This window comes from Prunus avium, chromosome 5 (assembly GCF_965620075.1).
Source record: "Prunus avium chromosome 5, drPruAviu1.hap1.1, whole genome shotgun sequence".
NCBI classification, from domain to species: Eukaryota; Viridiplantae; Streptophyta; class Magnoliopsida; order Rosales; family Rosaceae; genus Prunus; species Prunus avium.
The window spans coordinates 27,982,379-28,090,869 of record NC_142288.1 but is presented as its reverse complement, the minus strand read 5'-3'; the positions used below and the strand labels follow the sequence as shown (position 1 = coordinate 28,090,869).

At 38.7% G+C, this 108,491-nt stretch overlaps 16 protein-coding genes and 2 pseudogenes across 23 annotated transcripts; 7 read left to right on the top strand and 11 right to left on the bottom strand.

Moving 5' to 3' along the window:
* The first annotated feature begins 15,227 nt into the window (after positions 1–15,227).
* On the top strand, positions 15,228–16,339 carry LOC110762316 (protein yippee-like At4g27740). 4 transcript variants are annotated; one of them, XM_088252874.1, is made up of 3 exons: positions 15,228–15,252; positions 15,606–15,700; positions 16,017–16,339. In XM_088252874.1, the coding sequence occupies exons 2-3, from the start codon at positions 15,608–15,610 to the stop codon at positions 16,239–16,241; spliced, it is 318 nt and encodes a 105-aa protein (XP_088109000.1). In that variant the 5' UTR covers positions 15,228–15,252; positions 15,606–15,607; the 3' UTR covers positions 16,242–16,339. The 4 variants fall into 4 exon arrangements, with proteins under 4 accessions (XP_088109000.1, XP_021820612.1, XP_021820613.1 ...); XM_021964920.2 differs by lacking the exon at positions 15,228–15,252 and adding an exon at positions 15,259–15,479; XM_021964921.2 differs by lacking the exon at positions 15,228–15,252 and adding an exon at positions 15,259–15,479 and having other exon boundaries at positions 15,600–15,700.
* A 375-nt stretch (positions 16,340–16,714) lies between these two features.
* LOC110762314 (putative xyloglucan 6-xylosyltransferase 5) lies at positions 16,715–18,656 on the bottom strand. Its single transcript, XM_021964917.2, has one exon. It carries the CDS (start codon positions 18,332–18,334, stop codon positions 16,955–16,957), a length of 1,380 nt encoding a protein of 459 aa, XP_021820609.1. The 5' UTR covers positions 18,335–18,656; the 3' UTR covers positions 16,715–16,954.
* A 1,541-nt stretch (positions 18,657–20,197) lies between these two features.
* LOC110762313 (Pentatricopeptide repeat (PPR) superfamily protein) lies at positions 20,198–21,973 on the bottom strand. The gene has a single exon (XM_021964916.2). It carries the CDS (start codon positions 21,871–21,873, stop codon positions 20,341–20,343), a length of 1,533 nt encoding a protein of 510 aa, XP_021820608.2. The 5' UTR covers positions 21,874–21,973; the 3' UTR covers positions 20,198–20,340.
* A 253-nt stretch (positions 21,974–22,226) lies between these two features.
* LOC110762315 (vesicle transport v-SNARE 13) lies at positions 22,227–23,798 on the top strand. Its single transcript, XM_021964918.2, has 5 exons — positions 22,227–22,368; positions 22,670–22,728; positions 22,826–23,014; positions 23,141–23,311; positions 23,476–23,798. Exons 1-5 carry the CDS (start codon positions 22,275–22,277, stop codon positions 23,626–23,628), a joined length of 666 nt encoding a protein of 221 aa, XP_021820610.2. The 5' UTR covers positions 22,227–22,274; the 3' UTR covers positions 23,629–23,798.
* A 259-nt stretch (positions 23,799–24,057) lies between these two features.
* On the bottom strand, positions 24,058–29,452 carry LOC110762312 (two-component response regulator-like APRR1). The gene is made up of 6 exons (XM_021964915.2): positions 28,712–29,452; positions 28,326–28,487; positions 28,078–28,211; positions 27,541–27,696; positions 26,221–26,302; positions 24,058–25,581 (listed from the first exon to the last, which is right to left on the bottom strand). The coding sequence occupies exons 1-6, from the start codon at positions 28,878–28,880 to the stop codon at positions 24,626–24,628; spliced, it is 1,659 nt and encodes a 552-aa protein (XP_021820607.1). The 5' UTR covers positions 28,881–29,452; the 3' UTR covers positions 24,058–24,625.
* A 754-nt stretch (positions 29,453–30,206) lies between these two features.
* Positions 30,207–35,623, bottom strand: LOC110762404 (two-component response regulator-like APRR1). Of its 2 annotated transcripts, XR_002527546.2 has the most exons (6): positions 34,954–35,623; positions 34,298–34,459; positions 34,050–34,183; positions 33,744–33,831; positions 31,549–32,826; positions 30,207–30,377 (listed from the first exon to the last, which is right to left on the bottom strand). XR_002527546.2 is itself a non-coding variant. In XM_021965041.2 (5 exons), the coding sequence occupies exons 1-5, from the start codon at positions 35,111–35,113 to the stop codon at positions 31,946–31,948; spliced, it is 1,425 nt and encodes a 474-aa protein (XP_021820733.1). In that variant the 5' UTR covers positions 35,114–35,623; the 3' UTR covers positions 31,361–31,945. The 2 variants fall into 2 exon arrangements, 1 of the variants encoding a protein (XP_021820733.1); XM_021965041.2 differs by lacking the exon at positions 30,207–30,377 and having other exon boundaries at positions 31,361–32,826.
* Positions 35,624–35,777: 154 nt separating this feature from the next.
* On the bottom strand, positions 35,778–36,921 carry LOC148294617 (two-component response regulator-like PRR1). The gene is made up of 3 exons (XM_088252875.1): positions 36,765–36,921; positions 36,437–36,576; positions 35,778–36,305 (listed from the first exon to the last, which is right to left on the bottom strand). The coding sequence occupies exons 1-3, from the start codon at positions 36,820–36,822 to the stop codon at positions 36,162–36,164; spliced, it is 342 nt and encodes a 113-aa protein (XP_088109001.1). The 5' UTR covers positions 36,823–36,921; the 3' UTR covers positions 35,778–36,161.
* A 3,628-nt stretch (positions 36,922–40,549) lies between these two features.
* On the bottom strand, positions 40,550–54,156 carry LOC110762301 (protein NEN1-like). The gene is made up of 7 exons (XM_088252873.1): positions 53,938–54,156; positions 49,144–49,422; positions 48,486–48,643; positions 48,240–48,286; positions 48,082–48,145; positions 41,135–41,607; positions 40,550–41,036 (listed from the first exon to the last, which is right to left on the bottom strand). Exons 2-7 carry the CDS (start codon positions 49,418–49,420, stop codon positions 40,808–40,810), a joined length of 1,248 nt encoding a protein of 415 aa, XP_088108999.1. The 5' UTR covers positions 49,421–49,422; positions 53,938–54,156; the 3' UTR covers positions 40,550–40,807.
* Positions 54,157–55,096: 940 nt separating this feature from the next.
* Positions 55,097–58,380, bottom strand: LOC110762310 (protein NEN1). The gene is made up of 6 exons (XM_021964912.2): positions 57,775–58,380; positions 57,193–57,350; positions 56,921–56,967; positions 56,766–56,829; positions 55,849–56,594; positions 55,097–55,555 (listed from the first exon to the last, which is right to left on the bottom strand). Exons 1-6 carry the CDS (start codon positions 58,055–58,057, stop codon positions 55,321–55,323), a joined length of 1,533 nt encoding a protein of 510 aa, XP_021820604.2. The 5' UTR covers positions 58,058–58,380; the 3' UTR covers positions 55,097–55,320.
* Positions 58,381–58,559: 179 nt separating this feature from the next.
* Positions 58,560–60,669, bottom strand: LOC110762309 (pentatricopeptide repeat-containing protein At5g66520 pseudogene; annotated as a pseudogene).
* Positions 60,670–60,830: 161 nt separating this feature from the next.
* Positions 60,831–63,225, top strand: LOC110762308 (Pentatricopeptide repeat (PPR) superfamily protein). Its single transcript, XM_021964910.2, has one exon. It carries the CDS (start codon positions 60,831–60,833, stop codon positions 62,736–62,738), a length of 1,908 nt encoding a protein of 635 aa, XP_021820602.2. The 3' UTR covers positions 62,739–63,225.
* A 677-nt stretch (positions 63,226–63,902) lies between these two features.
* On the top strand, positions 63,903–65,416 carry LOC148294616 (two-component response regulator-like PRR1; annotated as a pseudogene). The gene is made up of 3 exons (XR_015836089.1): positions 63,903–64,446; positions 64,959–65,137; positions 65,300–65,416. The product of XR_015836089.1 is annotated as a two-component response regulator-like PRR1 (transcript).
* On the top strand, positions 64,997–67,237 carry LOC110762311 (Tetratricopeptide repeat (TPR)-like superfamily protein). The gene is made up of 2 exons (XM_021964914.2): positions 64,997–65,137; positions 65,300–67,237. Exon 2 carries the CDS (start codon positions 65,777–65,779, stop codon positions 67,091–67,093), a length of 1,317 nt encoding a protein of 438 aa, XP_021820606.2. The 5' UTR covers positions 64,997–65,137; positions 65,300–65,776; the 3' UTR covers positions 67,094–67,237.
* Positions 67,238–68,493: 1,256 nt separating this feature from the next.
* Positions 68,494–71,015, top strand: LOC110762399 (RING/U-box superfamily protein). The gene is made up of 6 exons (XM_021965034.2): positions 68,494–68,650; positions 68,774–68,948; positions 69,319–69,497; positions 69,735–69,821; positions 70,202–70,360; positions 70,622–71,015. Exons 2-6 carry the CDS (start codon positions 68,849–68,851, stop codon positions 70,742–70,744), a joined length of 648 nt encoding a protein of 215 aa, XP_021820726.1. The 5' UTR covers positions 68,494–68,650; positions 68,774–68,848; the 3' UTR covers positions 70,745–71,015.
* A 343-nt stretch (positions 71,016–71,358) lies between these two features.
* RPE (D-ribulose-5-phosphate-3-epimerase) lies at positions 71,359–75,354 on the bottom strand. 2 transcript variants are annotated; one of them, XM_021964989.2, is made up of 10 exons: positions 75,088–75,354; positions 74,486–74,600; positions 74,099–74,239; positions 73,900–74,013; positions 73,457–73,535; positions 72,719–72,828; positions 72,572–72,628; positions 72,154–72,223; positions 71,976–72,059; positions 71,359–71,513 (listed from the first exon to the last, which is right to left on the bottom strand). In XM_021964989.2, exons 1-9 carry the CDS (start codon positions 75,201–75,203, stop codon positions 72,010–72,012), a joined length of 852 nt encoding a protein of 283 aa, XP_021820681.1. In that variant the 5' UTR covers positions 75,204–75,354; the 3' UTR covers positions 71,359–71,513; positions 71,976–72,009. The 2 variants fall into 2 exon arrangements, with proteins under 2 accessions (XP_021820681.1, XP_021820679.1); XM_021964987.2 differs by having other exon boundaries at positions 71,359–71,569; positions 75,088–75,351.
* Positions 75,355–77,379: 2,025 nt separating this feature from the next.
* Positions 77,380–80,438, top strand: LOC110762346 (galactoside 2-alpha-L-fucosyltransferase-like). Its single transcript, XM_021964970.2, has 2 exons — positions 77,380–77,894; positions 78,726–80,438. The coding sequence occupies exons 1-2, from the start codon at positions 77,645–77,647 to the stop codon at positions 80,177–80,179; spliced, it is 1,704 nt and encodes a 567-aa protein (XP_021820662.1). The 5' UTR covers positions 77,380–77,644; the 3' UTR covers positions 80,180–80,438.
* Positions 80,439–81,306: 868 nt separating this feature from the next.
* On the bottom strand, positions 81,307–83,706 carry LOC110762381 (uncharacterized). 2 transcript variants are annotated; one of them, XM_021965019.2, is made up of 2 exons: positions 83,093–83,706; positions 81,307–82,477 (listed from the first exon to the last, which is right to left on the bottom strand). In XM_021965019.2, the coding sequence occupies exon 2, from the start codon at positions 82,447–82,449 to the stop codon at positions 81,409–81,411; it is 1,041 nt and encodes a 346-aa protein (XP_021820711.1). In that variant the 5' UTR covers positions 82,450–82,477; positions 83,093–83,706; the 3' UTR covers positions 81,307–81,408. The 2 variants fall into 2 exon arrangements, with proteins under 2 accessions (XP_021820711.1, XP_021820710.1); XM_021965018.2 differs by having other exon boundaries at positions 83,118–83,706.
* Positions 83,707–86,851: 3,145 nt separating this feature from the next.
* LOC110762406 (uncharacterized) lies at positions 86,852–88,835 on the bottom strand. Its single transcript, XM_021965043.2, has 2 exons — positions 88,161–88,835; positions 86,852–87,911 (listed from the first exon to the last, which is right to left on the bottom strand). The coding sequence occupies exons 1-2, from the start codon at positions 88,634–88,636 to the stop codon at positions 86,852–86,854; spliced, it is 1,536 nt and encodes a 511-aa protein (XP_021820735.2). The 5' UTR covers positions 88,637–88,835.
* Positions 88,836–108,491: the final 19,656 nt, after the last annotated feature.

The following is a 108,491-nucleotide window of genomic DNA, read 5'->3' as shown; positions in this document are numbered from 1 at the left end:
TCTCAATGCTTCTAAGGCGAGGACAATGTCTAATGGCACCATGCACTGATGATCTTCCAAGAACTGGACAATTAGACAACAAAACTAAACAACTCTCGAGTCACATCAACATTTGCCAAATCAAGAACTCTAAGGAATTCAAAACCACTGTCACAATAAAAGGCCACCAAATCAAAGAACTCTTGGGTGTGATTTTAGGGTTTGTGTGTCTTAGGGTTTTTTGTTGTGTTGGGCGTAAATTATGTGTATTATAGTTGAACTTTTATTTTGTTTGGTTGTGTTTTTGTTTTATTGTTCTGTTTGTTGTATTGGGCTTGTTTGTAACTTGCTAAGGTAATGAAATCTTCATTCCTTCGACCCTAAAAAAAAAAGGGCGTCAGAGAGGACACTTTTTGAAGACCTATAATAGCGTGCTAGTAACAGTACGGAAATGAGGAGGTTGTGGGTGAGGGGTTTGAGCGAGGGGTTCAATCCCATTATCCAAAATATAAAGGAAATATTGAACTTAAACTTCTTTAATGATTGGATTGTTGGCAAATACTGGTCTTTTGGAACTTGGAGAGCTTCAGCTAGCAACACATCTTGCTGAGAGAAAACCAACTGCACAACCTTTCTTCAGGAATGGTAAGTGGTCTCTTCTCTAACTTAAGATTAAATGCAACCTATATTCAAAAGATAACTCAAGGTTGAGATTGTTATGAAAAAGGGGGTTTGGGGGGTGATTAGAACTTACACACGAAAGAAGTTCTGGAGTGGAATTTGTTTCTATGGTTTAAGGTGGGTTTCGGTTGGAATAAGGTTAATAACGAATCATATTGGTTTGTGAAGGAAATAAGAAGAGAGAATAGACAACCTTGTCTTAACCTTTTCCTAAGATTTTATATGACACACACCTATGTACAGAGACACACACTCACCTCCAGAACCTGGATGGTGTTATAGGCTGTTGTTTTCGTATCAAGTACGGAAAACATAGATGTAGAGGTATAAGGAAACATGATGTACAATTAGACAAGAGGTATAAAACGTGATGCCACACAGCTATGTACAGAGACCTAATATTTTTCTAAAAAAAAAAAAATTGAAACAGCTATAAGGTGGGTGATCGGTGCATATTTACATATCATTTTGTACCCTTCTAGCTTATGATTTGGTTATGTTTTTGAGTTAAACTTGTGCTTTTAATCCTTTTTGTGTTTATCTTTCAGTTCATTGAGCTTTAGGTAATAATGAGGGCTTTGGATAGTAAATGATGCAATCCATGCATGTTAGGGCCTAATTTGGATGAATGGATGAAGAGCTTAAAGACAAACTCAATTTTGGCTACAGTCCCCTGCCAGCTCAGTTTCGTAGGTCATATTGCAAGCTTTGTTTCAGCAACCTACATAGCTCGGATGAGGCCACATTCTTCATGAAAGTTGTTCCAATGGGTGTGTACTATAACATATCCCAAATTCAGCCCCATTGGATAAATATGGAGTCTGTTACCTAGCAAACACAGAGCCATGCTCATGATGGATTTTATCAGCGCGCAAAATGAGTTAGCAATTTGTTTTGGCCTTAACTTCCTCCTCCGACCTTGGATTGGCCCAAATGATATATGGCTGGAAAGAAGACATTCTGAACTTCAAGTTTGAGTGCTTAAAGTCTTAATTTGCTTAAGGGAAGCCCAATTCGTAAGCCCTTGAAGTTGCTGGTCATGCTGACCTCAGGATGAGCTATTATTTCTGGTTGGAAGCTTGGTCATGGTGACATGAAGATGAGCTAGGGCTGCTGGTGGGATTTATTAGTGAAGTGCATCAACCATTTCAGATTTTATAATGGAAGTGTTGTATGCATTAGTGAAGTGCATCAACCATTTCTGATTTTATAAAACAAGTGTTGTATGCATTAGCCATACTTAATTCAGATTTTCAGCTTCCTTAGGCCTATATATAGTGAGGTTTCCCAAGCTTGTAAACACACCCCAAGGGGGGGAGCTCTCAAACACTTCTCTAGAGCTCCCTTCCCTTCTCTCCCTCAAATTCTCTTAGTTTTCATTTCTAGTTCTCAATTCTAGCTTTCCTTTTGCTTCTTAGTTGTAATTTATTTTTCATTATGTAAATTCTTTTCTTTAGTTTCAAGTTTGATTAGTTTCCAAGTTTCAATTATGGTTCATGTTCTTATTCATTATGCTTATAAGTTAATATGCTAGTTTGAATGATTGATCACCATTTAGGCTTGCATGTTAGCTATCTTGGTTTGAATTAAGAGTAGACACCATACTTTAATTCGAATTGAACTATGAATAGGAAGAGTATGTATGGACATTCGACAACAGGGATTAGATACATGCTTGGTTGTTTAAATTGTTCTTCTATGCTTAATGGGTTCCTAATGCTTAATTTTAGGTTAGACAACAAATGATCAAATTAGGGAATTAGGAACACAAGGTTATGACCACACACCATGGCTTAATCATACATTAGCTAGAATCAATCCGTTAATCTAATTGAACTTGGGAACTTATCTGCTTGAGTTAGTTATTTTCTTTCTTCCTTGTTTTATTTATTTCCCTTCTTTTTCATTTCTGTTTTGTGTAGGGAAAATGAATTGAATCATTCAATCACCAATCCTCGTGGGATCGACCTCGCACTTACATACGCTATACTACCGAACGGCTCGTGCACTTGCGAGTATCACAAGTTGAGGATGCAACTGAATCCATTTTGGTGCAGCTGTATCTACGCAACAAGTTTTTGGCGCCGTTGCCGGGGATCGGTAACATTGTTTGATTCTATTTGGCTTTCCTACTTTATTTTTTTTCTTAACTAGACAATTTCAAGTTTTAAAGTTAATGACGTTAATGGACAGTTGTGTTTGTAGTCCAACAGAAAAGGACAATTGCCCAACAAGCAAGAGAACTGGGTTTAAGTCCCAGCTTACACAACCCATTGGTGCTTGTTGCTTTGAAGCATGGAATTGGACTTGTGTTGATTTTTCCTTTTCATTTTTAGTTTTTTTTTAATATTTCGTAATCCTTTAATTCCGTTTCAAGTTTTTGTGTGTGTTTGTTTTAGCAATGTAAATAGCTCAATAAAAATGGAGAGAGATGGCAACTTCAAAGATAGGAAGTGTGGAGTAGTGGGAGAAGTCGCGACCTCCAAGTGCATCACATTCGACCTAATCGCTTCAAGGGGGAGCATTTCAATCCTTTCTCTTCTTTGAATTATGTTTATTTCCGTCATTGTTTTTACCTTTTGGTCCGCGCTAAATTCTTTGTTTTTCTATGCTGAATCCAACCATATAAAGAACGTAAAATTTGGACTTACGGTTGGAAAGTTATAGCCTAAAAACGGAACAGAGGTCGAAGCTGAAAAACATAGAAACGAATCTGTCCAAATGGTGATAAACGGGTGATAGAAAGTGCTGTTTGTTTTTTTTTTTTCTTTGGTTTCTTGGTTTAGTACAACAATTTATGTTGTTTGTTTGAATTTGTTTACAGTACTTAGTTCATTTTTGTTTATGGTTTGTTGTTTCATTTTATCTTAATTTGTTTTTATTTCTTATCTTAAAAATTAAAATAAATATAAAATAAAAAAAAAGATTTTTCATATGAGCCGACTTATGGTAACTCCAGTAAGCACTTCCGTCAATACAGTGTCTAGGAGTTCTTTAGGCGACACCTTCGGTGTCTAAGAAGTTTGGGTTTTAAGCGGGACCATTGTGACCCCTCCAACCTTCCCGGATCCCCTGGCTGTGTTTTCTGAGGCCCTTAACTGGTCATCCGTGAGTTGCTTGTATATTCGTGTGTTTTTAAATTAAGTTTTATTTATTTATTTATTTTCTTTGTTTTCTTTTCTGTATAGTCTTTGTTTTTGTTTTGTTAAGTTAGTTTATTTATTTATTTACGTGGTATTGTTAGTTAGTTTATTTCTGAGTGTTAAAACACATTTTTATTTCAAACGCTGCATTAAAAATAAAAAAAAAAAAAAAAAAAAAAACTTCTTCTTCTTCTTCTTCTTCTTCATCTTCATCATCATCATGGCTTGCCTCTATTTTCTCTTACTTGCAGAATCTGCAGCAGCTCGACATGGTCCTCATTTTTCCTCTGCAGTGCTTCCACGTGCTGATTGGCACAGTAGAGACGCTTCTGCAAGTCCGCCACCATAGCCTTCAAGGAAGCTATTTCCTCGCTCATCGCGGCACACTCCCTTGTCCTCGCCAGTAATCGCATGCCCAAATTGGTAGCGGAGACCGCGTGGAGCACAGTTAAATTGTGGGACTCCTCTACCGCTGCCTTATCAGACCTCTGTGCCACATGCAGATGATCTGTCGGAGTGAGCTTGCTGCTAATCATGCCTCCTAGCAGCACTGCTCTGTTCGACAGTGCCTCAGAAAAGTTCGGTATTGCCTCAGCAAAGTTTGAGGCCGTGCCGTGATGATATGAAGAGTTTGGAAAGACAGTGTTTGGAGGAGCCCTTGTCTGGGCATTCGGTGGTGCAAGTGAGAGCTCAAGGTTGAGATCATCAAGGTGAGTGCATGAGGATGCCATTTTTTTTTCTGTTTCTGGATTTTTTGATGTTTTTCCTTGAGTTGCAGGAAGAAATGCTGGGTATCATCCGCTTGCAGAGGTGTGGTTTAAATAGACATATGCTGATGAGAGAGAGCCAACACCATTTCGGATTTCCCGGGCATGCTCGACCTAATCGCTTCAAGGGGGAGCACCTTTACTTTCACTTTACTTTTCTTTTTTCCGTGTTTTCTGGTGTTTTATTGTTTTGCCCGTTACTTTCATTTTCTAGAGCTTTGTGTTTTTGCCTTTCCCTTTCGGCTATCATCTTTATTTTATTTTAGTTAGGGAACTGTGCTTCCATTTCCGTTTGTCGTCTTCGTTTGATTTAAGTTTGGAAAGTGTGCTTTCTTTTCCGTTTTCTTTTTCCTTCTGCAAATTTACTCTTTTATTTCCAAAACAAAATAAAGACAAAAACAACCAAAAAAATAAAATAAATTAAAATAAAAACATCAATAATGCAGTAGAAGTCATTTCTTCACAGTGCTCGGTGTCTCGACCATTGGAGCTTTGAGTTTGGCCCTCTGGCTGTCCTCTTCCTGGGCTTCATGCACAGCCTCTTGGGGCTCACCACTTGAGCTCCCAAAGATCGCAATCTTAGCTTGAGCGTAACTACTCTCACGATCTGCTTGCTTGCGTTTACCCGGTCGGTCTAGGTCCTCCAGCTGCTTTCGCATGTCGCGAGAATACAACTCTACCATCTTTGATAGGTTTTTATTCTCGTCCCGCAATACTTCTAGCTGGTGTCGATTCACCTCTACTATCCTTGACCTTTCCCTTTTCAAGCTTTTTATAGCACTCTGACAATCTTCAACCATACTTCGCTCCGCCGCCAACTGAGCTTTAAGCACCTCTACCTCATGGGACTTCGCAAGTAGGCGATGACCCAAACTTGCGACTGTTGCCGTACTCTGCACGCTCAGTGCCAGGGCATCGCTCACGACCCGGTTGTCATCCCTTGTCCCCAGAACACGTATATCTTTAGGAGTCACCAGATTTCTGCCCACTCCAATGGCAACATCGTTGTCCAGGAGTATTGAGTCAGTTACTGTCACAGGCCCCCGTGCGGAAGCAAAGTAGGGCATCCATACTGGTGCCGCTGCTTGGCCTCGTGTCTGAGTCGGTGGAGCTAGGTTGAGATCCAACGAAAATGGGTAGTTAGAGGCCATTTGATTTCTCACTCTCTTTTCTTCTTTCTTTCTTTTCTCTTTTGTGTGTTTCTGAGTTTGCGTTTTTTTTCACCCTTTCTTATAGACTTAGTCTTTGACAAACCCTAGCCATTACAGCATCTGAGCATTTTCTGAATCTCCAAGCATTCCTTGAGTCCCACAACCTTCTCGCCTTCCAACCATACCCAACTCATTTATCATGACGTGTCTTTTCTGAACGAACGCGTTCAGTAAAGTCTTCGCGCCTTTCCATGAGCCCGTAATTTTTGCTTGTGGAGTCTGCGGCGCCTCTATGCGTCGACACGTGTCTCGCCCTGTCTGTTGGTCCCTTACACTGAACCGAGACATCATGACCCATGTTAAAATCCCGCTCTTTGTGTTGCTAATCACGGTTCGATAGTTTGTTTTTACAAAACTAAATAATAATAAAAAGCCGGAAATGTAAACAAATTGTGGGTCGGGTTTCACTTTAGTTTGGGTTTCAAAGTGGGTTAAATTCACCGTGGTTTGTGTTTCGAAATTGTGGGCTTTGGGCTTCAAAATTTTTTTGGGTTTCAGAATTGTGTGATTAGGGTTTACTGTTTCTTTTTTTTTTTTTTTTTTGTTTGTTTGTGTTGTAATTTTTATTTTATAATTATTTTGTTTTTCTTTTCTTTTGTGATTTTGTGATTTTTTTTTATTTGCTTTAATACCTTTCATTTGTTGTTATGACATTGTTTGTGGCTAATTTTTAAACATTGATGACAATGCTCATTTCTAGGTTTGGGGGTATTGGAGTTTAGCAAGTAAACTTGGTTTTTCTTAAAATTTTTAAAAAATAAAAAATAAATTTTTTTTTTTAATTTCTTTCTTGTTTTGAATCTTGTTTTGTTTAGTCACTTTCCGAACACATTTGATGAGATTGTGATAAATGTTGCATGACTTAAATAAAAAATTGAATTTTTTTTTTTCCTTGTAAATTTTTATTGTAAAAAAATAATAATTAATTAATTAATTAATTTGGCATCGTTCTAGCATGACATGTTCGAAACCTTCTTTGCACTTGCCATTTGTTTCATAATTTTCCAATTAAAGGATTTGCATGATCTAAAGAATTGTATGAATCATAAATTAGACTTATTTAACCAACTATATAAAGTGAGCTTTTGAGCCTTGTACTTCAATTCATGAGTGTTATATACATACTCTTATTTTCTTGTCATCAAAGTTGTTGATCTCATTATTCATTGATTTGGTTGAACACTTAAAAGTCATTCATTCTTATGCAATTTGATTTCATGACATTTAAGAAGTGATATTAAGGCCCTCTTTGGATCGTTTGTGCCTTTCAAGCTAACCTTATGTATGCTTAAGCATGATTTTCCATTGTTAACCATTTTGAGCCTACATGTAAACCTTTTCTTTCATTTTACCAATTATATTTCCTCACCTTAGCCCGAAAAACAAGAATTTACCTTTATAAGGAACTCATGAGCTCTAATTCGGATGTGTTTTTCATGCTAAGTTTGGGAAGGGATATTACATAGAAGAAAAAAAAGAAAAAAAAGAAAATCACACAATTGGTGAAAGAAAAGAAAAGAAAAAAGTTATGATTAAATGGTAGTTGAATGAAATTTTGTTTTTGGGTTTCATTGGTGTTTGGAAAGGAGTTTAAATCATTGTAAATGAAGGTATAAGGAGTTTTGATTGTGTAAAAGAAAAAATCTAATCGTGATGATTCGAAGTCTTGTAAACAATTGTTTTATGCTCTTATATTTTGAGTTTCTTGGACTTTGTTTTATCCATACCCTTCATTTCTTACTCACCTTACACCCTTGGCCCCATTACAACCTATGCTAAAGACCTAAATTGATCTTAAATGTCATGTGGTTGAATTGCATTCATTTTTCTACTTTTAAGTGTTTGGCCTCCTTCTTGAGATCATATTAATGCAAGTTCTTCATCTTCCTATTTTTGAGTTAAGTACCTTATGATTTAACTCTAATCCCATGTCTATAACTGAGTGTTGCATTGTAGCCCTCTTCTGAGTGATTCATTTGTGAGAGGACAACTTTGGTGAGATTTGAAGTTGCATTTGTGCTTGGTATGATTTTTGAAATTGTGTGGAAACTAAGATTGGGGAATTTGTTGCATTTGGCTATCACACTACTACACTTTGAGCATATTATGTTTTGAACTTTGCCGCTTTGTGAATAATGTCTAAAATTGAGCTTTTATTGTCAAAACGTTTAAGTCATGTGCATGAGTCATTTCTCTTCACAAAATGTTCGGAAAGATTGTTTTGAGTTTTTATTTTGATTTTGTTTTTTTTGTTTTTTGTGTTTTGTGTTTAGTTTTTATTTTTATGTTTGTTTTTGGTTTTGGTTTTGCTTAAGAACTAACAAATCTAATAAGCTTTCTAACCATTTTGTTTTGTAGAGTTAGAAAAACGTTTGTGGGTATCGTAACTGTTAAACCCTCAGGAGACACAACTCCTCCTACTAGGGATGCCTAGAGGTTTAAAGGCTTGTTGCATTCGCTCAATGCAATCGAGTTACCTACGAAAGTGGTCTAGTTAACTTCTTGTTTTGTTTTAAACTTTGTTTTGTGTTGTTTTGCTCGAGGACTAGCAAAATCTAGGTTTGGGGGTATTTGATCGGTGCATATTTACATATCATTTTGTACCCTTCTAGCTTATGATTTGGTTATGTTTTTGAGTTAAACTTGTGCTTTTAATCCTTTTTGTGTTTATCTTTCAGTTCATTGAGCTTTAGGTAATAATGAGGGCTTTGGATAGTAAATGATGCAATCCATGCATGTTAGGGCCTAATTTGGATGAATGGATGAAGAGCTTAAAGACAAACTCAATTTTGGCTACAGTCCCCTGCCAGCTCAGTTTCGTAGGTCATATTGCAAGCTTTGTTTCAGCAACCTACATAGCTCGGATGAGGCCACATTCTTCATGAAAGTTGTTCCAATGGGTGTGTACTATAACATATCCCAAATTCAGCCCCATTGGATAAATATGGAGTCTGTTACCTAGCAAACACAGAGCCATGCTCATGATGGATTTTATCAGCGCGCAAAATGAGTTAGCAATTTGTTTTGGCCTTAACTTCCTCCTCCGACCTTGGATTGGCCCAAATGATATATGGCTGGAAAGAAGACATTCTGAACTTCAAGTTTGAGTGCTTAAAGTCTTAATTTGCTTAAGGGAAGCCCAATTCGTAAGCCCTTGAAGTTGCTGGTCATGCTGACCTCAGGATGAGCTATTATTTCTGGTTGGAAGCTTGGTCATGGTGACATGAAGATGAGCTAGGGCTGCTGGTGGGATTTATTAGTGAAGTGCATCAACCATTTCAGATTTTATAATGGAAGTGTTGTATGCATTAGTGAAGTGCATCAACCATTTCTGATTTTATAAAACAAGTGTTGTATGCATTAGCCATACTTAATTCAGATTTTCAGCTTCCTTAGGCCTATATATAGTGAGGTTTCCCAAGCTTGTAAACACACCCCAAGGGGGGGAGCTCTCAAACACTTCTCTAGAGCTCCCTTCCCTTCTCTCCCTCAAATTCTCTTAGTTTTCCTTTCTAGTTCTCAATTCTAGCTTTCCTTTTGCTTCTTAGTTGTAATTTATTTTTCATTATGTAAATTCTTTTCTTTAGTTTCAAGTTTGATTAGTTTCCAAGTTTCAATTATGGTTCATGTTCTTATTCATTATGCTTATAAGTTAATATGCTAGTTTGAATGATTGATCACCATTTAGGCTTGCATGTTAGCTATCTTGGTTTGAATTAAGAGTAGACACCATACTTTAATTCGAATTGAACTATGAATAGGAAGAGTATGTATGGACATTCGACAACAGGGATTAGATACATGCTTGGTTGTTTAAATTGTTCTTCTATGCTTAATGGGTTCCTAATGCTTAATTTTAGGTTAGACAACAAATGATCAAATTAGGGAATTAGGAACACAAGGTTATGACCACACACCATGGCTTAATCATACATTAGCTAGAATCAATCCGTTAATCTAATTGAACTTGGGAACTTATCTGCTTGAGTTAGTTATTTTCTTTCTTCCTTGTTTTATTTATTTCCCTTCTTTTTCATTTCTGTTTTGTGTAGGGAAAATGAATTGAATCATTCAATCACCAATCCTCGTGGGATCGACCTCGCACTTACATACGCTATACTACCGAACGGCTCGTGCACTTGCGAGTATCACAAGTTGAGGATGCAACTGAATCCATTTTGGTGCAGCTGTATCTACGCAACAGTGGGGGTTCTGGAGGTTAGTTACAAAATTTGAAAATTTATAATTTAATCACACTCAACTATATTCAAGATTGCTCCATCTTAAAAGGGTTTGAGAACTCAAAACAATGTCTTTTGTTACAACAAGGGAACTCCCTTTGAGCCAAAGTTGGAGAACTTAAAGTTGGGATTTCGCTTGGGAGACTGACCTTACATTTTACAAAATGAACTGTACAAGCACACAAATTGTATAGTTGATGGAACTATTTGTTTAAGTTGGTGCATGGCATGATCTCTTGCCTCTTCTTCCTCCTTGAAGTCTTCATTCTCTTATCCACCCCGGTGTGATGAAAACACCAACGCCAAACGGGATCAATAACAAGTTTCTCTAGTGCAATCTACCATGTCATCTATCAAATAGGAATACCTACATGAAGTGTAAGTCTTCGCAAGCAAGGAGATGCCTTTATGAAAGAAGTTAATTGATGAAGAACCCATTGCTTAAGATTTGCTAATATAGGAACATGGATTAATATGTTGCTAAACTGCAGCCAAATACGGACTAATTAAGGAATGCCACAATAAGGCGTCGTCAAAGAGGTTGGGAGAGGTCCCCGCTTTGCGCCTGACAGTACCTTGAGGGTTAGTCCCCGCAATCGCGCGGGGGATACCTTGGTTTTCACCAAAAGAGGAACCCCTCTTTTCAAGACCTAATAGAGTGGAGGGAAAAGTATAGGAATCTTCGAAAAAAAAACACCGTACTCTACAAGAAGGTCGAGCACAAGCACTTGCACTCTCTTTTCCATTGCAAATTGAATCCATTTATCAATGGAACTGATGAAACGACGATCTAAATCAAAGAAAAACCCTGAATTGTTCAATGTTTGAGCCTCTATGTTGTTTCAACACATGATTGACCCAATTGGCGTATCTACGACTGTTTTGAGGACTTTGAAGCTGCGTAACATGACATCAGCATCAAAATAGAGAGAATATGCTAACACTGATTTCATGTGGCAGTTCATGGAATCCAGGCACCAAATTGTACTCATACTTCACAAGAAAGAAAGAAAAGCAATAAGATGCATGCAATTACATCTATGCTATGACTAAAACAGATTAGAGAACTTACAAGGAATTTTCTGGCTTTCTTTTCAGATCTTTGTTCTCTGCTTTTCCGCATCTTTGGGTCTGTTTCTTTCCCATAAGATTAGTATTTCATCTTCTCTATGCAAATAGCACCAGGTTGAAGACAAATTTATCAAGGAAATTGGCAATTGGAAACTGCCAAGTAAATAATGAACCAAAGAAGAGCAATAGTCTCTTAATAGCCTATTTATACTAGGGTATACTTACCAATCCTTGTTTCTCCAAATCTTTCTCCAAAACTCTGCAAGAAACAAAAAGCTTGAAAAAAGGCAAACAGCCGAGAAAATAAAACAGAGAAAAGATGGGCATAATATAAACAAACAAATCCAGTCATAAAATCACGACGTAGGCCGTGATTAATTAGTGAATAAGACATTAAAAAACGTTCATAAAGAAAATAACGGCGTAAATTGGCGCGCGGCTATACTCTTTGAATAAAAATATGTTAAAGAGTACAGCCGCCCGGCTATAGTCTGTGAATGAAAAATATGTTAAAGCGTACAGCCGCACGGCTATACTCTTTGAATGAAAAATATATTGAAAGAGTATAGCCGCGCGGCTATACGGCTTAAATAAAAAATATATTCCAAGAGTATAGCCGGGCGGCGATACCGTTTAAATAAATATATATATATATATATATATATATATATATATATATATATATATATATATATATATATATATATATTTGAGGAGTATAGCCGCGCGGCTCCACATGATCCTACGGCAGAACTTGCTGTGCACGAATCTCCCCTAAATAAATTCCAACTTGGACTTGAGTTGAGATCATGGCCTTGGATCAAGTCTAGCTGATATTTTCCACCACTAGTATTGTATTTTATCAACTTTCCTTTCCATGGCCCTTCACTCAGTTTAGAAACCAAAAGTTCCAAAACCACCCTTGCATAGACTTGATCTGAATACTGCATCTCTACAGGATCTGAATAGCCCACCACCAAGCAGTTTTTGAGTTTGCTCAAACCCTTTCCCTGCTTTGTTGCTGCTGCTTTTTGTCCTCCACCATTGCCTTCCACTGAAGCTCAGCCGCTTCCCCGACATCCTCATCTTCTACATATTTTATGATCTCATTCGGAAGCAAAGCATCCGGATTTATTAAATTCCCTCCCCCTCCTGCTTTCACCTCCAAGTACTTCTTAACCACACAGTCCCCTCGGATTTTAAAGTTTGATTGACGGTTGTAATAATTGGTCAAGGGCACCAAATACTCTTTCCTTAGCCGTTCCCACTCTTGTGTTAGATCTGATTCTGGCGGGAAAAGCCTCCTCGCAATGCTTTCATTCAGAAAAATGGCTCCGTACTTTTCCTCCTCTGTGTTGGTGCAACACTCTGCAGCCCCTGATACCAAAAGACCAGCATTAATTTCCTCCTCGTCGATTTCAAGGCCGCCATCAGTTAAATAATCAGATGGCTCATTTTTAGCTTGTGCTGCTTCATTTTGTTGATATCAGACTTTAACCGATCCACGAAGAGATCCATAACCCCGTCATATAACCACCTATAACCCGGGTCACCGTTGTACCTCTCAGGATGAATATGCACATTCGCAGCAGCGTCTTCGACTTTGTCTTCTTGGCCGCCTCGATTATAAACTAAAAGGTTGTGCAGAATATCGACAATTCTATCCAAACTCAATCCCAAGGCAAGTCGGCAATAGAGTGGAGGTTTCGTAACAGAGTCTTGGGATGGTTGTGGAGGAGCCAAAAGACGGTCGTGTCGAACTTTCTGTAAGAAAATAAGTGAGACTCGACGCTGAAGATGAGCTTGAGAGTGGTAAGGGGATTGTGGGACCAGGCCGAGGGAAGGATTTGCTTCAGATATACAAGGCTGTGGTTAGTATCTATGTCCCATGGTCTGAGGGAGTTGGAAAAGAGATCAAGGGCAGGGGTCGCCGGAGGAGGGAATTAAAGGGCGCATCTTTATATTTTCGTCGATTCAAGGTCGCATCTTGTTGTTGGCGATGTCAGCGTTGGGGTGGGAAGTAGCCATTAAAGGGTAGCTTCTTCTTCTTCTTTGGATTGGGATTGGTGTGGGTACAGCTACTAGTAATTTGCCTCTGCCGACAACATTGACACGGTTTCGGAGCCATCCTCCCGCTGATCCCGCTGCTGCTTTGTTCGGTGGTGTTGGAACAACCCTCGCACTCGTCAGACATACTTGCCCCGGCACCACTGGTTTATTCATCTGAATCATCATCATCCCTAAAAGCGAAATAGGACATGTTGCTTAGGGATAGGCTGTCTTTTACCGGACACTCCACTGCAAGGGAAATAGTACATGTTGCTGCTCTATACGAGAGAACCAACATATTACCAACATCAGGTGGAGGTCCTGTCAGTTCCAGGTCAGGATCATCTCCCCATATGAATCAGACCCACCCTGGCACGCAGACCCTAAACTCTAAAGAACCAGATCCGCCTAGTGCCGCCTAGACCCGCCTAGGGCCGCCTAGACCCGCCTAGACCCGCCTAGCGCCGCCCAGACCCGCCCAGGCCGCCTAGGCTGATTTTTCGTAATGCAGAGTATGGATTGGAAGGAATGGTTTCAACATGAGGGGATATTTGCTTCCAAGGTTGGTAAAGTATGCAGATTCTGTTGCCCTTAGTGTAGGACATTAAACATATCCGTAGTCGCATAGGGTTTTTTTTTCTTCTTCTATATACGTTGGAAACGAAAAAAATTGTAGAAATAGGGAAACAAGCACAGTAGACATTTGTGAGAACCAACCAACCCTAGTCTGCAATCTGCATTAAGTCCAAACAGGGTTAAGCCTGTCCGAAAAAATTCGAGTTTCATTTACATTTTGTTTGATCTGTTTGATGATTTTTGCTCCCTTATATATCTAGGGTAAAAGACAGTGGTTGGTTAGTTGCTGCTCTCTCTCTCTCTCTCTCTCTCTGCTTGAGCCTCAAGCCTTGACTGATTAGGTCTTTATTTTGTTGGAGGCGATGACTCCTTAAATAAAAAATATATATATTTAAATAGTATAGCCGTGTGGCTATACTCTTTGAATAAAAAAATATATTTAAAGAGTATAGCCGCCCAGCTATATATATATATATATATATATAAGGCGTATAGCCGAACGGCGGTACTGCTTACATAGGCCATACTCTTTAAATAAAATAATATATATAGTATAGCCGCTCGGCTATACTCTTTAAATATTTGCTTTTAGGGATGTAAAAAGCCGCCCAATGGCCCGGAATTGAACGGGCCAGCTCTGAAATTGAAAAAGATATTAAAAATCAAAGACTCCTGTTTTGGAGTCCAATTTTCTTGATACCCTTTTTCATGTGCCTCCATGTTAACCTTCTAATTTATTGACACATGTCCCTATACTTAACTTCTAACATAACAATGTTAACTCTTTTAATAAAAATAAAACAAAAACAAATTGTAGGATGTTTTGTGCAATCAACCGTAGTGTGTTGTGGCCTCAACATCCCTTCACCGTTATATCATCTCCAATTTCCAAGTTGCTCTCAATCACTTGAAATAAAAAATTGAAATAAAAAATGAAATAAAAAATCACAGTACTCAATCCATCCACCAAGAATCCTAGTATTTTAAAAATACACCTAAGCCATAATATTGTCCTTTGGGACATTTTCACGCCAAGATAAACTTGCAATTAAAAATTGTTCCGAAAGAGAATGAATGAATGACTTTGCAGTCCAAAGCAACGGGCCACTGTTTTTGCTTCACTGAAAGCCTAGGCTGTGAGCTGTGGATGGCAATGTCACAACATATGGGCTCTCCACTGGCACTTGTCTTAAAATAAATATGAATGGGAAGGAAGAAAATGGCAGTCCAAACCAAACACAGTGACTTTTGATGGAAAAACATATATCTATATTGGCCAATAGCAATAACTTCTTCCTTTTGGCAAGTTTTTGAAGGAAAAAAAACCTATATGGCCCACCATATGTGTTTCTTGAAGGCTTTTCTGTTATTTTAAACCAATAAATGGCATTTGCGTTGCGTGTAGATCATAAACGTATAAGCTATAATTTTGATTGTTTATTTTTCTTTTAATAAAAAAAATCATTATTTTAGTTTGCCTACCTATTAAAAAATTCTTTGTTCAGCCTTTGAGTCCAAATTTCTCATAAATTAGGTAAGGGGTGAAATTTCTGTGCAGCTTCTTGGTTCAAATATTTCATAGGCTTCTGTTGAATTTTTAATCATTTGAGTTATTTTCATCAACTACTAGCCTTGTACTATTCACAGTCAACGGTCTTTGTTCTTGTGATAATATCTTTATAAATATGATCGCCTCATGCTGTTCAGTGTTCATTCTCATCTTTGGGTGGATAAGGTGTTGATCCTACAGTACTACTCCACGTAGGAAGATTTCAACTCTTCTTTTATCATTGTTTATCTTTCAGATTATTGGCTCAGTTTTTTTATATCCTCATCACCTGCATACATACGTTCTGTTTTCTTGGTGTTGAAAGCTTTCAGTTTCAGAAATGGCGCAATTTGGTGGAAATCCCTTCTTCAGTTGCAGAAATTGCCAAAATCCTCTTGCGCTGCGTGATGACCTTATATCCAAAAAGTTTGTGGTAAGCAATTCCTTTATTGATGTAGTTGAGTTGACTCCCTTGTTTATCAACAATATTTTGGATGAAAACTAAAAACTCTATGCTATTATTATTTATCCCAAAACTTATGGCATGATATTTGATCTATATTTTTTCTTTACCCTCCTGTCACTCTGGTCAAATCCGTTACTTGATGGATGAGCGTGTTAGTTTGGTTAAACAAGCACTAACTTAATTAGTCTTATGATCAAACAATTTAATCACAAATGTATGCTTATATTAATGAATTAATGTGTGCAATTATATGTCCAACAATGAAATGTGTTGTGTTATTTAGACAAAATCAGGGGCAGGATATATGTTCTCTCGTGCAATGAACATCATTGTGGGACAAAAGGAGGACAGGCAGTTGATCACTGGCGTTTTCTCTATTGCTGACATATTTTGCAGCAACTGTGGAGAGGTCTTGGGTTGGAAGTACGTTCGAGCTTATGAAATATCCCAGAAGTTCAAGGAAGGCAAATTTATAATTGAGAGAGCAAAGATTGCCAAAGAGTACTAATAGCACTTTGCTGCTCATAATAATTCCATTTGGAAACTCTTTTTTCACTTGTTGGTTTATATTTATAATTTGGGACAAATTTGGATTTGGAGGCGCAAGCATTGTTTGTTGGGTCGTTTTTCCAGCTTGGGGAAAACAAATGTTAACCCTTGCCTTAAAAGGTACATAGCATTTTATAATGTACGACATCCATCAATTGTCGTTTCTCCGGCGGATGCATAAGCAATCAACAATCTTGTGCCTTGTGGTGCATGCAATTTCCTTCACCTTCAGCAGGCTTACCACATATTTGAATTTCTTTAATGTGGCCCAGCCGTTGTGTTTTGAACTTGGGAGATGATCAAACTATGCAAATCTCTTAAAGAGTACATTCATATAATTTCAAATACTCATGCAGCATACTAATCAAGCACAACATAAAGCCAGCAGCAAGAAGAGGTTAATGTTTCGGCTCAACACGAAAAACAAGAACGTAGCAAAGTATACTGCCATCAATAAATAAAATTCCTCCTTAAGGATTACTAGAACACAATACAAAGGTGATCTCAAGATTGTGAAAGAATTCTATTCTACTGTTCTTGGAAGTTGGAAAGAAGACAACTGATCAAACAAAAATACAAGTAAACGTGAACTGTCATCAAGTTTAAATCTTCTGTAACTGATGTTTACATCATTAACTAACAATAATCACACATTTGAGGATGTTTTACTCACTAGCTGTGTGATCCACTGTCCCCATGCACCGGATGCCGCCGAATATCAAACTGGTCAACAGACTCCAAAGGAGTGGCCGTCTCATTTCTGATCCTCTTGATCTTAGGGCTTAACAATCCCCTGTGCCTAAACCCATACAGCTTAAGCACCTGGTTATCTGCAAAGTTGAAAGCCCTCTCCATGCTGCTCAAACACCTCTCAACAGGGTAATCCCCGTAACTTCCACAAGGCTTGCAACCCACAAAATGGGTCACAAATGGCCACCTCTCGTCACCCAAGCCAGGATGATATTTTTCGATCATCTCTTCATACCGATCCACCAATCCAGCCCAGTAACCGTGCAAATAGTAGGAATTCTCAACATACACCTTCTCCATCCACTGATCCTTCTGTGAAAGCAACAAGTATATCAATGCTGACTGATCATCGGCCTCAAACGCCGGCCTCCCCTTCAAATTGGCAGTCAAAATCTTTCCAGCCTCCTCTCTTATCGGACCCTTGGGACCCATTGGAGCCCAAGCATCAAGCAAATCCAGAGACCACTGGCAATTCCTAAACAAAAAACTACCGGTATTCAACGCAATCCACGACTTCTGCTCAAACAACAAATCTGGGTACCCATGAATCACAAGATTATGACTATTATACTTAGAGAGTGGAAGCTCAAACACCATATCAGTAAACAATGCATCACTGTCCATCCACCAAATCCACTCAACCTCGGGATGCGAAAGCATCAGTCTTCGAATCAAAGGCAATTTGGCCCAATACCCAGCAAGTTCCTTATCTAGATGAGCTAAATTATACACAATCTCAATGCCATGAAGTCTACAATAATCAATCTTGTTCTTAATTACTTTCAACAAATAATGGTCCCCAATTGGGTTATCACACGGCTTAGGAGGAGACCCAGTTACGAGCAAAACGCGAGGCTTACCGTTAACCAAGCTCGGGAACTCAGGGTTGGATTGAAGCCAAGCCTTCCGCTCTTTGTCCCAATTCGCGATCTTGGGTCCCAGACTGTATGTGATGTTGGGGTTGATCTCGGTCTGGGTCAGCTCATCCGGGTCATTGGGGTCGGAGTCGGATCGGATCTCGGCGAGGATCCGATTGGTCTCCTCGATGAGGTTCTGGTTGACGGCGTCGGCCTCGGAGCTACCCAGGTTGCCGACCCCGATTGTGCCTCGGAGGACGAGGATGGTGACGAAGCCGCAAAGGATGGTGATTTTGATGTTGTTGAAGGTCTTCTGGATCTGGCGGCCACGTGGCAGAGACCCATAAGCACGACCTGCTCGGCCATTGGCCGAGGTTCCGGTGGTGCTAGTGGGCAACCCACCAGCACTTCTCTTCTGAGCTGTAAAACTACTGTCTTGACCCATCTCTCTCTCTCCCCCTCTCTCTCTCTCAAACCTGCTCAAACTGTATATGTATGTAATATATGCTGTTGGCTTGTGTAAATTTGAGTGTGTTTTGGGTTTTTGGCGTGGTATTGTAAATTTGTATTATAAAAAAGGCTAGAAGAAGCCTGGAAGACGCTGTAAAACCCTAGAGGAGGGTGATGGGGAAGAAGAGGACATGGTGGGAGTGTTTGGTTATGGCAAGGTGGCGACTGCTGGCGAGGTTAGTTCGAGGTCCGTCTGATTGTTTGAGAGATGATTAGAAATTGGGGAAATGTAGAGACATGTGTCCAACACCGACTGTCGTGGGGCTTTATGTTTTTATATTTTATTGTCTGATCTGGATTTGGACTAATTTTTTAAATTATTATTTTTGGCCCAAATCCCATTGGGTCTTGTTGAAAATGAATATGGAGCCCGGATTTACTGGACCTCTGACCTACGGTAATCATGTGTATCATCTCCCATGAGAGAGAATTGTGGGGCATGCCTTCATCACCACACATTGTGTTGACTGATGGAAACAGGTCAATGTAGTAATGGTATTTGATGAGGTATCTTGCAAAATTGTGTTATATCTCCAAATAAATGATGAATAATGTTATCATGTCTACTTCCTGAATATGAGAATTGCGATAAATTTTAAGTCGATGAAACTGTCATGTCTAATTCCTTGAAGATAGACTGAAAGATGTTCATTTCCGTATTTTAAAACACTAAAAAGTAAAGACTAAGAAATGCCACGTTCTCATTTCCATTTTTAGTGAAACCTTAAAGAAAATACTTAGTCGTATCGCCTTAGACTTCAATAGCTTGACACTTTGATGAAGCGACACACATTTCTAATTTACTCATTTAAGATGAGAAAACAATGGATGTCTTTTTTATTTCCTTTCCAACCATTGCTATAATCTCCAACCTTTTAATCATTTCAGGGTCAATGGGAGCCTCCTAAGCTCAGCAGCTGTGTCCGGCCTGTTCTGCACCTCCGCCTCCACGGCTGGAATTTGACGCGTGGTACTAAACCACCAAGAAACGCGTTTCAGCTTCGAAACGCCGACTTGTACTTTCCATGAAGAATGTTCACTCCCACGCCACTTTCAAGCGCGTGCAAAACAACCCCCTCCCCAATTCCACGTCGTCTGACTAACCCAACTGGACATGTGAGTTTGGAGCCAGATTGGGGATCGAGGGCCCCACAAGATCCCCATCTCAGTTGCTAATGTCAGTCTCCAGTGTCTTGATGCTCATGGCCCATGTGCCATGTCTCAACTCCCTGTCTCTCTCTAGCTGATAGCAGGAGCAAAGCAAGCCTTTTTTTGCTGCAGTTGCTTGCTTGCCCTTTTCATTTTTTCATTTTTCAATATTTTTATTAACAGTGTTTTATTTCCATTTTTCATTTGATTTTTTTGTTGGTAATATATAAATAAGAAGAGCAGGCCTCATTAATCTAATAAGATGCAATTACTTGCGGTGATGACGCTCAATTAGACGCAAAGAAGACAACTGTGACAAACAATTTAATAAAATTGAGTACAAGATTAGACAATTTACCTTCCTAACTTTCTGGATCACAAGGATTATTAAATTAATCAACCAACTGGTAGACTAAAATGTGATGAATTTACCAATAGTTTACAACTTGGCTAAAATTTCAGAAAAGTGAAAGAAAACAGAGTTACAAAAAACATATAAAATGTGATCATTTGATACAATTTTCCCTAAGCTCTCAATACAAGTTTACCAACCACTTCAGATTCAAAGCCAGCTCAACCACTATCACCATGCAAAACACTCAAAATTCAATTCATTTGGCCAAATGAGTAACCATTCAAACAGAACAGGTATACAAACATTGTATTTCCATTACCAATGTCATCTTGCTTCAGATATTATTCAAGAGTTTTGCATTTTCAACCAATGCATAAAGACACAGAACCGAAAGGAATGCTAAAGAAAGAAAACGGTACAAGTTATAGGCATACCGATTAAGTTGCAGCAGATTTCTTCTTTTCCTTCTTTACCTTCTTAATTTTCTTCTTCACCTCCCTCTTTGTCATCTTCTTCTTCACCTTCCTCTTTGTCATCTTCTTCTTGGTCTTCTTTGTCTTGCCCATCTTCTTTTTAACTTTCTCTTGATCCTTTGCTTTGGCGCAGTCTATAAGGCTGAGCTTTTCCTCATTCCTTGTTGGCTTGAAAACCTCAGTGATTGAGGGGTCCAACAAATCACTTGAGCAGCGAAGAGTTACACCCATAGCCATGGCTTCATCCCAAAGTTCTCTACCCTTTTCAAAGTCCCCTCCCCTACAAAACTTGGGAATCAGCACATCATAAACGGGTCCATAACCACCCAATGAGCTTGCCTTCATCCTTTCAAATAGCTCAAGAGCATAATATGGTCTCTCATTTCCAACGAGTATACCAATCAAATCATAGTAGAACTTGCAATTCGGTTGCAGGCCCTCTGCAAGCATCTCATCCACCATCTTATTTCCTTTACCAAATCTGCCGGACAAATACAACACTCTTGCAACAAGATAATAGCTGACCCAATCCGGAGAACAACCTGTTTTCTTCATAGTCTCAAGAATGTTACAAGATTCCTTGACTCTTCTTGTTCTTCCCAAGCAAGACAGCAATATATTGTAACTAATGGAATTTGGAAAAATTCTATATGTCCTCATCTCAGTGATCACATTTAAAGCTTCGGGAACAAGTCCAGAAGGATTGCATTTGAGGTTTTTCATACAAAGGCCCCTAAGGAATGTGTTAAAGCAAAACAAGTCCGGCATGATCCCAGCTGACTTCATTTCTTTGATTATTCTTCTTGCTTCCTTCACATTCTCCTGCACAGACCATCCATATAAAAGACTCTTATAAATGCAAGGCTCTATACCAGCAATCTTATCCCTATGGTGCCAAACAACCCCTTCTGCTCTCTTAGCATGCCCTCTAGAACAAAGCGCATTGACAATGCCGGTGACTGTATGACCATCTTGAGGACACTTGTATGTGCTCAAATTCTTAAACAGACCCAATGCCTCATCTTCCCTCCCCAACTTGACCAAAGCCTCAGCAACAAGACCAAAAGTCTGAGCTTCCATTGCCCTGCCAGTCTTCACAAGGTCAGAAAGTAAAATGTGCATTGCCGTGTGGTCCTTCTTCTCTGCGAAAACCCGAATGCCATAGTTATAATCCTTGTCTTTCAAACCATAATCCAAATTCTTATGAGACCACGAGAAGAACCTGAGCAACCTTCTAGTGGGTGCTTCGTTTTTGCAAGAATCAATGACTTGGGTCACAAGTGACGATGTCAAGGAACCTGTAAATTTATTTAGACTCAATTCCAAATCATCTAAGCCGCCAATTGCTCTCGAAACAATAGTACACAGCTCTTGTAGCTCGGGCGACGCAGGCAACATGGTAGAGTAGTAAAAACACAAAACGTGTTGAGATTTCGGAGTACTGACTGCATTGTACAGCAAACACCTCCGCCATTTTGATATCAATAAAGAACGCATGTTCTATGAGGATATTCGTCAAACAGTTAGACTGCATTATATAAAAAGCTTGACCCCAACATCAGCTGCCAGCCTACTGCAAAATGAGAATACTTACCAGCGTTTTATGACCTCTAATTTGTAATAGCCGTTAAACGACACGTCAATACGTGTCCCTTGCATGTAATTCAAGGAAACCAACAAGGGCATAATGGGACACTCGCAATCTGCCAGGCCTGCAATCCTCAAATTCCATTACTGTGCCTGAGACGGTTAAGTTGGCAACCCCAAAGTTCTCTGATTGATCACCGATTCAACCCTCCAATGCCGAATTCGAAGTTTTAGAATAAAAAAGTTGATAACATTACGCCTTAATCTGATCAAGGACAATTGGGTAGCTGGTGGAATTGAGATCGAGAACGATGAGTGAGGTATTTGAGGGGTACGAGCGCCAATACTGCGAGCTCTCCGCCAATCTATCAAAGAAGTGCACGGCTGCTACCGCTGTTGATGGAGGTAGTAAATCTCTGAACAAAGAAATGCATTTGCTTTTTCTTTTCGTTTTTCTTTTCTTTTTGTGGGTTATTGGGTTTGGCAAACTCAACGTAAAAAAATGCATTTGGGTTTTTTATCCCAAAAAGAAAAAGGTTGTATTGGTTTATTTTTATTATTATTTTTTCATTTCGTATTGGTGGGATGCATCATGAATTTGGATGTTTTATTTTTCTTGTTTTGATTAAAATTTTGTTCATATGCGCTTGTGAGAGACTTTAGTATGTGCATAAAAGATGGTGTTCTGTGAATTCTTGCTTTGCAGAGCAAAAAAAGCAGAGAATTGCAGAGGTAAAAGCTGGATTAGATGATGCTGATACTTTGGTATGTCACAACCCCAGTTAATTTTCATTGCTTAGATGTGTGTTTTTGTTTATGGTATTAGATTAATAAATCATGCCATGTTGAAAAACCTATCCAGCTTAGGAAAATGGACCTTGAGGCAAGGAGTTTGCAGCCAAGTGTGAAGGCAGCGCTTCTTGCCAAGTTAAGAGAATATAAGACTGATTTGAACAATCTGAAAAGCCAAGTTAAGAGAATCACATCACCTGTTGCTAATCATGCGGCCCGGGACGAGTTGCTGGAGCCCGGAATGGCAGAAACCTTGACGGTATTTTCTCCATACCTCTGTGTTTGTGTGCGTGAGTATGTGCTCGTGTGTGCATTGCTGCATGCATCTATTTTTGCTCGTCATAATTTTCTTGTTCATGGCATGGGACGTTTGATTATGCGACAGACATCGAACGATCAAAGAGGGAGATTATTGATGACAACCGAAAGATTAAATCAGTCGACGGACAGGGTCAAGGAGAGTAGAAGAACATTGCTAGAAACAGAAGAGCTTGGGGTCTCAATCCTCCAAGATTTACATCAACAACGCCAGTCTCTTCTACATGCCCATAATACAGTATGTGTGCTATGCCTACCAGCCTTAGTTACTCTGGGTTTATGTGTGACATTGCCACAGAAAGCGTAGGCTTGTTTGTTGCTTGCTTCTGTGCCTAAATTAGTCTGATGAGAATATGAGATGGTTGAGGTGGTAAACCTAATTTTGTTTCTTCCTTTTGACAGATCCATGGGGTGGATGGAAACATTAGCAAGAGCAAAATGGTCCTGACAGAAATGACAAGAAGGATGAATAGGAACAAATGGATTGTTGGCTCCATAATCGGAGTCCTTGCACTTGCCATCATGCTTATCCTTTATCTTAAGCTTACCCGCTAGCCTATACTGCTGCTGCACTGCCTTGTCTGATTTTACTGATTTGACACTTCAAACTCTCCTTGTTCTTTATGTTGTTGGATATTGTTTCTAGCTTCTCTTTTTCTTCTCTCGACTCTCGAAGATCTTGGCTAATTCCAACGAGGGGCAAACAGAGTTGTGTTTTTGTTCTATCTTACAAAATTGTTGTTGGAATGAAGGAAAGCAAACCATGGACTCTTATGAGACGAAAGCATGGCTGAAAAAAAAGGACAAGGAGTAGAACGTTTATCAGGGTGAGCACCTAAGTTCATCATCTGAAAACCCCTTTCGAAGTCCTATTGAGATGAATAATGAAATGCATCCCCTTCTTTGTTCAGTAAACCACAACTTCTACATCAAAGAAAGAAAAAGAGCTTACTATGCAGCTTCTTCATATACTGAACACAAAGCTAAGGAAAAAGATACTTCCATTATGATATTTAAATGACTACAGAATTCCATACTAACAAAAGGAAAAAAAAAAAAAAAAAAACCCTCCTCCTTTAAGAGATAATCTAAAACTTCTCCATTGTGACATTATTCAAAATCTCAAACATTTCTTCACAAAATAAATTCGGAAGATTAACATATTGCCAGTTTGGATTTTGAATATGGTGATCAATCAAGGATGAATGCTTCCCCACGCCAGCATGCAGAATTTGTGGTTGAAGAGCTCTATATCATGTGTGTTTTGGGAATTTTTGTCCCTGAGCAAGATGGGCAAGGGGATGCTTTACCAAGATCTGATCTTTGATTTTATTGATTTAGAACCAGAAGCTTGCAGCCTTGATCAATGTCCTTCAACCAATATGTTGATGCACCTAGTATATTTCAATTAAACGGGCAGCACCAATCCCCACTCATCACATAGAGAACACCAAAAGATGCAGGTAACTTCCATAACGAAAGGATTACGGGAATTAATGCATCTTAGGAATGAGACAACCGTCCCTCATTACCAAATACAACGACTTCAATATCAAGAAGCACCATATTCCGGGGAGGAATCCCTTGACGCAAGCTCCTCATCATCCTTTTCATCCTCCTCATCATCATCATCAACAGAAGCAGGTTCACCATTAAGATCCACATTTACACCATTTAACTTCCTCACAAACTGTCCCCGCACACGAGGCCTCCTTTCGGCAAGTCGTTTTCGATTAACATACCGGATCTTTTTGTCAAAACACCGCTCCTTTCTCTTTTGCCTAAATTTAATCAATGCTGCCTCCCTTCTGTCAACCTTATTTGGATTCACTTCGGTTGAAGATGAGTTTCCAAATGATGGCCATGAATGAGTATTAGGCATTTGACCAGGTTGTAAGCATATACTAACCGGGTAATAGGGGAATGACGCCATCCCATTTAAATGTGGAGGGTAGTGTGGAAGATGATTGTATTGCGGCATAATAGCTGTTGTAGCATGATTTTGCATATCATGCAGATTCTTTTGATAAACATGGGCTGATGATGACATCATAACTTGATTGACAGCCCCGGACATATAATATTGATAGGCAGCTTGGGCAGGTGTGCCAGAAAAATCATGTTGACGTTCATTTCTTGGATGCACAGGCATCAGAGAGTATCTATCTTCCTCAGCACTCTTTTGATTTTGAAGTTCCATTGATCCAGATGGGGTACTAGACCTCTCCAATGATAGAGAATCTGGGATACTATTGCTGCTTGGCAAGTCGTCTCCTTGTGAATAGCTTTCCCATGCCTCTCCATTTCCATGTACTTGGGGATTATCAACCACTTGGAGACCACATGCTTGATGTTTCTCTTCTATCCTCAAATGTTCAGCGGTAATGTCTTCAACATGGGCAACCACTTGAGAGTTGATTGTAAGTTTGCTTGATTTGACATAGGTAAAGAAGGCAGATGACTCGCCAATCTTTAGTTCGCTCTTTTTTGGGCCAGATAAAAATTTTCCTGAGGAATATTATCAGAGAAAAGGGCAAAAGTTACCCAAGTGGTAAAGATGAAAAATGGCATACTGAAAAAACCATTCTGCTTCTAAGGAAAAAGTTACTCAGATCAGTGAAGTCAAATGAATGATGCCGCTAGACACAATACACAGCCCTTAGCCATGCATGATGGTATCTAGGGAACACATGTTCATCGCATATGATATAACAAGAATTCTCACTGTTTCTGTTTTCATCATCATTAAAAATAATAAATAAAACTATACAAGAAGTTCGGAAAAAGCATCAAACAACTACAGGCTCAATGTCACTGATTGTCTCTAGCTTTAATTGTATTAAACTCTCAAAGTCTTCAAAGACTGTCATCTTTCCAAGCATAAACCAAACTGAAGCCAAAACCTCAAAATATTTTTAGAACTCAGCTTGAGAAAAAAAAAAAATTCAGAAAAGGCAGTAAAATTGAAATGATGTCGGCTCATGATATTACTTTAAGTGATCCTATGTATTCATCCATTACTTGTTTCAACTACACAAACAATGATTTATTTATTCAAATGCAATGCGGAAGATGATAAACAACATTAAGCTCAGGAGATGCCCGGACTTTGGGAAATCAGCAATTCAATTGTCACAAGTGGCTCACCAGTTTGTCGGTCACTTATTCCAGGAACATCAGGCCGAAATTCTGATATATTCTTGGGTGGAAGCTCCATAACAGCAGCAGACTAAAAAATAAAAAATAAAAACATAAAGAAGAAGAAGCCAAAACAAGAAAAGAACATATATAAATACACGTTCATAGTCATTATAAACATCACTGATTTTCCTAGGGAGCTGGATCCACATATAAATAGTTAGGCTTCACAGTTTCAGCACAGAAAAATGAATTTAGGTTTCAGCAAAGAAAATGTAGACAAGTAAACCATGACTGGTCCATGACATTGTGAGTCGTATGTCTACTTGGTTCATGGTTGAAGTAAGAGCTACTAATAAGTAATCAATTTAATCTTAAATGAAGAGAAAACCTAAGTTCCTTAGTTAATTATGAATTATTTGACAGATTCATCCCGAGTCCTAACTAATTTTTCGGATTCCAACAGTTGTTTCATATCGAATCTAGTTCAGCATGAGTTATTACTGAATATATGATGTCTGCTGGTAGAGAAAAATAGAATTTCAACTAAAAAGATTTATAATGAGTTACATTCAGTTTTCAAGCCTTTTTTTTTTTTTTTTTTTTTTTGAATAGAAACATTGTATTGATAATCAAGAGGAAAAGCCCTCGATCAAACAACAAAACCTATAATATAGAGTGTCTGACCTACTAAGACTGAAAGTAATTCTGTAATTAAGAAACACAAAAAACAAAACTTAAGTAAAATCATCTTAAAACTGCCATCATGTCTCTCATGATGATAGAGTAGTGATAATCCTTAAACTGCCCCGAAACTGAAGCCCAAAGAGATGCCCAAAATTTAATTCTATCCCATTAATGTACATTTTAAATATTTAACATCTAAAATGTGTTAGTTAGATATATACAGGGCCCTTCAACAGCCGGATCCTGCACCTCAAATAATATCTATGCATATGTACTCTTAGGTGTTATGCCTAATCTAAAATGCTTCCACATGTATTTTGAGTAGCACTATGGACTCACTATGGACTCTTCTATTGCTATATAATCCTACTTGGACTGATTCCATAGATCACCCAAATAAAACTCAAAACAACGTATAAAGTTCACATTTCACATCTTGTATATATTGCATATTAGACCCCTCTTAGACCAATACAAGCAAGACTTATTACATGATGCAGCGTCAGTAGAGATATTGGTCTCACAATGAACATATTTTTTAGTTTGTATATATTTAACAATCAAGCTTCAGCTCTATATTTATTAATTATTAAACCCAACTTCTCTTCTTTAATTTTCAAAAGAATAAAATAGCATAGTCACCTTATCTTCCTGATGAGCTGACATTCCTATCTCTGGATTGGCAGACTTGTCATCTGTGTCATCCGAGAATAAGGTAGTACTGTTTGTATTAGATCCGCTAGGGTCTGATATCACCGGATCAACATAATTCAAAATGTTCTTCTCTGCTAGCCCAAGCTGCCAAATACATAAAAATAAAATCTAATTACTGATTTGAGAGGAAATAGTGTTCTAGTGCACACGCATCAATTATGTAGTGGAACTTGAAAGAGAGGTATTACTGATGCACAGACATGGCTCTTTGAAATAAAGGTTACGAACTTTAACTTCAGATGAGAGAAGGCTGAGAAGCCAAGTAATCTAATTGCATGCTTTCTTCTGAACTACCCAAGATAATACATTCACCTAAGAGGGTCATAAAGAGATACTAACAGCCTAAAGCAACATCAACACCTATATGATGGCAAGGGGCAAGAGAAGATTGACTGGTATGGAAGGGGTAGAGGTAATTAGAAGAACAGCTCTCTAAACAAAAACATCAAAGTCATGCAAACGAACCATGCGCCTTCTTCTCCACATGTGTGTCCACAAGTTTAGAAGCTCATTAGTTCGTAAAGGCTTCACGAGATAGTCTGCTGCTCCAAGCTTCAAGCACTTAACAACAGTAGAGACCTCGTCTTTTGCCGACATCACTAACCAAAAGAAAAGGTTCAACAGTGAGGTTAAGACAATACTTTTCCTCAAAAGGAAATATTTATCATTAAGTGAAAATGGCAGTGGTAAGACTAAGAGCAAAACATGCTTACTGATTACAGGAATGCGCCTTAACTCTCTATCCCGTGTGATGTACTTCAACATTTTCATGCCTTTGTTCATTGGAAGGTCAACTTCAGCAAGTATGAGATCGATATCAGGCCCCTCTGCATTCAATGCATCAATCACCTGTCTAGGAGACCTCACGGAAATAACTGTGAAGCAAAGAAATCAAGAGTCATAATTTAACACACGCACATCATCTTCCATATTCTTAATAGCCAAACAGAAGATAAACGTTAACATTTTCCTAACCAAACTTCAGAAACCAAAGAGTACCCCACACCAAAAAAAAAACAAAATTTAAGCACACGACTCACAAAATTCAGCACCACATGCAGTAAATTAATTAAAGAAATAAAAGAAAATGGTATATTACCCTGGTAAGAGCATTTCACAAGAAGCGTGAAAACCTCTTCCGAACTGTACTCGTTGTTATCGCACAACAAAATTCTCACTCTGCTCCTGTCTATGAACCCATCAGCACCGCCGCCGCCGCTATCACCAGCTTCACAGTCTCTGTTCAAATTCAGCGCCTTAGACTCCATAGCCAAAACCCACCAAAGCCCAAAACCACTCCGAAATGAAATAGCTTTAAAATCCCATCACCACCTCAAACCCAAACCACTCCTAAGGGAAACAACTTTAAAATTCCATCACCACCCCAAACCCACCCTCAGGAAAATACTCAGATACTAGAGAACCTCCATGGCAGAAAGCTCCACTTCACGGCCTCTATCAGAATTCGAAATTAGGGTTATGGGGGTCTCCAATTCCCAGCAACTTCATTCCCAGTCAAAAACCCAAGCCCGCCGTCCGTACAATCGAAGACCCCGAGCGAGCTGAGACGTCAGTTGATCGACGGTTGAGAATTCTTGACCAGCAGGGGAGCGGATAGAATAATTAAGAGAAAACAAAGTTCCGAGTTTGGATCACCGGCCAGCAGCTCACGTTAGCACAGCCAAAATGGGTCTGACTCGGCCTTGCGAGGCCGAAAAAGAAAGGAAGTGAAAAACAAAAAGAGCCAAAAAGAAGGAAAAAAATAGAAAAAGAGTAGACGGAAAGTAATGAAATTATTAAATTCTCAATCCGCCTATTGGGTATTGGGTACAATTGATCTGTTGTATCTCTCAGCTCCATCTGTCCAATTATAGAAGGGATATTTATTTTTTATTTTTTATTTTAAAATAATGTACGGGTATAGTTACTAACGTGCGCCTACACGGCTACAGGCGCATGTTAGATGAGAGGAGACGTGGAGGGTTGGGGAACAGAAAAGAAAAGTGCAAAGAGGTAGTGTTCAGGTTAGGATTGTTTGGTAGAGACAGAGAGGAGGACTACATGGATATGTTTATTCATTTTTATTTTTGGGTTTTTCCTCAAAGAAAATATGTCAAATTGTTTTTATTCTTTTTGGGGAAAGTGAAATATATCACAATTTGGCAATTGTTTGTCTACATTTCCGCATCCATCGAAGTTAGAATGGGTTGATCATACAACTGCTTCAACTATAATGGGAATAATTTAGTTATAAAGTTTATAATTAGACTGCATTTTATGATAAGTTGTTGAATCAATTTTCAACAATTCAAACTTTGTCCATAAACCCTAATTCAAATGATATTGGGGGTGCAATGATGAAGGGGTAGAGCCTTACATTAAACTCTTGTTGTGAACAAAAAGAGAAATATAACTCTAAACTTAGAAGTTAGGCTCCATAAGATATAAAGTGAGTTATCTTGTATTAGTGAAAAGAGAATGACCAATATTTTCTGCCATGAATTCCTCAAACATTCAGAGAGCGTGTAGAAAGGCTAGTCCATATATAAACGATGTAATATACCATTTACTGCAAAACAAGAGGAACCTCCAAATCTATAGAAGCAGAGCATTTAGTTGATTGACAAGCGGCATGTGTAGTGCTGGAAATCAGTAGAGAAAGAAAAAAAAACACTACTCTATGGGGGTAGCCTTTGCTCTTCTGCAAGAGTTTTTCTCCACATGCAATTACCAGATTAATCTCACAAACATGTGTCTGTCCCATCCTGTACCGAATTAAAAATGAAGCACAATAAACACATGGACATTCATCTAAAAAGCCTAAAATACCAAGCACATGATATTATCCCAGAATCAAAATAACACATGCTTAAAAAAAACATGTTCAGTAGGGGCTTGGGGACCATCTTGCAACACCATGACATGGATGAAGCTGAGCTGCATGCAGAATTCTGTTCCTTGCCTAACCAGGAACATTTGTGGCCCGTTTTCCTACTTGCCCTTGTGATGGAAAAAGCTAAAGCGACATGTAACGACTGCTTGTACCGGATCTGATCAGCTGATGGAATCTCAATTACATGATCTCTCAGAAGCTGATCTCACTCAAATTGGCTGAGTCTTTTTTTTTTTTTTCTGTTTATGGATGGATAAAATAGTGGGGGGTAGCAAAGGCATCACAGCTTCAACTTGGGTTCAACTTTTAAGATTGTTCTGGAGTACCATATGAATTCAAATTTAGCACACTGCTAACACCATTAAAGGACATCTATGGTTATTGCAATTTGGAGACTGGAGGGCTGCATCGATAAAATCTGAAATGTTTGTTTGTAGAAGGAGAATTATGAATGAAAAGATTTACAACCGTCCACCTGAACCAAAACTGTCAAGAAGCTGGAAAAATAAAACTTTTATCCTAGATAAAATTGCTATTAAAGTAAAAGAGAAAGAAAAACGTCCTGGAAAAGTCACTGTTCACTATCATTATGTCGTCACATACTCAAGGAAGCATGAGAAAGCCATGCTAAACCAGCCAGATTATGTGCTCAAAATAAACCCTTCTCTAACTCCTTTCTAAAATAAAGTTATAAAAGTCAAGGTGATGAATTGGTGATGCTTACATTTACACATTCAGGCGCTTAACTACATGGTCTCTATAGATGATGATTTGCTATGCAGCTGCCTATCATGCTGAATGGTGTATAAATAGATCAAATTAAATGTCTTCAAAATATTACTAAGATATGGAAAAAAGGAACAAAATAAGAAACTTAGTTATGATATTTTAATGATTATAAATTCCGTACAAACAAAAGAAAAACAAACTTCTCCTTTGAGATATTATCAGAATTTCTACTTTGAGACATTATTCAAAACTTCTCCTTTGAGACATTATTTAAAAAGTAAAACATTTCTTCACTAAGATTTTGGAAGACTAACCTATTTCCCATTTGGATTTTGAACATGGCGATGAACCAACGATGAATGCTTCCAATCCTAGCAAACAGAATTTGCGGTGGAATAGTTGATTGACGAGCTCTATATCATTTGTCTTTCGGGCTTTTGCAATCCTGAACAAGTTGAAGACAATGATCTGATTTTTTATTTGATTGAAATTAGAACGAGAAGCTTGAACCCTTGACCAATATTTTTCAACCGGTATGATGATGCTCATAGGATACTCCAATTAGACAGAGCGGCCAAATTCTCATGCATCCACATAGGGAGCATCTAAAGATGCATGCAGGAACTTCCAAAACAAAACTTTTACAACTACAAAGTAATTATCACATCTTAGGAATTAGAAAATTCCAGTTCATGTCCAATAAGAATGACTTTAACATCCAGAAGAACCATCTTCTGGAGAGTACTCCCTTGACTGAAGCTCCAGATTTACACCACTTACCTTTCTCACAAATTGTCCCCGCACACGAGGTCTCCTTTCAGCAAGTCGCTTTCGGTTAACATACCTGATCTTTTTATCAAAACAAAGCTCCATTCTTTTTTTCCTAAATTTAATCAATGCTGCCTCTCTTCTGTCAACCTTATTTAATTTCACTTCAGTGGAAGATGAAATTCCAAGTGATGGCCATGGATGAGTATTAGGAATTTGACCAGGTTGTAAGCATATGCTAAACTGGTAGCAGGGGAATGGAGTCATCCCAGTTACATCTGGAGGGCAGTGCGGAAGATGATTGTATTGTGGCATAATAGCGGTTGTAGAATGATTTTGCATGTCATGCGGATTCTTTTGATGCACTTGTGTTGATGATGACATCATAACTTGATTCACAACCCCTGGAATATAATACGGATAGGCAGCTTGGGCAGGTAAGCCAGAAAAATCTTGTTGAAGTTCATTTCTTGGATGCACAAGCACCAGTGAGGATTGGTCTTTCTCAAAATTCTTTTCATGTCGAAGTAACATTGATCCAAGTGGGGTACAAGACCCCTCCAATGAAAGGGAATCTGGAACACTACTATTACTGCTCTGCAAGTCATCTCCTTCTGAATTGCTTTCCTGTGCCTCTCGACTTACGTGTACTTGGGGATCATCAACAACTTGGTAAGCAAATGCTTGATGTTTCTCTTTTATCCTCACTTGTTCAACAACATTGTCTTCAGCGCAGCCAAGCGTGCTTGATTTAACATATGTAAAGAATGATGATGACTCTCCCATCTTTAGTTTACTCTTTTTTGGGCCAGATGAAGATTTTCCTGCAGAATATTACCACAAAATAGTGGAAAAAGTTCTCAAAAGGTAAAGATGAAAAATGACATAGAAAAACCGTTCTGCTTCTAGACAATTTTTTTCCTTTACTAAGATCAGCTAAGTCAATTGAATGATGCAGCACGTCCATCACATATATATCAGAAATTCTCATTGTCATTTTTGTCATCATCATTACAACTACTATAAACAAAACCCTACAATGAGTGAGAAAAACTCGTTAGACTTTCGTTTGTTACATACTTCTTTTGAAAAAGATAAAGGAAAGTAGAGACTAGAGACTCAATGTCAATCACACTCTCTTGCTTTAACTGTCTTAAATTCTCAAAGACTTCAAAGAATGTCATATTTCCAAGCATAGACCAAATAGAAGAGTACTCTACTAGAAAAAAGATCAGAGTCTAAACAAGTAAACCAAATAAATATAAGCTGAATAGAATCCTACGGCACAAACAAACAATCTTGTAATCAGTTTCAAATTGGAGAAAGAATTTTTCCCACGTACAGAAACTTCAAACATAGCTAATCACCAAAAAGACAGCAAAACTGAAATCATGTCATTTCACGATCTCACTATTAAATGAATACAAGCCAAATAGCACCCTGCAGCAGAAGAAACAAGCTTTTTAGATCAGATTCAAATTGGAGAAAGATAATTTTTTTAAACGAAAATTTTATTTTAAGAATAGTTTATTATCAGAAAAGAAAGCAACATTGAAATGATGTCTTCGCATGATATTCCTATAAGTGATCCTACGCATCACAGAAGATGATTTGTTTCAACTATGCACGCAAATCACGATTCATTTTCTCAAATGCTATGGAAAGAAGATAAACAATATTTGAAGCTCAGAAGACGCCTAAACTTTGCAAAGTAGCACTTCAATTGTGACAAGTGGCTCACCAGCTTGGTGGTCATGTATTCCTGGGACATCAGGCCGAAATTCTGATACATTATTGACTGGAAACTCCATAGCAGCAGCAGTAGAAAACTAAAAAAACAAGACAAAAGAAAAACGAAATAAAAACCATATAAATGCACACTCTAGGGAGTTGCAAGGACAAGAACAAATAGTTAGGTTCCAGCAAAGAAAAATAAAAACTTAAACAAGTAAACCATGATTGGGCCGCATGTCTAGGTGGTTCATGGTTATAGTCACTAATAATTTTGGAAGTACAGGAACAAAACATCAAAAGTCATGCAACAAACCATGCGCCTTCTTCTCCACATGTGTGTCCACAAGTTTAGAAGCTCATTAGTTCGTAAAGGCTTTACGAGATAGTCTGCTGCTCCAAGCTTCAAGCACTTAACAACAGTAGAGACCTCATCTTGTGCTGACATCACTAACAAAGAGAAAAAAGTTCAAACAATGTCAATGAGGTTAAGACCATAACTTTCTTGTAAAAGAAAAAAATTTATTAGGGAAAATTGCAGTAACAAGAACAAAACATGCTTACTGATTACAGGAATGCGCCTTAACTCTCTATCCTGTGTGATATACTTCAACATTTTCAAGCCTTTTCTCATGGGAAGGTCAACTTCGGAAAGTATGATATCTATATCAGGTGCTTCAGCATTCAATGCTTCAATCACCTGTCTTGGAGACCTCACTGAAATGACTGTGAAGCAAAGAAATTCAGATCCATGATTAGAGTTTGACACAATTTGAAATTTGGAATGAGATAATCAGGTTCCACTTTAGATGGCTCTAAAACCAGATACGATATGGATTTTAATACACAAATTACTACAATCTAAGCTACCTAACAACATGTAAGGCAATGTTACTGCAGGATTTCAAAGAAACTCCTACGGCATTCATAGCCTTGTTGTCATGTTCAGAATTCTTTATAACTTTTCAATAAAGAGTTTTAGATAATAAAAATACATAATAAATAATAAAAGACATGGAGAAGGGAAATGAGCTAACATAAAAATCAAGCTTTAACAATTTACAGCTTTAAGGAAGATTGTTTCAACAGGTGGCATTTAAAGACCAACTAGATCTTCCTTCCATTTTCTTAGCAGCCAAACAAGTGATAAGCTTTAACAGTTTCCATTGCAAAGATAACCAGTAATTAATGAGAAAAAGTTATAGTAAATAATATATTACCCTGGTAAGAGCATTTCAGAAGAAGGGCAAAAACCTCTTCCGAACTGTACTCGTCGTTATCACACAACAAGATCCTCACTTTGCTTCTGTCAATGAACCCATCACCACCACCACCACCATTTTCAGAGTGCTTCTTCAAATTGAGCTCCTTAGACTCCATAGCCAAAACCCACCAAAGCCCAAGCCGCTCCAAAATGAAAACAGCTTCAAAATCCCATCACCACAACCACAAAAACCGCCCTCAGGCAAACTCTGTTATATTAGAGAACCTCCATGGTCAAAATGGGGAGATAAAAATCATCACTTGAAGTCCAGTGCTTCAATCAAAGTTCCTAATTAGGATCAGGGTTATGGTTCTCAGTCGCCGGAGACTCCAATCTCAGCAACCACCACGGCCACATCGTACGGCTGGCGGAGCGGCGGGCCGTGAAGAATTACAGACAAGTGAAGACTGTCAGTTGATTGACGGTTGGGATTGCAAAGTAACTCGGGTAAGGATAGAATGATCACATTTCTCATTAAGAACAAAAGTAAAGAAGTTGGTTTAAGATTAATTTGTCCACAAAACTTGATGATTGTTAGAGTTTTTGTTTGGTCTGGATTTGATGAGGAATTTGACATGGCACATTGCAAGGCATTTGATGACTAGCTAGCTATATGTATTGTAAGGAATAAGTCATATAACTTCCAACCACAAAAAGATTAAAAGAAATGAAAAATAATAATGATAGGTCATAAGAGATGGAAAGTCAGATTATTTACTATATCAAAATATTGAATTTTCCAACTCCTCAAAACTTGCCTATGAGTGAGCTCAAGTGGCATTGAAGTCAGATGATGAAAAGGTAAACGCAAGTTCAAATTTGTTCACCTTGCTTTTTAATACCACTGATTACATCTGGAAACCATCAAAATACTAACTGGTTCATCTGCTACTTAAAATCTAATATATGAGCAACCTTGCCAATGGCCATGGTCGATAGCTAGGTGCTTGTTTCTTCTGTTTGAAGCCAGGGAAATGTTTTTATTCTAGATTTTTCTTGAACCATAAAAGCAAACATAAACTACAAAATAAACCCTTCTGAGCCTAAGCATTTCCTTCATGGAGCATAGGTTCATTTTCCTGGAACAATTTGGTTTTTGGAGTTCAAGGATAACCAAATTTTATTTGCAACATAGATTTCAGTAATTATAGTCTTGGTTGCCATTTATTTTTTTGATACACACAAAGTTGGCTCTGGATCCTCTGGAAACTCTTCATCTCTAATACTCTCATCTAAGACCAAGATGTTGTTCATAGTAGGCTCAGTTGAAACCACAAGATTAATGCTCTTCTGTGGTGGCTCGAGCCCCTGTAAGATGAACGGAAAAAAAAAACACAGACGCACACAAGTGAAAGATTTGAGCATAAAGTTGATCATCCAATAACCATCCAGCCAGGCATTCCGATGAGGTTAGAAAAAAAAAATGGAGCGATGCCTACCTTAGGTGGCTTCCTCTGCCTCCAAGAGTGGATCCACAAGTTTAATATCTCATCAATGCATAATGGCTTCACCAGATAATCAGTAGCACCAAATTTTAAGAAATTGTAAAGAAAACGGCTTTCGTTCTGCTTCGACAGCACTTCAAAACAGCAAGGAAAGCAAAGTAAGATGTGCTGATTTACATGGCTTGCCAAGCATTGTATCCATTTTGATGCAAGAAATATAGTGCATAAAGTTTGTGATGTTATATATTCTTCCTTTTTAGACATTTCAACTTTCTCTTCAGAAAGATAAAGAAACAACAAGAAGTAAAACTAATAAGCTTACTTATCACTGGGATATGCTTGAAATGCAGATTCTGCATTATATATTTCAACATTCTCATGCTTGCATCTATGGGAAGGTCAACTGCAGCAAGTATGATATCAATGAATGCCCACTCAGCATTCAGAGCATCCAACACCCACAGCAGAGCTTACTGATATTACTGTTATACAAAATTAAGGATCTTAATTAATTTTCTAAAGATGTTATAAGTTATAATCTACATGGATTGATAATATCAGAATTCAAGGTTGCACATGCTAGAAGACACAGCTGCTGCATATTATACATCCAAACTCCAAATGTTTGTAATGTAAGAAATTGGGAACTTGTTTCAGCTCATGATCAACATGCAAGAAGAGAGGATTGATATATACATATACGTACGTTACATTACATTACATTACGTACCCTGATAAGAGCATGTTGTCAGTAGTGTGCAAACCTCCTCACAACTCTCGGCATCGCGGTCACACAACAAAACTCTTACTCTGCTACGATCTATGGACATGTTCTTGCTCTTAGCTCGGCTGCCACCATATTGCCTGCTGCTATTGCCAATGTCTATTTGCTTACCTTTCTCCATTGCAATTCAGATCAGCAGCACACAAGCACAAGGCCTAGAGATGCACACATCCATGCAGCAATCAAGCTCCCTTGCTACAAATACACCAGTTACCCAACAAAAAGTTTGGCCTACCAAACTTTGGGTCGGCTTGCACGGCCTCCAGCCAGATATTTTGAGGACTGATCATAAATTTTGCAGCACATGTCTCTATATATATCTAGGACTTCACCCCGCTGCAGCATCTCACCTTTTCAGAGTTCTAAATTAAGCTCATAACTCCTTCTCCATTTTAAGGATTAAACCCCATTGTCTCATGGATTACGACAACTAAACTCAGTGCACCAAAATCATTTCAGAACTTAACCACCACATGTTATGTTTTTTTTTTTTTTTTTTTGAATAGAAACTTATATATTCAAAATAGAGACAGTAACCACAGAAAAGAGAAAACACAGGTGGATAAGGAATCCACGGGGAAACAAAAACAGGGAGCCTCAGCTCCCACAAGGAACCAAGCCTGGAAAGGAGAAACAAAACAGCCAAGAAAATACAAACACCATAACACGAAACAGGGAAACAAGAAGGCCATCACTTCACAGCCGCACACAAGTCGCGACTAATAACAGAGGCATTCAAATCCTTAAAAGCATTGGTGACGGAAGCCCATAAAGCAGCCCAAAACTTCACTCTATCCCAGAGTTCATCCACCCCCGCCCCCTTATAGTCCTCGAAAATCCTTTTATTCCGTTCAAACCACAAATTCCAGAAAAGAGCCTGTAAAAGGCAACCCCAAAGGACTTTAGCCTTTCTCCCTTTGCCCAGCGCAACAAAATTGGAGGAAAATAACTGAAAACAACCTTTAGGAGTAACCCAGACAGCTCCAACTTCCTTCAGCAGTAACCACCATATCTGAATCGAATAAGGACAATGAATGAACAAATGATCCACACACTCCCCATCAGAATAACATAACACACACCAATGGGGGGATAAGCACATAAAAGGACGATGTCTCTGCAAGAGATCGCAGGAATTAACTTTTCCAATAACAGCTTGCCAAACGAGAACCTTAACCTTTGGAGGAGTTTTACTTTTCCAAATCAGATTGTATGGGGGAAAACTCTCCACAGACCCGTTATCTTGAATGAAGGAATAGAAAGAGTGGCAAGAGAACAACCCTGATTGATCTAACTTCCATCTTCTGTAATCCCTCCTAGAGGGGTTAATCCTAACTTCATCAAGGATAACCAGCAGCCTAGTCACCTCGTCAAATTCCCCCACCGAGAGATTTCTTCTAAAACCAAGATCCCAACTGTGAGGAAACACACCGTGACTCACAAATGCAGAAATGTTGGCATTCTGATTGCTGGACAGATTGAAAAGTCTGGGAAAAACCTCTTTGAGGACACCCCCCCTGCTCCAATCATCCTCCCAAAATCTCACCTTGTCCCCGTTACCCACCACAAGGTCACAGCCAAGAAGAAACACTGGGTAACCACGAGAAATATTATTCCACGGACTACGACAAGAACTACGCAACGGAATGCTAACGTTCCAACCATTGGCACTCTCCCCATAGATGCTACTAATCACCTTGTGCCAAAGTGACTCAGGTTCTTTGGGAAACCGCCACAGCCATTTGGCACACAACACCTTGTTTCTTGAGTTTAAAGACCCCACCCCTAGGCCACCTTTGCATTTTGGTTTTCCAACAATCTCCCACTTAACCAAGTGAGAGGACTTCCCATCGTCCAAACCCTCCCACAAGAAATCTCTCATCAGCTTCTCAACAATCTTCACAATACGACTTGGCATTTTGAAAAGCGACAAGTAATAAATGGGGATGTTGCTTAAGACGGCCTGAATCAAAGTTAGCCTGCCGCCTTTGGATAAACAAGCCTTTTTCCATTTTTGCAGCCTTTTATCAACCCTCTCCACAACTGGGTTCCAGAAACTAAGGGCTCTGGGGTTCCCACCAAGGGGGAGACCCAGGTACAAGGTAGGCCAGATTCCCAGCTCGCAGCCCCAAACCTCAGCCAACCCAGAAACAACCTCCTCATTATGATTGATGCATACTAAAGAACATTTCTCCTTATTAATCCTCATACCTGAGATGAAACAGAACAGGTCAAGTATCTCCAGTAGATTATACCAATACTCCAGCTTGTCCCCGAGAAAAAACATCGTGTCGTCGGCAAACTGGAGGTGAGAAACTTCCACCATGTCATGGCCAACAACAATATGATCTGCACAATCACTGTCTTGGACACAATATTTGTTCCAGAATTCCAAATTGAGATTGATTTTCTCAAAATAATCAAATTGAAATTAATGGGTTACCTGCAATAAACTAGAATTATATCCAAAACTTCTATACCATTTACTGCAAAACACAAGAGGGAACCCCCAAACCCAAATTTATAGAAGCAGAGCATTGTGTTGATTTATATCCATATCTATATATACAAGCAGCATGTGGACGCTGCTAGAAATTAGTAGAGAGAGAAAACAATGAAGTACACTGGATGCATGTAAGGCTTTATCCTTTCCCAAGATTTTTTGCTGCACATGAGTATATTGTAGCCGTCACATCCTTTACCAAATGACAAAATATCAAGCACATGCATGATTTCATCCACCAACAAAAATGCAGCCACATGCTTAGCAAAACATGTTTAATTATGCCCTGCAGGGAGGGACGATCTTATTAAATATCATGACATTGGCTGCTCTTGCTGTGTTACTTGCCTATTTGCCCTGTGGACCGGCGACCGGCGCCCATTCTCTCTGCTGCATGTGCTCCCTCTCTCGCGATGGCTTGCCTTGTCCTCCCCTCTGTCTGCCGCCATCTTCAAGCAAGAGTTTGGGGTTCTCAAACCCGTTTCTCTTTCTTCTTGGCAAACAACCTTCAGAGGTGCAAATTAAGAACATAGGATGATCATGGAGATACTTATCTCTATTGCAGAAGAGAGAAGCATTGTGGAAGAAGAAATTAAGGTTGTTGCTTCATGATTGTACAACTCCTCAACAACTTAATTGTAGGGATAAGGTTGTTTGTTGCTTCCAAAATTGGAAGTGAAATTGACCAACGCTCCAAGCTTACGAGTATGTCTACCTCATTTCATTTTTGCTATCATCCATCACATCCTTTACCGAACGAGAACAAAATCAAGCACAAGATTCATCAAAAGAATAAAATATCAGCCACATGCTTGGCAGGTTTCAAACATCAGCAGCAGGGGCTGCATGCAGGGGGCCATCTCATATATTCAGTAGGTCCATCACTACATGCACAAATATATTCAGTACATATATATCGTCATTTCTCTCCATCTTCAACTTCTTTTCCGCATTCCACACAGGTTTCAAATTGCTTAAAGTAATAATCACTTTATACTAATAACATGAGTTGATCAGATTACATATTTAAAGAACATGTATGGTAGCATAGAATAAATCAGCGATACAAATTCATCCGTCAATTCGAATGAATAACCAATTTCTTTGCCACCAACCTAATGCCTGCATTCTGCTGATAGTCATATGGATCCAAGGAGAAGAATGCATCGATAAAACTCCCCGGTTTGAACAAGGTACTAAGTTCTGAAGCATCAAACTTAGTGAAGCCTAGCCTCTGCTCAGTGCCAGAAGGCTCTTTTTTATATATCCCTGTGGCGTAGATCCTAATATCCCCACATACTGGTATACTGAAGAAACGAAACAAATTAAACATAGAAAATATTACATATCTAATCTGATGAATGTTCAAGGAGTGAAAATATGACAGGATTCTAATAAAACTTACTGCAATCTCACTGTGGGGTAGTCGTGTTGCCGGATCACAACAGGCCACCATTCGGAATTGCTTCCAGAATCCACAGACAACTTACTTGCAATGTCATCACATGCATCAAGAACTTCACATAAATTTGGTGAAGCGTCTGCGATAATATTCAACTTTGGCCGTCCAGCATAATCAAAAAACCCTGAATTGATATTGATTCCAAACCGTATTTTCATATGGCTACAGCAAAGCTGCAGATCGTGTAGTAACTTAATCCTATGACTTCCACGATACCACGGGACAAGGGAAGCATAGATAGAAGGAATAAAAACTTGATCAAGCTCTAAAAATCCCACAGCGGGGTCCGGCTGATTCAACTCTTCCTGCATTTCATTGCTGAGTGGGCCCATGTGCAAGGGATCTAGTCCTGCGTTTTGAGTACTAAGAGATGTCATGGGATCATTCTCTGTCAACATGTCCGGGAGGCTTGATTCCTGTGTGTTAAAAAGTAATACACATTTGTACTAGAATAATATAGAAATATCTTGAATAATCTAGAAAAATCAAGAAAGATTGAGAGAAAGTAGAAGTTAGAAATATCTATTAACTATAACTAGATAAATCTAGAATCATGTAAAAAATTGTGGCTAAAAACAACTTTGGAAAAGTCAAACCAACTTTTCCAAAGTATGCTGCCAACATAGCACTCCTATATATAGCTATTAGCAGCACATATGTATTTATTCAAGGAAAACTTGAAATCTACAGCTGCCTAACTCCTCCCTTTAGCCAACCCTTGTATCCAACCAATTCTAAAGCCTTGTACCCTTCTTATTTCAATCAATAAAATAAAATTATCTTGTTACCCTTTCAAAAAAGCTTTCTATTCCACATAAAGAATATTGTCCTAAATAAATCAACTATTCTCTAAGCCTCGCTTCTCCCTTCAACTAACAGTGGTATCAGAGCTTGTTCCGATCAACCTCGGGCGTTGGTTCACTCTAGTCCTCCATCATGTCTACCACTAGCCAAAACTCTGACCCTCTTCCTATTTTCACAGGAGAAAACTATGACTTCTGGAGTATTAAAATGAAAACCTATTTTATGTCTCAGGATTTATGGGACATAGTTGATAGTGGCTTCAATAATCCAGAAAATCCAACGGTGGAACAGTTGAGGCAACTGAAGAAGGATCAACAAAAAGATGCAAAGGCCTTATATGCCCTGCAACAAGCCTTGCATGATACGATTTTTCCAAGGATCATGGGAGCCACAACTGCAAGGGAAGCATGGAATACCTTAAAGGAGGAATTTCAAGGCAATGCCAAGGTACGTGCTGTTAAACTACAAACTTTGAGAAGAGAGTTTGAAAACATTAAAATGAAGGATTCTGAGACCACACAAGACTATTATGCTAAAATAAAAATAATAATCAATCAATTGAGAGCCTATGGAGAAAATATTAATGATTCAAGAATTGTAGAAAAAAATACTTATAAGTCTTCCTGATAAGTATGATCCGATAGTTACTGCCATTGAACAGACAAAAGATTTAACTAGTCTGTCAGTGACAGAACTAATGGGCTCTCTTGAAGCTTATGAGAAAAGACTGAGTAGGCGAAATGAAAATTCAGTTGAAAGTGCCTTTAAGTCAAAACTAAATTTAAGGTCTCAAAAAACTAAAGAAGGGGAAAGGAAATTTGGAGAAAGTTCTAGAAGAGAAAATTATAAATCCAATAAGAATTGGGAAAATAAAAAAGAAATAAAGGAAAGAAAAATCTATCCTCCCTGCGGGGTGTGTAAAAACACAAACCACCTAGAAAAATATTGTTGGTTCCGTGGCAAGCCCAAATGTCGAAATTGTAAAAAATTTGGGCACATAGAAAAAGACTGTCGGATCAAGAACTATCAAGCCAATTACTCAGAGAATAGTGAGAAGAATGAGCATGTGTTTTATGCTCATCAAGCCATACCAGAAGGAACCAACAAGAAATGGTATATTGACAGCGGCTGTAGTAACCACATGACTGGAGATGAAAGCATCTTCTCCAACATAGACAAGTCCGTAAAATCCCAAGTAAAGCTGGGAAATGGAACACTGGTGGAGACAAAAGGAAAAGGTACAATCTCTATCCAAACTAATAAAGGAACTAAATATATAAAAGATGTTCTATTAGTACCTAGCCTGGAGCATAATTTATTAAGTGTTGGACAAATGATTGAAAATGGATACTCTCTGCACTTTTCTGGAGACTCCTGCACAATATTCGATAAAAGAAATAAAAATAACATAATAACAAAAGTAAGGATGGAAAATAGAAATTTTCCTATCCACTGGCAATTTGTAAAAGCCACAGCCATGAAAGCAGAAGTAGAAGATTCATGGTTATGGCATAAAAGATTTGGCCACTTTAATTTTTATGCACTAAAAACTCTTTATCAAAAGAATATGATGAGAGATTTTCCAAACATAAAAGAGATCCATGATGTCTGTGAAAGTTGCCAACTTGGCAAACAACATCGACAAGCATTTCCATCTGGAAAGGCTTGGAGAGCTAAGGCCTTGTTGGAACTTGTTCACACAGACGTTTGTGGACCCATGAGGACTCCATCTCTTGATAATAACAGGTATTTTATCCTGTTCATAGATGACTATACTAGAATGACGTGGGTTTATTTTCTGCGAGAAAGATCAGAAGTATTTAATATCTTCAAAAAATTCAAAACCCATGTTGAAAAACAGAGTGGCCACTATATTAAAGTTCTAAGAAGTGATAGAGGAAAAGAAAATACCTCTAAAGAATTCAACAAATTTTGTGAAGATGAAGGAGTAGAGCATCAACTAACAGTTGGCTATGCTCCTAAACAAAATGGAGTCTCAAAAAGAAAAAATAGAACTATCATGGAGATGGCAAGATCCATGATATTTGAAAAAGGCTTGCCAAACACATTCTGGGCAGAAGCTGTGTATACAGCAGTATACTTGCTAAATAGATGCCCAACAAAAGCTTTACAAAATAAGACTCCTATTGTAGCTTGGAGCAATATAAAGCCATCAGCAAAGCATCTCAAAGTATTTGGATGCATTTGGTATGTGCACATTCCTAAGGAGAAAAGACACAAACTAGAAGAAAAATCTGAAGTTGGCATATTCCTGGGATACAGTTCCCAATCTAAAGGCTATAGAGTCTACAATCCCAAAACGAAGAAGTTCATGATAAGCCGAGATGTTGAGTTCGATGAATCGGCATCATGGAATTGGGAGGAAGAAAAAGTTGAAAAGAAAAGTGTTACTATAACAAAACCGTGCAGAGAGGAAATTGAAGAAACTCCAGGTACGACTCCACCACCCACAACTCCTCCATCCATACATCATGAAGGCTCTCCAGAACCAGAACAAAGAATTAGATCACTCCAAGACATATATGAAACTTGCAACTTCATAACTATAGAACCAGAAAGTTTTGAAGTTGCAGTAAAAGAAGAAATCTGGAGAAAAGCTATGGAAGAAGAAATTAAAACAATTGAGAAAAACGAAACATGGGAACTCGTTGATCGCCCACAAGACAAAGAGATCATTGGGGTTAAATGGGTCTATAAGACCAAATTTAATCCTGATGGATCGATACAAAAGCATAAAGCAAGGCTAGTAGCTAAAGGCTACTCGCAGCAGCTGGGCGTAGATTATAACGAGACATTTGCACCAGTTGCAAGACTTGATACTATAAGAGCACTGGTAGCATTAGCAGCTCAAAAGAAATGGAGAATTTATCAGCTAGACGTAAAGTCTGCATTTCTAAACGGAGAGCTCGAAGAAGAAATATATGTGGAGCAACCACAAGGATTTATTGAGCAAGGAGGAGAAGATAAAGCACTCAAGCTAAAGAAAGCCTTGTACGGACTCAAGCAAGCACCACGAGCATGGAACAGCCGCATTGACAAATACTTCATCAACGCAGGCTTCAGGAGGAGCAAAAGCAAGCCTACTCTCTACACCAAAACTCAAGGTAAGTCCGATATCTTGATCGTCTCTCTATATGTGGATGACCTAATCTACACTGGAAACAATGAAGAAATAATTCAAGAGTTCAAAAAAGATATGATGAAAACATTTGAGATGAGTGACCTTGGGTTGATGCACTATTTTTTGGGCATCGAAATAAACCAAGAAAAAGATGGAATCTTCATATGCCAGAAAAAGTACACTGAAAATATTTTGAAAAAGTTCAAAATGTACGGGTGCAAGACTGTAGCTACTCCACTTATCACCAATGAGAAATTCAGAAAGGAAGATGGATCAAGAAAAGCTAATGAATCCGTTTATAGAAGTCTCATTTGGGAGCTTACTATACCTAACAACAACAAGACCTGACATCATGTACGCGACAAGCCTACTATCAAGATTTATGCAAAATCCAAGTCAAATACACTATGGAGCAGCAAAAAGAATATTAAGATACTTGCAAGGCACAATTGACTATGGCATATGGTATAAGCCTACTACAGATCCAAGACTATTTGGCTACACAGACAGTGATTGGGCTGGATCAGTGGATGGCATGAAAAGCACATCAGGCTATGCATTTACAATTGGATCAGGAATATTTTCATGGTCATCAAAGAAACAAGAGACTGTGGCTCAATCATCAGCAGAAGCCGAGTACGTAGCAACAGCAAGTTCAGCATGCCAAGCTATTTGGATCAGAAGAATATTTAAAGATATGGGAGAGTACCAAACAGAAGCTACTGAATACTTTGCGCCAACAAGTCTGCTATAGCAATGACGAAGAATCCAGTATTCCACAGCAGGACAAAGCATATTGCCATCAAGCATCACTTCTTACGAGAAGTCTCAGCAAACAAAGAAGTTGAGCTCAAGTACTGCAAGACAGAAGAGCAGATTGCAAACATCTTCACTAAAGCACTTCCAAGACCAAAATTTGAACTGCTACGAAGCATGCTCAGAGTAACACAAATGTGCATTAAGGAGGAGTGTTAAAAAGTAATACACATTTGTACTAGAATAATATAGAAATATCTTGAATAATCTATCAAGAAAGATTGAGAGAAAGTAGAAGTTAGAAATATCTATTAACTATAACTAGATAAATCTAGAATCATGTAAAAAATTGTGGCTAAAAACAACTTTGGAAAAATCAAACCAACTTTTCCAAAGTATGCTGCCGACATAGCACTCCTATATATAGCTATTAGCAGCACATATGCATTTATTCAAGGAAAACTTGAAATCTACAGCTGCCTAACTCCTCCCTTTAGCCAACCCTTGTATCCAACCAATTCTAAAGCCTTGTACCCTTCTTATTTCAATCAATAAAATAAAATTATCTTGTTACCCTTTCAAAAAAGCTTTCTATTCCACATAAAGAATATTGTCCTAAATAAATCAACTTGTTTGTGCCTAATAAATCACGACCATGAACTGGCCGAATGAGCCCCTTTTCTCGGCCCTGACACTTGCTCGTAAAACTGAAACGCAGCGTTTCGCCAAGGTACTTTGCCTTCCTGAAGACAAAAGAAAAACGCTAAGGCATGTTCATCTCGCCCTCGGTTGCGAGCCGAGGCCGAGGCCGAGCAAAATCGCGGCCAGAAATATTAAATTCAGATCATCACGTGATAGCAGGGACCCATGCTTCATTTAATGAAGTAGTGCCTGTTTAATGCAGCAAACCCACTGGCCACAAATAAGCATTTAATGCACAAGGGAAGGTGGGAAGTGACTGAAGTCAGGTTTTGGCGACAGAAGACAGAGTGATTAGACGTAGACATTCTCACAAGAATCCTTGCAGCTTGAGAGAAAAGGTCACCAACTATCAGAGCAATAAATGCGTCTCCACGGCCAGAAGCTCAGAACCCACGATCAAGAGCGGCGGCCGAGATTCACCGGGATTTATGGGGTCACACCACTATACTTCACGATCCCAAATGTCGATTGGACTACCCATTTGCTCTAATCAGGCTCCACCATGCAGATTTTCAGCCTCGATTACTCCTCCAGGAACTCTTCTTATAAATACAAGGCTCAAGCTACATTCAAAAGATTCAAACACCAAACCAAAGCCTCCCACGGAGCAACTTATTTTTTCTTGTAATGCACTTTCAATATCTTTACTTGCTTTCCTAGGAGTAGTGTTAGACTGTAAGGAAAATTCATTCATCAATATATCATACGACCCTTGATTTTCAAGGCGCCGGATCACCATCTCTGTTGTTCGTTCCCTCACCCCATATATCATACGACCGTCACTCCCTGAGCGACGCGCCGGAGCACTGCCCAAAACCCACCACAAACACCATCACTCAACGGCCTTGTAGTTCAGGCCGTGAACCTAACAGCCGAGACTAGTTCCTCTCTCTGCTACAATCGTTTGATTAGAAGACGAGTTCAAACAGGCGCACCATTTATCCATCCTACACTCATCAACATCTCGACGCACGGTAGACCGTGCTGGCACGCCCGCGCACAACCGCACCACACCGCACCCAAAAGCAGGAAACCGCGTGTCAACGCAAATCCCCTCGGCCCGGAACTCCAGGCCGTGAGATTTGCGCGGCAGACACAACTATTCTCTAAGCCTCGCTTCTCCCTTCAACTAACACTGTGAGTACATCAGATCAGACTATAGTCAATTTTTTTGCTATTGATATATTTTCTTGAGTTTACCCTCAAAAGGTCCAACTTCTGAGGGATGCGAACCAAGTACTGCTTTAGACATGCTAGTATTTTATATTCTAAGTTCTACCATGCTAACACCCCCTTCACGTGTGAGACCCTCAGCTAGGCCCTGGAAAACGGGTCATTTTTGTCGTGTTCGTAACGGGTAGAAAAAAAAAAGACACGAAATACGACCTGTTAAAATAACAAATGACACAACACGACCCATTTCACCCATTAAGAATAATATTCAAGAATGAATTGCTCTTTATGCCTTTCAAAAATACATTATTACCAAGAATAAGACAGTTGCACAGTATTTCAAAACTTCAAGATTCATTCGAACATCAGCCAAACTCCTGAGAAATCATCACATAAGATTAGTTCAAGAAAACCAAATCAAATTGAAGGCAAGAGCAAGTAACTCAATTCCAAGTATGTTTGCACAAATACCTGTGTTCCTGCTGTCCAAGCTCAAAATAGTTTGCAAGAGTGTTCATCTGCAACAAAATCATACGTCTCATGATGTATCAACGTTCACAAACAAAATAGATCAACATCTAGAAGCTGCGCAACTTTTCTACCTCAAAATTACATATTTCATCTTGTCCTTTAAAGATTGATTTGAATCAAAATCTAACAGATAACATTTACACACATATATGTTATAATATGAGAGATGGAGAGCAAATTGAATACCTTCATGTCACCAGCTCTCCTTCCAAAGCGCTGTGTCAACAATGCCAAGGAATCAATAGTACCCTTGGGTTCGGGTGCAGGCCGACCAATGTGTGCAAAAGCCTCCCGGATCAGAGCACAATCAAACCTCCGTATATTGTGACCTGCCCATATACGTCCTACACACAACAACCATAAAGAAAAATCCCTCAACAAATTAACCAAAAAAAAAACATACAAAAAAAAAAAGAGTTTTCATGCCATCATATTGAAAAATGAATCCCAAATTTTCCACCACCTACAACTGCAGAAATGAAAATCCAAAGCAACCCTTAAAGAAAATAGATTGAGCTTAGTTTAGTCTAGAAACAAATTCAACAAATATAGTAAGATAATATATAAAAAGACCTTGCTTGCAATTCAAACCAAACAAATCATGATTATGACAATGGGTCTAGCCGAGTAAAATTTGGAATTGACTTGCAGACCAATGGTCTCAGCTTCGAATCTCTATGTTGTATGTGAGAAACTTTAGTTTTGTACCAAAAGAACAAAACAAAACAAAGCATGATCATCACTTCAATAAAAAGAATCCAAATTTTCAGTGTACTCAATTTCTCAGCAACCAAACACAAACAGTTAGAGACTTGGCAAGAAAAGTAAAAGGAAAGGAGCAAACCGTGGAGAATGTCGTAGACCTCATCTGCAATCTCTTGAAAGGTAGGGGAGGAAGCGACGGTGTCTCTGTTAATGCCATTGCTGCGCATGGGCAAGGAGGCGATTGAGAGGTCGGCAGGTCGGACCAGGGTGGAGTAATTGTCGAGCTCCACCAGCTTCTTCGGGCAAACCAGAATCGCCCCGAACTCCAATATGATCCACTCCTGGCCGGGTGGGGTCGGCTTTGTTGTCTCCAAGTCGAAGAAAGCTATTTCGAACCGGTCTTCGCTCCTCACCATTTCTTTCTTGCCAAACAAAGTGTAGAGATTTGTGTAGAGATAAGCTAGAATATGAGAATGTGAGAATGAGAGAAGATAATTTTCTGGTTTTAGAATTCTTTCTTATGTCTTACATTACTTACAATCAACACATATATATACAAGTTCCTAAGCCCCCCAAGTTAGGCAACCAACCTAGTTAGGCAACCAACCTAGTCAAGCCCCCCAAATATTGTAGGTGCCAAACATAGTAGGTGCCAAACATTAATTGACTACATAATCAACACATTAATTGACTACATAATTAACACATTAATTGACTACATAATTAACACTCCCCCTCAAGTTGGTGCAAAGATGTCACGCATGCCCAACTTGTCAATAGACTCATTGAAAACTCTACTTGATACTGCCTTTGTCAGAATATCAGCCAGTTGATTTTCTGAGTTTACGAACGGAAACTTAATCATCTTTTTTTCCAATTTTTCTTTGATGAAGTGTCGATCGACTTCCACATGTTTAGTACGGTCGTGTTGTACTGGATTATGTGCTATCTCGATGGCAGCTTTATTGTCACAATATAGGTTTGTGGCATTCACTTGTTTAATGCCAAGATTCTTTAGTAATCTCCGCAACCAAAGCAATTCACATACTCCTTGAGCCATTCCTCTAAACTCGGCTTCAGCACTGGATCTTGCTACAACTCTTTGTTTCTTACTCCTCCAAGTAACTAAGTTACCACCCACAAATGTAAAATATCCAGAAGTTGAACGTCTATCCGTGATACACCCTGCCCAATCAGCATCAGTGTATCCTTCAAGATCCATGTGTGTATGTTTGGAGAACATCAATCCTTTTCCAGGGGCAGTCTTCAAGTATCGCATTATCCGTATTACTCCATTCATGTGAGCTTCACTTGGTTGATGCATGAATTGGCTTACCATACTCACAGCATAAGCTATGTCAGGGCGTGTGTGGGATAGATAAATCAATCGCCCAACTAACCTTTGATACCTTTCTTTATCAGTAGGAGCTTGATCTGGATACATTCCCAATTTGTGATTCTGTTCAATAGGTGTGTCAGCTGGCTTGCAATCCAGCATTCCTGTTTCTGTCAACAAATCTAACACATACTTTCTTTGGGATAGAAATATGCCATGTTTAGATCTAGCAACCTCAATGCCAAGAAAGTATTGTAACTCACCCAGTTCCTTCATCTCAAATTCACTTCCAAGGAGCTTCTGTAGATTCTGCATCTCTTCATTGTCATTACCAGTAACCACCATATCATCTACATAGATGATCAGGGCCGTAAGCTTTCCACCACGACGCTTTAAGAACAATGTGTGATCTGAGCTACTCGGAGTGTACCCAAATCGCTTCATGGAATCAGTAAATCTCCCAAACCAGGCTCTGGGTGATTGCTTTAGCCCATACAGAGATTTTCTTAGCTTGCATACGGTATTAGGACCGGATGTCATAGGAATCCCTGGTGGTGGATCCATATATACTTCTTCTTGTAAGTCCCCATGAAGAAATGCATTTTTTACATCATATTGCAGCAGTGGCCAGTCAAGATTTGCAGCCAAGGATATGAGAACACGTACAGTATTGATTTTGGCAACTGGTGCAAACGTCTCCTGGTAGTCAATTCCATATGTTTGTGTATATCCCTTGGCCACTAATCGAGCTTTGTATCGGTCTATGGATCCATCAGCTTTGTATTTAACAGTGTATATCCACCGACATCCAACTGGTTTCTTCCCATGTGGTAAAGGAACCATTTCCCATGTAGAATTCTTTTTCAAAGCTTCCATTTCAATTTCCATTGCTTCAGTCCATCTAGAATCTGTCACAGCATCCTGCCACTTACTTGGAACACATACAGTAGATAATTGATTGACAAATGATGCATATGACTTTGACAATCTATGAGTGGACACATGGTTATTGATGGGATATTTAGATTTAGCATTAAGGTCAGGGCAATATTGAGGTTTAGGTTTTCCCCTAGTGGATCTAGGTGGAAGTGTATATGGTGCAACATTAGGTGGTTCAGTGATTACCTCAAGTACTTCTTCATCACTAGACGAATGATGCGATGGCAGGGCAGGAGGGGTTGTATTTTGTAGTTGATCATCAGGGGCATCTGGATCACCTTCTGGTTCCATAGTCTCAAGGTCTTCACTGAGGTCAGGACTGAACAAATCATGATTTTCTTCAGAATTTTCAACTCTATGAAAAAACGACCGGTCACTAGATTCTTCACGACCGGTTGCATGGGGTACTTTGTGACTGGTTGTCAATGGGTCACGACCGGTCGCCTGGGGCACTTCGTGAGAATCTTCAACGTTTTTTTCAGCATTTGTTTCGATCTTCTCTTCAAATGACAAGTCCTTCTCTTCACTCCCCCTCTCCCCCTGAAGAGAAGGGGTCTTGGAAACCATAAAGTAAGCCAAATCTTCATGAAAAGTGGTATCCATAGTGACAAAGAGTTTTTGAGTAGGAGGATGGTAACACTTGTATCCTTTTTTATTCAAGCCATATCCAACGAACACACATCGGAGGGCACATGGATCCAGCTTACTCCGTTGATGAGAAGGAACATGAGCATAAACAACACAACCGAACACACGAGGAGGCAACTTGAGGATGGTAGGAAGAGAGATGTGATGAGCCAAGGTATTTAGTGGAGTTTGGAAATTCAAAACGCTACTAGGTACCCGATTAATCACATAGACTGCAGAGAGAAGAGCATGACCCCATAAGTGGTGAGGAACAGATTTATCAAGCATGTAGGCACGGGCAACTTCAAGTAATTGGCGATTCTTCCGTTCGGCGACACCATTTTGTTGTGGAGTGAAGGGTGTGGAGGTTTGATGGATGATGCCTTGGTCCTTGAAGAATTGAGCCAAGGCACCATTTACATACTCCCCACCATTGTCGGACCGGAACACTTTGATGGATGCTTGGAACTGAGTGGTGATCATAGCATGGAATTCACGGATTGTGGTAGTAACATCACTTTTATGGGTGAGCAAGTACACCCATGTCATGCGGGTGCAGTCATCTATAAATGTAACAAACCACCTCTTGCCAGTAGAAGAGACTTTAGCAGGGCCCCAAACATCGGAGTGAATCAACTCAAAAGGAAATTCTGTTTTACTATCACTTGATGGAAATACAGTGCGATGGCTCTTGGCCAACACACAGGTTTCACACTGAAACTGAGAATCAACTAAACCTCGGAATAAAGATGGAAACAGTCGTCGAAGGTAGCCAAATGATGGATGTCCTAAGCGACGATGCCATAGCCAAATCTGTTGTTGAGCACGTGAGTTTTGAACATGGATAGCTCGTGGTGGTGATGAGACCGTCAAGGTATACAACCCCCCTCTCCTTTTACCATGCCCAATCGTCTCGTGAGTCGTAAGGTCCTGAAACTTACAATGAGAAGGATAGAATGTGGCATAACAATTATGTGAGTCAAGGAATTTCCCAACAGACAACAAATTGCATTTAATAGAGGGGACAAGTAGTGTATGAGATAAAGATAATTTAGGGGAAAGTGATATAGTCCCTTCTCCAGCAACATTAGAAGAAGCCCCATTGGCACTAGTGATGTAAGGATAATGAGATTTAGGAGATAAGGTGGAAAAAACAGTGGAGTCAAAAGTCATATGATCAGTGGCACCAGTATCAATTATCCATGTAGTAGAGCGTGTACCTGAGTCGGGGTTGGAGTCGGAGAGTAAGGCAGGAGATGGAGACTCACCGGTAGTCATGACATAAGCAGCCTTGGGTGCCATGTTGCGGGTCTTGTGTGAAAGTATGGATACGTAAATGTAGCGGAAGATTTAAAGAACACAATAGGGGTACAACAGAACAAAGTAACCAAAGGGACACAAGTTTGAATTATGTAGGGACAAGGTTATGGAAGATAAGGTTATGCATAGGCACAGCAAGGCAAGGACAAGATTTAAGCAAAGGCAAAGCAATGGCAAGGATAAGGGAAAAACAAAATTACGTAGGGATAAGTATATGCAGCGGAAGGATAAAACAACAAAGGGAACTCAACAAAAATTTTGTGTTGGAACAATATAGGAGCAAAGAAGTAAGGGCAAGATTAAGTAGAGGCAAGGTAAGGCAAGAACAAGGTAAGAGCAAGGTAAAACAAGGTTATGCAGAGGCAACCAAAATCGATTGCTCTGATACCATGCCAAACAAAGTGTAGAGATTTGTGTAGAGATAAGCTAGAATATGAGAATGTGAGAATGAGAGAAGATAATTTTCTGGTTTTAGAATTCTTTCTTATGTCTTACATTACTTACAATCAACACATATATATACAAGTTCCTAAGCCCCCCAAGTTAGGCAACCAACCAAGTTAGGCAACCAACCTAGTTAGGCAACCAACCTAGTCAAGCCCCCCAAATATTGTAGGTGCCAAACATAGTAGGTGCCAAACATTAATTGACTACATAATCAACACATTAATTGACTACATAATTAACACATTAATTGACTACATAATTAACATTTCTATCTTCCACGACACGATGATTGTGTAATGAAAAACAGAATGATTGTGTTGAAACTGTTAAAAGGGTTTTGATTTGATGCTCTCAAGACTTAACTTAATCATTGAAATTTAACCCGCAAAGTGTATATAAAAGGAGTTGAACAAGGCTTTGCTTGCTTGCTAAGTAATTCTTGAATTTTTTTCCGCGCCAGCTTTGCTTTGTGCTTCTCTCCCCAGCTTCTTTTCTCCTGCGGGACCCCGCTGTTTCAGATGTAAAAGCACATGCATCTCCAGCAAACTTTGCAAATTTACACCCCCCAACTATTGTTGTTTCCGGGGGGACCGGGGGTGTAAAAGGGATTTTACGTATCCATAAAGAGGAATGTAAAGGTAGTAATGCCACCAACGGGTCCCTTTGGAAAAGCACCTCGATTTTCAAACCAGTAATCTCAAGTTTAAACTTGATGACACCTTAGTAGTGTCTAGCGTGTGTGAGAAACATCCCTCTTTGTAGTTTAGACTCTTGCATGCATCTCCAGCAAACTTTGCAAATTTACACCCCCCCAACTATTGTTGTTTCCGGGGACCGGGGGTGTAAAAGGGATTTTACGTATCCACAAATAGGAATGTAAAGGTAGTAATGCCACCAACGGTCCCTTTGGAAAAGCACCTCAATTTTCAAACCAGTAATCTCAAGTTTAAACTTGATGACACCTTTCAACCCATCTTGATTTTACAAATCCTTAACAACTTAATTGTGGGGATAAGGTTGTTTCTTCCAAAATTGGATGTGAAATTGACAAACCCTCGAAGCTTACGAGTATGTCTACCCCATTTCCTTTACCGAACGGACAAAAAATCAAGCACAAGATTCATCAGAAGGACCAAACGTAATAGTTGGGGCACTTTCTATTTCCTCATCTGCAAGTATTTTTTTGGGGTCATACACCCGCTTGTCATTCACTGCTCTTCCAAAGCTTCTAGCAGTCCAAATATGACAACTACTTTAGCATATACAATTTACTTTTCCTTGGGTTCAGTTCTGGTCATGTACTTACTCGGGTAGGCTACTTTAATAAGTTTATGATATACAGATTGCACTTTGCTTTATTTTACTGGCTGTAACGACATCGTCAAGACCGACATAGCCGTTCACCGTTACAAAAAATGTAGAATAATAAAGAAAGGCCTTGTGACTGTTACATAACCTCAAATTCATATTTAAAGAATATGTATGGTAGCATAGATTTTGGAGTTACAAGTCACAACTATCAGTATTCCCTGTTTTCCATTTTCGATCATGAACATGAAAAACTGTTCTCCTGAATATGTCAGTCTACTTCAATCTAATTAACAAAGCAACAGCCCCCCTTGATTGAATAAATCAGTGATGCATCCATCAATTCGAATGAATAATCAATTTCTTTGCCACCAACCTAATGCCTGCACTCTGCTGATAGTCATATGGGTCCAAGGAGAAGAAAGCATCCATAAAACTCCCCTTTTTGAACAAGGTACTAAGTTCTGAAGCATCAATCTTAGTGAAGACTAGCCTCTGCTCAGTGCCAGAAGGCTCTTTTTGATATATCTCTGTGGCGTAGATCGCAATATCCCCACATACTGCTGTCTGTATACTGCAGAAACAAACATAGAAAGCATCACATATCTAATCAGTTCAGACGAATCTTCAAGGAGGGAAATTTTGAAGTACTCTTCATCTACACTACTAAAAAGGTCATGACTTGCAAGGTTATAAAACTTTGGCTCAGTTTATTTTGTAGAAAAAACCAGAAATAATACAACAGAGTTTGATACACTGGGATGAAATGTAACTTTCTCAATAGCCAATAAACTGCAGAAAAAAACCGTGTTTTCTTATGAGAGAGAGAGAGAGAGGATAAAAGCGAGGACTAAGACTATAACTTACTGCAATCTCACTGTAGGGTAGTTGTAGAAGCCCTCTTTCCGGATCACAACAGGTCTCCATTCGGAGTTGCTTCCAGAATCCACAGACAACTTCTGTGCAATGCCATCACATGCATCAAGAACTTCACATAAATTTGGTGATGCATCGGCGACAATATTCAATCTTGGCCGTCCAGCATGATCAAAAAACTTTGTATTGATTCCAAACCGTAATTTCATATGCCTACAGCAAAGCTGCAAAGTGACTTCTTTGTGTAATAACTTTATCCTCTGACTCCCACGATACAACGGAGCAAGGGAAGCACAGATAGAAGGAATAAAAACTTCATCAGGCTGTAAAAATCCCACACTGCTATTGCAACTCTCAGATGCAGCAGCTGGGGAAGAACTATTGGGAGTCTCTGGTACAGGTACTTCTACCATGGTGGTGTCTGGCTGATTCAACTCTTTCTGCACTTCGATGCTGAGTGGGCCCATGTCAAAGGGATCTGGTTGAGCTGTGATAGATTCAACCAGATTAGAGACTTCTGCGTTTTGAGTCCTAAGAGATGCTATTGGATGATTCTCCCCTGTTCTTTGATTTGTAAAAGATGACACCTGAGCATCCTCATGCTTAATTGATGAGGAAGTGTTCATGTTCATTTGTCCCCTCTTCTCAGCAGATGATTTTCCATCACTACGACTTCTTGTGGTAGCATTTGGAGAAACCCAACTGTTCTCTGTGAATATGTCTGGGAGGCTAGACTCCTGTGAGTACATCAGACTTATAGTCAATTTTTTACTATTGATATATTTTCTTGAGTTTACCTTCAAATGGTCCAACAAGTGAAATTCAAGATAACTATAAGAAGTGTGAACATATTAATGCCATATTAATAATGAATTCATTCTTCATGCCTTTCAAAATAACATTATTACCAAGAATAAGACGGTTGCACAGTATTTCAAAACTTCAAGATTCATACGAACATCATCCAAACTCCTGAAAAATCACTAGATAAAACATTAGTTCAAGAAAAACAAATTGAAATCAAGAGCGAGTAACTAAATTACAAGCATGTTTGCACAAATACCTATGTGTCTGCTGTCCAAGCCCAAAATAGGTTGCAAGAGTGGCCATCTGCGCAAAATAATACGTCCCAAGTATGTATCAACATTCACAAACAAAATAGATCAACATCTAGAAGCTGCACAACTTTTCTGCCTCAAAATTACATATTTCATTTTGTCCTTTAAAGATTGATTTTGAAGAATTTAAAAAACTTATTTGAATCAAAATCTAACTGATAAGATTTATCATATATACACACACATGTTATATATGAGAGATGGAGAGAAAATGTACCTTCATGTTACCAGCTCTTCTTCCAAAGCGCTGTGTCAACAACGCCAAGGAATCAATTGTACCCTTGGGTTCTGGTGCAGGCCGACCAATGTGTGCGAACGCTTCCCGGATCCGAGCACAATCAAACCTCAGTATGTTGTGACCTGCCCATATACGTCCTACACACAACAACCATAAAGAAAATATCCCTCAACAAAATAAAATATCAACTAAAAAGTTTTGATGTCATCATTCCAAAATGAATCTCAACTTTTCCACTACCTACAACCACAGAAATGAAAATCCAAAGCACCCCTTAATTTTTTTTTTTTTTAATTGAGCTTAGTTTAGTTCAGCTAATCTTGCTTGAGTCGTTCTTTGTATTCTGATTCCTTCCTTTCATACCAAAAACAAATTCAACATATTTATAAATAAAAAAAACCTTGCTCGCAATTCAAACCAAACAAAGCATGAATATCACTTCATTTATGAAAAAGAATAAAAAATTTCACTTTTTTATAAAAAAAAATTTCCTCAATTTCTCAGCAACCAAACACTAACAGTTAGAGACTTAGCAAGAAAGGAAAAAGGAAATGAGCAAACCATGGAGAATGTCGTAGACCGTATCGGCGATCTCTTGAAAGGTAGGGGATGAAACGACGGCGTCTCTGGTAATGCCGTTACAGCGCACGGACAAGGAGGAGATTGAGGAGAGGTCGGCGGGTCGCACCAGGGTGGAGTAGCTCTCGAGCTCCACCAGCTTCCTAGGGCAAACCAGAATCGACCCAAACTCCAATATGGTGAACCCCTGGCCGGTTCGGGTCGGCACCGTCGTCTCCACGTCGAAGAACGCTATTTCGAACCGGTCTTCGCTCCGACTCACCATTTTCTATCTTCGCCGACAGGACAGTTACAGAACGGGCGTGTTTTAAACCGGGTTTTGATTTGATGCTCTCAAGACTTTATTTCTTGAAATTTAACCCGCCAAGTGTATATAAAGGAGTTGTTGAACACGGCTTTGCTTCCTTGGTGGGGTTTGTTGGTTTGGTTTTAATTTAGTTTTTGGGCCTAAACAGGCCCATGAAAAAGGCTTTTGCTTTGGTCCTGCTTGTCCTCAATAGGTGGGTGACCTGAGCAAAGAAGCAATGGGAATGCATATTTGGTATCTCATTCCTTGCCTTGCCTTGGTGTATGACCAAAGCTTCAAGTAACCCTAGGAGCAAGCCATGCATGAGGCACTTTGCCTTCTTGGAAAGCATGAACTGGTGCAAGCTCATTATAATTTAGGTGTCTTTGTTACTTCAGCTGTCTCAGAATCAAGAACACATCTTAGCATCCTATACTTGTTTCAGTATTTCTTCAGTTCATATGGATAAGAAGAGGGCAGATGTAAAATATTCATTTGAATGAAACATGATGTTGTGTTGCATGCAATGGAAGCCCTCTGATTACAAAGAATGGTACATCTATTTAATTTACAAAGACTATTTTAACTTACAGGCTAAAAAGTTTGAGAGAAAGCTTGAGGACATGCTTCTGTTTGACTTACCCATCAAGAGCTAGGAATGATTCTAGTGTTCTACTGTCAACATAGGACTCTGAAAGAACTTGTGACTCTAGAAATTAAACAAAAAGGGTCATCACAGAAAATGATATCCCACTAGAAATGATGAAAATGGATGCAAGTCTCATATACCGTATGTCAGACAAGATGTTGCCAGTAGCATGGCAGATTGCATTGCAGGAAAATTGACCCGACGCTTTCCCAATTCAAAAGGGAGAGAGAGCTGAATGAGATGTCGACATATTTTTCTTGCTATTCTGCAGCATGGGAAAGCATATCTGATATGTCTGATTTGGAGCCCTCCTGCAGTGATGGCCTGGTGATTTCACCAAGCATCTCATAGATTACAGATGCATGCTTATGGGTCCTATCACCTGCCACAAAATCATGAACAACTCCATTGATTTGAACCCAACTTCGGCCTGGGGGCTTTCTCACGCCCATCTTAACCATTTTCTGCCTCACAGAAGCAACATCTAGCCATCTTTTAGTAGAGGCATACGCATTTGATAAGAGCACAAGATAACCTGCAGCTTGGTCAGGGTCAAGTGCAACTGTCAATTTTTTAGCCACATGTGATGCGAGCTCAGCATTCTTGTGAAGCCTACAACCGCCAAGGAGAGCACCCCACACAGCTTCGTTTGGATTCATGGGCATAGTCTCCACAAGCATATGTGCTTCTTCTAGAAAACCAGCTCGGCTCAAGAGATCAACCATGCACCCATAGTGCTCAATCCTTGGGGTAAGTCCGCAAGTTTGCGTCATGAACTTGAAAATTCGACGGCCCTCGTCAACTAATCCAGCATGGCTACAAGCACACAAGACACCAATGAAAGTTATCTCATCAGGTCTTACATCATCAACTCCCGAGCTCAGCATCAATTGAAAGATATGAAGAGCTTCCTCCCCTCGACCCTGCTTTGCAAACCCAACGATGATGCTGGTCCACGAGACAGTGCTTCTTCTTGGCATCTGATTGAACAATTTATAGGCTTCTTCAATTAAACCGCAACTGGCATACATGTGTATGAGTGCATTGTACAAAGTCACCAACCGTGGCTCGGACTTCATCCACAGTCTCTCTTCAATGTACCAGTGAATCCACCTTCCCAATTTCAAGTCCCCTATTTCAGCACAGGCCGATAACGCTGCCACTAGCGCCACCTGGTCAAGTTCCACATTGGACCTCCTCATCTGACCAAACAAAGACAAAGCTTGCTTGCACCTCCCGTTTTGAGCACACCCCGCAATCATGGTCGTCCACGAGACAATATTCCTCTCTGGCATCTCGTCAAAAACTTGCCGCGCCCCATCAACATTCCGACACCTTATATACCCCCCAAGCAGTGAATTCCAACTCACAACACTCCTCTCACTCATATCGTCAAACACCCGGCGTGCATCCTCAACGCCACACCCTGACCCTCCACTAATTGCATACAAATTAACCAAACTCGTCTGGACAAACACATTAGAACCAAACCCATTTGCCAAAACTCTCGCATGCACCTGCTCCCCTTCTCTCACCAACCCTGACCTCGCACAAGCACTAAGAACATACAAATAAGTAAACCCATCAGGCTCAGCCCCAACACCTACCAGCCGATTATATAATTGAACAGATTTTCGGGGAGTTTCGCTTCTGGAATGGCCTCTAATTATCTGGTTCCACACAGTAGTACTTGGGTTTTCGACATTTTCAAAAACTTTGAGGGCATGATGGAGACACCCAGAAGATACATAGAATGATAATAATCTAACAAGAATGTAGCTTTTTTGGTTGAACCCGTGAACAAGTATTTGGGTATGAATTTGGGTAAGTTTTCTTATGGAGTTACAGCTCTGTAATAGAGAGAAGAGGTACTGCTGTAGAGCTCTAGAGGTTGCAGGGTTGGCGGGAATGGCTTCCATAACCGACATTTAAGGACGCTATTGGCAAAGCAAAACAAACTTGGCGTAATAATAAGGAGCTTAACGACGTCGTTTTATTTGCGCGAAACCAATAATCATTTGAGTAAATGTTGAAGCTCCTCTGTTCCATACACACACACACACCCATCTTCACCTTCTACACTTCCAGTTCCGCTTCCACCAAATGTTGAAGCTTTTAAGAGCACTTTCTTTCTCATCATCTCCATCTTCTTCTTCTTCTTCTTCTTCTTCTTCTTCTTTTTCGTCCTCATCCTCTTCTTCGTTATCCAATTTCACGAGCACCATACTCAAATGTCAAACCCCTACCCAAGCACTAGAGCTCTTCAATATTGCGTCAAAGCAAATGGGCCCAGGAAAGAATCTTCAGCTTTATGCAGCGATTACCCATGTTTTAGTCAGTGCCCAACGGTATGCTAAATCCAGGTGGTTGATAAAAGACCTCATCCACGACCTTCAAAAGTTCTGCAACCCCAGCCGTGCTTGTCACTTGGTTTTCGATGCACTTAACTGCTTAGAAAGCTCAAGGTTTTCTCCAGATGTGTTTGGAGTGTTAATTATTGGGTTATCTGAGATGGGCCTTGTTGAAGAAGCCTTGTGGGTGTACCGCAAGATTGGGGTGTTGCCTGCAATGCAGGCTTGTCATGCGCTCTTGGATGGGTTGGTGAAGACGGGTCAGCTCAAATTGATGTGGGAACTTTATAATGAAATGAGTTCTCGTGGATTGTCACCTAGTCTTGTTACATATGGCGTGTTAATTGGTGTATGTCGTAGAGAAGGCGATAACTTGAAGGCCCGTAAATTGTTTGATGAAATGCGTGATAGAGGGATTAAACCAACGGTTGTGATCTATACATCTATTATTCGGGGTCTGTGCAATGAGGGTAGAATGGTGGAAGCGGAAAGTATATTTAGGATGATGGGGGAAGCTGGTGTGCTCCCAAATCTGTGGGCTTACAGTACTCTGATGAATGGGTATTGCAAATTGGCTAATATTAAGCAAGCCCTTATCTTGTATGGGAAGATGCTAGGTGATGGCTTGCAGCCAAATGCTGTGATATGTAGTATTTTAATTGATGCATTTTGCAAATTAGGCCAACTGAGAGCTGCAAGGAGCGTTTTTGTATATATGGTTAAGTTTGGCGTTGTTCCTAATATATCTGTGTATAATGCTTTGATTGATGGGCACTGTAAGGTTCAACAATTATCTCAAGCTATGGATTTGAAATCAGAGATGGAAAAGTTTGGAATTTTGCCAGATGACGTGACTTACAGCATCCTAATTAAAGGTCTGTGTACTGTTGGTGGAGTGGGAGAAGCACATCACTTACTTCAAAAGATGGAGAAAAAGGGATTAATTGCGGTTTCTGTGATTTATAATTCACTAATTGATGGGTATTGTAAGGAACACAATATAGGGAAGGCTTTGGAGGTGTGCTCTCAAATGATTCAAATTGGTATGGAACCCGACGTCATCACCTTCAATCCTTTGATTGATGCATATTGCAAGATGGGGAACATGGAAGCTGCTATGGACTTGTACTCACTGGTGAGTAAAAGCCTTGTGCCTGATATAGTAACTTACACAACTTTGATCGATGGGCATTTTAAAGTTGGTAATGTGAAAGAGGCTCATCGGCTGCATCAGGAGATGCTGGAGGCAGGCCTCACCCCCAATGCTTTTACTGTTAGTTGCTTGATTGATGGCCTGTGTAAAAATGGAAGGACTTCTGATGCAATCCAACTTTTTCTGGAGAAAACTAAAGCTGGCCCCTCTATATATTCCCCAAATCACATAACTTATACAGCTTTAATTCATGCTTTGTGTGAAGAAGGCCAAATTTTCAAGGCAACCAAGTTCTTTTCGGATATGAGATGCTATGGTTTGAGACCAGATGCATTAACTTACGTTGTCATGTTAAATGGGCACTTCAAAGCCAAGCATATGATTGGCGTGATGATGCTGCAAGCAGATATGATAAAGATGGGTATGATGCCCAGTGCACGCGTATGTGCAATCTTAGCTAGGGGTTATCGAGAAAGTGGGGACCTAAAATCAGCTCAGGTATTGTGAGGAGGATCAAATGGAATTAGGTTGGTTCTTGGTCGTAAGAGGCTACAGTTTGGAATAGAATTAAGATCTCTATATTGGTTTGGAGATTAACAATATCCTTGACAGAAAGGACCTCTAGAGTTATTGAGAATATATGAAATAGTTCATGCTGTGTTATTGGCTCAAGTAACAGACAAGTTGGATTAACATTACATCTTCTCTACTGAGAGGTGAAAGACTAACCTATTTGTTGAATAGTGCAATGCTTACTATTGTGAACGGGTTTTAATGCCTGCAAATACACTCGGATGCTCATGGTCATTGTCAAAGCATTCCTGATTCGAGTTAGGCCAATCTTGTTGGACAGTTTCTATTGCTTACATAAACTAGCTCTGTTGGTTTGGTTCATATTTGTATTTCAATTTGTTAAAGTTGTCACAGAGCAGAAGTTAGTGTAGCAGCAAACTTGGATAATGTGAAGTTCATAAGATCGTGTTTTTTTTTATTTGGTCGAATGAGGTGATATTATTAAGGTTCGAAATCCTCAAGATATTAGAACTTAGAAGAATGGCATGTTGCTTCTCGCATGGAATTCTCACAGCAACTTTCTCAGTGTGTGATTAGTCCAGGGCAAGCCTATTTGAATTTCCACGCCAGAAAGCCTTGTCTTAAATGTTTTGGTAACTTTGAAACGGATAATGAGATTCCTGAAAAGGTTTCCTTTTATCCAAACAAGGGTGGCAAAGCCTTCTTCCCCATTTCATATGACTGAATGTTTTGCTGAGCATGTGACTGAAATTTTTTTGCTGGATGAAATCATGGATGTGCTTGATATTTTGTCATTTGGTAAAGGATGCAATGGCTACAATATACTCATATATGATACTGTGAGATAAATTTTATGGTCTAGCATGTGGAGCAAAAAATCTTGGGAAAGGATAAATCCTCCCGTGCATCCAATGTACTTCATTGTTTTTTTTCTCTACTAATTTCTAGCAGTGTCCACATGCAGCTTGTATATATATATATAGATATAAATCAACACAATGCTCTGCATCTATAAATTTTTGGGGTTTTTTTGCAGTAAATGGTTAGAAGTTGTGGATATAGTTCTAGTTTATTGCAGGTTACCCATTAATTTCAATTTGATCATTTTGAGAAAATCAATCTCAATTTTCGAATTCTGGAACGTATATAGTCCAAGACAATTATTGTGCAAGTCATAGCATGACATGTGGTGGTTATGTTCTGAAATGATTTTGGTGCGTTGAGTTTAGTTGTCGTAATCCACGAGACAATGGGGTTTAACCCTTAAAAATGGAGAAGGAGCTATGAGCTTAATTTAGAACTCTGAAAAGGTGAGATGCTGTAAAATTTATGGTCAGATCCTCAAAATATCCGGCTGGAGGCCGTGCAAGCCAACCTGAAGTTTGGTAGGCCAAACTTTTTGTTGGGTAACTGGTGTGTTTGTGGCATGGGAGTTTGATTGCTGCATGGATATGTGCATCTCTAGGCCTTTGCTTGTGTGCTGCTGATCAAAATTTCAATGGAGAAAGGTAAGAAAATAGACATTGAAAACAGCAGCAGGCATTATGGTAGCAGCAGAGCTAAGAGCAAGAACATGTCCATTGATTGTAGCAGAGTAAGAATTATGTCGTGTGACCGCGACGCAGAGAGTTGTGAGGAGGTTTGCACACTACTGACAAAATGCAGTTATTATCAGGGTACGTAATGTAACATAACGTACGTATATGTATATATCAATCCTTTCTTCTTGCATTTTTTTGATCATGGGCTGAAACAAAGTTTCCAATTAGTTTGTTTTCTTGAATTCCAAACAGTTTGGAGTTTAGATGTATAATATGCAGCAGCTCTGTCTTCTAGCATGTGCAACCTTGAGTTCTAATACTAATCTACAGTATAGCCGCTTTAAATACACCCGGCTATACTTTTAAAATATGTTAATATTTAAAGAGTATAGCCGCGCGGCTATACCATTTAAATGCATTCAAATATTTGGACTGTATAGCCGCGCGGCGATACTTTTATATATATTCGAATATTTTAAAAGTATAGCCGAGCGGCGGTACTCTTTAAATATATTCGAATGACAGTATGGCCGCACGGATATACTGCACAAAATGATTTTCTTTTTTAATTATTTTAATTAGTAATTAATGCACTATATATTCTTGTATCAAAATTGATACAAACAATATGCTTGGGAGCCATGTAAATTAGCACATCATACTTTGCTTTCCTTGCTGTTTTGAAGTGCTGTCAACGCAGGACGAAAGCCGTTTTCTTTACAATTTCGTAAAATTTGGTGCTACTGATTATCTGGTGAAGCCATTATGCATTGACGTGACGAGATATTAAACTTGTGGATCCACTCTTGGAGGCAGAGGAAGCCTCCTACGGTAGGCATCCCTCTGTTTTTTTTCTTAACAACATGGGAATGGCTGGTTACCGAGTGATCCATATTGTGCTCAAATCTTTTGCTTGTCACCTAGACAGAGAGTTAAATCGAAAAACACTCATATATGTTTGTGTCTTTGTTTGGTTTTTATTTTCTCTTACAGGGGCTCGAGCCGCCACGGAAGAGCATTAGTCTTGTGGTTTCAGTCGAAGCAACTATGAACAACATCTTGGTCTTAGATGACACTATCACAGATGAAGAGTTTCCAGAGGTTCCATAGCCGACTTTGTATGCATCAAAAAAATAAATGGCATGATTATAATTACTGAGCTTCTATGCATGTAGATTTTATGTAGCAGATGAACACCAGTTAGTATTTTAATGATTTCCAGACGTAACAAATTTGAAATGGTCCAAAATCCACCCAAAGTGTTGTGATGCTAAAAAGTCCTCTGTTTCTGGTTTTTCCTATTAAAAAGTGTTAATAACAATTAACCAAAATGATACGTTATTGTAGGCTGTAGCTAACAATTAACCTAATGATTTCTGTAATTAAATTTGATTAGAGATTGAACAAGCACAAACCAATATTGAACATAAATAATACCATAATGTCGTTTCTATTCTTGTAGCGAAGATCATGAGATTCCTGAAAAGGTTTCCTTTGGCAAAACCTTGTGCACCATTTCATCTTCCTAAAACCCAACTTCACACACACCTCAAACCACCTAAAGCAAACCAGACCCTTAAGAGATACCTCAAATCCAATTGCACCATCAAAGCTTTCTTACTGTTTAGAGACATATTGAGAAAAAGCCCTTCCACAATTGATAGCTATACTCTCTTGTTTGCCCTCAAAGCTTGCTCCCAAAAGTCTGTCTCACTTGAGGGGAAACAACTGCATGCCCTTTTGCTTAAGTATGGCTTTCAATCCATAGTTTACCTCCAAACATCTCTTATGAATATGTACTCTGCTGCGGGTAATGTTGTAGGTGCACACCTAGTGTTTGATGAAATACCCTGCAAAAACATAGTTTGCTGGACCACCTTGGTTTCTGCTTATGTCGACGATCAACAGCCTAACAAAGCTCTTCAGCTGTTCAGGCAGATGCAGATGCACAGTGTGGAACCTGATCAAGTTACGTTGACAGTTGCTCTCTCCGCGTGCGCTGATCTTGGAGCATTGGAAATGGGAGAATGGATTAATGCTTATGTCCGTCGTAAATATGAGTTCGACACAGATTTAAGCTTGAGCAATGCTCTTGTTAACATGTATGCAAAATGTGGGGATATTGGAACTGCAAGGAGATTGTTCGATAGCCTGCAAGAAAAGGATGTTATGACTTGGACATCAATGATTGTGGGGCATGCGTTACATGGACAAGCAGAAGAAGCGCTTAAACTCTTTGGACAAATGAAAGAAGTGAGTAATAACACCAGGAAGAACAAGAAGAACGGTAGCTATGGAAGCTCTTCAATTGTCCCGAATGACGTTACTTTCATAGGAGTTTTGATGGCCTGCAGCCACGCCGGGCTGGTAGAGGAAGGGAAGTGGCATTTCAAAAGCATGTGTCAAGAGTACGGTTTGAAGCCCAGAGAAGCTCACTTCGGCTGCATGGTGGATCTTCTCTGCCGAGCCGGGCATCTGCAAGAAGCTTACGATTTTATTTTGAAGACAGAAGTGCCTTCAAATGCAGTGGTTTGGAGGACATTGCTGGGTGCATGCAGCCTCCATGGAGATGCTGAACTTGGGTCACAAGTGAGGCAGAAGCTGCTTGAGTTGGGGCCAAGTTATGTTGGCGATGATGTTGCTTTGTCCAACATCTATGCTGCCAAAGGCATGTGGGAGAAGAAGGTGATTGTTAGGGACCAAATAAAGCAAAGAAGATCTCCTGGTTGCAGTTCAATTGAGGTGGGAAGGTGCATTGCTGAAGCAAAGAAGATCTCAGGCAGTTGATTCTAAGTATACGGCCACTCGCCTGAGCTTTCAAGCCTAAACGAGTCTTGAGGGAGAACAAAGGTTGTAGTGCAACTGTGTTGCTACTTGTAACTTAAATATCAGTACTTGTTTTATATGTTTCAAGATGGATTTTTATTTTCTGAGGAATGCATGAATGATCTTAGGAAAATTAAAGAAAGAATTTAATCTTAAGTTTAAATTGGTTATATAAACATAATGAATTAAAGTCAATTGCATTTGATACCAACAAACAATGACAAGTCACCTACATTTGGTGCCAACGCACAATGGCACAATGTCACGATACATATGCAGATGAATTCGAACCTCTATATTTAAAGATTCTAAATCTTTATCCTTAAAGATTCCAAACCTATACATTGAAAGATACATGTTACATCTAGAAATATTTTAATCAACTAATCAAATAACTTAAATGTAATACGTCAATTTTGAAATGATGACACATCTATATTTAATTAACAATTGTTCTAATAATTTAATCTAATAACTTTAATATAAGCCGTAAAATTTTGAAATTATGACACACATATATATTTAATTAACAAATATTATAATAATTTAATCTATTAACTTAAATATAAGCCGTGAATTTTGGAATTTTTGACACACGTATATTTAAGTTACTTCAACTTGACATTATTAAGTCTAAATCAAAACAAACAATAGAGAAAAAATAAAAAACCTGACCCCACCGTGACAGCCGCCCATTACCCAACCCAAACCACCCCATCCCACCCCACCCTTTTAAGAAGAACTTATATGTAATGTGAATGCCATTGTGACGGTATTTCAAACCTATCAAAGTATTATCATATCAGAAATTCGTATTGTTATGTCGGAAAGTTGAAATACATGGTAATGAGTGATTGATTTGGGATTAAACAACCATGAAGCGCCCTCTCCTCTTTTTCTGCCTATCTCTCCCTCTCCTTTGAGTTTGAGTTCAAATAACCATGAAGCGTTCGGACAAATCAATTCATGGAATCTTTCGAGCTCGGCTAGCCTAGGAGCACCCACACCCATGTTCCCGACACGAGACAGTTCCAGAATAGTAAAAATCGGTGGGGGTGGGGTCAGCTGTGAGGTTCGGGTTGGGTTGGTGGGGTGAGGGGGTGGCTACTTTTTATTTATTTTTCTTTATTTTTTATTTTATTTTAATTGTTTATCATTTTATCTAGAACTTTTTTTGGGGAGCAATTATTTAGACTTTTTTTGTTGTTTTTGAACTAGCAATTATTTAGACTTAAGAATCACATAACAGCTTGCCACCTATACCATACTCGCACTCCACTCTCATCCATTTTAGGGTAAATTATTCTTTTTCCTTTTTATATTATTTTGGACTTTTAATTTAATATCTTTTTTGGACTTATCCAAGTCTCAAGAATTGATTGCTTTTCTCTGATATTTATCTTGCCTTTTGCTTTATCAATCCTCTGCTTTGGATTTGTTATCATCTCTGATACCACCCAAAATTAGCAGACAAGCTGTAAAGTTTGAGCCTTTATATCATTTACAAAATCTTGATCGGTAACAGTTCCCTTATTTATGTCATTAGCCTATCCTATCCGTTCAATTAATTTTCTGCAAGTTTCATGAACTAGGGCTAGGGTTCCATTTTCTACATTAATCTTTCTCAATCTCTACCTGTAGTCTGAGATTTGTGCAGCAGAAAACCCCACTTTGAGTTTCAGTAATCCGACAACTTTTTGCCTCTACTTGACCGTTATGGAGACCGCTGAGCTACAAAGGGTTGGAGTCGTTCAACGTGTTCCTCTGCTTATCATTAATTTCGTTGCTGGAGCTCTGGTTTTGCTCTGTGCTCTTGGTATTTACAAATTCTTATTGCTTTATTTTATTTTATTTTGCTTTCCTCTTTCAATCTTCAATTTTCAGCGGTTGTGATATCATATCAGCTTGTGGGTTTTGGTTATTTTTCATATATGTCAAAGTGCGTGCCTGTGTTTATTGTGTTTGTATGGAACTTCATGTTTTGAACTTGATGTTCATGGTGCTTTCGTTTCTTTTTTTTTTCAATAAATGTTTGAAGAATTGTAAATCTAATGTGTAACTAAGAAATTGATGTTATTTTTCCCATGTCCGATTATGAAGAAGCTGATTTAACTATATAATAGTAGTGATATATATTCTTTTTAATGGGGATTGATTTGCGTCTTTACGTTATCGTCCTCTTGCAGCTGGATTTTTCACAGGAGGTATTGCTGGTGCTTTAGCTGGAAAAGCTTCTGATAAAGGTGTTGTTCGTGGAGCTGGACTGGGTGCTGTTGCTGGGGCTGTACTCTCTGTAGAGATTTTGGAGGCGTCACGTGATTTACTGCGTCTAGGTCGGCCTGGTTCACGAAGATCTTCATTGATGGTTAGTTGTTACGCTCTGGTATATAAGTTTCTCTTTCTTTCTTTCACACCAAAGGTGATCCTTAGAAATGTCTGGACCATGATTGAAAAAATTTGGTTTTCAGCTGAAGTTTATAATCAGGGACCCATAGTTAAGCTTATACAGGCATAGCATCACATCATCGTAATTTTCTATCCGTTTATGGAAGGTAGCCTTAGTTCTTCAACTATAGACTGATTGTCTGTTTTTTGGGTTCAGGCAGAAATTACAGAGGAGCTTATTTGTTGGAGATTTGAGGAGGAAAACTTAGCACCACCAGAAGGGCACACTGCTAACCAGTGGCAGGTTTTCACTCTTTAACCCACAAACTTTTTTCTTTTGAAGCAATATCATTTGAAAGTTGAAAATTTTGTGGGTGCACATAGGCATGTCCAGTTTAGTTGGATGCTAGCAAGCGGATTGCGTTTCCCTTTCTATCTCAGCTATCCATTTTGACTTCCTCATTACACCTTGTCGCCTTTTCTTTGCTCCCAAATTTTTTATTCCTAGATTTTCATATGACCCAGCTGCTTTTGAATCCAGCCTTTGACCTCATTACACCTTGTCGCCTTTCTTACCACTTTATTGTTCTGAAAATTAATGATGGGACAAGTTATTCAAAAAAAAACTCTGACGATGTGTCCCTCAATTGCTTTTTATCTAATTTATTAAGCTGGAATGAGCAGGTTACCTTCGCTAATCTTCGCCGTGATGAGATTTATGATGCCTTTGGAGGATCTGAAACTAAAGGGCTGTCAAGGGATGTGCTGAAGAAATTACCATCTCATGTGATTGTGGGGGATACCAGGGCAGCTCAAGGTTTCTGTTGTACGATATGTTTGCAGGTCAGAACTCTTTCTAGGAATGCTTGAACTTTTTGTTTCTGGTAGTTTTAAGTGTTGATGTGGCAAAGATAATAATAGTTGTTGTACTGCTATTATGGAAATTTCTTAATCAATACTTAAATCTTAATTTTGTATAAATATCTCTATAATTATCTTTAATATTTCGAGAACGGTGCAATTTCCCTACATGTATTAATTCACTTCAATTTAACTGAAAAGGGCTCTACCTAAATCTCAACGATAACAATATGGTTTCTGCAGGATGTTGAAGTAGGAGAAATTGCAAGGACCCTACCCCTGTGTCAGCATAAATTTCACCTGGCATGTGTGGACAAGTGGCTCATCAGACATGCATCATGCCCGTTATGCAGACAAAATGTGTGAATGAAATACATGTATTTTGTGTACAGTGCTGTTTCAAAGAGAAGTTACTAGCCCATTAGTGGGAATGTATATAATGGTTATGGTCTTTTCCTGTACTTTAGCCTTTGCAGTTTGGGGGTTTGTATGTTTTTTTTTCTTTCTATACAGTGTAAATAACATAGTTCCTTATGAGGCATTATGTTACTCCTTTTAAAGATGGAGTGGATATTGAAAGTTGCTGTTTTAGATGCAAGTTATCAATACAAAAATTTCAGAAATGTTGGGAAAGAAACTTTATGCCTTGCAATGAAAATGCATTTGTGTATTTCAGAAATTTTCAGAAATTTATGCTCCCCCTTGATCTTCTTCTCGTGCTCATTTTACTCTTAAGTCAGTATTTTCCTTTGACATTTCATTGTTGTTGGAGGAGGTCTGGAGGCCATTTCACCCTGAGTCAATATTTTCCTTTTGCATTTCATTAAACCCAAACACATTCTGTTGAGGAGCTTTGCTTTATGCAGATAGCAAAATTTTGATAAACTATGTAGAAAACATAATTTAATTTCTTTTTGGCCTGAATGTGCGGTTAGTTTTAAAGTTTCGAACTCTGATTTAATTCAAAAAGGCAAGGAAGAAAAAAGGGAAGACAAGAAAATTCTTCATTAAGATGGAATGATCTGTTACAGAGCCAAGGGCTTGAAGTTCGAATTATCAAACCCCTGTATGGTACAGAATCTATGCATCACAGGGGGCCCGTAGACTTGATTGCTTAATAGTTTATCTCTGTTCTCTGATACAAGAGAAGATGAAAATGATGAGTATGCTTCCGAGCTTGTACTTAAATTTCTGCATATACAAAGATAACTTTGTTCAGGTTAGTCAAAAAAATTGTCAGAACAAGACGAATATCATGCTCTCAAGAATCTCTTCTAAATTTACAAGCTTTTCCATTGCTCAAATCCATAGCCGTGCATCATGTCTGGAAATTCAAGAAGTCATCAACCAGATGAATTTCAAGAAAACAATTTGGGCTGCATGTTGGTGAATTGATTTAAAGAAAATGCTAATAGGTTTTTGCTTATCACCACTGTTGAGGATTTCTTACCATGGTGATTCTTTTTTCCTTTTTCTCGTCTAATTGCAGTAATCCTATCCAACTACAGTACCAAAAATATCATACTCCGAAAATTCATTCAGAAACTCAAATGAAGTGAGGATATAACGTATATGGAAATGATGACTATGGAATCACCTTTTGAAAACAACAGGATCATTTGGAGGTCATTTCACACTGCAACTGCTACAGGCCTTTTACTGTTCTTGATTCCTTTTATAGCTGCAAGATGGTAAATAGAAGCCAACATTAAGATATAAGTGCATTAGTTCATCTGGACTAATAATATAGGTTTTCCGATCTGTACGGTTTATACCTTCAGCATAATCTTTAGCTCCAAAGACAGCAGAACCGGCAACAAGAGCATTAGCTCCAGCCTCAATAACCTGCCACCATAGCAAACATTTGAAACCGGACTCATTGCATCCTAAGTCGTGCACCTCCTTTCACACTTAACAAATGTGTTCAGGTTCAATTAATCAACACGACCCTGCCCCAACCCCCATTTTTCTTTACGGAATCTTTTCCCCAAGTCCCACTTTCTGTGTTGATTTTATATTTCAATTTGTGGATCACAATGATAATGTCAAACATAATCTGAATCCAACAGTTGTTTTAATGCTTTCAGAAAGGGTAAGTTAGATTTTCTGATTACTTCTTAGCATGACGTAGTTAACCATCAGGCTCCATTTCAATTATTTTATAACAGGTACATCAACACTTGGTCTACACACCTTATATGCATTTGCTGGACCAACTCCACCATCCACTTCAATCCATGGGTTCACCCCCTGTAGTAATAACAAACAAACTATGAATACCTCTTCAGCTCACATAAAATGCAAGAATAGAACCCCACAAAATATGAATAGAGATCATACTTTCTCCACGCAGAGTCTTCTTAATTCTGAAATTTTCTTCACTTGGCTCTCTATGAAGCTCTGCCCGCCAAAGCCAGGGTTTACCGACATAATCAAGACCAGATCAACCACTGAAACATGCAAAAGATAGTCAATATCACTACTTTTCACTAGATGATATACCATATAACTCCAATTATAATATTGTTAGATGACTTAATACGGGAGTAACACTCATTTTTCTTTTTGTACTCTCCCTTCCCATGCATGAGCTCATCTTTTAAAAATTAAGGGACAGATAAGTTTTTGTTTTTTAAGGAATATTCTGGCAGATTTTTTTATATAAGTTTTCCTTTCTTACGATATTTACATATATAAAATAGTTGTACTACTACAAGTAATTTCTGTAGAAACCATTGCTTGTTGTCAATACCATTAACCAATAATCCCCTCCAACATCTATATGTTAAAAACCTTTAGCAGAATACTGGTATCCGACAAAAAACTTGGTCTTTTCGCCAGCATGTTTATTCTTGTTATCCAGATTTTCTTCACCTTTTCGTTTACTACTTCAATTATTTGAAGCTTAGCCTGTCAGGAAGGCAAGGTATGTAACTAGACCCAATCCCATGGGCAAAATACTCCACAAAGAGGAAAGAGCCTTGAGAAGCAAGATCCCCGTTAGCGTTTTTATAAGGCAACAGCATGACTATATTCCCTAAAAGAATGAGAATATAATATTTTCACAAAAACACTCACCATCAAGGACGTACTCTATTGCAGTTAGTGGGGTACCAGGGTTGAGGACAACTCCAGCTTTAGCTCCCAGACTCTTTATCTGAATAATAATAAAAGTGTAGGATTACTAAAAAGATGAATTAGTAGCACAAACCATATTCCTTTTCTGGTAATGATTGCATCTTATGCACCATAAATGTATGGTTACTTAACACAGTGTCTATAGCAGGGATAAGCCTAAATGCATTCTCATAAAACAAGAAAAACAATTTGGATCATGCAGCCCTAGCTTGGTTTCACCATCTATGTCTATCACTTCTTCACTTCTCACAATTTGGATAAGCCTAAATACATCCCATGAATTCTGAGTAGAGACAAGATAACACAAAACTAATTTTAATATAACTCAGATGTCTCCATGTTTTGACACATGTGGAATCACAAGGATAAGAAGGAAATCTTACCATATTAACTGAACGATGTAAATGGATGGTGGACGATTGTTCAGCATGAACACTGACAATGTCGGCTCCAGCTTTGATAAAATCTGGCACTCGCTGCTCGGGTTCTACAATCATCTGGAGCATTTAAATTTCACATTAGTTCTTGCTTTTTATTCAATGTCTATCCAATTCATATCAAAACATGTAGAACAAAAAATACCAGATGCACATCCAACGGAAGGTCTGTCACAGGGCGCAAGGCATCAACTACAAGAGGTCCAATGGTAATATTTGGAACAAAACGACCATCCATTACATCCACATGAATCCAGTCACAACCTGCCAACTCTACAGCTTTTACCTAGATAAAGTGAGAGTCAAACTATAATGCCCAAACCAATATGAAAATGCCACAAATATCAGCAAAACTGCTAAGAGTTTCAACTTATATTTCTACATTTGAAAATCTGAGGAAACAATTCTAAACAATTTTTTGGCAATGAAACAGATTATAGACAATTTCAAGTTTCCATAATCCATGTTGCCCTTACAATGTAGTAACTGAAAAAGAAAATTTCACTAAGAAGTTAAAAAATAAGAATAGAACCTGCTCTCCCAACTTTGCAAAGTTGGCAGAAAGAATAGATGGAGAAACAATGATATCACTTTTTGAGAATTTATCAACCCGAGCTGAAGCCTTCACCACAGTCTTACATTTCTTCCTGAAATCAAACGAGCACGATTGCAAAATGTCAGGCACAAAATCAAATACCAACAATATATCAAACTTGATGACCATAATATCTATTTGCACACAGCACACAGAACTCTGCTCTTTATAAACAAAATCAAATGAATACATTTACTTGAAATTCACCCTTCTCATAAAGCAAGAAAGAATCACTATTTTCTTAATGGCACTTTGAAAGAAAGCACATATGGGTGCAGCTCCAAAAAAGTTATCCTCATCTTTGCCAACAGTCATCATCAGAATAAAATGATTTCCAGTATAAATTTGGACTCACGCCAATAAAACTGTGTGACAGTTTTTAAGAAAATTTAAACATTTCCAACGCTGTATTACTTTTCACAACTGGGTTTCATCCGAACACGCAAATATGATATCCTAGACTTGAAAATCCAAAATACAATCAAACCCAATTGGAATTCAAAGGAAAAAAAAGGTACACCAAATCAAGAAAACAATACCTTGTGAAGGTAAGAGAAGTGGGCTGAGAAAGACATGGTTTTTTAAGCTTAAGACCTCCACCAAGTCCACTGATCTGGGACTTGAGAGTTGATGAGCAAAGTGAAGCAGCTGACATCTTTTCCCTCTGAATCTCTGTCTGTGGCTTCAACGGTTAGTTGGTGCCGTAGTGAGAAAAAGGTTTGGTCTTTTCTTTCTTCAAACTTTCTCTCTTTGCCTTCCCACCAATCCTTCAGCATAGGATTGACAAAGAAAAATCTCGGAGAAATTTAGGAAGAAAAAACCTGTGGGCGACACGTGTCACCGCGGTTTTTTTGGTGTGTGTGGGAATTTTCTTATCTGCAATGGTTGGCGCTCTATAGATGAAACTTGCAAGTGGCCAAAGGCTGTTTGCTAACGTTGGGCTCTTGTCCCCATACTTCTGTTGAAAACAGACTTCTTCTTTTTTGGTCGAAACTGTTGAAAACAGACTTAACAAGAATTTCAATTTGTCCACATAATTAAGGGTGCTGAAATGTTTTTCACTTTTTATGTTTTTCTTTCACTAACTTACAACTCAGTGTGACAAAATTAGATAATGTTGTTTTCTCAAACAAATCACCTTAAAATGAAGAGAGACAACCTGTTCAGCAAACAGGGAGAAAAGCTTGGTATATTTGGCAATGGTTAGGTGAATCACTTGTAAACACAATGTGTAATTAATTCAAAATCACCTTCAATTAGAAGTTGTTTGGAACCATGACCTATTCATACTCTTCATACTAGTAGTCGTTGGATTCTCTGAGTTATGAATAAAATCTCTACCAGAGTGTTCATCAATCGAGTGCGCATTCATATATTAAGGAAATTTCGAAATGAAATTGAAAAATGTGCAAGCATGCTCTTTGGTGATCATGGTACTTATTATTCACTTCATATGCAAGTGCAGATGATCAATGTTACCAAAATTGCATGGGCGCTTGTAAATTGCTACCTCAGCTTTGTGTTCAACTATGCATATATAGGGCAATGCCCACATCCAACTCAAAATGTTGTGAACCATCTTAACTATATTGTAGACTTAGTTGCTCGAGTGACCAATGTGTCAAATATAACAACGATACTCTCCTTTTTCTTTTTCTTTTCCCTTTCTTTCTTTCGATATATATATAACATATCAATATGGTTCCTAGTCCCAATAATTATATACAACATATCAATATGGTTCAAACAAGGCACATTTTTGATGTTATTGTATTGAAATAAAGTATATATGGTTTAATAAAGTCAGACCTTTGGTGTTCAATTTGTTGTTATAGGTCCATAATTATCTTTCTTTTTCTCCTTGCATACTATACAGTGCCACAATTGATAAAAATGGATAAATAAATAAATATGCTTTAAAAATTTGTTAAATAATTTGGCAAATCGTCATTGTATTGGGAATAAGAGGATTTAGGGGTTTTCATTTGTCAAATAGAATAGAAGAAAAGTTATTTGGTGCTATAATATATTTAACATAGTTCTATTCTATCAAATGACTCCAATTGTTCATAATTTATTCAATTTTACCTATAAGAGGGAAAATAAAAACATGAAACCATCCCAATTATAATTGAAGTGATTTCTGAGGAACATCCAATCCAATTCACATTTCAAAACCCATTAAACACCTCATCATTCTCTCTTAGGCTAATCGAAATTTAATTTTCACACTTTATAAAAGATTACTTTAATTCAGCTCTAAACAAAAACATCTACGTGTGACAGTGCCATACGCTCACACATTCATAAAATGAAAGCAAAAGAACAATATAGTATCTTGATAAGAAAAAAGATAACATATTAAATTTATAAAAATTGAAAATGCTTGATGGATTTTTATGTTAAGGATTTCTAATCTTAATCATTAAATTGCATGTATGGTACATATTAACTTTACTAGCACATCTAATGGATAGCTGAGATTAGAAATCCTTAACCAATTATTAACTTAAAATCGTAGATGTTACTAAACTTGCTTTGAAACGTCAAGGAGTATAGCTTAGTTGGTTCAGCTCTTCCACATCCACCCATATGAGCCGATGTTCGAAACCCTGAGTCACCAAATGAACATTGACTTCATATGCAAGTTCATGTTACCAAAATTGCATTGGCACTTGTAAATTGCTACCTCAGCTTTAATAATCTATGAAATACAAATAATCCGAACTTTAATATATAAAAGCCAAGGTTATATATTGACAAAGTCACCACACCAATTCATCGCGTCAACGATGAACATGGCCACACCGACATATCAAATGTAAATTTTTAGACGTGCCTGCCACTATTGGCTATCTATCCGATTGTAGCAAATCTTATTCAATACCAATTGTACTGTATCCCTGCCACCCTGGCTTCTTCTTCTTCCCCAAACCTTCAAGTTCAACTTCACAGTCCAAAACCAGTCACTGGAAACACAATTCTATGATCCAACTCACCCACCCATTGGTCCAAATAGACCCAGATCAGAATACTATTGCGTCAAAGTGGACCTGAGCTGGGTCTTGGCAATACCCAGATGAAGATTTTCAGAAAATGAAGAGGTTCAAGCAAAACCTTGATGGTGATCATTTATCTACCCACTTGGATTTGGATTCCCGTAATGCTCTGAGGGACCCGGATAGGAAATCTGGTTTGAGTTCGATGAAGGTGATGGGGATCTTTGTGGCTGGCTTGATTGTGTTTTCGGTGCTCTTCTCAGTGAAGGTGGTTCTCAGAGACCCACCTTCGGATGCTGTTTTTGAAACTTCAAAAGCTCAAGTTCTTGAAGTGGAACACAGAAAAGGTAACAGATTTAAGCTTAATTTTTAGTATGATCTAGTTGGATTTGGTTAATTTTAATTTCTCTGTGATTTCTGTACCAATTTTTAGTCTTTAGTTTAATTGAGTTTGAGAGATTGTTTATTGGGTCATATGCTGAAAGAACTGCAATTTGATTGACATTCTCGAAGCTTTTGCATGAGCTGCATTATAGTTCTTGAGAGCAAGTTGAACTTAAGGACTTGAGGAACTTTTACTGCTTGCGGTTGGGCAAACTTTTTGGCCTTTTCTACTACTTCACCTTTTTTTTCTCGTAGTGCCTTTAGATTGGATCAAATCCTGCACTTCATCAGCTTCATTGGCTATTTTCATCCTTTGGTTCTTGTGGAGTCGATACCAGTATGTCTTCTAAAATGGAAGAAGTGCTGTTGGTTGTTAATGTACTGTTCTGTTTCCATTTCTGACTACTTTGTTATCATATTTAGTTGTCTGCTATGTTTCCATTTCCAACTACTTTGTTTAATATATGTGTTATCGCATTTAGTTTCTTTGTTTCAATCTCCTTTTGTGTTGTAAATTTTTTTCTTTTGCTTTCAGAGTCACTGCCCACTTTCTTAGATTATTCTCTTAGTGCCAGAAAATTCATATGCAATCCATGTAAAGATCCTGATCTGCCTACTTGTGAGTCACGTGATGCAGCTATGATGGTGATATAAATCCCTTAATAGGTTGTTCTAGTATTTGCAGGTTCTGATAATCTACTTCTGAGTGATGCATATATGTAAAGTTCCTGGTCTGTCTACTTCTGTCAAGCTTCTAATATTGCATCGTTCTTTTTTCATTTTGCAATTCATAGATTCAGAAGATCAATTTTCAGAGTCTCTTGAGGTGCCAAAGGATAAATTGCTTAGAGGCCTTCTCGCTGATGGATTTGATGAGGGATCTTGTGTCAGCAGGTACCAGTCAGCGTCATATCGTAAAGAACTGCCATACAGACCCTCTTCTTACCTTATATCCAAGTTACGAAGCTATGAAGCTCTACATAAACGGTGTGGACCTTATACTGAATCCTATAACAAAACCATAGAACAACTCAAGTCTGGCTATCACACAGGCTCCCTGGATTGTAACTATGTGGTATGGATTTCCTTTAGTGGATTAGGGAATAGGATATTGACCTTAGCTTCAGCATTTCTTTATGCTGTCCTGACAAACCGGGTTTTACTAGTGGACCCTGGAGTTGACATGGTCGATCTCTTCTGTGAACCATTTCCAGAAGTCTCGTGGTTCCTCCCCATGGATTTCCCTCTTAAGAATCAGTTTGACAGCTTGGATCAGAAATCACCTCACTGTTACGGGAAGATGCTGAAGAAGAATAGCAACTTTACAAATTCCGATGGTTCGGTGATGCCATCTTTTGTATATCTCCATCTAGCCCATGATTATGATGATCAAGATAAGCTTTTCTTCTGCAGCCAAGATCAAACTTTTCTCCAAAAGATACCGTGGTTGCTCATGAAAACAGATAACTATTTTGTCCCATCTCTTTTCTTGATCCCATCTTTTGAGCAAGAACTAAATAATCTCTTCCCAAGGAAGGAAACGGCTTTCCACTTTTTGGGTCGATACCTTTTCCACCCCACAAATGTAGTATGGGGACTTATTACTAGATACTATCAAGCTTATTTAGAAAAAGCAGATGAAAGAATAGGCATCCAGATCAGAGTTTTTGATACTGGAACTGGCCCCTTTCAACATGTGTTTGATCAGATCCTAGCCTGTGCGGTGAAGGAGAATTTGCTACCAGAAATCAACAGGCAGGATTTCATTGTCAGTCCATTGGGAACCCCAAAGTCTAAAGCTGTGCTGATGACATCTTTAAGTTCTGGGTACTTTGAGAAGCTCAGGGACATGTATTGGGAGCATCCTACTGTGACAGGGGAGGTGATTGGCATTTATCAGCCTAGTCATGAGGAGTATCAACAGACTGAGAAGCTAATGCACAACCGCAAGGCATGGACCGAAATGTACTTGCTTAGTTTGACAGATGTGCTGGTCACAAGCTCATGGTCAACCTTTGGGTATGTCGCGCAGAGTCTTGGAGGGCTGACACCATGGATACTCTACAAACCCGAGAACAGGACAGCACCCGATCCTCCTTGTCAGCGAGCCATGTCAATGGAGCCTTGCTTCCACGCGCCTCCCTTCTATGATTGCAAGGCCAAGACAGGAGTGGACACCGGCAAATTAGTTCCTCATGTGAGGCATTGCGAAGATATGAGCTGGGGTCTTAAGTTGGTTGATAGTTAAGATGAGTTGTAGCTGCGTTATATGTCTGTTTTTTTATTCATATATCCAAAGTTAGTAAGGGAGAGTGGGAAAACTCACACACACGGGTACCGTGGGGGTTTAAACCCAGGACCACTTTTTGTTTTTTGTTTTTTTGTCTGAAACCCAGGACCACTTGAGAGCACACCAAAGGCCTGAGCCAATCCAACTGACACCCAATTGGTAGCTGGTTTATATGTCTGTTGTTTGATCATGAATAACAATTGCATTTTTTCAGGTACACCGACGTGTGTGTGTTTGTGCATGTACATACTTCATTGGCAGTATATTCAACCTTTTTATGATTCAACAAAAACAATAGCAATTGAGAATAAGGGGTCAATCAACCATATTGAATTGGTATACATTTGATTTGGTTATGCTGTGATTATCTAATTGGATGCTTAATTGATTTTGTAGTCAAGTTTTTGCTTGAATTAGTTGACCTTTAACAAGTACCCACCAACTCCAAGTCCAAATCACCTAAGCCACTGTTAGCTTGAATTAGTATAACAGAAGCAATGATATATCTTTATATATATATACCGGGCACAAATGCTTAACTACATGAAAATTGCAATAACCCATAATCCAAAATTGACAATTACATAAAAGTAATTTCTTCCCAACTCATCATTCGTCATATAGATGCATGCAACACCTTCTTACATTACAGGTTTTTTTTGTTTCCACTCATAATCCTTCCTTCCGCCATGTTTTCGGTTCGCGGTCCAAATTGGGTTTGTTTTTTGTGCTTGGCCTTTTCATGATGCATGGCGCCCATTTCATGCTACATGGCGGCTACTCCAGCCTTGGCTACTCTCTGCAAAACCCAATAATATTACAATAAACTAAACTCGAAGGCTATAAAAACACTCAGGAATGCACACAATTGAATCTCTTGATTCATGGTCATTAAATAAATAAAAAGATTTCATTGTAGACACATTTCTTTCACCTTAGCCATGGGCAAGCAAGAAGCTTACGATGAGTCCCCTCATGGATCAAAAATTGCTTATCATGTTCATCCAAAGTGGTTTCTTCTTGTTTTGGCTGATTCATATTAGTCACACTCTCCTCTTCTATGGGTTCGTAATACCCACACTCACTGAGTCATAATAATGAGAAATCTTATTACATACAAAATGTAAAATAATTCCAACATACAAATGTAATTTTATGGATGAAAAGACAAGAAACGTGAAGAAAACTTATGGTGTGAAGCAGAACTCAAGTGAGAACCATTCACGGCCCTTGATATCTACAGGATGAACAGTTGAATGTATGGTCTTGATCATGGGTCTTCCTCCTTCTCCAACAACAATTTGAAACGTGGTAATACAAAGATATTGAACCATGGGACAAGCTTCGTCATTGGGACTGCCAGTCCTGATGTGAAAAAAGTCTTTGTTACCCAAATGAACCAAATACCCTGTCTTAAGCTCACGAAATGGCACTGGTGGACACGCAATCTTCAGGCCACGCAATATAAATTGTGGGTTTAGGGAATATGCAATGCCACCGTCTTCAACTTTGTCCATCCTAAATGAGAATGCTATAATCACCTCCTCCATAAGTGCATGTAAGGCATAGATAGTGTCGCCTACAGCCATGGCTCTCCCTCGGAAAGAAGCATAAGAAGCAGAAGTCACTCGATTCCATTGATTTCTACTCTCATGAAAAGCAACGACATAGGGATTCATGTAGGAGTCCGACAATGAAAACAAAATAACGCCATAACAAACGGCATAACCAATTATTTTCGCATGGCTCCCATAGTCATGATAAAATGGAAAAGAAGTCATTCCCTCCCAAAGGTCTTGATCAGGATCATATCTCTCGAACGAGGGCTCCTTAATTGGTGGTGAGCACGCTGGAGATGCAAGATAGTAAAGCTTGTCATAAGCACACACAAGAGTTCCTACTGGTTTTGAGGCTATGCTAGGAGGAAGAGATGAACAATATGACCCAGTCTTTGTGTCAATACTATATCCTGATGGCCTGCAAGATTTGGCCCCAGGAGCTTTATTATAACCGTCCTGTGGAATGATGTATAATTTGGAGCGGTTGAAAATCCTTGCACCCTTGATGCGAAAACTGTCATAGTACTTCGTGACAAGTCCAACTACTGGGGGTTCATGAGTGACTCCTCCGTGTTTGAATGTCACTTTATAGATTGAATCAGTGTATTCGCCATCATAAAAAGACACAAATAAATATACAGATCTATCTTCCCCTTGATTTATCGTCATCGATGCATGCTCTGGCTCCACGGAAAAGCTGGACAGAAAAGAGAGAGATATATAGAACCAGTCAAATTAATATTTTCAAAGACCTACCTACCTAGAGAGATTTAATGAATGAAGGAAGGTAAAATCCGCACCATTTACTTTAGTAAGCATATATACACAGAAACAAATACAAACAAAACAGTAAATATTAAAGAGTAATAGAACGGTCACAGTTCAATGCAAAGTTCAATTCATAGAATATATATACATGACCAGAATTGTAAAATAACATCAGATTCCTCAGAAAATATAACACAGTTTTTGCAAGAAAACACCTCAAAGGAACAGATAAAGGCGCTCGAAATAGGAGCTGGTAATCCAATTCAATTTCAAGAATATGTAACACAAGTGAACTGAATGGTAGCAAAGAGATATAAAACGTCTTGTAGCATCAAGATAGCCGAAAAAAATAGTCCAACCAAGAGTCTTTAAATAAAATTAAAGATGCATGCAAAATTCTCCGAAAACTAAACAAAAAGAAAATTGATCCATTTTTTTTAAGAAAAAAAACAACAACAGCAATGCGAAAGAAGAACATCAACAATTTTACAGAGAACAAAATTTAGAAGATAAGATGAAATCCACTAAGCCATAAGGCACTGGCCTTGGGTGAGGATTAAAGGGCTCACGGTTGGGACTGTCGTCAATCACGGTGAAATTTGGAGTTGTCGTGGATTGACTGGGGGTAGCATTACTGGAGCGTATTAAACGAAGCTCCTCCAGTATTGATTTCTGCAAATCGGCCAGTTGGAGTTCTGGGCAGAAAGCTGGGCAGATAGTTGTGCAGAAAGCACCTCCGATAACTTCGTCAAGGCACGGTATTGAGCAGGGGTGAGATCAGCGGCCGCGGAAGTCAGCCTGGGACTGCCGGGTGGAACGGGAATACCGCTACTGGCGCTTAGTAGGCCAAGCAGCTCCAGTATTGATGTTTGCAATTCGAACTTTTGGGTTTTCTCTATCTCCGATATATTGACAGGAGATTTCTCCATCTCTGGTAACTTCCCCTGTGGATCATATTGGCGGGAAGTCATGGTCAAGACATGGCCTTAACCCAAGATGAAGGTTGAGATTTTTGCCAATGCACCATGATACCAGATGATAGGGCCTTCGCTATTGAAATGCAAAGGCAAAGGGAATTTAGGGTTTGGGGATGCCGCTGTAAAGGGGTGTTTTATTATGCTTGGTTGGGGGTGTGATATGAGGAAAGTTTCGTCATGCTTGGTTCGGGTGGAGAAATTATAGAATGGTATACCATGTCAGCTAGTGATATTTTTATTGAAATATTGCCACGTATCTTTTTTTTAAAATAAAATTTAAGGGTTCGTTTGATAACCATTTCAATTTTAGTTTTTAGTTTTCTTTTTTTGTGCTAGATTATAGAGGAAGATGAGAGTGAGAAAGGAGTGAGGATGAGATTGAGAGAGAGGATGAGAGGGAAGGATGGGAGGGAGGAGTAACAAAGTGAAAACAAAAACTTGAAGGTGAAAACAACTTCAAATATATTTCAGTTTTTAGTTTTTGTTTTCGCTTTTGTTACTCCTCCCTCCCATCTTCCCCTCTCATCTTCTGTCTCAATCCTATCTCCACTTTCATTCTCACTTCCATTCTCCCTATTTTTTCTCTATACTCTAGCACAAAAAATGAAAACTAAAAATTAAAATTGAAATAGTTATCAAACGGGCCATAAACTGTTTTTCCAGTTAGATATTGGGTTTAGTTAAGTTTATCACAATCCATGGGGCCCAAAACCTTATCTCTGCATATCAAGAATTTCTTGGGGCTTTTTAGTTAAGATTGCTTTACACATCATTCTGAATGCGTTTCTTGGATCTTTTCTTGTCAAGCCCATACGTGATTGAGAGCAAAATTGGATAAGAGAACTTGGATATGGAGGTTTTGATGTATATGAAAGCAACCTAGATGAGGAGGTTGAAGTATTAGGGGGAGGTAATCAAACAGAGAAAGGGCGCGGCGGAGGGGGATTACAAACTGCATAGAGTGGGAGGGACGGTGAGGCGGAGGGGGACTGCGAACTGGATAGAGGTTGAAGGCTGTCTAGCTCTTTGTTTTTTTTTTTAAAATTCTGAAGGGTAAAATTGGAACCCAATGTCTAGCTGGAAAAACAATTTAAATTTTCTTTTAAAAAGTAGACATGACAAATTCTATGTAAAAGTATCACTAGCTGACGTGGTGATACTGTATCACTTTATAATTTCTCTATTGGGAGTTGTCATCTTACTATTTTGATAAGCCAACATTTTATGGTGTTTATATCTATCATTTTTTGGTAGAGATACTCACCTAATTCTCTAGGACATAATCCGGTTTTATTTATTTATTTCGTCCCTCATCATCAATAAAATACCAATAATTCTATTTGGACATACAAGATTGACCACATTAACTTACCACCTTATGTAGGAGCTTATGTGGTTATGCCATGTCACTTAATGAATATTGCATGCAGATTCTATTTTCCCTTTTATTTATTTATCTTTTCAATCTCATGCTCAAGCCACACCCAATTGCATACCCAGTTTTTCGAGAATGAGCGATTTTATTTTAATAAGAATGAAGTATTATATATTGTCCTCTGCATGCTAAAGCATCAAGGATGATCACAGGAGGTTCCTGAAATCATGAAGATGTTGTAGGCAAAGAAACAACAAATTTAGCTAAACGATGGGCCACTTTGGTTGGCCTCACGAAAGACAAAATTAATAGAAATATCTTGTAGCTGACTCACTAACAGTCTACAATCTGAAATCAGAACACTCAAACAGAAGGATATGTCATCGTATGGAGCAGTGACTCACTAGCATACCCAGTTTTTAATTGGCCACGATTTAGCTGTGGACATTCAGAGGGCTGGACAAGAAACAAAGTGACGGAGAGAGTGTGGGGAAGAGGAGAGAGAAGCGAGAAGGGTCGGGAAGGGGGAAGATTAAAAAGATTCACAACTGCTTTGGTTTTGTAAAACGTGGCCTTCTCGTAATCATTTTTCAGTATTTAACTTGTTTACAAAGGTCTTCTCGCTTTGCAATGATGTTGTCAAAATCCCTTCTCTCTTTGATAAAAATGTCATCTTCAGGCTCTAAAGAAAAATATAGGACGCATAAAAAACTCCATGCACATTAATAAAAAATGTCATATTCTGGCTCTCAGAAAAATAAAGCTTTGGGAAGAGAAGGGAGGCAAATGGAGAAAGAAACAAAGCTTTGGGAAGGAAAAATTTCCCCGTAAAGACACAATGAGAAATAATGATTTTTTTTCATCTAGCAATTGCAATTTGCTTATAGAGAGATGTGAAAATATAAATGTAAGAGAGATAAAATAGAGTGGAAACTTTAATTAAAGATTATTTTCAGCACATAATTATTTTTTAAAAAGTAAAAATTAATTTGTCATGTGATATTTAATCACATCTATTTATAGCGTCAACATTGTGTCAAAGTTGTGAAAACTGTGTTAAAATTTGTGTAAAAAACAAAGTGCCACGGATCCGAGCCCCTATGCCGGGAAAAAATTAGCACTATATATATTAGGAGATATGCAGCAAATGCCAAGCCAATAATCTTGATACAAATGATTAACTATATGAAAATTGCAATAACCCTTAATCCAAAATTGACAATTATTACACAAGTAATTTCTTCCCAACTCATCATTCGTCATATAGCTGACAATTACTTAACTACATTTTAATAAATATATATACATATGCCCTAAAAAAAAACACTGACTTAGGAAGATATGCAGCAAATGCCAAGCCAATAATCTTGGTACAAACGCTTAACTCCATGAAAATTACAATAACATAAGTAATTTCTGCCGAACTCATCATTCATCATATAGCTTTGCATGCAACAGCTTCTTACATTACAGGTTTCCCTTTTTTATCTTCCTGGGTTTTTTCTGGTTGGCTTTTCCATGCTGTCTGGCACCTACTTCATACTATTACTACGTGGCGGCTACTCCAGCTTGGCTTCTTTCTTGGCCTCTTTCTACAAAACCCAATAATATTAAGACATGCAATTAATTGAGTCTTTTGATTCACGTCATTAAATAAATAAAAAGATTTCATGCAAACACATTTCTTTCACCTTTGACATTGGCGAGCAAGAACCTCACTACGAGTCACCTCCCACATAGAAAAAGTCTCATCCTGAGTTGTTCCCAGAGTGGTTTCTTCTTGTTTTGGCTGATTTAGACTAGTCACCATGTCCTCTTCTATGGGTTCATAATCTCCAAACTCACTGAGTCATAATAATGAGAAACCTTAATTATTACATAAAAATGGTAACATAATCCCAACGTACAAACATAACTTTAATAATGTAAACACAAGAAACATGAAGGAAACTTACGGCGTGAAGCAGAACTCAAGGAAGAACCAATCACGACCCTTGACATCCACAGGATGAACAGTTGAATTTATGGTCATGATCATATGTTTTCCTCCTTCAACAACAATTTGAAACGTGGTGATACAAAGATATTGAACCTTGGGATGTGCTTCACTATTGGGACTGCCAGTCTTGACATGGAAAAAGTCATGGTTACCCAAATGAACTAAATACCCTGTATTAAGGTCACAAAATGGCACTGGCGGACACGCAATCTCCAGACCACGCAATATAAACAGTGGGCTTAGGGAATATGCAATGCCACCATGATCACCTTTGTCCATCCTAAAGGAGAATGCTACAACCTCCTCCACCATAAGTGCATGTAAGGCATAGATTGTGTCTCCTACAACCACTGCCCTCCCTCGGAAAGGGGCATAAGAAGCAGAAGTCACTCTATTCCATTGGTTTCTACTCTCATGAAAAGCAACGACATCGGGATTCATGTCGGAGTCCCACAATGAAAACAAAATAACACCGTAACAAACGGCATAACCAATTATTTCCATACGGGTCCCATCATCATGATAAAATGGAAAAGAAGGCATTCGCTCCCAAACGTCTTGCTCAGGATCATATCTCTCGAAGGATGGTTCTGTAATTGGTTGTAAGCACGCTGGAGATGCAACATAGTAAAGCTTGTCATACGCAGACACAAGAGTTGCTAATGGTTTAGAGGCTAGATTGGGAGGAAGAGATGAAGAATATGACCCAATCTCCGTGTCAATAATATATCCGAATGACCTGGAAGAGTCTCCCACGAGAGGGTTATTATAACCTCCCTGTAGAAGGATGTATAATTCGGAGCGGTTGAAAATCCTTGCACCCTGAATGTAAAAACCATTAGAGAACTCATCCTCAACTTGAACAAATGGGGGTTCATGAGTGACTTCTCCTCCATGTTTGAACGTCACTTGATAGATTGCATCAGTATATTGGCCATCATAAAAAGACACCAATAAATATACAGATCTATCTTCCCTCTGATTTATTGTTGTCGATGGCACCATGGGAAAGCTGGACAGAGAAGAGAAAGATATATAGAACAAGTCAAGTTAATAGTTTCAAACACCTACCTACCTAGAGATTTAATAAATAAAGCAAGGTCAAAGCTAGAGAGATTTTAAAAACGAAAATTAATCGAAAATTTTAAAAAGAAAAAGAAAAAAAGTAACAGCAACAATGTGAATGAATAACATCAACAATTTTACAGAGAAACAAAAATTAAGAAGATGAGATGAATCCACTAAGCCATAATGCACTGACCTTGGGTAAGGATTAAAGGGTTCACGGCAGGGACTTTCGTAAATCTCCCTGAAATTTGGAGTCGTCGTCCTTTGGGATTGACTAGGGCTAGCAATAATGGCGCGTATCAGGCGAAGCTCCTCCATTATGGATTTCTGCTGGGCGGAAAGCTCGGCTAGAGATTTCTCCACTTTTGATTGACGAGGGGTGGGCTCAGCGGCGGAAGCCATCGTCAAGGTGATTGCCGGCATGTGACATCCGGGTTGAACAGGGCTACCACTACTGGCTTTTAGTAAGCGAAGCAGCTCCAATATTAATGTTTGCAATTCGAACTTTTGGGTTTTCTCGATCTCCGATATCTTGCCGAGAGATTTCTCCATCTCCCGTAACTTCCCATGGAGATCATGTTGGCGTGAAGCCATGGTCAAAGCATGGCCTTGATCCGAGGTGAGATCGGCTGCGGCGGCGGAAGGTTGAGATTTTTTCCAATACACCATGATACCAGATGATAGGCCTTCGCTATTGAAATGCTAAATTGAGGCACAGGGAATTTAGGGTTTGGGGATGTCGCTGCAGAGAGGAGTTTTATTATATGCTTGGTTGGGGGTGTGATATGAGGAAAGTTTCGTTACGCTTGGTTGTGGGTGGGTGTGATATGAGGAAAGTTTACAACTGGTGTAAAATTCTAGAGGCGGCTATTCTCTTTTCTTATACCACACAACTCATAAAACATGATTTATTTATCCTATATAGTTTCCCTATTTAAAATTTCTTTTTTTTTTCCTGTTTTATCATGCAATGTTTTTTTTTTGTTACCTGTTTTATGATATTTGGGTTTCTTACTCGTTTTTATGAGATTGGGGCTTTAGGGCCAGTTGATGAGTAAGTGGTTTAGTGCAAACCCCATATAATGCATATGCAGCTCTCCCTCTTGGATCTCTCTTTGATTCAGACCCGAAAAAAAAAAAGATCTCTCTTTGACTCCATATCCCTTCTTTGCTCTCGTTAATCAAAGGTGTATGCCCTTGTATCTCTCTTTCATTGCATATCGTTTTTGCTTCATTGTCCACAATAATCAAAGGTTAGCTTATGCTTTCTCATTTATATAATCTAGTTTTTGTTATATTTTCTTTTGAACGTTTGAGTAGTTTTTGTCTTGTCTTTTGAATATTGATCGACCAACAATACATCTTTATCTGTTTTTGTCTTCTGAACATTGATTCTTTATCAAACCAATAATACTAGGGACAGTAAATTTGAGTAGTCTCAAATAACTTGGCTCATGTCAAGTCAGAAAGCATAATTAATTAATTTGTTTTAATCTATATCTTATAATGGCAGAAGACATTAAAGTAAAACATTCAAAATCCCCACAAGCTGCCCTTGTTAATGAAAATACTAAAACAGAAGGGATAAAATAGTACATTCACAACTTATTTAAATTATATAAAAAAATAAAATAAAGGGCGCAATTGTCCATGAAAATAGGAGAAGTTGTCCAATAATAATGAGTGTAGTGTAGTCCTAAACATCTATCATAGGATAGTTTTATCTGTTTCTGTGTATGTTGTTTCGGGTCTGGTACAGTAAGCTGTTGTGCGGCTCTTTGTTGGCTTGCCCAGATTGACTGACTACTGTTATCTTTTGTTTTCTCAGTTTCGCATGTTGCTGTTGTCTCTCTCTTGTTTCCCTCTTATTTTTATCTGTTTTGTCTCACCTTCCTTAGTTTCCAACCTAACCTATTCGAATTTTTGTGGATTCTTATTTTATTTTAGATTTTTTTGAATTGGAGCGTCAGCAAAAAATTGAGGTATGGTGTTAAATATTGTGCTAAACTAGTGTTGGATTTTCTGTACTTACAAATTTGGTTGCCGAAGAAAGGCCTTTTCCCAATTGGAATTGTTGTCTCATCTTCCCTTTTTCCCTCTCATCTTGTCAGCGGAATTGTTTGAGTGCTATATTGTAATTACAATACTGGGATTACTTTTATTGTTATACAAAGTGTTTTATTTTGGGAATAACTTATATATATAAAAATAAATAAATAAAACAGAAGCGTCTTGCACTCCAAGAGCTGGGTTGTTTTCCGATTTTTTAAAAACATTTTCCCTTATTATTAGGGTGCTGATTCTAATTCTAAAACTCTCAGGAAATGGAAACTCAAATTGAGTTTTTTGAGTACATCACTGGAAAATATTACGATAATCATTCAAGTGACGTGGTTATGGGTGCACATGTGTTCTTTTATTCCTTTACCTATTCGAAGAATAAAAGTTCGTATGATGGTGAGCTTATATATAAAACCAACGGTGAAGTAATAGATGTGTCCTTCTTGAATATGGGCGAGGCGGTCGAAGAACAAATGGTTAAGCGAATTTATCATTCATCCTTAAGCGTATCCGATGAAGGAGTTCTCCGTCCGTGGATGTTTAAGCATTTCAAACAGAGTACGAGTGAGAGCGGATGGTGGGGTCTTTGTTATGATAGATTCGACATATCACTTTTTGATTGGGCAAAGAAGCTGGAAGTTACTAGATTTCTTGGTTGTTTTAACACTAAACTAGAGTGAGTACTTTTGAATTCTTTTGGGGTGAAATATAGTATGCTATTACATGTGTTTATGAATTTTGTTTTTTCTCTTTTCAGTTACCCAACCTATGTTAACAAATTGTGGAATCATCCATTTTTGATGACTCCTGATCGGAGGATGCGGTACATTGCTGAACTTCATCATAAACTTAAAACCACTCATAAATCTTTCCGCACCGAGTTGAACTCAAAAAAATTTCATAAGTTCGTCAATTGGAATGGACATCAAGTCTTCAGCTCTGTGGAGCCGTTTTTGATGAAAGTTTATACGCATGACAAACCATATAAAAATCGGCCGTCAGACCTTCTAAAGTTCCTGCGAAATGTCTATGAGCATTTTATGGATAGTAAAGAAGTGGACATTGAGCAGGTGGACGATGCTGTTAGAAGCCATTGGGGGGAGTTTGTGGATAACCTTCACCGCCGGTTTAAGATAATAAAATGACTTTATGTTGGATTGGATTTTATGTTGAATTTTCTTAATCTATTACCTTTAAAAAGCTATTTTCTGCTAGATGAGGGTGGTTTAATGTTTGTAAACAATTGTCCTAAGTTTAATTTACCTAGTTTCTGAGCATTTTGCTGTTGGGTTTGTCTGTCTCTCTTTTGATTTATTTATTTATTTTTTTTTTTTTTGGTGAACTCTCTTTTGATTTATAAGTACTATATGACTTGACATAATTTCTGAGCTTTACCTACTTCCTCTCTGGAACTTAGGCAATGTTCGTCCTTCATTCCAAGCAGAAGAGTTTTTGTACACTACCTCAATGACAAGGATAAGAGGGAAATCTTACCTGATTAACTGTACGATGTAAATGGATGGTGGACGATTGTTCAGCATGAACACTGACAATGTCAGAAGAGTGGGTGCTGCTACTGCCCTAGTTTGTTTATCTTCATCTAGGTAGCCCATTATTTTGATGTTCAAGTTCAACTCTTTTTCTGCAAGGAAGAGCATAATTTTTTCTCGAATAACATTGGTTTAAACTTTTTGAGAGCCTTGACTTGAGGCACCATATGTTAAATCCCTAGACGTGCGATTGTATCGACATTTTTGGTTGTTTACATCCACCTTCTATTTTTTTACATGGTTTAATTTATATTCCAACTCGAGCTCGATTGTCTTTGAGCTCCCAAACTTAATAGTGTATTGGCAGCATGCCTACAATCTGATTAACTTACAATAACTCCCATGAATTCGAATGTTGGCAGCAGTGTTTGCTCTCATACGATGTCATTTTCACAAAAGCTATCACCAAGGAAGATGGCAAAATTAGAAAAGGGCTATGATGTTCATGTTGGAAAAAATGGCTCACCTAAAGGATACAAAGGTTTTGGCGCTCAAAGGGAGAATTTGAAACTGCCTAAAAGCGACCGGTCGCTGGGAAGTTGCGACCGGTCGTTTCTGGGCAGATTCGAGGTCTGGAGCTAAACCAAGGAGCGACCGGTCGCCAGTTCTTTGTGACCGGTCGCAGGAAGCATGAGCGACCGGTCGTGTGACATTTGCGACCGGTCGTTTAGAAGCAGAATTCAAAGTCTGGAGGGAAACTTCTGGCGACTGGTCGCCCATTCCTGACGACCGGTCGCTCCAGTCGTGCTGTGACGTTTCCTTACGTGTTTTCAACTGTGTTTTCGATGGCTATCGCTTTCCACATGATTTCAGAGGCTTAGTGGGTCACTTCTGAGTTAAATGAATGTTGACTACCTGCTGGATAGTTGGGAGAGCACTCATGGCTAATTGGTTATCTTATTTTGAATAATCTCCTCCCCATTTTCTGGTTTAATGGAGGTGGCTGAGTGGGATTGTATTACCTACCTGATCTGACCCTTAGTCTAAGTGGTGACTAAAAGGAAAGAACGTGGAGGACAATCAGATATCCTATCTCTTGTCCATTGGCTTGTGTAGGTAATGGGGTGAAGTAAGATAACACAAGAGGAGAAAACAAGTTGTGTAATATGTAGTGGCAAAAGCTGGAAAACTAGAGTTTTTTTTTTTAGAGTTTCTAGTGAGAGTTTTCAGAGAAACTAAGGGAAGAGCAAGAGAGTTCTCTAAGTGTATCAAGGTGTTGAGCAAGGGTGTGAGAGAAACAGATTGTGAGGGTAGTGTTCTAAGGGGGTTTCCTTTGTAAACCAAAGTTGTAACATATCTTCATTAGTGAAATTTCTCAAGGTGATCACCAAAGAGGATGTAGGCAATTTGCTGAACCTCTATAAACACTTGTGTCATTTGTGCTTGGTTAATTTCTGTGTGTGTAAGACTCATCCATCATTGAGTTCTTTATCCAAAGTCCATCAACAACAAGATCTTAAAAGGGCAGTGAGTTAGTCATTCTAATTCACAACAGTTCATGTGTGATCATCACAGAGCATAAAGTCGCATGCTAGTTTTGAATTATACACAGAAATTTGGATTTGCTTTACAAAGCGTGGCTGAGGTTAAGAACCTTTTTCTTAAAATATAAAAAGTAAATAGGTGTAACACAAACTAACTATTTTCTCAAAATAAGTTTAGAAATTTGACCACAAGCTTTCATCTTCAGTTTGAGGATATATCTGGGGACCTGTTCATGCCTTCAACCAATACGTTTGCAACTGGTCTTTGAAACATGAGCCAAGGATTTGGTATTTTTTTACTTGAAACCTCCAAAAACAAAAACCTAGCAGTGAGCACCCACTAATCAGAAGCAGAACTTGATAGTGACCATTGATAAGAATCTTTGGGTTCCATATCAGTGATTGAAGGAGGAAGGTGTTCATTAGTCGCTCTTCGAGGCTGGTCTCTCCTTGGTCTACTTCCTTCCTGTAAGATGCAGATTAAAGTTAACACATCACTCAAGGACTAAAAGTTGAAGCAAAGGATGGCTATATTGGTCTGTTCTTATTTATTTTCTTCTTCTTATGTTCACCTTGGAATTTGGCTGACTTGGTTGATTTGACAATTGAGTTGCAGGACAGAAAGTATCACCATCCAGAGCTAGCTCCTCCTTGGAATACAAATACGACAATGATGACCTCTCCGATTAAGACATTATTACTCCAAATCTCAAGTGTGTGGCTGAGTTTCATCCTTTGGTTTCTTGTGGTGTCTTCTAAAATGGAAGAAGTGCTGTTGGTTGTTAATGTACTACTCTGTTTCCATTTTTTACTACGTTGTTATCATATTTAGTTGTCTGCTATGTTTCCATTGTTTAATATATGTGTTATCACATTTAGTTTTTTTGTTTCAATCTCCTCTTGTATTTTTCTTTCTGTTGTCAATTTTTTTCTTTTGCTTTCAAATGCTATCACTGCCCACTTGCAAGGCCGGTCTTGAAATTTTGAGGATCCTGTTCGAAACTTAAATTGGAACTCTCACATAATCTAATATAAAAATACTATATATATATATATATATATATATATATATATATTGCCATGACTTAAAGTCATAAAACAATTTTTTAATAAATAAAATTCATCATCAATTAGTATGTAATAACAATCACAAATTATTTTGTCCAAAAAAAAAAACACAAATCAAATTCATAAAAGTTTTAATGTTTTGAGTGGAAGAAAAGTTTTTTTTTTGTTTGGGTGTGATATATACTGCTGTTAGTTTAGTTGGATCTTTTCCATGCGCTAAAAACCAACTCCACCAAATACACTTTTGTGTCAATGTCCTGCACGGTGTAGTATATATATATACAGTTGTTATAATATTAATATATATAATATCGTAAAACAATTTCAAGGGCCCTGTGCAGTGGCGCCACTTGCACCTTGCCAGGGCCGCCTACTTATGAGTCAAATGATGCAGCTATGATGGTGATATAAATCCCTTAATAGGTAGTTCTTGTTAATTATGTAGTCAATTAATGTGTTAATTATGTAGTCAATTAATGTGTTGATTATGTAGTCAATTAATGTTTGGCACCTACTATGTTTGGCACCTACAATATTTGGGGGGCTTGACTAGGTTGGTTGCCTAACTAGGTTGGTTGCCTAACTTGGTTGGTTGCCTAACTTGGGGGGCTTAGGAACTTGTATATATATGTGTTGATTGTAAGTAATGTAAGACATAAGAAAGAATTCTAAAACCAGAAAATTATCTTCTCTCATTCTCACATTCTCATATTCTAGCTTATCTCTACACAAATCTCTACACTTTGTTTGGCATGGTATCAGAGCAATCGATTTTGGTTGCCTCTGCATAACCTTGTTTTACCTTGCTCTTACCTTGTTCTTGCCTTACCTTGCCTCTACTTAATCTTGCCCTTACTTCTTTGCTCCTATATTGTTCCAACACAAAATTTTTGTTGAGTTCCCTTTGTTGTTTTATCCTTCCGCTGCATATACTTATCCCTACGTAATTTTGTTTTTCCCTTATCCTTGCCATTGCTTTGCCTTTGCTTAAATCTTGACCTTGCCTTGCTGTGCCTATGCATAACCTTATCTTCCATAACCTTGTCCCTACATAATTCAAACTTGTGTCCCTTTGGTTACTTTGTTCTGTTGTACCCCTATTGTGTTCTTTAAATCTTCCGCTACATTTACGTATCCATACTTTCACACAAGACCCGCAACATGGCACCCAAGGCTGCTTATGTCATGACTACCGGTGAGTCTCCATCTCCTGCCTTACTCTCCGACTCCAACCCCGACTCAGGTACACGCTCTACTACATGGATAATTGATACTGGTGCCACTGATCATATGACTTTTGACTCCACTGTTTTTTCCACCTTATCTCCTAAATCTCATTATCCTTACATCACTAGTGCCAATGGGGCTTCTTCTAATGTTGCTGGAGAAGGGACTATATCACTTTCCCCTAAATTATCTTTATCTCATACACTACTTGTCCCCTCTATTAAATGCAATTTGTTGTCTGTTGGGAAATTCCTTGACTCACATAATTGTTATGCCACATTCTATCCTTCTCATTGTAAGTTTCAGGACCTTACGACTCACGAGACGATTGGGCATGGTAAAAGGAGAGGGGGGTTGTATACCTTGACGGTCTCATCACCACCACGAGCTATCCATGTTCAAAACTCACGTGCTCAACAACAGATTTGGCTATGGCATCGTCGCTTAGGACATCCATCATTTGGCTACCTTCGACGACTGTTTCCATCTTTATTCCGAGGTTTAGTTGATTCTCAGTTTCAGTGTGAAACCTGTGTGTTGGCCAAGAGCCATCGCACTGTATTTCCATCAAGTGATAGTAAAACAGAATTTCCTTTTGAGTTGATTCACTCCGATGTTTGGGGCCCTGCTAAAGTCTCTTCTACTGGCAAGAGGTGGTTTGTTACATTTATAGATGACTGCACCCGCATGACATGGGTGTACTTGCTCACCCATAAAAGTGATGTTACTACCACAATCCGTGAATTCCATGCTATGATCACCACTCAGTTCCAAGCATCCATCAAAGTGTTCCGGTCCGACAATGGTGGGGAGTATGTAAATGGTGCCTTGGCTCAATTCTTCAAGGACCAAGGCATCATCCATCAAACCTCCACACCCTTCACTCCACAACAAAATGGTGTCGCCGAACGGAAGAATCGCCAATTACTTGAAGTTGCCCGTGCCTACATGCTTGATAAATCTGTTCCTCACCACTTATGGGGTCATGCTCTTCTCTCTGCAGTCTATGTGATTAATCGGGTACCTAGTAGCGTTTTGAATTTCCAAACTCCACTAAATACCTTGGCTCATCACATCTCTCTTCCTACCATCCTCAAGTTGCCTCCTCGTGTGTTCGGTTGTGTTGTTTATGCTCATGTTCCTTCTCATCAACGGAGTAAGCTGGATCCATGTGCCCTCCGATGTGTGTTCGTTGGATATGGCTTGAATAAAAAAGGATACAAGTGTTACCATCCTCCTACTCAAAAACTCTTTGTCACTATGGATACCACTTTTCATGAAGATTTGGCTTACTTTATGGTTTCCAAGACCCCTTCTCTTCAGGGGGAGAGGGGGAGTGAAGAGAAGGACTTGTCATTTGAAGAGAAGATCGAAACAAATGCTGAAAAAAACGTTGAAGATTCTCACGAAGTGCCCCAGGCGACCGGTCGTGACCCATTGACAACCAGTCACAAAGTACCCCATGCAACCGGTCGTGAAGAATCTAGTGACCGGTCGTTTTTTCATAGAGTTGAAAATTCTGAAGAAAATCATGATTTGTTCAGTCCTGACCTCAGTGAAGACCTTGAGACTATGGAACCAGAAGGTGATCCAGATGCCCCTGATGATCAACTACAAAATACAACCCCTCCTGCCCTGCCATCGCATCATTCGTCTAGTGATGAAGAAGTACTTGAGGTAATCACTGAACCACCTAATGTTGCACCATATACACTTCCACCTAGATCCACTAGGGGAAAACCTAAACCTCAATATTGCCCTGACCTTAATGCTAAATCTAAATATCCCATCAATAACCATGTGTCCACTCATAGATTGTCAAAGTCATATGCATCATTTGTCAATCAATTATCTACTGTATGTGTTCCAAGTAAGTGGCAGGATGCTGTGACAGATTCTAGATGGACTGAAGCAATGGAAATTGAAATGGAAGCTTTGAAAAAGAATTCTACATGGGAAATGGTTCCTTTACCACATGGGAAGAAACCAGTTGGATGTCGGTGGATATACACTGTTAAATACAAAGCTGATGGATCCATAGACCGATACAAAGCTCGATTAGTGGCCAAGGGATATACACAAACATATGGAATTGACTACCAGGAGACGTTTGCACCAGTTGCCAAAATCAATACTGTACGTGTTCTCATATCCTTGGCTGCAAATCTTGACTGGCCACTGCTGCAATATGATGTAAAAAATGCATTTCTTCATGGGGACTTACAAGAAGAAGTATATATGGATCCACCACCAGGGATTCCTATGACATCCGGTCCTAATACCGTATGCAAGCTAAGAAAATCTCTGTATGGGCTAAAGCAATCACCCAGAGCCTGGTTTGGGAGATTTACTGATTCCATGAAGCGATTTGGGTACACTCCGAGTAGCTCAGATCACACATTGTTCTTAAAGCGTCGTGGTGGAAAGCTTACGGCCCTGATCATCTATGTAGATGATATGGTGGTTACTGGTAATGACAATGAAGAGATGCAGAATCTACAGAAGCTCCTTGGAAGTGAATTTGAGATGAAGGAACTGGGTGAGTTACAATACTTTCTTGGCATTGAGGTTGCTAGATCTAAACATGGCATATTTCTATCCCAAAGAAAGTATGTGTTAGATTTGTTGACAGAAACAGGAATGCTGGATTGCAAGCCAGCTGACACACCTATTGAACAGAATCACAAATTGGGAATGTATCCAGATCAAGCTCCTACTGATAAAGAAAGGTATCAAAGGTTAGTTGGGCGATTGATTTATCTATCCCACACACGCCCTGACATAGCTTATGCTGTGAGTATGGTAAGCCAATTCATGCATCAACCAAGTGAAGCTCACATGAATGGAGTAATACGGATAATGCGATACTTGAAGACTGCCCCTGGAAAAGGATTGATGTTCTCCAAACATACACACATGGATCTTGAAGGATACACTGATGCTGATTGGGCAGGGTGTATCACGGATAGACGTTCAACTTCTGGATATTTTACATTTGTGGGTGGTAACTTAGTTACTTGGAGGAGTAAGAAACAAAGAGTTGTAGCAAGATCCAGTGCTGAAGCCGAGTTTAGAGGAATGGCTCAAGGAGTATGTGAATTGCTTTGGTTGCGGAGATTACTAAAGAATCTTGGCATTAAACAAGTGAATGCCACAAACCTATATTGTGACAATAAAGCTGCCATCGAGATAGCACATAATCCAGTACAACACGACCGTACTAAACATGTGGAAGTCGATCGACACTTCATCAAAGAAAAATTGGAAAAAAAGATGATTAAGTTTCCGTTCGTAAACTCAGAAAATCAACTGGCTGATATTCTGACAAAGGCAGTATCAAGTAGAGTTTTCAATGAGTCTATTGACAAGTTGGGCATGCGTGACATCTTTGCACCAACTTGAGGGGGAGTGTTAATTATGTAGTCAATTAATGTGTTAATTATGTAGTCAATTAATGTGTTGATTATGTAGTCAATTAATGTTTGGCACCTACTATGTTTGGCACCTACAATATTTGGGGGGCTTGACTAGGTTGGTTGCCTAACTTGGTTGGTTGCCTAACTTGGGGGGCTTAGGAACTTGTATATATATGTGTTGATTGTAAGTAATGTAAGACATAAGAAAGAATTCTAAAACCAGAAAATTATCTTCTCTCATTCTCACATTCTCATATTCTAGCTTATCTCTACACAAATCTCTACACTTTGTTTGGCAGTTCTAGTATTCGTAGGTTCTGATAATCTACTTCTGAGCGATGCATTTATGTAAAGTTCCTGGTCTGTCTACTTCTGTCAAGATTCTAATATTGCACCGCTCCCCTGTTTTGTTGTAACTTGGAACTGTTTTTTGTTTTGGTCTGATGTTGTTGTAACTGTTTGATCATGAATAACATTTGCATATTTTCGGGTACACTGTGTTTGTGTATGTACATTGTACACACTTCATATATAGTCCCCTTCCTAAGCATTTTTTCATTCATGAATCATCCTTTCAAAAAGTTAGACAAATTGGAAACCGTTTAGACATCTAATTGTTTGCTACAAAATCAATGAGCACAATGCTTCAAAAAAGTACCAAAATTTCAATAATTTAATTAAGTGGTCAAATGATATTGGATTCAAGTGATTTTTTTGTAGATGATCTTTGAATGAATATCTACAAAATAGATGGTTTGAATTAGTGAAATAGAATGCGAAGTGGAGCCTACAGAGGTGTATATTTAACGATCCCTCAAATAAGCTTATCATTGGCAGTATTTTCAACCTTTTTATGATTCAACAACAACAATAGCAAGCAAGTGAGAATAAGGGTCCGATAAGAACGAAGACATCATTGCTTTCGATGTCTGTTGTAATTATGCCATTGTTCAAAGACCCGAAACAAACTTCTCAATCAACCATTCTCAGACATTGAATTGGTATACATTTGATTTGGTTTTGCTGTAATTATGTACCTACAATCACCTAAGGCACAGCTCAAAATCAAAACCTTGAACACAGTAAATAAATAAAAGTCGAAAATAATTCACTTGTTAGAAAGAAAAAAAAAGTATTAAATTATCAACAAAAAAATATAATTTTTCTTTATTTTTTTCATTTAATTTTATATGCTCTCAAGAAGCATATACAAGTTTTAGCCTCTACAGCTCTAGCACATTGGATCACATTGAAAGTCAACAAATTTACTTTGCCACTAGAGACCTAAGAATATAAGCAAACATATAAATTCTTACCTGAAATCAATTATCACCAATCCATAGATTAACTAACCCTCCCATATCGTAATTCAATAAACGAATATATATTTATATATATGTGGGGGTGAAAATAGCACTGAGTTAGGAAGATATGCAGCAAATGCCACACCTTCTTACATTACAGGGTGTTTTTTTTGTCTTCCACTCGTAATCACTCCCTCCTCCATGTTTTGGGTTTGCGGTACCCAATAATATATTGATTCATGTCATTAAATAAATAAAAAGATTTTATTGTAAACACATTTCTTTCACCTTAGCCATGGGCAAGCAAGAAGTTTACGATGAGTCCCCTCATGGATCAAAAACAGCTTATCATGTTCATCCAAAGTGGTTTCTTCTTGTTTTGGTTGATTCATACTAGTCACACTCTCCTCTTCTATGGGTTCGTAATCCTCGCACTCACTGAGTCATAATAATGAGAAACCTTATTACATACCAAATGTAAAATAATTCCAACATGCAAATGTAATTTTATTGATGAAAACACAAGAAACGTGAAGAAAACTTACGGTGTGAAGCAGAACTCAAGTGAGAACCATTCACGGCCCTTGATATCCACAGGATGAACAGTTGAATGTATGGTCTGGATCACGGGTCTTCCTCCTTCTCCAACAATAATTTGAAACGTCGTGATACAAAGATATTGAACCACGGGACATGCTTCGCCATTGGGACTGCCAGTCCTGACATGAAGAAAGTCTTTATTACCCAAATGAACCAAATACCCTGTCTTAAGCTCACGAAATGGCACTGGTGGACGCGCAATCTTCAGGCCACGCAATATAAATTGTGGGTTTAGGGAATATGCAATGCCACCGTCTTCACCTTTGTCCATCCTAAATGAGAATGCTATAATCACCTCCTCCATAAGCGTATGTAAGGCATAGATAGTGTCGCCTACAACCACGGCTCTCCCTCGGAAAGAAGCATAAGAAGCAGAAGTCACTCGATTCCATTGATTTCTATTCTCATGAAAAGCAACGACATAGGGATTCATGTAGGAGTCCGACAATGAAAACAAAATAACGCCATATCAAACGGCATAACCAATTATTTTCACATGGCTCCCATAGTCATGATAAAATGGAAAAGAAGTCATTCCCTCCCAAAGGTCTTGATCAGGATCATATCTCTCGAACGAGGGCTCCTTAATTGGTGGTGAGCACGCTGGAGATGCAAGATAGTAAAGCTTGTCATAAGCAGACACAAGAGTTCCTACTGGTTTTGAGGCTATGCTAGGAGGAAGAGATGAACAATATGACCCAGTCTTTGTGTCAATACTATATCCTGATGGCCTGCAAGATTTGGCCCCAGGAGCTTTATTATAATTTATAACCGTCCTGTGGAATGATGTATAATTTGGAGCGGTTGAAAATCCTTGCACCCTTGATGTGAAAACTGTCATAGTACTCCGTGACAAGTCCAACTACTGGGGGTTCATGAGTGACTCCTCCGTGTTTGAATGTCACTTTATAGATTCAATCAGTGTATTCGCCATCATAAAAAGACACAAATAAATATACAGATCTATCTTCCCCCTGATTTATCGTCATCGATGCATGCTCTGGCTCCACGGAAAAGCTGGACAGAGAAGAGAGAGATATATAGAACCAGTCAAATTAATATTTTCAAAGACCTACCTACCTAGAGAGATTTAATGAATAAAGGAAGGTAAAATCCGCACCATTTATTTTAGTAAGCATATATACACAGAAACAAATACAAACAAAACAGTAAATATTAAAGAGTAATAGAACGGTCACAATTAACTGCAAATTTCAATTGTAAAATAACATCGGATTCCTCAGAAAATATAACACAGTTTTTGCAAGAAAACAACTCAAAGGAACTGATAAAGGCGCTCGAAATAGGAGCTGGTAATCCAATTCAATTTCAAGAATATGTAACACAAGTGAACTGAATGGTAGCAAAGAGATATAAAACGTCTTGTAGCATCAAGATAGCCGAAAAAAATAGTCCAACCAAGAATCTTTAAATATAATTAAAGATGCATGCAAAATTCTCCGAAAACTAAACAAAAAGAAAATTGATCAATTTTTTTTAAGAAAAAAAACAACAACAACAATGCGAAAGAAGAACATCAACAATTTTACAGAGAACAAAATTTAGAAGATAAGATGAAATCCACTAAGCCATAAGGCACTGACCTTGGGTGTGTTGTGAATTAATGACTAACTCACTGCCCTTTTAAGATCTTGTTGTTGATGGACTTTGGACAAAGAACTCAATGATGGATGAGTCTTACACACACACACATAAATTAACCAAGCACAAATGATACAAGTGTTTATAGAGGTTCAGCAAATTGCCTACATCCTCTTTGGTGATCACCTTGAGAAATTTCACTAATGAAGATATGTTACAACTTTGGTTTACAAAGGAAACCCCCTTAGAACACTACCCTCACAATCTGTTTCTCTCACACCCTTGCTCAACACCTTGATACACTTGGAGAACTCTCTTGCTCTCCCCTTGGCTGTCTTGACAAAACTGAAAACTCTAACTCTCTCAACTCAACTTCTGCTTCAGCCACTTCCTAATTATCCAACTTGTTTTCTCCTCTTGTGTTATCTTACTTCACCCCATTTCCTACACAAGCCAATGGACATAAGATAAGACACAATCTTTGTCCTCCACGTTCCTTCCTTTAGTCACCACTTAGACTAAATGTCAGATCAAGTAGGTAAATGATATCCCACTCAGCCACCTCCCACTTACACCAGAAAATGGAGAGTGATCTCTTTGAAATAAGATAACCAACTAGCCATGAGTGCTCTCCCAACTTATCCAGCAGGTAGTCAACATTCATTTAACTCAGAAGTGACCCACTAAGCCTCTGAAATCATGTGGAAAGCGATAGCCATCGAAAAACACAGTTGAAAACACGTAAGGAAACGTCACAGCACGACTGGAGCGACCGGTCGCCAGAGGTTTTCTCTCCAGACGTTGAATCTGCTTCTAAAAGACCGGTCGTAAAAGCCATGCGACCGGTCGCTTGTGCTCCTGCGACCGGTCGCAAAGATCTGGCGACCGGTCGCTCCTTGGTTTAGCTCCAGACCTCGAATCGGCCCAGAAACGACCGGTCGCAACTTCCGAGCGACCGGTCGCTTTTAGGCAGTTTCAAATTCTCCCTTTGAGCGCCAAAACCTTTGTATCCTTTAGGTGAGCCATTTTTCCAACAGGGTGAGGATTAAAGGGCTCACGGTTGGGACTGTCGTCAATCACCGTGAAATTTGGAGTCGTCGTGGATTGACTGGGGGTAGCATTACTGGAGCGTATTAAACGAAGCTCCTCCAGTATTGATTTCTGCAAATCGGCCAATTGGAGTTGCTGGGCAGAAAGCTGGGCCGATAGTTGTGCAGAAAGCACCTCCGATAACTTCGTCAAGGCACGGTATTGAGCAGGGGTGAGATCAGCGGCCGCGGAAGTCAGCCTGGGACTGCCGGGTGGAACGGGAATACCGCTACTGGCGCTTAGTAGGCCAAGCAGCTCCAGTATTGATGTTTGCAATTCGAACTTTTGGGTTTTCTCTATCTCCGATATATTGACAGGAGATTTCTCCATCTCCGGTAACTACCCCTGTGGATCATATTGGCGGGAAGTCATGGTCAAGACATGGCCTTAACCCAAGATGAAGGTTGAGATTTTTGCCAATGCACCATGATACCAGATGATAGGGCCTTCGCTACTGAAATGCAAAGGCAAAGGGAATTTAGGGTTTGGGGATGCCGCTGTAAAGGGGTGTTTTATTATGCTTGGTTGCGGGTGTGATATGAGGAAAGTTTCGTCATGCTTGGTTTGGGCGGAGAAATTATAGAATGGTATACCATGTCAGCTAGTGATATTTTTATTGAAATATTGCCACGTATCTTTTTTTTAAAATAAAATTTAAGGGTTCGTTTGATAACCATTTCAATTTTAGTTTTTAGTTTTCATTATTTGTGCTAGATTATAGAGGAAGATGAGAGTGAGAATGGGAGTGAGGATGAGATTGAGAGAGAGAATGAGAGGGAAGGATGGGAGGGAGGAGTAACAAAGTGAAAACAAAAACTTGAAGGTGAAAACAACTTCAAATATATTTCAGTTTTTAGTTTTTGTTTTCGCTTTTGTTACTCCTCCCTCCCATCTTCCCCTCACATCTTCTGTCTCAATCCTATCTCCACTTTCATTCTCACTTCCATTCTCCCTATTTTTTCTCTATACTCTAGCACAAAAAATGAAAACTAAAAACTAAAATTGAAATGGTTATCAAACGGGCCATAAACTGTTTTTCCAACTAGATATTGGGTTTAGTTAAGTTTATCACAATCCATGGGGCCCAAAACCTTATCTCTGCATATCAAGAATTTCTTGGGGCTTTTTAGTTAAGATTGCTTTACACATCATTCTGAATGCGTTTCTTGGATCTTTTCTTGTCAAGCCCATACGTGATTGAGAGCAAAATTGGATAAGAGAACTTGGATATGGAGGTTTTGATGTATATGAAAGCAACCTAGATGAGGAGGTTGAAGTATTAGGGGGAGGTAATCAAAACAGAGAAAGGGCGCGGCGGAGGGGGATTACAAACTGCATAGAGGTGGGAGGGACGGTGAGGCGGAGGGGGACTGCGAACTGGATAGAGGTTGAAGGCTGTCTAGCTCTTTGTTTTGTTTTTTAAAATTCTGAAGGGTAAAATTGGAACCCAATGTCTAGCTGGAATAACAATTTAAATTTTCTTTTAAAAAGTAGACATGGCAAATTCTATGTGAAAGTATCACCAGTTGAGATGGTGATACTGTATCACTTTATAATTTCTCTATTGGGAGTTGTCATCTTACTATTTTGATAAGCCAACATTTTATGGTGTTTATATCTATCATTTTTTGGTAGAGATACTCACCTAATTCTCTAGGACATAATCCCGTTTTATTTATTTATTTCGTCCCTCATCATCAATAAAATACCAATAATGCTATTTGGACATACAAGATTGACCACATTAACTGACCACCTTATGTGGGAGCTTATGTGGTTATGTCATGTCACTTAATAAATATTGCATGCAGATTCTATTTTCCCTTTTATTTATTTATCTTTTCAATCTCATGCTCAAGCCACACCCAATTGCATACCCAGTTTTTCGAGAATGAGCGATTTTATTTTAATAAGAATGAAGTATTATATATTGTCCTCTGCATGCTAAAGCATCAAGGATGATCACAGGAGGTTCCTGAAATCATGAAGATGTTGTAGGCAAAGAAACAACAAATTTAGCTAAACGATGGGCCACTTTGGTTGGCCTCACGAAAGACAAAATTAATAGAAATATCTTGTAGCTGACTCACTAACAGTCTACAATCTGAAATCAGAACACTCAAACAGAAGGATATGTCATCGTATGGAGCAGTGACTCACTAGCATACCCAGTTTTTAATTGGCCACGATTTAGCTGTGGACATTCAGAGGGCTGGACAAGAAACAAAGTGACGGAGAGAGTGTGGGGAAGAGGAGAGAGAAGCGAGAAGGGTCGGGAAGGGGGAAGATTAAAAAGATTCACAACTGCTTTAGTTTTGTAAAACGTGGCCTTCTCGTAATCATTTTTCAGTATTTAACTTGTTTACAAAGGTCTTCTCGCTTTGCAATGATGATGTCAAAATCCCTTCTCTCTTTGATAAAAATGTCATCTTCAGGCTCTAAAGAAAAATATAGGACGCATAAAAAACTCCATGCACATTAATAAAAAATGTCATATTCTGGCTCTCAGAAAAATAAAGCTTTGGGAAGAGAAGGGAGGAAAATGGAGAAAGAAACAAAGCTTTGGGAAGGAAAAATTTCCCCGTAAAGACACAATGAGAAATAATGATTTTTTTCATCTAGCAATTGCAATTTGCTTATAGAGAGATGTGAAAATATAAATGTAAGAGAGATAAAATAGAGTGGAAACTTTAATGAAAGATTATTTTCAGCACATAATTATTTTTTAAAAAGTAAAAATTAATTTGTCATGTGATATTTAATCACATCTATTCATAGTATCAAAATTGTGTCAAAGTTGTGAAAACTGTGTTAAAATTTGTGTAAAAAACAAACTGCCACAGATCCGAGCCCCTATGCCGGGAAAAAATTTGCACTATATATGTTAGGAAGATATGCAGCAAATGCCAAGCCAATATCTTGATACAAATGATTAACTATATGAAAATTGCAATAACCCTTAATCCAAAATTGACAATTATTACACAAGTAATTTCTTCCCAACTCATCATTCCTCATATAGCTGACAATTACTTAACTACATTTTAATAAATATATATACATATGCCCTAAAAAAAACACTGAGTTAGGAAGATATGCAGCAAATGCCAAGCCAATAATCTTGGTACAAACGCTTAACTCCATGAAAATTACAATAACCCATAATCCAAAATTGACAATTACATAAGTAATTTCTGCCGAACTCATCATTCATCATATAGCTTTGCATGCAACAGCTTCTTACATTACAGGTTTCCCTTTTTTATCTTCCTGGGTTTTTTCTGGTTGGCTTTTCCATGCTGTCTGGCACCTACTTCATACTATTACTGTTGGCGAGTAGAGCATATCCTATTTTATTTGGGTTTTATTTATTTTTCCTTTTGTGTAGATATTATGTAATTAGGATTCCACTTATTTCCTAATTAAACCCTACTAGGGTTTGTAACCTGTATTATAAATACCTCCTTTCGGAGAATGAAATACATCTGAAAATATTCTACCCATATTTTTTGACTTGGTATCAGAGCCGACTTTCTGGTGACCTATGTGTGTTGTGCCCACTCGTGTTCTACTGTGTGCCCTAATTTCTTTAGGGTTCTTGTGCCTGCGCCTTTGTCGTGTTCCGCTGTGTGCTCTGTCGTGTTCGTGCCTCTATTTCCTGTGCTTTTGCTGTGTTCCGCTGTGTGCATCTGCCTTTACTGTGTTCGTGCCTCTATTGTCTTCGTGCATCTACCTCTACTGTGTTCGTGCCTCTACTGTGTGCCTCTACTGTCTTCGTACATCTGCCGGATTTGTGTCTGTGCTGTGTTCTGTTGTATACTCTGCGTGATTTGTTGGGTTTCTGCTACAATCATGGGTGATAATTCCATTGTTGGTGCTGCTGCTGCTTCTGCGAATTTGCGTGTTTCTGACTCTATTCCAGGTACTGGCTCTAATACTTGGATAATTGACAGTGGTGCTTCTGATCATATGACTTATGATGCTAAATTTTTTGATGAGTTGTCTAGTAACACCCGTAACCTATACATAACTAGTGCTAATGGCTTGCCCTCTCCAATTATTGGCGAGGGCACCATTTCTCTCACCCCAACTTTGTCCTTGTCTCATGCGTTATTAGTTCCCAATATCCATTGTAACTTGTTATCTGTTGGTCGCTTACTTGATACACTTAATGCTTCTGCTACTTTCTATCCTACCCATTGCTCTTTTCAGGATCTTAGGACTCACGAGATGATTGGGCATGGTAAACGGATAGGGGGGTTATATTATTTGACGTTGCCTTCTGCACCAGTTCGTGATCGTGTCGTTAATACTGTTCAAAGTTGCAGTGTCAAAGACAAACAACAAATTTGGTTATGGCATCGTCGCTTGGGACACCCGTCATTTGGCTACCTTAAGCGTCTGTTTCCATCTTTATTCCGCTCCTGTGATAAGTCCAGTTTTAAGTGTGAGACATGTATTTTGGCCAAGAGCCATTGCACTGTATTTCCTTTAAGTGACAGTAAAGCTGCAAAGCCTTTTGATTTAGTGCATTCTGATGTGTGGGGTCCGGCTCGCGTTACTTCGAACGGATTTCGTTGGTTCGTCACATTTATTGATGATTGTACCCGACTTACTTGGGTTTTCTTGCTGAAAAATAAACATGATGTTGTTTCCATCCTTCCAGAGTTTTGTACTATGGTGTCTACTCAGTTTCATGCTCGGGTCAAAGTATTTTAGACAGACAACGGAGGTGAATATGTGAATAATACTTTAGCGTCTTTCTTCCGTACTCAAGGGATTATTCACCAAACGACAACCCCTTTTACTCCTCAACAAAATGGTGTGTCTGAAAATATAAATGTAAGAGAGATAAAATAGAGTGGAAACTTTAAATTAAAGATTATTTTCAGCACATAATTATTTTTTTAAAAGTAAAAATTAATTTGTCATGTGATATTTAATCACATCTATTCATAGTGTCAAAATTGTGTCGAAGTTGTGAAAACTGTGTTATAAAATTTGTGTAAAAAACAAAGTGCCACGGATCCGAGCCCCTATGCCAGGAAAAAATTAGCACTATATGTTAGGAAGATATGCAGCAAATGCCAAGCCAATAATCTTGATACAAATGATTAACTATA

Excerpts from the sequence above, each read along its gene's own strand:
- LOC110762313 (XM_021964916.2), bottom strand. The coding sequence starts at position 21,873 with ATGCGTTCTTTATTGATATCAAAATGGCGGAGGTGTTTGCTGTACAAT.
- LOC148294617 (XM_088252875.1), bottom strand. The coding sequence starts at position 36,822 with ATGAGAATGTTGAAATATATAATGCAGAATCTGCATTTCAAGCATATC. Across the intron at positions 36,577-36,764 it reads CAAGCATATCCCAGTGATAA|TGCTGTCGAAGCAGAACGAA; the intron begins GTAAGCTTATTA and ends GCTGTTTTGAAG. Across the intron at positions 36,306-36,436 it reads GGCAGAGGAAGCCACCTAAG|GGGCTCGAGCCACCACAGAA; the intron begins GTAGGCATCGCT and ends TTCATCTTACAG.
- LOC110762314 (XM_021964917.2), bottom strand. The coding sequence starts at position 18,334 with ATGGGTCAAGACAGTAGTTTTACAGCTCAGAAGAGAAGTGCTGGTGGG.
- LOC110762311 (XM_021964914.2), top strand. The coding sequence starts at position 65,777 with ATGAGATTCCTGAAAAGGTTTCCTTTGGCAAAACCTTGTGCACCATTT.
- LOC110762308 (XM_021964910.2), top strand. The coding sequence starts at position 60,831 with ATGTTGAAGCTTTTAAGAGCACTTTCTTTCTCATCATCTCCATCTTCT.
- LOC110762315 (XM_021964918.2), top strand. The coding sequence starts at position 22,275 with ATGAGTGAGGTATTTGAGGGGTACGAGCGCCAATACTGCGAGCTCTCC. Across the intron at positions 22,369-22,669 it reads TGCTACCGCTGTTGATGGAG|AGCAAAAAAAGCAGAGAATT; the intron begins GTAGTAAATCTC and ends CTTGCTTTGCAG. Across the intron at positions 22,729-22,825 it reads TAGATGATGCTGATACTTTG|CTTAGGAAAATGGACCTTGA; the intron begins GTATGTCACAAC and ends AAACCTATCCAG.
- LOC110762312 (XM_021964915.2), bottom strand. The coding sequence starts at position 28,880 with ATGGAGTCTAAGGCGCTGAATTTGAACAGAGACTGTGAAGCTGGTGAT. Across the intron at positions 28,488-28,711 it reads TGTGAAATGCTCTTACCAGG|TTATTTCCGTGAGGTCTCCT; the intron begins GTAATATACCAT and ends TTTGCTTCACAG. Across the intron at positions 27,697-28,077 it reads TGTGGAGAAGAAGGCGCATG|CTTGGGCTAGCAGAGAAGAA; the intron begins GTTCGTTTGCAT and ends TGTATTTGGCAG.
- LOC110762399 (XM_021965034.2), top strand. The coding sequence starts at position 68,849 with ATGGAGACCGCTGAGCTACAAAGGGTTGGAGTCGTTCAACGTGTTCCT. Across the intron at positions 69,822-70,201 it reads ACACTGCTAACCAGTGGCAG|GTTACCTTCGCTAATCTTCG; the intron begins GTTTTCACTCTT and ends TGGAATGAGCAG. Across the intron at positions 70,361-70,621 it reads GTTGTACGATATGTTTGCAG|GATGTTGAAGTAGGAGAAAT; the intron begins GTCAGAACTCTT and ends TGGTTTCTGCAG.
- LOC110762316 (XM_088252874.1), top strand. The coding sequence starts at position 15,608 with ATGGCGCAATTTGGTGGAAATCCCTTCTTCAGTTGCAGAAATTGCCAA. Across the intron at positions 15,701-16,016 it reads TTATATCCAAAAAGTTTGTG|ACAAAATCAGGGGCAGGATA; the intron begins GTAAGCAATTCC and ends TGTGTTATTTAG.
- LOC110762346 (XM_021964970.2), top strand. The coding sequence starts at position 77,645 with ATGAAGAGGTTCAAGCAAAACCTTGATGGTGATCATTTATCTACCCAC. Across the intron at positions 77,895-78,725 it reads TGAAGTGGAACACAGAAAAG|ATTCAGAAGATCAATTTTCA; the intron begins GTAACAGATTTA and ends TGCAATTCATAG.
- LOC110762310 (XM_021964912.2), bottom strand. The coding sequence starts at position 58,057 with ATGGTGAGTCGGAGCGAAGACCGGTTCGAAATAGCGTTCTTCGACGTG. Across the intron at positions 57,351-57,774 it reads GGTCTACGACATTCTCCATG|GACGTATATGGGCAGGTCAC; the intron begins GTTTGCTCATTT and ends TGTTGTGTGTAG. Across the intron at positions 55,556-55,848 it reads TACCCTACAGTGAGATTGCA|TATACAGACAGCAGTATGTG; the intron begins GTAAGTTATAGT and ends TTGTTTCTGCAG.
- LOC110762404 (XM_021965041.2), bottom strand. The coding sequence starts at position 35,113 with ATGGAGTCTAAGGAGCTCAATTTGAAGAAGCACTCTGAAAATGGTGGT. Across the intron at positions 33,832-34,049 it reads TGTGGAGAAGAAGGCGCATG|TTTTCTACTGCTGCTGCTAT; the intron begins GTTTGTTGCATG and ends TTGTTTTTTTAG. Across the intron at positions 32,827-33,743 it reads AATACATGACCACCAAGCTG|GAAAATCTTCATCTGGCCCA; the intron begins GTGAGCCACTTG and ends AATATTCTGCAG.
- RPE (XM_021964989.2), bottom strand. The coding sequence starts at position 75,203 with ATGTCAGCTGCTTCACTTTGCTCATCAACTCTCAAGTCCCAGATCAGT. Across the intron at positions 74,240-74,485 it reads TTGCAAAGTTGGGAGAGCAG|GTAAAAGCTGTAGAGTTGGC; the intron begins GTTCTATTCTTA and ends CACTTTATCTAG. Across the intron at positions 72,060-72,153 it reads AGCTAAAGATTATGCTGAAG|CTATAAAAGGAATCAAGAAC; the intron begins GTATAAACCGTA and ends ACCATCTTGCAG.
- LOC110762381 (XM_021965019.2), bottom strand. The coding sequence starts at position 82,449 with ATGACGATAAATCAAGGGGAAGATAGATCTGTATATTTATTTGTGTCT.
- LOC110762406 (XM_021965043.2), bottom strand. The coding sequence starts at position 88,636 with ATGGTGTATTGGAAAAAATCTCAACCTTCCGCCGCCGCAGCCGATCTC. Across the intron at positions 87,912-88,160 it reads CCCTTTAATCCTTACCCAAG|CTTTCCCATGGTGCCATCGA; the intron begins GTCAGTGCATTA and ends TTCTCTGTCCAG.
- LOC110762301 (XM_088252873.1), bottom strand. The coding sequence starts at position 49,420 with ATGGTGAGGAGCGAAGACCGGTTCGAAATAGCTTTCTTCGACTTGGAG. Across the intron at positions 41,608-48,081 it reads GTGCAACTGTCTTATTCTTG|GAATCAAGCCTCCCGGACAT; the intron begins GTAATAATGTAT and ends TTTAACACACAG. Across the intron at positions 41,037-41,134 it reads TACCCCACAGTGAGATTGCA|TATACCAGTATGTGGGGATA; the intron begins GTAAGTTTTATT and ends TCGTTTCTTCAG.